Source organism: Brachycentrus maculatus, unplaced genomic scaffold (assembly GCF_059751285.1).
Source record: "Brachycentrus maculatus isolate JH-2025_06_01 unplaced genomic scaffold, ASM5975128v1 h1tg000547l, whole genome shotgun sequence".
Taxonomy (NCBI): Eukaryota; Metazoa; Arthropoda; class Insecta; order Trichoptera; family Brachycentridae; genus Brachycentrus; species Brachycentrus maculatus.
In genome coordinates, this window is record NW_028281291.1 from 22,857 (window position 1) to 147,784 (window position 124,928).

Genomic DNA, 124,928 nt, shown 5'->3' on the forward strand with positions numbered 1-124,928 from the left:
TCTTTTTTATTCATTGGATTAACATGCCCAAACCATTTCGGCGCACCGTCCTTAATTTAATCGAAAATGCTTATCTTAGCCTTACATTCTTTCCTCATTTCACTATTCGAACATCTATCATACATCGTTTTTCCGCACATTCGCCTGAGGGATCTTCTTCATCCAACCCTATGCATAGTGCACTGTGTCGTATTGACACAGTGCTATCTTGATCGTTACTTAAAAGGCTTATCGTTACTTATAAACCCAAGGCGATCACTCCTGTCTTTTAGTTAAGGATTAGTCCAGGGTAATATTAAATAAACATTATAGTGTAAAATCATTAATATTTATTTTATTATCTGGATATCGTACCCGGGACCTTTAACACGCTATATATTTGTATATATATATATATATATATATATATATATATATATATATATATATATATATATATATATATATATATATATATATATATATATATATATATATATATATATATATATATATATATATATATATATATATATATATATATATATATATATATATTTATATAAATATATATATATATATATATATATATATATATATATATATATATATATATATATATATATATATATATATATATATATATATATATATATATATATATTTACACACAGTTTATAATCACCCTATGCATCTGACGGTAGGTCCAGCAAAATGCGTCCTCGAGATTGGGTGGCCAGATTGTACATCCTTGAAGGATTTAAGGTTTACTGGTCGGCACTCCACTTCTAATCAGAGTCCTTTGTCCTTATAATAATGTTTGAGGCTATATCCAGGCAGTAGTATCCTCAACTTTGAGCTTTCACTAAATTAATGAAATAAAGTCGTTCGGCGAACTGGAACTGGAAATTTGTGTTTCAACGTAGATGGAGAGATGGAATACTAAAGTCTGGTTATTTACAGGGCTCACTGTCCGTCATTGGCTGGTTGGAGTGATAACTTTATACACGTGCCACCACATCTGGTGGCACGTGTAGTATACCCTAGCACACGCTGGTGTGACTTATTACTATGTAGACTTCCTCACTTATCAAAAGATAGCCTTTGTATGAAAGACGTACTTACTCGATCACAGATCATAGTTAGTTGGGTTTAAATTATAAAACAATTCAAATTAGGAGTCGTAAACTATTTTAAGCTTAATGAACATTACCGAATTTAGTTTACAATAATCTCGTCGTGCGGAGGTCTTGGTTTCTGGCTGCAAGCGTTTGAGGGGTGAGCGAAAAAGAAAAAGGATTGCACGTGCGTACGGGCTTTTATAGACTCTTTTGCATGCGGTAATCAAAATTGATAATTTGACAGGTTTGTTTGTGCAGACAATTTAGCGATTTCGTTTGTTCGTTTAGGAACCTTCTCGAGTCACCACACACGTGTAAAACTCACCTTTCTACCCATGATTGACAACCACGCCATTCAAATTTTGGAACTTGAATGCATCCTTGAATTGAAATGTGCTTTCGATATTAATCTCTTTTAAAAACCATGACTTTGGTTTTATCAGTATTCTTTAGCAAATCTCTTTCCTTGCACACAGTATGCACCTTTGATCACTTTACACATGTATACCATTCTCCAATTCTATCCATGATTGTGAACCACACTATTCAAATTCTCGGAAGTTCTATATAATATATATTATCCAATTTTGAAGTATTGTATAATACAAGAATCACTAGAATTTTCAAGAAAGACATCTGTTGGTGAAATGAAGAAATGCCGTAAAAATAATATGTATAATAACTACTACAGTTGGATATAATCCAGATAATTAAAGTATTTTGACACACTCAAAATGTTATTAAATACATACTAATTTATATACCATATGAACTTAAAGGGTTGCATTATTTACACCAAAGTTAATTTCTTAAAATTCTTTAAAATCTACTGTGACACGTGTTTCGATGCATTGTGCATCATTTTCAAACACCTTATGCCGTAAAAATAACACGCCGGTGTTAAAAAAAATAACACACCGTACGCCGTAAAAATAAACACGCCGGTGTTTGAAAATGATGCGGAATGCATCGAAATATGTGTCACAGTAGATTTTAAGAAATAGTGGTATTTACCAAGTAAAACATTCATAAAAAATAGATAAATTTTACCACAACGTGATTGCCGAATCAATAAATGTATTCATTTATCTTTGTTTCAAGATAAATGAACATAATATCGACAATTTTCGTTTATATTATATCTTATTCAAGCACGTCTCAAAATAGTATCAAATCTTGTGTATCTTGCAGGATTATGCAAATTGTTTACTCGCGACTCCTCACGTCTCTTGTCGTGTGATACAAGAACTCCTCCACCCTTCCACATTTTGTGTACAGCATCCCTTACAAGGGAAATTAAGAAGGGGAGTCTTTAAAGACGCGACATCACGTTCAAGTGTTTTATAAATTACATGATGTTTCTTTAAAAGAGAAAACTGAGACACGTTCCACAAAATTATCATACAAAAAAATAATCCAATGGTTTTAGTGGTTGTTTGATATGATTTGTAGTGGTTAGAACATTTTGGCTATCACTCTGTAGGTCTTAGGTTCATTTCCCGGGGAGGGTCAAAATAAATATGTAAGTGTTTTTTAATATTATTTTTTGACATCTCATCAAAGTTAAAGAAGAATATGAAAGTCTGTCATAGGCTGGTTTAAGTGATCAATTTACGCGCTTGTAACATTCACTAATTCTACCCATTATTGACATCCACACTACTCAAAGTCTTGGAAGCTCTATTTATATAAGCCAAATTTAAAACATTGTTCTTGGATTACTAGAACTTCACTAGAGACATCTATTGTTGAGATGAAAAGAAAATGAGCTGCGTGAATGCCCAGACTTCCATATTCTTATTCATCTTTAATGGAATGTCAAAAAATGATATGTTAAATAACTCCTGTAATTAGAGATAATCCAGATTTGAGAACAAGTATTTGGACATACTTAAAATGTAGTCAGTTTTTTTGTTTGTTTTGGAATGATACGAATCGTTATTTTGATCGTTAAATACTTGTACGGAATGTTGATAATTTAAGAGATTAAAATACCGGTCCAAGTGATATTATAATAAATAAATATCACAGGGAAAAGCGCAAATATGTATTGTAAATTTAAGTTTTACTTATTATTTTTTGACATCTCATCAAAGATGAAGAAGAATATGGAAGTCTGGGCATTTACGGGGCTTACGACCGTCATAGGCTGGTTTAAGTAATCACTTTACACACGTGTAATATTCACCAATTCTACCCATTATTGACAACCACACTACTCAAATTCTTGGAAGTTCTATATATATAAAACAATTTAGAAACTTTGTTCATGAATCACTAAAACTTCACTAGAGACATCTATTGGTGAGATGTAAAGAAGCTTTTTGTTAAGCAGAAACTCTTATATTAATCCAGATTTTGTGAACAAGTATTTGGACACACTCAAAATGTTGTAAGTTTTAATTGATGTAAGTTTAGCACTCTTTCTTTAATTCTATTATGAAACTTGTTTAGATGCATTCCGCGAAACACGTGTCACGATAGATTTTAAGAAATATTAGTGCTAACCAAGTAAATGTTAAATTAAAATGGATAAACAGTTCCACAAAAATACTGCAGAATCTATTTATGAAATAACACATATTCAATTTGAACCCCTGGGAATCGAACCAGAATCTTCTTGCTCGGTAGCCAAACGCAGTAATCACTACACTATGGTACCGTACAACGGGGCTACTGGAAGTTTGATGTGTTACTTGAGACAAATACAGATTTAAATATTTTTTTTGTACTGGGCTCAAGTAACACATCAAACAAATTGAATAAAAGCCGTTTAATAGAATTATATTAAAGCCTTTTGAGTTTTAATTATTTTAAAATAATAAAACGATTTTTTTTTTATTCTATCATAAAGTATACAACATGTAATTTATTATATAAAAATTAGTTACTGTCGTTAATAAGGAAGAAATATAATATATTAACATCTGAACTGTCGATAAGAAATGAAGAAGATATTTTGTAAATTAAAATCATTGATAACTTTGTGGTATGGTAATAAAACACTCTCCTTATCATCCATTGTTTACTTTGTGTAAAACCACTTTTTTAAACACTTATTTGTGAATAAAAAGTTTTTATGGAATAATTTTCCGAAACCGGTTTTCACAAATAAATATTTAAAATAGTGGTATTACACAAAGTAAACAATGGATGATAAGGAAAATGAAGAATATTTTTATTTCAATTTAAACTTTCATGAAAAATATAACCTTTTTTGACAGCCTTATATTTTAGTTAAGGGGGAAGAACATGTAATTTTAAAATAATTACCGCTGGCGAACAAGTTGTAACTTATTAATAATTCTATTTAGAACAGTTTTTAAGGAACTTTTGAAAAGTTTGTATCCATATAAAAAGAAGTTTAGCAGGAGTAGCAGTAGCAGCTAACAACGGCATGCCGGCGTATCACTGCAAATGTGACCTTTCATTTCAAAATAAAACACAGCCAAAATTATCTTTATTGAAATTTTAATTCCTACTACTTAATTTAGTAGTAAAATGGTCAGTTATGGAGGCCCCGGGTTCTATTCCCAGGGGGGGGGGGGTAAAATAAAAAAAAGTGATTTTTTCACTTAAATATTTATTCAATATTGCCCTGGACTTATACCTGAAGCGGAGGGCTGGTCACCTTTTCTTCATGTTTTAACGTTCAAGATAACACTGGGTTTATATGATGCAGTGCCTTTTGCACCAATGGGTGCGGATAAAGGTTTTGAATTTGAATTAACTAGTTTCCCCAGATCTTCTTTACTGTCGTTAAGAAGCACTGCATCGTTACCGAAAATATGATATATGGCCGTGATGACGTAAGAAATTTTATTACCTATTTTAATACAAGATTTTGAGTGTGTCCATATATTTGTCCACAAATCTAGATTATCTCCAATTAGCAGTTTTCATATTATTTTTGACGTCCGAATCCAAAAAAAAACTCGTTTCTTTTCAGCATAGATGTCTCTAGTGAAATTTTGGTAAATTCAAGCACTATGTTTCGAGTTTGAACAATATATACAGAAGTTTCAAGAATTTGAGTAGCGTGGATGTCAATCATGGGTAGTAGAATTGGTGAATGTTACACGTGTGTAAAGCGATCAACCAGATCTGTGACGGTCGTAAGCCCCATAAATGCCCAGAGTTCCGTATTTCGCTTTATCCTTGTTGAGATATCAAAAAGGAAAACCTTTTTTAACATTCATCTTTTTGGATGTGTCTGATTATGATTTGAAAGGACATGGCTGGTAAACTTTGGCAAGCGTCATGGGATCAGCTAGTTTATGGAGCTATTCTCCTATCTCGCACATCTAAATCCACGGTCGTGCAAGCTTAGCTCCTGCCCAACTTTGCACCAGGCTCCTTATGAAGTGAAGCCTCTGCCATGCTCGGCGAAACAGACTTACCTTTTAATTAAATTTCAAGCACCACGCGGTTGGGACTAATACTCAAAACTCCGTGTAAGTGTAATAACGAGATTTGGGAATACTTTGTAGGATGTAATTTGGATGTTATAAACTATTGTGGTATACTTTATAACACAGTTTATTGTAATTGAAGGATATAAAGTGGGTAAAGTTGTGATAAACTATTTATCTTATGAATTCAGCATTTTGTGCCTCAAGGAATGTCTCAATTTGAATGCGAAATGTTTCATACGCCAAAATATATATATATATATATATATATATTATACCATATAATCACATTTATATATATATATATATATATATATATATATATATATATATATATATATATATATATATATATATATATATATATATATATATATATATATATATATATATATATATATATATATATATATATAACTAACCATCACGCCGCTTCCCCGCTGGGGTAGGCAGAGAGAATACTCCTTTCAACAACGTCATATATCAAGAATCGTCAATTTTCAGCTATGCATGTTTTCGGAATGCCCAGAAAATGCACTATATCCCAGCAAAAGCGGCATATTTTTACCTCAATATTTACCCGCTACAGGGCAGAAAATGTTGTTTTTGCATTTTAAAAAAAAAGTCATTGTTTAATTATTTTTTTAATCATACCAAATACTTTTCAAATGAAGAAAAACATTCAGGTTTCATTAAAAAATATATTTTGCACAATAAAAATTTCAAAAAGTAGCTTGATATTTATTTTTAATACTTTTTTATATCCTTAAACTTTGAAAACGATCTACTGAAAAGTTTTTTGATGTATGACGTTGTTGAAAAGAGTAGGCGATATATGAGTATACACATACCATAAAAGGATTGATTTCTTGTGCCGAAAAAGCTTTCTATTCATTTTGGTTGTTCAGGGGAATTAAGGGCTGATTTCGATAGCACCCTCCGTGTAATTCGTGAGCAATTTTTGCCCTGCGTTCGCCCTACAATCCAAAGCTTTTCAAGCCAATGTCATCACGTATACATTTGAAAAGGAAAGCCATACGTGACCGACTTATTTTTCAGAAGGAAACACTCAAGCTTTTCTGCGCTTTTTTGTAAACTTTTTTTTTCATACACATTTTTTCGAGTGGGCCCGAATTTACGTTCGCAAATATGGAGACAATTTAAAAAATAATTCGCTTTTTGTTTTAGTTTGAGTTGGCAAATACCCTTTTTGCTTGTTAAAAAAAATGTGTAACGTATTTCAATGCATTACGCATCATATTCAAATACCAAATACAATAAAAAACAAATCCGGTATTTGAAAACAATGCACAATGCGTCATACATGTCATAATAATTTTTATGGAATGGTGATATCAACCAAATAAAACTTATTTCATTTATTGTTTCGGCATTAACTTTGTGGTAAGACATGTTACAATGATTAGAGAAAACACTTGTTTTTTACCACTTGAGTTTTATTATAGACTACATGTTTCAGAAGTTAAACTTCCATCATTCAGGTCTGTATAATAACTAAAATATAAAATTGTTCTTTTGTATAAATAAGGAGAGGGGAAAGTTAGGGGGAGGGGGTTAGTCAAGGGGCGGAGTCTGAATAAAACTTATATTAAAAATATTATATTATAAGATATTACTACAAACTGACTGCCAAATCAGGTTTTGAAACTTTAATTATACTGAAAAAATTCACGGATATGATAAAATGATTCGAAGGATAGCTGACCCTAACAGTCTACAAAGACGATAAGTTTGAATTGAGCCAGGAAGAAGTATGCGAAATCCTAACGGAATTATCTTACATACTGGGAAAATGTAAAAAAAAATTAATTAGAGGAGAAAATAAGATTTTTAAACATGGATTTGTACACACCGGAAAATGTTGTGAAAATTATTTCACGTTTTACATTAAAAATATGAAATTAAAAACTGTATTAATACATTGTATTAATTCACTGTATTAATTCATTGTAGTTAAATTAATTTCACTACAATTACAAAAATGTATAACCCTAATATTAGATTTAAAGGCAAAATTACACATGAAATAATATTAAAGCAAATAATCCTGGTCGCATTCTCAGAGTTAAAATTGGTAAATTATTTGTCGTTGGTTTATAAAAATGTTGCTGACATCTTTCACAAATATTAGGTTATATTTTACACGAACGCGTCTCCTGTAAATTTAATAACGTCATCTTGTTTATTTGTTCTCAGATTATTTGATATTCTGGTTGGTATGCCGTGACTTTTCCCATCCTCTTGATCTTAATTTCACCTTACCTTGCAAACAGTCACGATTTTATAAAAATAAAACAGTTTTCGTAGAAAAAAACTAATATCACAACAATTTTGGTTGATTTTGTATATTACACTTTCTTTACCGACAAATTTCTGAAAGAATTACCTTACAAAACAAACATATCGCTCACTCCTTTCAAGAACGTCAAATATCAAAAAACTTGATTTTTCAGGAGAACGTTTTTAAAGTTTAAAAATATAATACAATGCATTAAAAATAAATATCATGGCACTTATTGAACTTTTTACTGTGTAACTGATCTTTTTAGGTAAAACCTGAAGGTTTTTTCTCCATTTGAAAAATATTTAGTTTATTTAAAAAAATAATTAAACAATACCTTTTCTTCAAAATGCAAAAACAACACTTTCTGCCCTGTAGCAGGTAAATATTAAGTTTAAAATATGCCTCCTTTGCTGGGATATAGTATATTTTCTGGGCATTCCGAAAACATGCACAACTGAAAATTGACGATTTTTGATTTATGACGTTCTTGAAAGGAGTGAGCGATATGTGTACCAATTGCGAAAAAATGCACGCAATTGACAAATAAATTCATAGTCTCTGTAATTATTGTTTGATTATTATATTTTTTATTATATTAACTACCAAATGCCGAGTAGTCGGCTATTCGCTGCCAACTGTAAACGACCAAACACCGATGGGTCAGTTTTTCTACCCTAGGTACTGCCTAGGTTTTTGTCTGCCTCCGTGGTATAATGGTCAGCACGCGCGGCTACCGAACTGGAGGTCCCGGCATCGATTCCCAGGGGGGGGTCAAATAAATATAAGTGATTTTTTCACTCTAACATTTGTTCAATATTGAACAAATGTTACAATCTAACATCCTGGACTGGTACCTGAAGCGGTTGGCTGATCACCTCTCCTTCGTGTGTTAACGATCAAGATAACACTGCGTTTATACATGTGATGCAGTGCCCTATGCACCATCGGGATGCAGATAATGGTTTAAAGAAGAAGGTAATGAAAAAACTTCTCACAATTATATATATCACTTTATCGACTTCAAATTTGAACTTTTTAATGTATAAACAAATTTAGTGTGACGTAAAATCAATCATCCAATTTCGTTTTAAAAATCCATGTTATAAAATAAAAATAAAATATTTTGAGTAGTGGAAATCTTTATTTGGACTTTAACAATTAAGTGGAAAAGATGATATTCGACAAGACAAATCCATTTTTTTCACATTCGTTAATATATTAATATTATTTTTTGACATCTCATCAAAGATGAAGAAGAATATGGAAGTCTGGGCATTTACGGGGCTTACGACCGTCATAGGCTGGTTTAAGTGATCACCTTACACACGTGTAACATTCACCAATTCTACCCATTATTGACAAACACACTACTCAAATTCTTGGAAGTTCTATATATATGAACCAATTTAGAAACCTTGTTCATGAATCACTAGAACTTCACTAGAGACATCTATTGGTGAGATGTAAAGAAGCTTTTTATTAAGCAGAAACTCTTATATTAGTATGTGAGATCCGAATCCTGGATTATAATCACACACATGAGAAACGCCAGAAAACACCATTTTCATTTTTATTAATAAGCTTATAATTTGACCAGATAATTTATTTACAACATTTTGAGTGTGTCCAAATACTTGTTCACAAAATCTGGATTATCTCCAATTACAGGAGTTATTTTCATATTATTTTTTGACATCTCATCAAAGATGAAGAAGAATATGGAAGTCTGGGCATTTACGGGGCTTACGACCGTCATAGGCTGGTTTAAGTGATCACCTTACACACGTGTAACATTCACCAATTCTACCCATTATTGACAAACACACTACTCAAATTCTTGGAAGTTCTATATATATGAACCAATTTAGAAACCTTGTTCATGAATCACTAGAACTTCACTAGAGACATCTATTGGTGAGATGTAAAGAAGCTTTTTATTAAGCAGAAACTCTTATATTAGTATGTGAGATCCGAATCCTGGATTATAATCACACACATGAGAAACGCCAGAAAACACCATTTTCATTTTTATTAATAAGCTTATAATTTGACCAGATAATTTATTTACAACATTTTGAGTGTGTCCAAATACTTGTTCACAAAATCTGGATTATCTCCAATTACAGGAGTTATTTTCATATTATTTTTTGACATCTCATCAAAGATGAAGAAGAATATGGAAGTCTGGGCATTTACGGGGCTTACGACCGTCATAGGCTGGTTTAAGTGATCACCTTACACACGTGTAACATTCACCAATTCTACCCATTATTGACAAACAATGTAGTGAAGTTCTAGTGATTCATGAACAAGGTTTCTAAATTGGTTCATATATATAGAACTTCCAAGAATTTGAGTAGTGTGTTTGTCAATAATGGGTAGAATTGGTGAATGTTACACGTGTGTAAGGTGATCACTTAAACCAGCCTATGACGGTCGTAAGCCCCGTAAATGCCCAGACTTCCATATTCTTCTTCATCTTTGATGAGATGTCAAAAAATAATATGAAAATAACTCCTGTAATTGGAGATAATCCAGATTTTGTGAACAAGTATTTGGACACACTCAAAATGTTGTAAATAAATTATCTGGTCAAATTATAAGCTTATTAATAAAAATGAAAATGGTGTTTTCTGGCGTTTCTCATGTGTGTGATTATAATCCAGGATTCGGATCTCACATACTAATATAAGAGTTTCTGCTTAGTAAAAAGCTTCTTTACATCTCACCAATAGATGTCTCTAGTGAAGTTCTAGTGATTCATGAACAAGGTTTCTAAATTGGTTCATATATATAGAACTTCCAAGAATTTGAGTAGTGTGTTTGTCAATAATGGGTAGAATTGGTGAATGTTACACGTGTGTAAGGTGATCACTTAAACCAGCCTATGACGGTCGTAAGCCCCGTAAATGCCCAGACTTCCATATTCTTCTTCATCTTTGATGAGATGTCAAAAAATAATATGAAAATAACTCCTGTAATTGGAGATAATCCAGATTTTGTGAACAAGTATTTGGACACACTCAAAATGTTGTAAATATATTAATATATTACATCATATATGATGTACTATAATTTCTTCACCTCATATCATTCCCAGTATAGTAAGCACCCAGAAAGTATTATAAATATAAACAATGTATTGTAATCATTGTAAAAATATGCATACATATAACTTTTGTAAGGGATAGCCATCACCTTGAAATAACGAAAATGTTCACTATAATAAAATATCTTCCTCAGATATCAACCATCATCAATAAGTACCATCACCATATAATGGCATGCATAGTGTGTAATAATCATATGAGCGCGCGATAATTTAAAAACAGTTATACATTAATTATGTATTTTTAATCATTTGGTCCAGATTGAGTCATTTTTATTTGGAGTTGTTAGGCAAGCCGGGCTTTTGGGCTTCTAGGGAAATACCGCCACTGGGCTGCCGCCAGTGTTAATACACATTTGTGCCCGTTTTATCAATTTGTTTATATTCTGCAGTTGTCTTATTTACAAATGTCAAATATGATTGATGTAATACGCCATTTAAAAAAATTAAAACATCTTCCAATAGAGTGATCAATTTTGCGCCACCCTGTAGTAATTTAATAATTTGTGATATATACCAAGCAAATGTGAAATTCTCAAATAAATTGTATTTCCCCGAAATGACTGCTGAATCGATGATGAAAATACATTTTTGAATAAATTTCATTTATAAAGATATTTTACGCATGAAACTTAATTAAATTAAATTTCTTCTGAACGTTTAAGCACTGAAGACTCTTACCTCTTTTAATGTTTCGCTTTCAAAGTGGGGAATTTTTGGCATAAATCGCATTACATATTTCTGAAATGTATTTTGAAGGAGGTTTTATAAAATAAATTATGTTACTTATACAAAGTTTGTATGAATAGGATCAAAATTATACAATAATACTCGAAGAATTTTATTTTAATAATATTTTAAATATTGATAGGAACTCCAGAAGTAAAATGATTTTCAACATTTTAAACGTTCTCCTTATCATTCATCGTTCACTTTGTGTAATACAACTGAAAAAAAGCACTATGACAACCAGTTTCAGAATAATCATTCCATCATAAGGTCAAATATAGACTTAAGTAAAAAAAATAACAATCCACTTTTTATCTTAAAATAAATTACTTTTTTATTATTATTTGAAATAGAGCAAAAAGATAAAGGGAATATTTTTTTAATCGTTTAAAGTTGTAGTCAAATTTCATTGGTTATTTATTATGGGTGAGTCATTATTAATTGCGTTTCTTATTTCTATTTTTTTTTAAATTGTCTAAATGCAGACCAGTTTTATTTAAACGCAAAATTTCTAAACCCGTTGATTTAATAAAATTATGGTCTTCAGATACAAGGTGTTCGACAAATTCAGAAACATTATTATTATTAAGACACATAGATGTTCTTTAATTTCAAAAATGTAATTACTGTGTATTTATTCAACTAATACTACAATTTATGTACCTAATTATTCCTGAAAATATAAAGAAATAACCTGCCGAATCAATAAATGAAAGTAAAAGCTATTTTTTCTTGAATGTTTTTCGCGGATACTTTGTGGCACATTTTATAAACTTTATAAAATAAAACAACATTGTTTTTAACCACTTTCTTACAGTTACATTTTATCCAACCGGTTTTGAAAAGAGCCTTGTCATCATTAAGGTTAAACATGTATACGTTTAACCCTGATGATGAAAAGGTTCTCGTCGAAACCGGTCGAGAAAAAATGTTCCAATAAAAAAGTGGTTAAAAACAAAGGTGTTTTATTTTATAAAGTCTATAAAAGTTTTCGATAAGTTCCGTTGTCTCCTAAAATACCATGAGATTATGGATAAATTATAACTTAAAAAAGTAAGGATTTTGTACATATGATTTCAACAAACATCTTGTTGGGACAAAACCTACTGTTCATGATTTTCAGGCATAGATACAAATAGGGGATGATTCCGTTAATTAAATAATATGTTTGAATTAAATGATGCTCTCCATATTATTTACTTAATCTGCCGGCTTCGGAGTTACCACTTTAATTGGAAACCGCGAAGTGCTGTAAATCTAGTGTAAATTAAACCTATTTAGCAACGTAGTGCGTACCTTTCAAACTATCACCCCACATTGTGTCAGATTACTTGAAATCGCACCGACTTACCCCACACTGTTCCAACTCTCCGAGCTGTACCTTATAATGTGTATTCTTATAAGGCAGAGGCCAGTAACGTGTGGATAGCGAGCCACATGTGGACTTTGAGCAATATGTGTGGCTTTTTCTTTGACAAATTTTAATTTCCGCTAACCCCATGGTATACGAATCCCGGGCAGATCACCAAAAAGATGAATCGGCAACTGGGAATCGACAACGCAGGAGGCTAATTCCTATTAAATCCAAGCCACGTGGCCTGTCATACTAAGAAGAAAAAGAAAAAAAAATTAAAATGACTTTAATTCACAGAAATTTATTTTTAATTTTATTATTCTGTGCACAAAAGAAATAAGAACTTTTAATTATGTTTTTTAGTTTTAATCTGTCTTTTTTACTTAATACATTAAAATGCATAGTAAAATACATAAATCGTTGAATGTTAAAACGTACCTTTAAATATTTATTGTGTCGCAGAGATACTTATAAAACTATTCATTTATATAGATGTATAAATCTCCACAAAAAAGTATCTCTGATTAAAATTTACTTTAAACATTTAATGATTTAAATTAAATTATTTAAATTAATGTTTTACCTAGTAAATACCACTATTTAGAAATATTTTGAAATAGTGGTATTTTCTAGGTAAAACATATATTAAAAATGGATAGATTTTACCACAAAGTAATTAATGAGCAAAGTAAGTACAACATTTTGAGTGTGTCCAAATACTTGTTCACAAAATCTGGATTATCTCCAATTACGAAGTTGTTTTCATATTATTTTTGACATCTCATCAAAGATAAAGAAGAATATGGAAGTCTAAGCATTATTTAATTAATTAATTAAAGTAATTAATTCAATTAACGAAATTAAATTATTTTAACTGTAAATTTTTTTAAGATTCAGACCTGAAGATGGAAGCAAAGCTTCCAAAACAAGTCGTCATAATAAAGTAAACTCAAAGGGTTAAAAACATGTGTTTTTCTTTTACAATTTCATCTTTTCTACAACAAAGTGAATGCCGAAACAATAAATAAAATAAATTATTATGGAGTTTAAAATTTTGTACTTTATGCAGCTAAGCTTAATTTCACTTTTAATTTTCACCTCTAATTTTTTTTTATTATTATTTATAATCGTTATTTCTCTTTTTTACTACTTAATTTCTATTCTTTGAATATGGTATGTATTTTTTAACCTGCACTTTTATTTGTTTCTGTAAGTTTGTTGTGTTCTCTTAATGAAAAACATCCAAACAATTTGTTTTGTACTGTATTTCATATCTTGTTATGTGTTTTTCATTGTCCGTGAACCATAAATAAATAAATTAATGAATTTTAAATTGGCTCCCCAAAAATATCCAAACCGTTTTTCTATTCACGTTTGGCTCTTTTGGCCCAAGAGGTTGCCGACTCCTGGTACGAAGCAAACAAGTAAATGATCCCTTAAAACAACTTGTTTTTGCGTCGCACGGCTTTCCTTGTATTCTCGAGTAGTAATAATTTTTGCCTAGCAACGCATATTCCTCAGTCAACGATTACGAAAACGTGATTATACGAGATGCATAGATTCAAATGAAGCAATTTCCATTTATAAATGTTAATTTATTCGCGTGACGTCTTTTCAACGTGAATAGAAAATGTATTTTTCTTTTTTATTAAACTTTTCATACATAATATATGCGATTTGGCGGGCTTATTGCTAAGAAGCAATATCTTTCAAGCAGATTAGCGATTTATACAGGTTAAAGTTAGAACTTTAACGCCCATTTGAAATTAAAGGGGAGATGATCGGGGAGTATGGGGTTATGGTCCCGTGGTTGGTGTCGCGGACTCTTAAGTCAGAGTTTCTCGGTTTGAACCCACTCTACCGCAATTTGGTACTTATTTCCAATAATGAGCGGCTTAGGCTCACAGAAATAGTATGAAATTGAAATATTTGTATAAATAATAAAAACACAAATATTTCTCTTTTTTTTTAATTATGCTTGTTCATAAGTATGAACGGAAAAAACATAAAAATACAAATAATTACAGCATAGATGAAAAATATACTGAATGTTTGGGTAATCATACTTTTTTGCCGTTGTTAAATTATGATATAAATTTTCTTGAAGTCAGCCAAAAATTAAAATACATTTTTTTAACCCTTATCCGCACCCCAATGGTGCATAGGGCACTGTGTCATATAAACGCAGTGTTATCTTGATCGTTTACACATGAAGGAAAGCTGATCAGCCCTCCGCTTCAGGTACCAGTCTATGGTAATATCGAATAAATATTACAGTGAAAAAATCACTTATATTTATTTTACCCCCCTTGGGAATTGAACCCGGGACCTCCAGAACGGTAGCCAAGCGTGCTGACCATTACACTACGGAGGCGGACGTTAAATATACAATACGTCTAAAAAAAATTTTCAGTTATTAATCACAAAAATATTTAGGAGCTTGATGCCTTTCATCCCATTTGAATTAGTTTAGAAAAGTATTAAAGAAGATGATAAAGTTTTATGGAAATAACGAGATAAGAAAAGTATTTTGTCAATTATAAATCACATGTCATATATGTTACATACTTACTACTTTGGGCTTTCTTAACATTTTGACAAAATAATTATATATTCCCTTTAACGAAAATAGAAAAAAAAAGTTGAAATATCTTTTTTTATCGATTAGATTTTGAATATTTTCAAATCATCAAACTTTATATTTTGTTCCCAATTATAATACTAAAGAGTTTTTTCGAAATGTATTTTATTCACCCTTTTTCAATTTGTTTTGTAATAAAATATAAATAAACACGTAAAGGTTTTATTATATAAAACTCAAACTTTGTTTTTGACCACTTTTATTTTTGGTCTTATCTTTCTCTAACTAGTTTCGATAAGCACCTTTTCATCTTCAGCTATGGATATGTACTAAACACAAAACTGTGAAGTATTAATTATACTGTCCAGATTTGGTTACTTTTTTCTAGGAAAAGGAATGATGGAAAATATTTCAAAAAAAATTATTACTTAAATTCAATTTCTTATAAATAATATATATTTTTTTTAATACTGTTTAATTTCTAAAATAAGTAACATTTTTATTAGATACAAATTTAATAATAATAATAAAACCCCTATCTGCACCCCAATGGTGCATAGGGCACTGCTTCATATAAACGCAGTGTTATCTTGATTGTTTACACATGAAGGAAAGGTGATCAGCCCTTCGCTTCAGGTACCAGTCCAGGGTAATATTGTATAAATATTACAGTGAAAAAAATCACTTATATTTATTTGACCCCCCCCTGGGAATTGAACCTGGGACATCCAGAACGGTAGCCGAGCGTACTGACCATTACACTACGGAGGCGGACACATACAAATTTACCTCAACCAAATATATATTTTTGGATTTTATCATAATAAAACCTTGCGACCGATTTAATCTTAACTAAAAGTAGTTTTTATATAATCCATGAAGCGTGACGTAGCCTATTGTGTAATTATATCGTAATATTAGGCTATATATTATAAAAATATCATAATTTAGATGGAGAATAACGTAATATATTATCATAATGTACTCACACACGGAAGTCTGCGAATATCGCATGGAGCTGAAAAATTACTATGAAAAATGGCATTCTTTGTTTAAACTTAGGCTATAAATCTTACAACATGAAAATTACTCGAAATTCCACAAATGTTATTTATTATGTACGTATAATAATAAATTATAGAACAAGCTCTACGGGAATTACATTACATTTTTTAATCAAACAAAACTGTATTTTTAGCGACGACGAAAGTCGATATGGCAACGGTTATTGTCCACGCTAAAAATTATGAATACCGTTTTTTTTTGCAATGTGCCCAAATTTTGTTTTGATTTGGTCTTTGGAATGCGTATGAACAAACAGGGCGTCTTTGAATAGTGACATTGATCCATTGACGGCACAACGTCGTAAACGCTTATTTTATAAATAATAACGATGAACTAAAGGGTTATTCAACAAAATTAAAGAAAACGGATAGAACTGCAATCGTTCACAAAGATAACAGTTAAAAATAGCATTTAAGAATCGCGTCACTAAAAAAATAACGCTTTCAAATAACATAACTGTTTGAAAATTAACGGTTTCGAATCATAATACCGCACAAGTTGCACAATTTCGTGAAAACGCAATTGTGTAACTGTTTTATTAACAAAATAAATAAATAAATCATCGATTAAAAGTTCGTTGATGAAAAACGAGAATTCACATTGCAAATCGTTTCAACGTCGATTAGTTTTGATGATATAAAAATAATTACGTCAACAAAATCCGTGATAACATTTTAAAAAAAAACATTTAATTAATAGAACTTCCATTTTCTATTGTATTTAAACGATACCTGTTTCATCTCGAATTGAAACACTCATACACAAATATGTACAATAGTTACAAGTTACAGCTCCCTTGAGGTAATAATTGGAAGAAATATCGCTTAATCAATAATTCAATTAGTTTCATGGTAATAATTTTTATTTTTTTACAGATTTAAGTAACAATGGCGCAAATTGACGACCCCCTGATCCAGTACTTGGAGAACAAAAGAATAGAGTGTGAGGAAATGAACAATAAAACGGAACCTCCTGAGGGTAATTATAGTTTTATGTTTCTTGTTTTTTTACTGATACTTATTCATACAATTTCAAGACTGTTTTTCAAATACCGATTTCACGCTAAAACAATCCATCAAATCCGTCAGGTTTATATTTTTTCGTTACTCGTTTCATTCATCTATGGAAAAAAGTACCAAAAGAAAATTACTTAATTTTTTTATTATATTAAGACTATTATTCTAGTTCTACTTATAAAACCTATACCCTTTTACCCTTTACTATGAGTAAATTATATTGTATACCCACACACAGGCCATACCTTTGTGGGATCTTTTTATGTATTCATTTTTATATTTTATTCATGATTTTTTTTTGTATTTCAATTTATGTTATGTAATACAAAAGAATTTAAAATAATTTTTTTTTTTTAATCTTTAAAAAAGTGGTAAAAAAAGTGTTTTTTTTTTTTATTTTATATAATTTTATAAAATGTGACACAAATTATCTGCAAAAAAATCGTAATAATTCGTTTTTATCAAACTCGATGCTGTTATTTTCATTTTGATATCTTTTGAAATAGTATTTAAGATCTTTTGAATGATATGGCTGAATGACACAATATATTTCAAATATACCCACCGCCTTTACCTAATCAAAAATAGTTTTTTTTGTATATTCGAGTAAATTAGTTATTTATCAAATTTATTTATTGATTTAATTAATTTTTGCGTAATTATCCATATAAAGATTGTTTTAGTGTAAAGTAGTAAAACTATCATTTATTTCCTTAATAATTAGGAATTACATTTCCTTAATGTTTGACTAGAAATTTTCAAAATATATTAATTTTAATGACTGTGAGAGGTATAAATATCACAAGGAGAGATAATGAAATAAATTATATAATAAAAATAAGGTAAGCCTCTACATATTTACCACATAAAACCTTTTTTATAAATTTATTTTACTTACTTATAACCCTTATCCGCACCCAATGGTGCATAGGGCACTGCACCGAATTGACGCCGTATTATCTTGATTATTACTTACATGAAGGCAAGGTGATCACTCTTGCGCTTCAGGAACCAGTCCAGGGTAATGTTAAATAAATATTACAGTGTAAAATATTATTTTTTGACATCTCATCAAAGATGAAGAATAATATGGAAGTCTGGGTATTTACGGGGCTGACGACCGTCATAGGCTGGTTTAAGTGATCACTTTACACATGTGTAACATTCACCAATTCTACCTATTATTGACAACCACACTACCCAAATTCTTGGAAGTTCTGTATATATGAACCAATTTAGAAACCTTGTTCTTGAATCACTAGAACTTCACTAGAGACATCTATTGGTGAGATGTAAAGAAGCTTTTTACTAAGCAGAAACTCTTATAAATGTAGTTAAACACGCTGACCATTACACCACGGAGGCGGACAAAATTTATTCAGTTGAGGGATATTAATCAGAGATTAGCTATCAACACAATTTTTTTTCTTCTTACTACTACCTTGATTGAAAACACCATGTACACCACCGAGTTAAAGGATGTGTACTCTGATTTCAGGAGTAATCCTAGGATTCTATAAATCCTCCATAAGTATTAATAAGGTCTAAAGCTCAAAAACTTCGTATCAGCAAAAGTTTCTGATGAAAAAAAAACTTTGGATAGAATCACAACCGGATTGTTTTCCAATCTTAAGGCTCCTTTAACAAGGAATTTAAGATCTGAAATATTATCTTGAAAAATATCAAATTGAAAGAAAACGTCGTAGTTTGGTAAAAAATAAATTAACCTTACTGTTGAGCTATCGAAAAAATTCTTAAGACATTAGGGAATATAAACAAGTATATAAAATAGATTTATATTATCCACTGACACTTCGTGATGGAATTGCATTTTTAATTTATTATTAGATTAAAACCAATATTTTTAGCTTTTCCACTTTTTTATTTGACCAGCGACCGGGTTTCGTCGTTACCGACATCATCAGACCAGTCTGATGATGTCGGTAACGACGAAACCCGGTCGCTGGTCAAATAAAAAAGTGGAAAAGCTAAAAATATTGGTTTTAATCTAATAATAAATTGAGTACATAAAAATATCATTTTGAGGGTATTGTGGAAGACTTCGTATGTTCGAAATATAATAGAATGTATATGGGAGATGAAAATTCTAAAATCGAATCACTTGACAGATATTTTTCTTACCATCACGCAGCTTCCCTGCAGCGGTGGGCACAGAGAATAGAACGCCACACCAATCTGTCTTTACAAAAAATCTTCTCCACTTCCACATTCATGCATCTCCTCATACATACCTGCCGATTATTCAGACTCCTGACCTGAGCACGTTCAAGTATTTAAAAACTTGACCATGCCAAATTTTCCTCGGTCTTTCCCGAATATATGTTTCAAAATTAAAATGGAAATCCTAAAAAATCAGTAGTTTGGTTGTCAACTGTGGTTGGAACTTTTTTTTTTTTTTTATAAAAATGTTAGTAATATTAGTATATAACCACTCACCGAGATTTTTATGATGAGATTTTTTTTATGTACCCGTCACTTCGTCAGGACAATCACTACCACAGCATGCAAACAATACTTTCACTACCATAGCACTATTTACACACTTAAAACTACACAAAATGTGATTTTGGTCGACCCGAAGACCAACATGCACTAGGGGTTGCAGCACAAACATGCATTAAGAGCCGAGGTCAAACATGCACTTGAGATATAAATTATAATTCGACGACCTTATAAACTCGTATGTTGAAAGAATGGTGAATGTCAAACTTACTAAACCAACTAACCATCACGCCGCTTCCCCGCAGGGGTAGGCAGAGAGAATAGAGCGCCACATAACTCTGTCCTTGCAAACATTCTTCGTCTCTTCCACGTTCATGCATCTCCTCATACATACCCGCCGATTATTACCGATTGGTGAATGTTACACGTGTATAAAGTGATCATTTTAACTAGCCTTTGACGGGTTGTACACCCTGTAAATACCCAAACTCCCACATTCTTCTTCACCAGTATTTAGAAACCTAAAATATTTTTGAAAATATTTTCATTTTATTGAATTACTCTTTTATCATTAAATTCACCTTAACTTCAAAATGTTTTAACGTTTGTTTCGCACTCATTAGTAAAATGAAATCATCCCTAAAACTAAGATGAAAATCCTGTTATAAATTTCAATACATACTTATAGCATATGTAAGTCCTTTGAAGCGGATAAAACAATATAATCGTCTGAACGATATGAATGTCAAAGTTTCAGATACGTAAGCCTCAATTATTATTTTCAACCCCTTCGAGCAGCGAATTTTAGTAAAAACAGAAAATTATTTTCATGTGTAAGTGTCCAGAAGTATTTTTGGTAAATGTAAGTAAGCTTTTCATTAAGCAGAGACCCTTATTTTCAATGTGTGCAAGGTCCTTACCGAATAACTTTAATACACTCTAAAGAGGCCTGAAAACGTAAATTTTTTTTAATAAAGCTTTTATTTAATCAATTATTTTACTCATAACATATTGCATGTGTCTAAATCCTTGTTTATAAATCTTGATATCTCAAATCTTAAGTGGAGAAACCCAGATTTGTGAACAAGGATTTTGACACACCCAAAATGTGATATTTTTTCATTTTTTTTAAAATCGCAAATACAATAACAATCAATCATTTTATTTTGAATATGTTGGAAACAAATACTTCCTAATTTTTTTTTACATCAAACCATATGTTATGTTAATTTATTATTTTTTCATTGTAAACTATTATTTGTTACATATTGTAATAGCCTTATGAACCATACAGGCTTCTTCATTTAAGGTACCATACATTAAAATTATGGCTAAAGATAAATACGACACTTAAATACATTTTTTTAAAGAATTATATTTTTTTTAAGAAACGTCACATTACACCACTAACAAAATTATAATTTTACATATTTTATATACAGACACCATGATCGATGGTAAATATAGCTTTAAAAAGGTTTTATAATTCATAACATTCAGTCACGTATCAACCTCTTATATGACAGCTAGCAAAAGCACGATATATGATTTTTGGTTTCGTAAAATAATACACTTAATTCCTTAGAACATGATTTTCAAATGGGTTAAAATTTACCTTAAACACATTATATTCTTGTTAAAGACGAGACGTGTGTTGTTTTCCTAATACAATTAATTACAATTTATACATTCGTTAATTGATACGACTGTAAAATTTCAACTTACTAGTAAGGAATTTGGTATACCTGTAATGTATGTACGTCGGTCCTATTATATTGATGAAGATATTTTAAGGGAGTACTCAATCACATATATTAATATCCAAGTCTCTTTTAATCACTCAACTCCGCTTTGAAGTTAAAGGACGTTTGAAATACAATATATGATTTTCCATATACAATATGTATATATAAGTATATATTTATTTTTTACAGACCAAAGTTTTTACAAGTGTCTTTGATATATCAAAATGTAAAAGATGAATGTTCCATGTGTATAAAATGACCGCTTAACCAACCCATAATAGGTCATAAGTCCTGTAAATACCCAGACATTCGTATATTTCTTCATCTATGTGGAGATGGTAAAATGTAAGACTAATATTTATTTATTTATTTTTCTAAACATATTACATACATCAGTCATATATACATATAATATTCCCGATGAGTATTTTCTATTTCTCATGGGATTAAGGTTCGAGACTGGAACAAAAATAATAAAGTAACAAAAAGATTTTTTAAATAACCTAAACTTGGCAAAATGGCAAAATATAAAAACAATAAACAGGTATAATAAATAGGCATAAGAAGCATATTTAAAAGAAGTAAATGAGAAAAACATAAGGTAAGAAGCATATTTAAAATAAACAAATGAGAAAATGTATCAAATGAGAAAATATAAAAAACATAAGGTAAAAACAAAATAAGAAAATATGACTAATCACTACATATATATCTTTCCATAAAGTACTTTTTCAGATCATTTATTTTGGATCCCCGAATGGGTTCTATTTTGTATATAATATATCAGTTTTTTTTTTCAAAAACATGCCTGCACAATTCCCGTGATAAAATACATTTTGGGATACTTTAAATGATAGACCATAATAGGTTATAATTACTGTATAAAACCAGACTTCCATATTCTTCTTCTTCATCTATGTTGTCAAAATGAAAAGATAACATAATTTGTCACGATATATATTATATTTTAAAAAAACACTATGTACGCCTTTTATAATATATTTTTTATTATCTTATTTCTTTTTTATATAAAGTTTTTGTTACTATGATTGACAACCACACTACTCACAAACACAGTACATATTTTTTTTAGCCTCTATCAGAGGCATGTTGGCAGGTAGGATAGTAAGGATAGGGAAAGTAAATGTGAAATACCCCAGACCAATTGAAAATAAATCTTTCTTGAATTCATTATGCACTTGGCGGGAATCGAACCCGCGACGCCAGTTTCGCAGTCGAGCGTCTACCCTACTACGCCACAGCGCCTGTCAAAGCCTGTCACACGTCTATGTTTAGATGTTAAAATAAATAAATAAACAGTAACTTTTTATTATTTATTGATTCGGCATTAACTTTGTGGAATGATATGTTGATTATTTTTTTAATTAAACACTTTAATGAGTTTCATTTATATATACGACTTATTTCGAAAACTTACAGATATTTTCATCTTCAATGAAATATTTTTCATAGAAATATTGCAAGCATTGACAAGAAATAAACCCAAATTTCATGGCTATTTCCTAGACTTCCTATAACTTCCTAGAAGGCTGGTTATTTGTTATTGGGAGGTCCCGCAGGACCCGGGACCCGCTCGGGGTTGATGAATTTCTGGCTAGCTCCACACAGAATAACACTAGTACTAGATTGGATTCCAGAAACCCCCCGAGCTCTGTTTCGTCATGTGGGTGATTCGTAATAAACGAAAATCTGGATTACTTCCGTTCGTCTGTCTTCGATTTCCTTCATTTGAAACTTATAGGCCAACCATATTTCACACATATAGTAAAAAAACGGTAAACAAATGCTGAGGGTATTAATTTATAGAATTCCATTTTAATTAAATCAAACACAGATTTTTGAGTCCACTAATTGTATTTTATTGTTAAAAAACAGATAAAAATTAATATTGTGACAATTTTTTGCCTAGTTATGACATTTTCAAACGTTGTTTTGAATGTGTGTGTGTATATATATATATATATATATATATATATATATATATATATATATATATATATATATATATATATATATATATATATATATATATATATATATATATATATATATATATATATATATATATATATATATATATATATATATATATATATATATATATATACATATATGTATATATATATATATATATATATATATATATATATATATATATATATATATATATATATATATATATATATATATATATATATATATATATATATATATATATATATATCATCAGCGAAAGCTAAACTTGCAGCATTATCGATAAAATGAAGGTGTTTTGAGATGGGTAAGAAACGGTTAAACAAATTTAAGTGAAATATGTAGTTAGAAAAAAATGCAGAAGAAGACCGTGAAAAACTTGGCACAAACAGTATTTGTCAAATACTTGAAAGTGGCCGGGCCAGGAGTCGATATAATCGGCAGGTTTGTATGAAGCGATGCATGAATGTGGAAGAGGCGAAGAATGTATGCAAAGACAGGGTGGCATGGCGTTCTTTTCTCTCTGCCTACCCCTGCGAGTAAGCGGCGTGATGTTCAAGTTAGTTAGATATGTATTTCTTAGGGTTCAAATCCAGCGTTTGGTAAAGTTGAAATATGTGAAAATACTTTCTCTTGTTGTGAACAATGTACAAAGCAAATATTATTTACTTTCCCATTTCACTAGAGGCAAACAACATCAGAGAAAATTCCAAATAAATAATCCAACATCAACTCAGCATTGTGTTGAAATACATACAATATAATAAGCCTTTGATATAAAGATGAAAGAGCATTTAAACATTAAACCGTTGTATTATGATTTGGTTAGTACCCAGTTAGTTATATATATATATATATATATATATATATATATATATATATATATATATATATATATATATATATATATATATATATATATATATATATATATATATATATATATATATATATATATATATATATATATATATATATATATATATATATATATATATGTATATATATATATATATATATATATATACACACATATATATATATATATATATATATATATATATATATATATATATATATATATATACACACATATATATATATATATATATATATATATATATATATATATATATATATATACAACACATATATATATATATATATATATATATATATATATATATATATATATATATATATATATATATATTACTTAATTGATTCGGCACTTTGTAACAGATTGTCCCATAATCCAACGTATTCCTTTTAAAAATGAAAATATGATCTCAGTAAAAGTGCCTTAGTTTTCCAGATATTTCCACTTTTATAAATTTTCCGAAAATCAGTTATATGAGTGTCATTACTTCATTTTTTTTTCTTATTTTAGGTTTCTGATGTTTCACAATAAAATACGAAAATAACTTAAATATTAATGTAATTTACCATAAACACTATTCACTTTACTAAACGTGGAAATATCTCAAAAACTAAGGCTATTTTACCGAGGTCATAATTTAATTTTTTGGTGAGTCATAAGCTGGCCTAACTCCCCTTAAAGGAAAACGTTGGATTATGGGACATCCTGTTTACTGGTTAATATGTTTGAAGAAAGGAAAAAACTACATTATTTGGATAAGATTTTCTGACCATTATTTATTACGTTTTCGGAATATGAAGTTAGTATTTTCAAATTACATCTAATAGTTTGTATACGATAAAGTAGTGCTTTGGGGATTTAGGATGCCATAAAACAAATCTGTGTGTAATACAACATAATGAATAATCATTCCATCATCGAGTCGAATGTGGACTAAAGTGAAATTGTTTTGGTTTTCTACTTATATTAAGTGGACAATTATTCCGAATCGGTAGTCGCAAACTAGGTTTTTTAAAGCGGTGTTACACAAAGTGAACGATGAATGATAAGGAGAGTGTTGTATTACCGTACCACAAAGTAATCAATGTTTATAATATGCAAAATAGTAATAAATTCTTTTTCAACTATAAATATATAAATATATAAATATATATATATATATATATATATATATATATATATATATATATATATATATATATATATATATATATATATATATATATATATATATATATATACATATATATATATATATACATATATATATATATATATATATATATATATATATATATATATATATATATATATATATATATATATATATATATATATATATATATATATATTTATATATATTTTTATATATTCATATATATATATATATATATATATATATATATATATATATATATATATATATATATATATATATATATATATATATATATATATATATATTTATATATATATATATATATATATATATATATAAATATATATGAATATATATATTTATATATATATATATATACATATATATATATATATATATATATATATATATATATATATATATATATATATATATATCACACTTTTTGGACCTTGCTCCTTCGGACTGCCAGTTTTTTGTTCATTTCTAAGAAGGAAAAAATTACATTAACAATGATAATGTGAAAAGGGGTATAACTGAAAAACTCGAGTGGGTAACAATATTTTTTTCTAAAATGGACTGCCAGAATTAATTTATTCAAGCTCTACCGCACTAATACAGTTCGACAAATCATCTCAGTTCACGAATGTACAACCTTCATTTGCGTCCCGATCGGACCTTCCAAAGCCTCGAATCCTGTCGGGGTCAAACATTCCGACTCGAGAGCAGGAATTAGGATTCTCCTAGCACTCCCGTTCTACAAGGACTCATTATTCATAGCTTACCCTCTCGGCGTCACACCGAGGGAACATCAAATAACCCCTCCGTGACTGGACGATTTGTGAAATATTAATTGCCGAGGTATTTTATCCTCTACACCCCCGTGTCGATGGAATGATCCAAGGAATACTTGATTATACAAACTTTTACAGGTTTTTCACTTCAAATTCGACGTTTTGCAAACCAAATTAAGCCTCTACAAATCAAATCAGACGTTTAACAATACACTTTGGACGTTATACTGTATTTTATAAAATACATACAATTGTATGGACTATGAAATATTTTGATTTGTTGTTTATAATAAATAGAATTTTTTATCAATTGTTTTTGGGTGTCAATTAATTTTAACATGGCTTCAATTCCGACGAAGGAGTATAGGTTGAGTATAGTTTTGGATTTAATTGGAGTATAGTTTTGGATTTAATTTAATTTAATAAAATGTAATTGGATTTTTTTTTTTTAAATATCATGAATAAAAACGTTTTTTTTCATGAAACATGTATATGTTTCATTAGGGGGAAGCTCGGTTGTCCAAATTTAAAATACAGTAAGGGACATTTTTTTGTATTACGTTTTTTTTTTGCATTTATGGATACTTATCACTTGACTGCAAAAAAAACGTACTACTAAAAAATGTCCCTTACTGTGTTTTAAATTTGGACAGCCGAGCTGTTTAGTGGTTTAAATGTAATATAGGCGTTAAATATTTTTATCATTATTTTCAATAGATAACAGGATTTAATTTTAATTATTTTCAAGTAAGTATGTACTATTTTAGGGTGATATATTAGCAAATCAAAGATTTGCTTTTTAGTTGAATAGAGAGACCTTAATTTTAGATTTTGTGTAATATTTATTTTTTAACTTGCATTTATATTTTCTAATTTTGTATTTCAAAATCATTTTTAACTTTGTAGTATGGTAATGTAACACTCTCCTAACTCTTATCATTCATTGTTCACATTTAAAGTGGTTTTATGCAAAGTAAACGATGAATGATAAGAAGAGTGTTGAAGTTCTATATATTATATTTATTAGTATTTTGTATTATTATGATTTATTAACAAACCGATTTTTGCAAAAAATGTGTATCAAATCATTTTTCATATCAATAACTGGATAATTTCACAAATAAATAATTATTATGGTATATGCTTTTAAAATCAAATTTTCATATAAGTCTAAAAATATGAATATGGATACCATGTCATTGGCTGGCTTTAGTGATTCCTTTACGCATTGTGTACAGTTTAATATTCTGCCCACTTTTCTACATTCTTGGAAATTTGTACATATATGGATTTATTATAACAACCGCTTTTCTAACTATGAAATTAGTGCACTCAAGGTTTCATACCTGTACTCATAAAAGCTTTCGTAACTCGAATATTGCGAATTTTCGGTCTTAAAAATGTAAAAATTTTAAGAGGTACATATACAGCAACCCTTCAAATAACCTCTTTTTCAGGTAAATGAAATTTTAAAATACAATTTTTCAAATGCGTTGTTTTTAAAAAAAATATTTGAATGCAAAATTAGAATCACGTATCTACTTTTGACTCCGGCAACCCTTTTACGGCCATCCCCTAATAATAATTCCTTTCGGTGTCATAAATATACCCTTAGTTTTGATAGATCCCACCCCTATTCGGGCAAGGTCTGCATTTAAATAGGCCTGAAAGAACTGAAAGTGTGTCTGAAAACGGAATAAACTGAAATAAGTTTTTTAACCTTCATTCTTTTCTGGAAGCATATGGTAGGAATGACATTTTTTCATTTTATATTTGCTTATATATGGTAGGAAATACCCTTATTAGTACATCCAAAGCAAGATATTTGATTTATTTCAGGTGACATTATTCAATAAAATATTGGTAAAATGAAAAGAAGCTTTTTAGAAAAAGAAGAAATACCAATAGATGTCTCTAGTAAATTTCTAGTAATTTAAGAACAGTGTTGTGAAATTGGTTCATATATGTATATAGATATCGAAGAATTTGAGTAGTGTAGTTGTCAATAATGGGTAGCATTGGTGAATGTTACACATATCGCTTACTCCTTTCAAGAACGTCATAAATCAAAAATCGTCAATTTTCAGTTGCGCATGTTTTCGGAATGCCCAGAAAATGCGTTATATCCCAGCAAAAGAGTCATATTTTTAACTTAATATTTACCCGCCACAGGGCAGAAAAGGTTGTTTTTTTCATTTTGAAGAAAAGGTTTTTTTTTTTAAATAAACTTAATATTTTTCAAATGGAGATAAAACCTTCAGGTTTTACCTGAAAAGATCTGTTGCACAGTAAAAAGTTCAAAAAGTGGCTTGATATTTATTTTCAATGCATTGTGTTATATTTTTAAACTTTTAAAACGTTCTCCTGAAAAATCAAGTTTTTTTATTTATGATTTATGATGCCTATGACGATCGTCAGTCCCGTAAATGCCCAGTCTTCCATATTCTTCTTCATCTTTGAGGAGATGTCAAAAATAATCTAAAAAATAAGTCATATAATTGGAGATAATCCAGATTTGTGAACAAGTATTTGGACACACGCAAAATGTTGTAAACCCATATTTAATCCATAAAAGTATAAAAGCACTGCTGCTGAATTCCTTTCGTATGTTAGTTGTAGTTTCGTCAGGTGTGGCAATTCGTTTGAAAATGCCATAACTAGGCAACAGATTGTCACAGTATTAACTTTTGTGAAAATACAACTCAGTAGGCTCATAAAATCTGTGTTTGATATAAAAATTAAAACATAAATTAATATAGAGTTCCACAAATTAAACGCCAAACCAATAAATAAGTTTAAATGGAATTACTTTTGAAAAATTAAAAAATGTTCAAATATATATTTTTACGCATTAAATAAATACCAAGCGAGCCTTTTTAAGGCTTCGATTACACGTAACTCAATTAAATAATGGAGTGTAGTCAGAACCAGATCTAAATTTATTCAATTACTTCAAATTTTTCAGCGTCTAGTTTTCATCAATCAATCTCGATTTTTACTCAATTTAGTTTGTAATCAACTCAGAAATCAACTAGATAATTGGTTGATAGCTCCTAGCAACAAAACAAGTTATGAACGGTCTGGTGATTTGATAAAATCATCGCTCATTTAAAATAAAATGTCCTCAAACAAAATAGTGGTGAAATAAGGAAGGAATGCAAAGCTGAGACAAGCATTGTCGATAAAATCAAGAAAGGTGTGTAGAGATGATTTGCGCATGTAGATCGAATGAGTGAGGAAAGAATAGTAAAACAAATTTATGAGGCAAATGTAATTGGAAAAAGGAGCAGAAGAAGACCGAGAGTACATTTCCATGTGAAATAAAATCAAAAATAAAATTAAGAAAGGTGTGTTGAGATGAAAACTTGAAACTTGGAAACTTGAGAAAACTTATATTATTAATATTTAAAGCATTTATTTTGTGGTTAGTCATTTTTGACGAGGAAGACCGAGGAAAACTTGGCACGATCAGGTATGCCAAATACTTGAAAGCGGTCAGGTTAGGAATCGAAACAATCAGCGGGTATGTATGACAAGCCGCATGAACGTGGAAGACACGAAGAATGTTTGCAAAGACAGAGTGGTATGGCGTTCTATTCTCTCTGCCTATCCCTGCGGGGAAGCGGCGTGATGGTAAATTAGTTAGTTCAAAAAATATCGTTTGAAGTTTGTGAACAAAGATTTGGATATACTCAAAATATTATGAATAAAATAACTGATAAAAATATGATTTTATTAAAAATTAAAAGTCATGCTTTCAAGCTTCTCTTCGTTTGTAAAACAATTCAGGAAGTATTTTACAAACTAATAAAATTCTCAACTGTGAGTCTCAACAATGTCAACCCAAATTCCAAATTTATCAAAGCTATAACTAGCATACGAAGAGAATCCAACAAGAGTTCATATATACATCTTTAAAAAAATAATGCAATATTGATGGTCAATAATGGGCACAATGGTGAACGTTTTGCAACTGTATAAGGTGAACACTTGAGCCAGCCAAACGCCAGGTAGTAGGCCCAAGGATACTAAAACTTCCATCTTCATAGTATGGAAACGATAGATGCTTCATCTCAAGTTAAGACACCTATAACATATATTGATGTTTCATCCGTTGGGTGAATAATCTAGTGTCTGATAGAATAAATAAAAAATAAATTTATAAAAATCGAGTACTTTTTTATAATTATTATTTTTTAATTTATCATTATCATTTATTTTTAATTTTATTTATTTTTTATTTTTTATTATTTTTTATTTGGGTTAACAACAGCAACAAATGTAAAACGAAACAATCAGAAGATATACATTAAACAAGCCAATTAAAGTTAACCACAGAAACTTTATATTTAACTAAATATTTTGTAGTAATCTCTATGATTAGTACAAAATATTTAGTGTAGATCTAGCAAATGAAGCTTTTTGAAGTGATCACTCAAACCAGCCTAATGTCAGATCATAAGTACTGGAATGCTTAGACTTTCTTCTTCTTTCGTTGAAAAATAACAAATTCATAAACATCGTTCATTTTGTGTTGTGGCGCTGAAAAACTTTGTGTAATACCACTTAAAAAAACGATGAATGATAAAGAGAGTGTTACAACACCATACCACAAAATTAACTATGCATGTATACAAAATCAAAAGATGCTTCATCTCAACCTGAGACACCTATAATATATAGTTATACTAACTCAAGTTTCATTGTTGTTTCTTGGGATAAGCCTCCGTCATCAAAAAACGTTGAAGTGTTAATTAAATTAAAAAGTTTTTAATGATTCTAATGGTAAACCGATAGATTGCATTAATTACAAACTTCATCCCAACATTACTAGATCGATGAATCATACTCGAGAGGCCAAGATATCGAGTAAACTAATTAAAAGTTAGGTCAGATAACAAACTTCCATAGCAATTTTCCAATGTTCAAATTGTCTCGAACGTCTCTTGCAAGCTTTCGCTCTGGAGTCGAGGAAGATTTTCGACTTCCTATTTTATATTATATACTGTTACGATTGCAAATTGTGTAGTCTATAATTTCAGTTTGTAAAATTTTCAAGGCTGATCAAATGTTTAGAGGGATTTTCTGGATTATTACGTCGCATGTCTTAAGCATTCCTTGGCGATGTCTGGAAAAGTGTTGTCTGCGGTACGGTATATAAAATTATTGATACCACACAGAATTAAAACTGTAGTATAGAAGCGAGTGTTTTTGCCTAAAATTTTATTAACATATTTCAACTTCCTCTACAAAAAATAAATAGGTACATTAGCGGGCTTATTGCTAAAAGCAATATATTCCAACCAACCAAAATCAGACTAGTGTTATTGATCTAAACGTTTGATATCATATATGGCCGTTTACAATCAGAGGGTAGATGGTACTTTGACATTTAAAAAAAAACATAAATTACATCTCACCAATAGATGTCTCTAGTGAAGTTCTAGTTTTTCAAGAAAAATGTTTCTAAATTGGTTCATATATATAGAACTTCCAAGAATTTGAGTAGTGTGGTTGTCAATAATGGGTGAAATTGGTGAATGTTACACGTGCGTAATGTGATCACTGAAACCAGCCTATCACGGTCGTCAGCCCCGTAAATGCCCAGACTTCCATATTCTTATTCATCTTTGATGAGATGTCAAAAAATAATATGAAATAAAACTCCTATAATTGGAGATAGTCCAGATTTGTGAAAAAAGTATTTGGACACACTCAAAATGTTGTAATAATATTATCATTTAAAACTCTGTTAGACCCTGTGAAGGTCGAAACATCCATTTTTTTCTGTGATTAAAAAAATGAAATTACAGAATGATTATATCTGGATCCATAAAAATAGGATAAAAATACATCATAAAAATATAAAGTACTCAAACACAAAACTTGACATTTTAATCCTAACGATCGACATTAAATATAAACAATGCGTGACAGTACTACGCAACGTTTCAATATATTAGAAAAACGTAATCAGACCTTTAAAAATTCACGACATTAATGTTAGACGTAAAAAATATCAATCCATGGCATGAATAATTCATTGTCTTATTTCATTTTTACCAATGAAGACATCTTCATCAAACATATTTTTATTTGCATACAAATGTGTGTAAAGTTGCATAACCCATTGCATACTTTAGAGATTTTGGAAATTAAAAAAGCCATACAATAAATTTAAATGTTATAAATAATCAATTAAATTTGATTAACAGTCCTATTTTTAATATTTTTCTAATTTCTGTTCCTCGAAATTCCGCACAGTAGGTTTTTGTGTGTGTTCTCCACTTTACAGCATAATATGCATAGTAAAAATAAAATTTGGAATTTTTTACGGAGTGTGTGGAAGTTTTTGCTAAGGGAATGTAATGAATTATGAGTTTCTTAATATTTTAGAATTTAATAAACCCTGATGACGACAAGGTTCTTGTCGAAACCGGTAGGTTAAAGTTTACTTATTTTTAAAAAGTGGTTGAAACAAATTTGTTTAATTTTATAAAGAATTAATGAATGTTGCACGTGTGTAAAGTGATCACTTGACCAGTTTATGACAGATCGTAAATCCTGTAAATACCCAGACTTACATATTTTCTTCATCTATGTTGAGATATCAAAAATGTAAACATAACTTCTAAGTGTGACAAACGTAGGTAGAATGGTGAATGTTGCACTTAAAATGATCACTTAACCAAACCAATTACGGTCGTAAGCTCTGTTAATATCCATACATTATTCTTCTTCATCAGTGCTAAAATGTCAACAATGTAAAAATAATTCCTATTTGTAAAAACCCAGATTTGTGAACAAGTATTTGAACATGCTCAAAAAGATGTGATTAAAACGAGTTTATTTGTTACATATTTCGACTTTCCTCTCCGTTGGCTTGTGATATTTTAATATATTATCTGAAAATAATAAAACCACCCTTCCGTGGTCATATTTCATTTTGAAGACTGTCAAAAACGGGGAGTAGAAACGAAGAGAAAAAATATTAAATTTTGTTCGTTTTGAATAATTGTATAAACTGTATATTCGAATTAGGGAATTCACATAAAAAGAGACCCAAGTACAATTTTATTAACATTATTTAAAAGGAAATAATAAAAAAAATATATACATTTTATGTAGTAATTTATATTTATTACAATTTTTATTTATATAATTTATATTTTAAATATAAAACTGAGCATTTGTTTCAAAATAATTTTATTTTTGGTACTTTTCTCCTACCTGTTTAGATAAGAGGATAATGCCTGAATGTGACAAGGATAAGTTGGTACAAAAAAGTGGTTATAAAGTTACATATAAAAATATTATGACTTATGATAAATCAAAGAATATAATGTTTTCTTTCATGAAAATTTCATGAAAAGTCCATGTCTTTTTTGGCTAGCTGTACCCAGCCACAAAAAAATAGCAACCACACATTCTAATATGTTTAATTTAACAATGCAAAAAATGAATCAATGAAACGATACTGAAATTGAAAACATTAAAAATTCTAAATAGTAGCAGCTGTGAGGAAGCATGCTGTCCGCCATGCTGGAACATACATATTGCATTAACCGTAACATACATATAGCATTTACCATATAAAATATGCAATGTTATTGGTTTCATTTTATACGCTAGTTCTTATTTGATTAATTTAGGAAGATGGCTGACAAGAGATGGATAACGAAACGGACATATTCGAGGATCTAAGAGAAGGAAGAAGAAGAAAAATTTATTTTTTTGAGCAGGATTTGAAAAATTATCGTCTGACTTGCGCCTGTTTTAAAATGGGCCTGGTTTTTAGTAGACTCCCCAAGAAATTAGAATTCTAGTAGGTTCGCATTTGTATCTGTCAGTTTCAATGGCTGCTCGTAACATATTACCATAAACGTATGTACATTACATGGAAATGTATATTATAATATTATAAACCAAAAAATATTTCACAAATTTCATTCAAAAAGGGACGCACCTACAAGAGTGAATCAGGCACCATTTTATTTTCAATTTTGAAATTATTTTAATAATTTTAATAATAATGTAAATTATTTTAATTATTACTGTATTATTGTATTATATATTATTGGATTATTATTGTATTATTTAAATAATAATGTAAAAATTATTTTACCAAGAAATGTTTACCCACAAACATAACTGGGTAACAAATTAATAATTTTCTCAGTATTATTAATATTTAAAGCATTTACTTTGTGGTTAGTCATTTTAACTTATTTATTTTTTTACAAAAATGTTAATAATATTAGTATATAACTACTCACCGTAGAGTGGTTATATACTGTTATTATTTACATTTTTATAAAAAAAAATATTAATAATTTTTGACATCCAACATAGCTGAGATGTCAAAAAATTATAAATTTATGAAGAAGTATGGAAGTTTGAGTATTAACAGGGCTTACGACCGTCATAGGCTGGTTTAAGAGATTACTTTTCACACGTGTAATATTCACTAATTCTACCATGATTGACAACCACAGTACTCGAATTATTGAAACATCTAGATACATTGATCAAACTCGTAACACAGTATTCGCAAGTTCAATATAACCATCTATGGAAGGATGAAGAAAGCTTTTATTAAGCAGAGACTCATTTGAATTTATTCACAATAATTGGGTGTGTTCAAATTTTTGTTCACAAATCTGGGATTCTTTACTAAGGACTTATTTTTATATCATTTTTTTGACATCTCAACATTGTCCGCCTCCGTAGTGTAATGGTCAGCACGCTCGGCTACCGTTCTGTAGGTCCCGGGTTCGATTCCCAAGGGGGGTAAAATAAATATAAATGATTTTTTCACTGTCATATTTATTCAATATTACCCTGGACTGGTACCTGAAGCGGAGGGCTGATCACCTTTCCTTCATGTGTAAAACGATCAAGATAACACTGCGTTTATATGATGCAGTGCCCTATGCACCATTGGGGTGCGGATAAGGGTTTCATCATCTCAACATACATAGATGAAGAAGAATATGGAATTCGAGGCATCTATATTATATGTCAATAATAATAATATAAAAATAACTCCTAGTAGATAAGATAGGTGTTATTTTTACATTTATATTTGAATTAATAAAATGTTGACATATTTAAATGTAAAAATACCTCTTAAAAGTAGAGAAACCCAGATTTGTCAACAAGGATTAAGACACGGGCCAAAATGTTTTAAACATATTATCCTTCGGTTTAAAAACTCACAAAACAGATCATACTAATTCATCGGCTTTATCCTCAACTGCCTAAACAAACAAAATAACTTTATTGACGAAAACAAAAAGGAATCAACCACAAAATTTTTGTCGTATTTAATTTTAAATTTCATCCCCATCACGTCTTCTCTGTCACGAAGGGGATGCTTTCAGGGGAATTAAACCCAATTCTGTTTATATTTGGGGATGGACCCATGAATATATGAACAATTCTCGCCATAAGGCTGAAAAAATATCGCACGATGCTACAAAACTGATGGCTAGTGAAATATTATAGCAAATACGTCGTTACCTACATCATGATTTTGGTAACGACGAAACTCGGTTACTGGTAAAATATTTTTTTTCGAGAAGAGAAATGTTTGTGTTTTTATTATTCACAAAAATACTTCAATTTCATACTATTTTTGTGAGCCTAAGCCATTATTAGAAATTAGGTATCAAATTGTGGTAGAGTGGGTTTGAACCGGGAAACTCTGACTTAAGAGTCCGCGCAAAATAAATGTGTAAAAAATATATAATGAGTTGTTACTTTATCATATCAGAATTATAAGTTTTATTGTATGGGTGTTATTGAGGTATACAATTTCCCGCAATAAATTGAAGGTGGCACCCGCCGTGTGGCATGTTGCGCCATCTTGTTGAAACCACAGCTCTGTCGAATCAATGCCATTCAATTGAGGTACGAAAAAGTCAGTAATCATGGTTCTGTAGTGCTCTCCATTGACCGTCACATTCTGGCCGGCATCGTCTTTAAAATAATATGGCCCAATAATTCCACCTGCCCATAAAGCACACTAAACAGTGACTTTGAATGGATGTAAGGGGCAAACGTCTCGACAAAGGCTTCTAAATTTTTTCAAAAATTAGAAATTCTGCTTATTGATTTAACAAAAAATGTGCCTCATCTGTGAACAAAATTTCGCGCTGAAAAAAATCAAGCTGAATATTTTTTTTTTGGCTTATTCACCAAGCCTACGACGCGCATAATGGTCATCCAGTCTATTACGTACTGTACTACGAATCAACTGTCAACTGTAAAATTGACAAACCGTATAAAAACAGTTGATTTGATTTGGCAGAAATACATAAATTTGTGTGAGTGCGTATGTGGTGTACTTTTGTGCCATCCATTACACCCCTGGCAGGACACGTAGACGTTTACACACGTGAACATTACATTTAAATGCTTAGGGTTGGTTTTTAATTGGCAACGTCGGAATTATTAATCTAATATAATGTTAACGAGATAAATTTATAAGCATTCCTATGTTTTTAGACATGACAATTTCCCGGGCACATTGAGACAAAGTTTCAAATCGGTACTTATATTTTAATAGGGCCACCAAAACATTTTTTCAGCTCGGTGACAGAAAACTTTACTGACAATCTAACGGTCCCAGGTTTAAATCATGAATATGACTTTTTATGAGATGAATTAAAAATATTTGATATTATGATTAAGTAGTATTTATGTTTTGAATATTGAAAGCATTTACTTTGTGGATCATCTTGATATATTATTTCGAGAAATAAAAATACTTTGTGTTCTGATCCACTCACATTTTTATTAACCAACTAGTTTCGGCAACAACCTGTTGCCCTCTTCAGGGTTACATTTATTACTAATAAAGGGTTACATTTATTACTAATAAATATAACCCTCTTCAGGGTTACATTTATTACTAGTAATAAATGTAACCCTGAAGAGGGCAACAGGTTGTTGCCGAAACTAGTTGGTTAATAAAAATGTGGGTGGATCAGAACACAAAGTATTTTTATTTCTCGAAATAATATATACTTAAGTAGTATTTACCCTGAGTAGGTAGCGAGTGAGTAGTAAATCTTTCTCTGTAGTGTAATAGTCAGCATGCTCGGCTACCGTCCTGGAGATCCCGGGTTCGATTACCAGGGAGGAGTCAAATAAATATAAGTGATTTTTGCACTCTAATATTTATTAAATATTTCCCTGGAATGGTACCTGAAGCGGAGGGCTGATTACCATTCTTTCATGTTTTAAAAGTAAGTTAGTATATTTTTTTTATAAAGTTCATTAAATGTGCCACAAAGTATCTGCGAAAAACATCCAAGTAATAAATAATTGATGGAGTTAACTAACAACCCTTTAATATGTTGAAGTGTAAAGTGATTGTACCTTAATGAGAATACAGAACTGGTTAGCTTACATACAATTAATATACATATTTGAGTGTTGAGAGGTGTCTGGTAATGCTGCTTCTTCTTCTTCTTCTTTTTAAAGATCCTCAGGATCTGTCCGCGCCTCCGCCTATCGCTCTTGGGATGTTGACTGCAAGCCATCCACGCAAGATTGCAAAAAGGTCTGCGTGCTAGACACCTTCGTCTATGTCCTTCAGGATTTCCTTGAAGAGGGTTACGTGGAAGTCTGTCTTCTGATATTCTGTTTACATGTTCATTCCAGTAGCGCTTTCGTTGTCTTTCTCACCTCACAAAATCTTCCATCTTACACATGCTCCGAATATCAGTGTTTAGATAATAAAATATAAAATTGATAATTTTGTTTTCAGGTCTATATTGCAGTGGAACATTCGACAGCTGGCTGTGTTGGCCACACACCCCTGCCGGGACATCAGCCTTCACCCCTTGCCCAGATTTTATAACAGGCTTTGATACAAATAGTAAGAAATATTATTATGTTGTAATAAGTTCATATATTATTGATTTGACCAGAATTTTAGTAGCGAGAATAGGGAAATAAAAAAAATTATAATTGCAAACGTCTTGGATATTGGTTACCATGATTAGGCGTTACGAGCGTTGGCCACGTCCATCTAACATCCATCCAGCGCTAACTCAATCGTCCAAGTTGTGAGATAACTGGTATTATGCAAAAATAGCCTAACCCATGTCGGCTGCCCAAATTCAAAACACAATAGGGGACATTTTTTTTGTAGTACGTTTTTTTTTGCATTTTTGGACTAAGTAGATTCTACTTAGTCTAAAAATGCAAAAAAAACGTGCTACAAAAAAATGTTCGTACTGTGTTTTAAGTTTGGACAGCCGATGTATTGAGATGTATTGTTTAACTCCCAGATATTGAGGTTCAAAAATTAGAATGACATTTGTATTTTTTCATTTATATTAAGATTTTGTGTATTAAATGGACTTGGACTGGATCTCTCATACACCATTAAAAAAAATTAAAAATATATTTCTACGCCTTTGTTGTTTTATTCGTGATAAATTATTTTTCTCAAACATAATTCATCTTCCTTGATTCATGTTTTGAATAAAGTGGAGGTCGTTCCAATGTATGAACTTCCACAGTCGCAGTTTAATTTATGTGACACTGTTATCTGATACATTTAAATTTATTAATATTCTTCTTCTTCACTCTGTCCTCCACTGCTGTATATGGGCCTTTTCTGTATCCTTCCATTTTTTTCGGTCGATTTCTGCTTGTAGCTAGTTTTTACCCCCAATGGCGGTTATGTCGTCGGACCATCGTTTTGAGGTCTTCCAACACCTCTCTCTTATTCTCCCAAGGTCTCCATCTTAAAATTTTAGTGGTCCATCTTGTAGGGTCTTGTCTTGTTACATGTCCTGCCCATCGCTACTTGAATCTTGCTACATATATCCATGATATCCGCTATTTTGGTTCTGCCCCTAATATCTTCATTGCCTATTTTATCTCTTAGGCATGGATCTTTCCATGGATCTCAGTGTGTATTAAACTTCTCTGCATTTAATTTTGTCTTTTTTTTTAATACTATAAAAATATGAAATATTATATTTTATATGACTTTCGTCGTATTACTAGGGATTATAGGTTATTTTTTTCATAGACACGTATTGAAGTTGTTCAAGGATATCTGTCGGTATAAAATATTATTTTCCCAAGCTGAAAAAACGATAATCCTGATAAAAGTATCCTTGTCGTATTTCTGAAGTATTTACTTTTACGTATTTTTACGGTGATCCAAGAGTAATTTTCATTTTATATCTGCTGAACAGCAAGTAACTTTCCCCTAAGCTTTATTTTATGAAAGCCCCTCAGGGAAACTCCGCGTTTTTTTGGTTTTAATTAATAAGTACAATTCACAAAGTAAATATCGGTATTTTTAAGGAAAGTTGTGTGATATTTTTCATCGTCAGTTATTATACAATGCATAGCTTCAAAGTAAAGGAAGCCTTCAATATCATTTTAAAATATGTAATTTCTAAAATAATTTAATTTATTTTTGACAGTTTCAGATTTTTTTAGAAGCACAAAGTATAACTTTTATTTCGAGATTTTTTTTATTAAAATAAAGGAAACATGTTTTATTCTTTGAAAACCGTTATTTCTAAAAAAATTGTGTAAAGTTGACAATTCCAGATTTTTTCAGAAGCACAAGCAATTATTTTTTATGGATTATTTTATTATTATAAATTTGGTGCCTGGTACTCAAATTTTAAATACGAAATTTTGAGTGTGTCCAAATACTGGTTAACAAATCTGGGTTTTTTTCACTTAGGAGTTGTTTTACATGTAAAAATATTTGAATACACTCAAAATGTTATGAATAAAATAACTGGTCAATGTATAAGTTGCAAACACATTAAAGAACTGGTTTTCAAGCGTTTCCCAGTATAAATACAAATAAAAGGGTTTCTGCTAAGTAAATTCTTTCTAAATCCAATCATAGATGGGTGTTGTAAACTCAATCATGGAACATCATGAGATTGATGACTTTCAAAAATTGAGTTTAGTGGTTGTCAATCATGGGTAGAATGGTGAATTTTAAACGTGTGTAAAGTAATCACTTAAAAATCCTATGACAGGTCTTTCTTGTTTTAAGTGCTCTTTTTTTCCTTCAAAACTATGTGGGCATTCATCTGCTATAACTTAAAACTGGTTTGTTTTTAATTAAATTTAATAAAAACATTAAATATTTATTTATGATTTGGCGTTTATGTAATTTGTAGAACTCTTACTCTTTGCACTTAGGCCCTTACAAGGCGAAACAATTGTCACAATATTAATTTTTGATGTGTTTTTGTTAGTAAAATACAACTTAGTAGACTCAAAAAATCTATGTTTGATTTTAAATTAAAACATAAAAAAACATTAAATGCTTCCACTGTTATTTTTTTTAATATTCTGAATACAAACGTTATAACAAATTACATTTTACTATAATATGCCTTCACAGAGTTTTCCCGTGATTTTTTTTTAAAATACTTTATTATAAAATTATATGAACAGTAAACTGTTTATGACATGCAATTAAATAAAACATGGTTGAATGACGCGACTTTAGTTTTATTATTTAATTACTTTGTAGATAATGGAAGCAGATTGTACAATTTTATGACGTAGTAATCAAAGTTCTTTTGACCAAAAGAGGTATTCTTTCGGTTCGTTTTGATGTGTGCCTGTGTTTTAAATATTGCGGTTCTATGGACGTTTCCATAAAGTGTGTTAATTGGGATTTTTGTGCTGTGCTGGGAGGTGTTTTCTTATGATATGCGAGATTAATTTTGAATTGCATGTCTGAGGATTATTTAAAATACAGTGGTTATTGTAAAAACCATTATAGCCTTATTATTATTGTAATAACCATTACAAGTTTATTGTAATTTTAAGAAACCTTCTTCTTTCTTCTTCTTCTACTTCTTCTTCTTCTTCTTCTTGGTGTAGGCCTTGTGGCCTGTTTTTAAGATGGATAAGCGTCCTGCGATGTCGATTCCCGGCTATCGATCCATCTCTTTGGTGGTCTGCCCAGGAGTCGCCATGGGGTTGGCCGTACAGTGCAATGTGGGGGAATCTGGATGGTTCCATTCTCCTCACATGCGCATTCCATTGTCTCCTTCGTTGCCTTCCCCACCTAACGACATCTTCGATTTCGCATATTTCCCTGATCCTGGCGTTTCTTTTTCTATCTCGAAGACTCTTGCCTGATATGCTTCTTAGAGTCTTCATTTTTGATACTCTAAGCGCGGTTTTGTGCCAACGGTGTCCGCTCTACTTTCGATTTCATATGTCATGATGGGTCGGACACAAGATTTGTAAATCATGATTTTACTGTCGATCTACATCTCATGATTTTTTCGTTTTAAAAACCATTATAACTTAATTATTATTGTTAAAAAAACCTTGTTATTTTTTTTTATTGGAAAAACCATCTTGTATTACTACGTTTGTATTTTCTTAGTTTGTTTTCCTGGGTTTTCACAATAACAAAAACCGATAAGTTCTTCAGAATTTGAAATTGTTTACTTATTGATAAATTGATCACGGTAGATAGATCCCTACCCTAATAATGAAGTTAAGAACAAAGAACCAAGCTTTTTTATGAAGCAAAAATGCTCGCACGAGATAAAAAAAATATGGATTCCATAAAAAATACACACATGTACCTACATACTAGAAGGCAAAGAATATAGTATTACCAACTTGAGTGTACTCGAATATATATTTTTTTGTAAACAGAATTTTTAGAAAATACTAAATATAACCCCCAAGAAATCCTTCCCAAACTTTACAACCAATTTATTATATCTTTCACAAGTTTTCATCGCGGTGAACTGTCCCAACTGAAACGGAATGCTCAGAATCAAGAGCAGCTATCGCCATAGAAATATAAATACATGTTATTTAATATCTAAATTAAAATTTCTGTCCGCCTCCGTAGTGTGATGGTCAGCATGCTCGGCTACCGTTCTGGAGGTCCCGGGTTCGATTCCCAAGGGAGGTAAAATAAATATAAGTGATTTTTTCACTGTAATATTTATTCGATATTACCATGGACTGGTACCTGAAGCGGAAGGCTGATCACCCTTCTTTCATGTGTAAACGATAAAGATAACACTGCGTTTATATGACACAGTGCCCTATGCACCATTTGGGTACGGATAAGGGTTTTATAATTATTATTATTAATTTCTAAGATATGTGAATCATGATTGATAATCACACTACTGAAATTTTCGGAACTCATACATATATCTAATGACGCTTTATGTGTAAGTTCACTGGACCCATCTAAGGTTGGATTAAAAAGCTTCTTTTTAGCAGATACCCTTTTATTTAGATGTATGCATGATCCTAACCGGATTACGTTACATACTGTGAAACGCCTGAAAACATAATTTTAAATGTTTATGCAACTTATAATTTGATCAGATTGAACCAGTGAACCATTTGATCAGTGAACAAGGATTTGGACAAGCCCAAAAATGCTGTGAAGCCTCAACTAGTGGTCTAAGTGTTTAATTTTTAATAATCATCCTAATGCATATGGCACTGCATTACATAAACGCAGTGTTATCTTGATCGTTAACACATGAAGGAAAGGTGATCAGCCATCCGCTTCACCAGTCCGGGGTAATATTGAATAAATATTACAGTGAAAATATTTATTTGATCCCCCCAGGGAATCGAACTCGGGACCTCCAGTACGGTAGCCCAGCGTGCTGACCATTACACTACGGAGGCGAACGAATCCTCTCGTGATTAATTAATTATTTATTATTTCGAGAAATAAAAATACTTTGTGTTCTTATCCACTCACATTTTTATTAACCAACTAGTTTCGGCAACAACCTGTTGCCCTCTTCAGGGTTACATTTATTACTTAGTAATAAATATAAATAAATATTAATATTAGTAATAAATGTAACCCTGAAGAGGGCAACAGGTTGTTGCCGAAACTAGTTGGTTAGTAAAAATGTGAGTGGATCAGAACACAAAGTATTTTTATTTCTCAAAATAATATATCAATATGATCCACAAAGTTAATGCTTTCAATATTCAAAACAATTAATTATTTTTTGGAGATACCTCAATTCAATTGTGGATGTCTGGAATATGAGAAGATCCCACGATATTTCAAGATGTCAAACTTTTACCAGACAGGATGCCAAACACGAAAAAGTGGCGTGGTATCCAAACAATCATAATATTTCTTTTAAGATAGGTGTTATAAAAATATCGCGCAGAGGTAGAAATAAACACCACCTTTGTCCGAGAGAATATTTTCATTTTGAATATTTTATCCCTTGAGAGAAAATCCAGTCGCGGGGCTTCCGATCAATTCTAAGGGAGGAAAGTAACTTCAACCCCTGGGGATTCCAAGAATTGGAAACATGAAGAGTTTAAGTTAAAATTCAAGTTATAAAATAGATAAATATTATGACTTGAAGTATCAATTGAGTTAATAATTGGAGAGGAATTTAAGTAATGAATTTATCTCAAAAATTGTATTTACTTAGTAAAACTTAAATTAAAAATGCATATATTTAACCACAAAGTGACTGCCGAATCAACTAATGAAATTAAATGTTAAATTTAACAAACATCGTAAAATCACAACATTTTGAGTGTGTCCAAATACTTGTTCACAAAATCTGGATTATCTCCAATTACAGGAGTTATTTTCATATTATTTTTTTGACATCTCATCAAAGATGAAGAAGAATATGGAAGTCTGGGCATTTACGGGGCTGACGACCGTCATAGGCTGGTTTAAGTGATCACTTTACACACGTGTAACATTCACCAATTCTACCCATTATTGAAAACCACACTACTCAAATTCTTATATGAACCAATTTTGAAACATTATTCTTGAATCACTAGAACTTCACTAGAGACATCTTTTTGGTGAGATGAAAAAAAGCTTTTTATTCAGCAGAAACTCTTTTATTAGTATGTGAGGTCCGAATCCTGGATGAAAGTAAGTGTGTAAATAATTATTACCATATTCTTCTACATCTTTGATGAGATGTCCAAAAATAATATGAAAATAACTCCTGTAATCGGAGATACCTAATCCAGATTTTGTGACGTTTTTGGACACACTCAAAATGTTGTAAATTATTTATTTAACTCAGATATTTTTTTAAAGTTCAGTTTAGGTCTGTATACTATTCTCCTTGCTGATTTTACAACCTAAAATTTTCTCATTTGGAAATAATTTCTGTAAATAGGCATTCGCAGTAAATTAACTCATACTTTTGAGATATCCAACTAAATACCATACTAATTTATTAACATAGTTGAGTTACATTTCAAACAAATTGCCCATGTGCAAATATCTCTTTTTTCCCCATTTCTTTGTTATTACATTTCACGTGTGTGTAAACCAGTTTAAAAATTAGCCATCCACACTTTTCCATTCAACGAATTCATGCATTGTATGTGTTGAAAGAAGGGATGTTTCCCCACTTTTGTTATACACACAAAACGTAATCTGAAAAGACATTAGGAAAATACAATAAAAACATACGTATTTGTTTGAAAAATGCTGAAAAAAATAAAACGAACTAGAATTCTACTTTGCATACTGGAAGCCTGAAAATTACTCTTAAAATATTAAACTTGAGTAGGTACTTTGTTCGTATTTTTATTGTGATGAAAGAGGCTATTCTGAAACGTATTTGTTAATGTATAATGAGTAAATACAGAAAAATTCCAAAAAAAAATTAAATGTATTGAAAAAATAAATATTTAATTGTTCTACGAAATTTATTTATCATGTGCGAAAAAGTATTTTAAAAAAGTACCTACCGATTCAAACCGATTTTAACACGTTGTCATACGTTTCCATGATAAATCACACTTGCCATGATAAGACACACGTCGCTTTAATAAGTCAAATGGTGCCATTTTAATTCACACGTTGCCATGATAAGTCACATGTTGCCATGATAATTCACACGTTGCTATGACAAGTCACACGTATCTATGATAAGTCAGACGTTACTTTGATAAGTCAGACGTTTTTATGATACGTCACAAGTTGCTATGATAATTCACATGATGCCATGATACGATACACACGTTGAAACGATTTTTCAACGTGATATTACAAAAATCAATAAATAATAAAAAAATTATTTCATTTATTGATTCGGCAGTCACTTGTGGTAAAATCTATAGATTTTTAATTAATGTTTTACTTAGTAAATACCACTTTTTCTAGAAAAAAATATAAAAATAAAAAATAAAAAAAATACATGGAGTATTAAATTGAACACACTCAAACCGACCTATGACGGTCGTAAGCCCCCTAAATGCCCAGACTTTTATATGTTTCTTCATCTTTGTTGAGATTTCAAGAAATAATAAATAACTAGGAGTCTAGATACTTCTGTATCAGATCAGGGAATCATAATAGATTAGGAGAGCTCGAAATGTAAACTTTCTGAATGAATTCATTGTTATTAGAACTTGCGATCCAGTTCTGTTAGCGCGAAACTATATTACAGTAGTTTTAAAGACTGGGAAAAATGCGGCGGACTTTTGTCCTATTTTGTTTTACAGAAAACAAAAAGGACTTAACGAGTGTTTGCCTGCCAAGGTACGAGGGGAAATATACAGGGGGCTCATAAGTTTTTTTTTAATGAAAAAAAAACAAATGATTGATAATTCATATTATTTTTTGACATCTCATCAAAGATGAAGAAGAATATGGAAGTCTGGGCATCACTTTACACACGTGTAACATTCATCAATTCTAGCCATTATTGACAACAACACTACTCAAATTCTTGGAAGTTCTTTATACTTATATGGACCAATTTATGAAACATTATTCTTGAATCACTAGAACTTCACTAGTGACATCTTTTGGTGAGATGAAAAAAAGCTTTGTATTGAGCAGAAACCGTTTTTTTATTATGTGAAGTCCGAATCCTGGATTATAATCACACACATGAGAAGCGCCAGAAAATATCATTTTCATTTTTATTATTTAACCTTATAATTTGACCAGATAATTTATTTACAACATTTTGAGAAATGTTTTTAATTGATTCAGGCGAAAAACACATTTTTTGCTTTGCCGCCATCTTAATGAAAAGTTATGAGATCTTACGTTTATTTCAAGTGGTGCACAAAGCACTGCATCAAATTGATGCAGTAGTTACTCGATCGTGAATAAATGAAGGCAGGGTGATCAGTCCTGCTCTCATTCGATTATAAAAAAACAACTATATAGTTTTTTTTTCCACAATTATTTTTTGGTTAGTGACCACGTTTCTTTATTCATTTCAGACTAGTCGTCAGTTTAGTCTGATGATGTCGATAGCGATGAAAAACGGTCACAGGTCAAATAAAATGAATTTGGAAAGCACTTACGTTGTTATTTCCCATTTTATAATTAAAATGTAACTTGTTTTAAAATCACTACAGATATTTTATTATAACTTAATTATAATTTAAAATAATTCTACCGATTAGCTTTAAAACCGGTTACAATAATAATTAAGTTACAATAAAATATTTAAAGCGATTTTAAAACAAAGTTACATTTTAATTATACTTCTATATATAACTGAAAAAAAAATTGCTAGATACATTTTGTAACACCCGTTGATGAAACCACCTGCAGTTTTCGAAAATTGTGTGTAATGAAATAAAACTCAAATTGTTTTATTACCATTTATATTTACTTTTTTTTAAATAGTTTCGATAGTCACTTTACGACCTGCATATATGTACTTGTATTTTACAAGCACTGAAAATGTCACAATGTTTCACGTGTTTTTAATGTGCGGCTAAAGTCGCGTGATTCCCGTTGGTGCAATTATTTTTATTGCACCCTGTACCGGCGTGGAGCTGTTTAGCTGTAGCGTGAAGTGCAAACGGTAGCACAACACAGGAGTCGACAGAATTGAGAAAATAAAAGTCGGGATAAGGAAAACGCCTCCGAAGCGCATAAATTGCACTATTTTCTAGTGTGCTTTTTTTTTTAGTTTTTTTTCACCATTATTTTTACTTTTACTGATGATAATACCGGCTTACTTTGAAATGCTTTTTATGGGTTGAAAATAGCACTAATGGAATTGAAATGAGAAACCACGTAACATGATTAGTAAAAGAAGTTATTCCAGTTTCAAAAAACTAAAATTGTCCTCATCATTCATCGTTCACTTTGTGTAATACCACTCAAAAACACTACTTCAAAAATATCGATTTTGGAATACCTATCTCATCATCAGGTCAAATGTAGACTGAAATAAAATCGCCACGGTCTCTAATATACATATATAATATTTTCTTATTTATGCAAAATAAAAAATATTATTTTCATTATTCTTTGAAAGAGAGAAAAAGTAAATAATAAAAATGAAAATGGTATTTTCTGGCGTATCTTATGTGTGTGATTACATTTCCAGGATTCAGACCTCACATACTAATATAAGAGTTTCTGCTTAGTAAAAAGCTTCTTTACATCTCGCCAATAGATGTCTCTAGTGAAGTTCTAGTGATTCTAAATTGAACAAGGTTTCTAAATTGGTTCATATATATAGAACTTCCAAGAATTTGAGTAGCGTGGTTGTCAATAATGGGTAGAATGTTACACGTGTGTAAAGTGATCACTTAAACCAGCCTATGACGGTCGTCAGCCCCGTAAATGCCCAGACTTCCATATTCTTCTTCATCTTTGATGAGATGTCAAAAAATAATATAAATACGTTAAATTTGATTGTTTATTTATTGTGGGTAAGTATTTCTTAATTGCTTTACTTATTTCTAAATTTTCAACAGTATGTAAACGAAGACCAGTTTTATTTACATGTGAAATTTGTATGCCGGTTGACTTAATAAACTAGTGGGCTTTATATAAAAGGTCATTGGCAAAGAAGGAAAAAAAATTACACGATATTTAATAATAATTCAATTCGATTTTTTTCTGTATCTTTACAATTAATCAACAGTTTGGGTATATTATATTAGTATAAAAATCTAGACGAAAATCTCAATTGGAGCTATATTCATTTTAAAATGACTTAATTCATAGTAACTTAACCTTTATATTTTGAGGTAATTTACCCAAGAATAATAATTTGCTTACAAAGATATTGGTGACCGTTACTCTTTTTATAGACACACCCCATTTAAGATGTTAAGATGTTAAAATGTGTAGGTATATTTTCACATATACAATTTCTGGAGAGCAAAAATAGATCGCAATAAAAAACGGTTTTGAATATCGATTACATATAAACAATTTAAGTTTTACTTAAAAAAGCATACTAAAATTCAGTTTTTCGTAAACGAATTGGGTAAATAAAAATTCTTTATTATCGTGGATTTTTAGGATTTATATTGGACAAAGAATCCATAAAAAAAAACCTGTTATATACAACAGCATATGTTAAATTCAATATTCCTCTCGTGCAACACAAGTAAGACCCAATTTCTTTTCACCTTGGTTGCTAAGATAAAGAAAGAATTACCTAAACTACATAGATCTAAAAAAAGGTAAGCGATAAGTCCGTCCGTTACGTTTTTTCCTCTGAGTAGTTTTGGCACTTCAGAGATCAACTTGTTAAAAAAAATATTTTTTAAAAAGTCGAAAAAAACTTTTACAATATTACCCTTTTGTACGCAAAGATACATAAAACGATCTGGTAGTCTCAAATCGGGCGATCTAGGTGGCCACCACACCTTGGTTTTCAGATAACACCATAAAACAATCTGGCAATCTCAAATCTGGGAATCTAGGACCATCACACTTTGGTTGTCAGTTAACATCATATAACAATCTGGTGTCTCAAATAGGACGATCTAAGTGGCCACACATCTGCATTGAAGATATAATAAAAATAGCAGTGGGTTTTAATCGTTCACTTGACTGTGGTCACCCTTTAAAAATTCGTTTTATTCTAGCTTGAAGAATTCGTTAAAAATTGCGTCCAGACTGGAATTCACTTAATTCGAATTACAAGGAGTTTTAAGCCCCCAACCCATGTAAGTTAAGATATACGAGTCACATACCGTGGTACATATGAGGACATATTAAACATTCCATCTAACGGACATGCCACTGTTCACTAATAAGATTAATACGAATTTGAAGATTTTTATCATACTATAAAAATTACCACAAAATATTATATAAAAGGGTGCCAAATTATGCGATCTATTTTAGATCTACCCATTTCCATTATAAATTAAAGAATAGCTTTTCTATTCATTGGCGAAAAAGCAAAATTAGCTCTCAAATTTTAACAACTCAATTTAATTATGCATGACAAAATATTATTTTCACTATAAGTTCCAAGAATTTCACAAGTTTTACTCTCATCAACAGTTGATTTAAAACTGAAGATATTTAAAAAAAATTATTGACCCACGACAACCATTTAAAATGTAAATCAAATAAGTGATTTCATATTTAAATTAATTTCAGTTCATTATTTTCACGTCTCTCTATCTTTTCTTATACCGTTTTTTTTGTAAAATGTTTTGTTTGTAAGATCCAAAATCACTCGCAAACGAGCGGAGGTTTGTATAAACAAATAATGAATTTAAAAAAATATACGAGTTTAAAAAATAGTTGTATGTATAATTGTATTGAAACAACAGGTCTGTTAACACCTCATTTTTATTTTCAAAAAATATGTAACATCGTTTTCGAAATACAGAATTTAAATTGAGGATTCACCATTTTGGTATAAAATATTCAAAAAGATTTGTTTTCTGCCGATTTCCATCGGAACACTGAAAAATCATGCATTTTTAAACACTTAGCGCCCTGTTAGACTGCTCGTACTGACAGGCCTGACGCGAGAAATGTTTGTCAGTTTTTCAAAATTGATGAGTGTAAAATGTGACGTGTAGGAAACCGCTGAAGCGCGTGTGACAACCTCCAGCGCGCGCCGGAAAAACAGGATTTGCGTTTTAAGTAGATTGGGCGCAAACATTTGGTGTAAATTTGTATTTTATATTACACGGCGTTACGTCTTTCACAAAAAAAATATATTTTATGCTCTAAATAAATTCAATAAGGGTGATTTTGTAAAAACATTAAACGAAATGGAAATATAATTCATATTTGAAGTACTAGCATTGTGATTTTCCATTTTATTATTAAAATGAACTTTGTTTTTAAATCATTTTAAATATTTCATTATAACTTAATTTTAACGTATACCGGTTTCGAAGCTACCGCTTCTTTATCAAGACTTATTAATACTAAAACACTATATACTTAACAAAATTCAAAATATTTTTACGGTTTTTAACTTTTTTATATTTCTAAGTAATCTAATTTAAGTCCTCTGTTGCATGTGTGTAATATATTTAAACCTTTATTTTTATCAAATGAGTGATTTTTTATTACGTGATTGGCAAATTCAGAATAATAATTATTATTAAGACATCTTGTATGCTCCTACCCCCTCTTCAACCTACAACGTCCCAAGGACCCAACTCTAAAATTTAGAATTAGCTTCACATACAGTATTTTAAAATGATGCGGAATGCATCGAAACACGTGTCACAGTAGATTTTAAGAAATAGTGGTATTTACTAAGTAAAATATTTATTAAAAATGGATAGATTTTACCATAAAGTGACTGCCGAATCGATTAATATTTTTTTTTTTTAAATCAGTGTTTGATTTAACATTTAATACATAAATGTTTTTTTTTTATTATTTAAAAATACTATTTGACCGCATAGGTAGCTTCATGTCTTAAATGTGAATGTTCTCTTCTTCTTCTTCTTATTGTAGGCCTTGCGGCCTGTTTTTAAGAGGAATTAGCCTCCTGCGACGTCGAATCCCAGCTATCGGCCCATCTCTTTGGTGGTCTGCCCGGGAGTCGTCTACCGTGGGGTTGGCCGTACAGTGCGATGTGGGGGAGTCTGGATGGTTCCATTCTCCTCACATGCGAATACCATTGTCTTCTTCGTTGCCTTCCCCACCTAACGACATCTTCGATCTCGCATATTTCCCTGATCTTGGCATTTCTCAATCTATCTCGAAGACTTTTGCCTGTTATGCTTCTCAGAGTCTTCATTTCTGACACTCTAAGCGCGTTTTTTGTGGCAGCGGTGTCTGCTCTACTTTCGATTCCATACGTCATGATGGGTCGGACACAAGTTTTGTATATCTTGATCTTGCTGCCGATCTTCATCTTAGGGTTTTTCCATATAGCATTTTTCAGACATCCTGAGATGGCTGCAGCTTTGTTCACTTGCCCCATCACTTCGCATGTGAATGTTAATTACAACAATTAAGGAATAACCTTATTTACTTCTGAGTTATATAAAAAGCAGGTTCTAATTAATCTCGTACACTTTTAAATTGGCGTAAAGTTCGTTTTAGCCAGACAATATATTCCCGGGTGACGTCAATTAGGGGGTCGTGAGAGGCCTGCCGATAGAGGGTGCGTAATTAGCGCTACCCTGGAGAATTTCTTCACGAGATTCCACCCCTTCGCCCTTAATGATACAGAAGTGATACGCGCCGGATACTTATGAAGATATCACGACCCGGGTATTCTCGAAACCTCGCGTTTACGTTTCAAATTGCTCGAAATCAATATTTGCGTTACGTTAAACGAATTGTCTAAACACAATTCATAGACAACATTTTTAGTATGTCCAAATACTTGTTCACAAATCTGGATTATCTCAAATAATAGGAGGATTAATTTTTCATATTGTTTTTTGACATCTCATCAAAGATGAAGGAGAATATGGAAGTCTGGGCATTTACGGGGCCGACGACCGTCATATGCTGGTTTAAGTTATCACTTTACATACGTGTAACATTCACCAATTCTACCCAATATTGACAACCATTATTCATTATTAAGTGATCACTTAAACCAGCCTATGATGGTCGTCAGCCCCGTAAATGCCCAGACTTTCATATTCTTTTTCATCTTTGATGAGATTTCAAAAAATAATTTGAATATAGCTCCTGTAATTGGAGATGATCCAGATTTGTGAAAAAATATCAGGACACACTAAAAATGTTAATAAATTATCTGGTCAAATGGTAAGCTCAAATAATAAAATGAAAATGATATTTTCTGGCGTTCCTCATGTATGTGTTTATAATCCTGGATTCGGACCTCATATACAAATTAAAGAGTTTCTGATCAATTATAAAGCTTCCTCATTTCAGCAATAGATCGGATTTCCAAACTTAAAACACAGTAAGGGACATTTTTTGTAGTACGTTTTTTTTGCATTTTTAGGCTAAGTAGAATCTATATAAGTAGTCCAAAAATATTTAAAAAAAAACGTACTACAAAAAAAATCCCTTACTGTGTTTTGAGTTTGAACAGGCTGCTCAAGTTTGGACAGCCGAGATATCTCTAGTGAAAATTCTAGTGATTTAAGTTCAATGTTTCGAAATTGGATCATATAAGTACATATATTGAACTTCCGAGAATTTGAGTAGTGTGGTTGTCAATCATGGTTAGAATTGGTGACTGTTACACGTGTGTAAAGTGATCACTCAAACCAGACTATGACGATCGTAAGCCCCGTAATTGTACAGACTTACATATCCGTTTGCATGTATGTATGTTGAGATGTCAAAAAATAAATTAGGAATAACATTGAGTGTGTACAAATATTTGTTCTCAAATCAGGGTTTTATCATTAATTTTTAAATTCCGACATCTCAATGAAGAACATAAGCCCTGTAAATACCTAGACTTCCATATTCTTTATCTTTGCTGAGATGTCAAAATGTAATAATAGGAATACCTTATTTCATATTTTCTTCTTTAAAATTGAATAGTATATTAATTTAGTAGAATAGACCCGTTTATTATACATTAAGTGTAATGAATGCGATTCTGGAGTGCCTCGTAAGTCCTAAAAAGCAATTAAAAGAGTTATACGCGCATCAATGTCAGCATTTATTACTCTAAAGTTTAGTCTCTAAACTGTTCGTTAAATGTACCGAATGGTTGAACGGAATGTTTTAGTTTTGAAGGCACATTAACTAAGATTTATATCAAATTAACATCAAGGAAATATCTTCATAAGAATATTTACTGTGGGTTCTCTTCTTCTTTTGCTTGTTCTTGGTCTACGCCATAGGTGGCCAATATTTTCTGTAGCCGGGCCAGATTTTAGAAATGTGATTTCCTACCGGCCCGTAAAACGAAATTTACGTAAACGTAAATATATATATATATATATATATATATATATATATATATATATATATATATATATATATATATATATATATATATATATATATATATGTATGTATATATATATATTTATATATATATATATATATATATATATATATATATATATATATATATATATATATATATATATATATATATATATGTATTTATATATATGTATATATATATATATATATATTTTTTTAAAATATATTTTAATTTATTAATATTTATGGTTCAAATTCGAAACGCAGTCACTAGAATTTCACTAGAGACATCTATGGTGAAATTAAAGAAACTTTTGTTAAGATGTCAAAATTAATATAAAAATTACTTCTAATTGAAGATAATCCAGATTTGTGAATAAGTATTTAGACACACTCAAAATGCTGTCTTAGGTGTTAAGCTAAGCATAACACCCAAATTGTAAGTCAAATTATAAGCCGCATAAAAATTTTAAATCATGTTTTCACTGGTCTCTTAGTATATAAAATAATCCGGTTGAAATCTTGCATATCGCTCACTCCTTTCAAGAACGTCATAAATCAAAAAACTTGATTTTTCAGGAGAACGTTTTTAAAGTTTAAATATATAACACAATGTATTAAAAATAAATATCAAGCCACTTATTGAACTTTTTACTGTGCAACAGATCTTTTTAGGTAAAACCTGAAGGTTTTTTCTCCATTCGAAAAATATTTAGTATATTAAAAAAAATAATTAAACAATACCTTTTCTTCAAAATGCAAAAACCACACTTTCTGCCCTATAGCGAGTAAATATTAAGTTAAAAATATGCCGCTTTTACTGGGATATAGTACATTTTCTGGGCATTCTGAAAACATGTACAACTGAAAATTGACAATTTTTGATTTATGACGTTCTTGAAAGGAGTGAGCGATATATTTAAATAAAAGTGTCTGCATTTAATAAAAGCTTTTTCAAACCAGCCAATGATGATTCATCTCATTCAAAAACTATGACTTTGACGACAGTGCAATGTTTGATATTACATTTCCTCTGTATCTAAGAAGGAAATACCACAAATTCTTCCAGACATGCTACGATTTGCTCACCCGAAAAAGTAGAAGATAGTAATCCGGCAGAACCTCTGACCGACTTGCAATTTCTGGATATACGGGGTTTCGGTTAACGAAGCTTGAAATTTCATCCTCTTTTGAGGCGCGAACTAGAAAAAGGAATGAAGCCAACAAAAATAAAATATTTTAAATACTTAATAAAATGTGGAAATATCATTGTTTGACATGTGGTAAAATTGAAGATACAATAAAATAAAAATATTCATATTGAAAAATGATCATTTTCACCCCTTGTATCCTAATATAAGTGGCCTTTGGCGTGTTTTTAAAAGGGATTAGCCTCCTGCGATGTCGATTACCAGCTGTCGATCCACCTCTTTGGTGGTCTATCCGGGAGTTTTCTACCTTGGGGTTGGCCATGCAGTGCAATGTGGGGGAGTCTGGATGATTCCATTCTCCTCACATGCGCATACCGTTGTTTTCTTCGTTGCCTTCCTACCTAACGATATCTTCGATCTCGCATATTTCTCTATCCTGGTGTCACTTATTAGAAAAATATGCTCCATAGAGTCTTCATTTTTGACACTCTTAGACTATCGTTTGTTAATTAAATTTTTGAAATGTTTACTCAAAATATTAAAAATATTATATCCGAATTTCGTTACGTTCAACGAATTTTTCAGCGACTGTAAGTAGAAATTTAAAATAACTCTATATTTCTCTCACTTTCTCTATGCTTACGTTCATTCCACAAACGTCAGTTCAACAGTTTGAAAATGTTTGTTATTTATTAAACTTTTTTCAACTATTATAAATTTATGTTGAAAATACTCGTATATAGCTTTGCTCGGTGGAAATGTCAAACACACGCAATTCCGGTGGTAAATTTTGTGAAAATTAAACTTACGTTATTGAGAAGACGAAAGGTATCACAGGATTTTTCTGCTGTGTTTAGGTATGTTCAAAAAATTTTTGAGTTAAATAATTTATTATATCAGAAACTGTTTTATTCACCCTAGTGATGATATGCCAATTTATAGGTTTCTCGACTTGATATGAAGTATCTATGGTTCCCCTTTAATAGAGCAAGGTCAATAAATCTTTGCCAATTTATCAACTGGTGGCGCTACAATCAGCCACACTTTCAAACGTATCAAAAAACGTACCCACATGTGGTAGGTTCCGAGACCATTGCATATATACAGGTTTCAAGAATTAATGCAATATGGATGTTCAATAATGGGCAGAATGGTGAACGTTACATAAGTGTATAAATTGACCGCTTAAGCTAACCAAATGCCAGGTCGTAAGCCCTGGGATGCTCAGACTTCCATATTTTTTTCAAGAGGAACGATAAATATTTCAAATCAAGTTGAGGCACATATTAATTAGTTCGGCATTAACTTTGTGAAATGATATGGTGATTATTAAAAAAAAAAAAACATTTCAAAAATTTAAATACGTTTTACTTTTCACCTGTAGATGAAAACATTTTTGGTTTTCGTAACTAGTCGTATGTAGTGAAATAAAACTCATTTAGTGGTATACACCAATAAATTAAAAATAATGGTTAAATATTTTGACAATAGACCTTTTTGTAACTTTGAATCGAATTGTTCACTTAGCTCTAAGTTACAAGCAAGTGTCGTACCTACATAACATTGTATGTTTTATGTAATTTAGCAGTTCGGGGGTTGCTCCAGTACTTGATTACATTCCTTCTCGACTGTAACAAAGGACTTGCTCGTACCTAATAAAGGAATCTACGGAAAGATTGGACAACGTACGTCCCACTAAATCTCTTAAACCTTATGCAATCCGGGAATTCATCTCTTTGCTGCAATCTCCTCTAATGCTTATTTCTTTAAATATACACATACTTTTTGTTAAATTATTTATAACGGAAAAAATCATAGCAAATATTTGTATACTAGATAATGGAGAATATGGAAGTCTGGGCATTTAAAGGCCATACAACCTATTATCCTCTACAACATATAAACAACATATAAAAACCTTGACGTATAACTACGTGTAAAGGCCCAACACACGTTAATTCGCAACTTCATTTTCTTTAAACCAAGGTAACATTTGACGTAATTGAATTTTTGTAACAAACACCTTCATTGTATTTAAAAACGAGTTTTTTTTTTCAAAATAAATACGTAGTTTTAAATAAAAAAGAGTTATTGAAATATTGGGAATTAAAAAAATCTAAATCCAAACCATCTCAACACTAACTAACTAAACATCACGCTGCTTCTACGCAGGGGTAGACAGAGAGAAAAGAACGCCTCCCCACTCTGTCTTTGAAAACATTCTTCGCCTCTTCCACGTTCATGCATTTCCTCATACATACCCGCCGATTATTAAGACTCCTTACTGATAGCTTTCAACGCAGCCGGACGCTTGATGAATTCTATTATTGCAAGAAGAGCCTTAGCAGTGTGAGTCAGTCAGTCAGGCATCAGTAATTGACTAAATTTAAACCACCCTTATTCACAAACACCCTCTGTTACAGTTCATGTACCCTCAAAGGTCTCTGGAGTGTAAAATCACAAATCGTTTTATAAAATAGAGCGAATCCCTTTCAATCAGTCCACAGCTCGAAACTGATTTTAACTTTGTCATCAATTCGTGCAGTCTGTCACCGACTCATTCCCAGCATTAGTGAGTATTGAAACTTTTTGATTTATCGTCGAGCCGCCAATCCACAAATGGTAGAAAATAAGCCCCTCGTTGAGCACCGATTGCCACGACTGCCTATAGCAAAATGGTCATAAAAAATACCTCAATTTTCCAGGATAAGCGACATTCATTTCATAAGGCTTAATTTTTTTTTCTCCACTTTTATGTTGATTTCACTGGATTTTAAGTCGCTTATCGTTTTTTTTGTTTTAAAATAAATATCTTAAAAGTTCGTATGTTGTAATATATATTTGTTTTAAAAATTTATATAAATACATATATATATATATATATATATATATATATATATATATATATATATATATATATATATATATATATATATATATATATATATATATATATATATATATATATATATATATATATATATATATATATATATATATATATATATATATATATATATATATATATATATATATATATATATATATATATATATATATATATATATATATATATATATATATATATATATATATATATATATATATATATATATATATATATATATATATATTTTATATTTTTTTTTAAATAACTATTTTTGTTGAAAACTTTATTTGTAACAGGGATTTGAACGCACTTAAAATGTTAAATGTTAAGTGTTTGATTTTTTTAAAACTCATCTTTCAAAACCGCCGAAATGAAGAGGGTTAAAAGTATTTTGTTTCGTACTTATTTCGCGACATTAATATTCATGAGACTCAAACTTGTTAATGGCAATATATTTTAATGGTACCGAGGTGAAATTAAACTTGAGGGAGTCCAAACTGTAAATCTAAGTGCATGTCATTTAAAATTTGTGGGAAGTCGCCTCGGTTGGCTGTAATCCCTGTAAGTGGATAACGCTGTAAGTTAAAAATAAACAACCCTTAAGTGGCAAATGAAAGGGTGAAAATATTATTAAAAAATAGATGTTAATATAGAAACATTTTTAAAAATTTATGTTAATTGAAAAACACTTACACGAAGAAAAACAAACTATATTTTATTTATTGTTTCGGCATTAACTTTGTGGTAAGACATGTTACAATGATTAAAGAAAACACTTCGTTTTTTACCACTTGAGTTTTATTATAGACTACATGTTTCAGAAGTTAAACTTCCATCATTCAGGTCTGTATAGTAACTAAAATATAAAATATAAAATTGTTCCATAAATAAGAAGAGGGGAAAGTAAGGGGAAGGGGTTAGTCAAGGGACGGAGTTTGAAAACAAAGGAAAAATGGAAAGCAATGGTGAAGAATTTTGAAACAATATATTTTATATTTTAATTTTATATTTTATATTTTAGTTACTATACAGACCTGAATGATGGAAGTTTAACTTCTGAAACATGTAGTCTATAATAAAACTCAAGTGGTAAAAAACGAAGTGTTTTCTTTAATCAAAAACAAACTATTATTACTATTTATGTTAGTATTTGTACTAATACCTTTATAAAACTATAAGTGTCCTTATAGTTTTGTTGGTATGAATAATAATACCTACTTGATGTGTCTTCAAAGTCTTGTTAGTATTTGTATTAATACCGACTTGAAGTGTCTTCAGAGTCTGGTGAGTGTTCGTACTAATACCGTCTCGAAGTATATTCAATGTCTGGTTAGTATTTGTATTAATACCGACTCGAGGTGTCTTCAATGTCTGGTTAGTATTTGTATTAATACCAACTTGAAGTGTCTTCAGAGTCCGGTTAGTGTTATTACTAACACCTACTTAAAGTGTCTTCAATGTCTGGATGATATTTGTAAAAAGACCTACTTGATGTGTCGTCCAGTTATCCGTATCCTACTCTAGTGGTTGCACAAGAACAAAGCACACTATTTGAAAAGGAAATCCAATATTTTCACCCCACATATCTGTCCACCATATTATTATCCATGGACCGTCTAATAGGGTTATTTGGAGAACATTTTTCCGTTTGTGCTAAAAACCCACATACTCGATGTTTAAGGACAATTTAAACTATTTTAGTTATGAGTTTTTTTCTTATATGTGTGCTTAAATTGCTCAGACATTTTTTTACAAAAATGGTCCTTTTTATTAGGCGTGCACAAAATCAATAATATTTTTCTCAAAAAATAATCGATTTAAAAAATAAATTTTGCAAAATAAACAGCATTTTGTTATATACATCCTTATCATAATTTTTAAATAAACGCAATGTGAGGAAAACACAGACAATTTTCATTTCGGGCTCTTCTCGGAATTTTCACTATCGGAGTGCATCTTCCGATTATTAAATATTCCAATTTCATCCCCAATATCACTAATTTGAGTGTAACGCACATTTTCCATCGGCGAATCCAAAATTGTAAGGACAAAAACACTAGGTTTTAACCAAAAAAATTCTCTATTAATAATTAAAAATTTGTTTTAAAAAATCCCAAATGTTTATTTAAAAATCGTTCATTTGTAAATATTATTGATGAATCGGTACTTTAGAAACGCGTACGCTGGGACACAAACGGATCCCGGCTCGACTGCCAGCATACACTGGTGTCATCGTCGGTATATCGACTGACCACGCTTTTGATAAAGAATACCAGAATCAAAATAACGATTTTCAGCTCTGTAATGTTTAAATAGGGTCTAAGTATGTAGTTTTTTTTTAATTACATGTTTTAAATAACTAAAGAAAATAATACTTAACAAAAAAAATACTCAAAAACTAACGAAAATAAAGAAAGCTTCACAATAATAAATAAATATTTTTAGGATGGGTGTCGTATGAGTTCCTTCATCGGACCTTGGTCACTTTTCCAATAAAACGTCTTGAAAGTAGCGAAATTTGTGAATAAAATTTTTACGAGCGAATTTATTGCGTGTCTTGTTGTAAACGAGACTATACACACTAGAGACGAGTAAAATCCATTTATTCAGATGATCCGCATCAGTAGATCATTATCAACAAACGACCCGTTCGTCAAGAACGGTTCTTTTGATCTATATATTTTTCAGTTATTCTGACGTTGTTCATTGATTCATCCGCTAATGAACTAGATGAATGAAATAAAAGTATCAAATTAAGGTAAAATTTTAATATTTGATTCATTATGATGCTTAATTTACACGATTCACAATAAAGTCTTTGAATAAAAGATTTTTATAATTATATTGAACATAACGAAACAGTAAATAAAAAAAATATTACTTTTTTGGCACGACCAGATCAATCAGAACCTTAGATCTGGTGGTATCAAAAGTATACGTAATCGGAGGGCATCTATGACTTGAAGTATGTGTATGAAGGAAGCTGGGAGTGAACGTTAGGACAGAGGAGTTTGATGATCCATCCTCTCTGCCTATCCCTGCAGAAAAACTGCGTGATGATAATATCAGTAGTAGTAGACGTTGTTTAACGGACAGTTTTATGACGATTTCCAGGGCATCTTCGTTCGTTAACGAGATTCAACGATAACGTGCGATCTGCTTCTTTTGGACAGTGAATCAGAACGGGTCGTGGAGATCTGTTCATGCACGAATGAACGAATCATCTCATACTCACTAAAGTACAGTCTCAAGGAATTTAATATTTTAGGTAACACGACCGAATAAAATCCTCCAGCACACAATAAATCTCAAATGTTAGAACCCTCATATAATCGGAGAACTCTTTTTTTTCATGTTCATTTTTGGTTTAACCCGTAAAAACTCGCAATGACGAACTTATAACTATTTTTAATATATTATATATTCATGTATATGTATGAAAAAAATCAAGGAATATTTGTAAATTAAATACTTTAATAAACTCCCTAAAGAAACAAAAAAAATAGAAGATATCAAAATTCTTAAAAGAATATTAAAACCCTTTACATTTCAACATTTAGAAAACATATAAATGAAGGGTAAAATACCATTAATCAAATAAAACAAAAAACCTTGAGTGTCAGTCTCTTTTTTGGAGAGGCACAGCAAAACTAAAATTTTAAGTTTGCCATATGTATAAACGCATAGAAATTGTATTAAAAAATTTAACTAAGTATATTTAATAAATTTAAAAAAAAAACTAAGAAATATCTTCATAAATTAAAATAAATTAAAACAATAGTGGTATTTACCAAGTAAAATTGAAATTAATACTGGATTTCACCCTTCGAATGATAGGCTGTATTGTTTAAAAGACCTTACATTTCAATTAACATTTCAAAAGATATAAGACTCACCCCTACCTAGACTCCATACCAAAGAATTTTTATTTTTATTTTATTTACTTTCTTTATTTTTAATTTTTAATATTATTTGCTTTATTAAATTTACTTTGCTTAAAAAAAAAAAACAAAAAAATTGTAAAACGAACTCCCTCTCTAAACACAAGTTTCTACTTTATTAGAGAGGTAGAAACGTTGTATTTGAATGTATTGTTAATTTTCCAACTATTTTGTATTATTTACTTCTTACCTAGAAAAAAATCCTTTAACCACCCTCTCCTTTCAATTCCTCTCCTTTCTTTCTCCTTCCTGCTTAATGTATTATTTTATATCGTACCCTTTTTTTAAATCTCTGAATGTTTTTTTATTGTTTTATAACATAAATGTGGAATTGTTTAATTGGCTTTTTTTTTAACGTTACTATTTTTGTTAATGTAATGTAATGTTTATTATTGTTAATGTAACTATTGTTTATTATATCATTTTTTATATGTAAGAATTCCCGAATAAATAAGAAGAAAATAAAATAAATATGTATTTTGTAAAAAAAAAAAATATATATTTAAAAAAAATATATTTATTTATTTCCAGGAACAGCGCACAAAGATTGCGAGCCAGATGGGAGTTGGTTCCGACACCCTAACTCCAACAAGGAGTGGTCAAACTATACCACATGTGTTAATCTGGAAGACCTATCGGTAAGTAATTATGATTTTACTTCATCTTAGATCTTTTCATAACCAATCGTGCATAGGGCACTGCATCGTAATAATAAAGTTTTAGATTATATTTACAGACGGGAATATTCAGTGAAAATCTATAAACGGAAATATTTTTTAATAACGGAGTTTTGTATATCCACTTATATTTATTTCATCCCCCTGGGAATCGAACCCGAGAGCTCAATTACTGAGGCGGAACATCAATTATAAACGTCGGTAATCGTATATCGCTCACTCCTTTCAAGAACGTCATAAATCAAAAAAATAGATTTTTCAGGAGAACGTTTTTAAAGTTTAAAAATATAATACAATGTATTAAAAATAAATATCAAGCCACTTACTGAACTTTTTACTGTGCATAAAATCTTTTAAAGAAAACCTGAAGGTTTTTTCTCCATTTGAAAAATATTTAGTTTATTGTTTTTTTTTTTAATTAAACAACAGCTTTTCTTCAAAATGCAAAAACATCACTTTTAAAAAGTTAACTTTTAAAAAGTAAAAGTTAAGTTAAAAATATGCCGCTTTTGCTGGGATAAAGTACATTTTCTGGGCATTCTGAAAACATGCACAACTGAAAATTGACGATTTTTGATTTATGACGTTCTTGAAAGGAGTGAGCGATATATTCAAATAATTTCTAAGCAATCAAGTTTCAATGATGGAATCCTATCATTGTTAGCATACAGGTGTTCAGTTTACCTGTAAACAAACAAACACTTATGTATGCAAACAAACAAATTCTTGGTTTACTGAGAAGGGGAAGGGGAGATGAACCATTTATTTTATTTATTTCCATTTTGTATTTTAAATGATTATTAATTTTATGGTATGGTAATATAATACTCTCCTTACAATTCATAGTTTACTTTGTGCAATACCAATTGTTTTTTAAAGTGTATTGAAAGGTAATATAGTATCAAAATAAACAAGTCATTTTCGTATTAATAAAAAAGAAAAATCATTTTTAAATTTGATATTACAAACAAAACAAACGTTTTTAGTCTCAGTAATTTCAGGTTAAAATGTGTGTATATGTGTGTATTGTGTGTGGTGTGTGGTGTGTGGTGTGTGTGTGTGCGTGTGTGTGTGTGCGTGTGTGTGTGCGTGTGTGTGTGTGTGTGTGTGTGTAGAAAATTAATGCAATATGCATGTTCAAAAATTGTGAAAATGGTGAACGTTACCCAAGTGTATAAAATGATCACTACAGCCAGCCAAACGGGTGTCTTTCGCCCAGACATGCTCAGAGTTTTATCTTTTTTGTATAAGTCATCATAATGACGCAGTGTTATCTTGATCGTTACCAACATGAAGGCAAGGTGATCACTACTGCGCTTCAGCGACCAGTCCAGGGTAATATTAAAAAGTAAAATCGCTTATATTTATTTTCACCCCCCTCTGGGAATCGAACCCAGGATCTCCAGCACGGCAGCTTAACACGCTAATATATGTTTATTTATATAATATATATATATATATATATATATATATATATATATATATATATATATATATATATATATATATATATATATATATATATTTATATATATAAAACAATGAATGCGGGATAAAGAAGTCAATACACAAGGAGATACGATCGAGTAAAGATGCCGTCCTCCCAATATGCATACATAATATGTAGGTGGAAATTTCAAAAATTCAAGATTTAGATGTTAATAAATGTATTTATTAAAAAAAAAATGCAAAGTTGAACAGAACCCAAAGATCTTCAGACCTCTTCTGCTGTATTCATCACACAAGTTTTCGATAGTCTGTCCCACACTTTGAAATATTATAGTCGAATGTAACAAAATTGAGAAAATTATGTATGTATATATGTGTTTATATATATATATGTATATATATGTATATATATATATATATATATATATATATATATATATATATATATATATATATATATATATATATATATATATATATATATATATATATATATATATATATATATATATTCATATATTCATGTAAACTTTATTTTGTTACGTAAACCTAATCGAGTGCAATCTAGGGTAAATTTGTTTGACGCCATTCGCTGTAATGTTTGTTTGATATTCGAATCAAAAGTCCCAAAATGAACGCTTTTATTTCGCGAACTTTATTCTTTAGCGCTGGAACTCCACGTGTAGTTGTGAGGCGATGATTAAGAGCTTTAGTGTGTTACGGCAAAGTAGTTTCGTACTCTGTAGAGATACAATCTCTTTCCCGAAAGTTGCCAATCAGATAACGGGGGTCGATTGGCAAACTCTTTTTGAGTTAGTCACTGGCGAAGTCAGCAAATTTAATCGTGAACGATTTAAAAAATACATTTCCATATGAAATAAAATCAAAAATAAAATTTAGAAAGGTGTGTTGAGATGAAAACTTGAATCTTGGAAACTTGAGAAAACTTGAAAAACTTCAGACAATCAGGTATGTCAAATACTTGAAAGCGGCCGGATCAGGAGTCGTTATAATCGTCGAGTATGTATGAGGAGATGCATGAACCTAGAAGAGGCGGAGAATGTTTGCAAAGACAGAGTGGTGTGGCGTTAGATTCTCTCTGCCTACCCCTGCGGGGAAGCGGCTTGATGGTTAGTTACTTTAGTGAGTTAGTGTTGAGATCGTTTGGACATGTGGAACGAATGAGTGCGGAAAGAACGGTATAACAAATTTATGAGACGAATAACGCAGAAAGACTTGAAAGGGGTTGAAGATTGTTTGCAAAGGCAGATTGATGTGGCGTTCTGTTCTCTCTCTCTACTTCTTCGGGGAAGTGGCGTTTGTAGTTACTTAATAAGTTAGTTAGATTTTGTTTTTGTAGACTCTTACGGTCAGATCTCCTCGTCCTCAGGCTGTAGATCCTTCTATCATTTACAACGTCACCTAGGTCATGTCTTCGAATCATGTTATCTTTCTGTAGTATCCATGAATTTTTTGGTCTTCCTCTAGATGCTTTTCGAGGAAGATCCATAGCGATCGCCTGGTTTACGATATATTCATGTTCTCTACGTCGTATTTGCCTTGATGTCAGTTTCAACCCGTCTTCACGAATGCGTGAATTCTTTATTTTGTCTCTAAGGGACACTCCAGCTGGCCATCTTAGCATTCGTATTTCTCAACGGTTCTGATCCCCTGATTTGTAAATAAAATTTTAATGTATTTTTGTTTGTTTTTGCTTTACAGATGAGACAATTAGTGGTGTCTGTATATCAATTCGGATATGCGATATCACTGGTGGCTTTGCTTCTCTCCCTAGCACTCTTCACATATTTTAAGTGAGTATTTTCTGAGCTTTTTTTATTAAGAATTTACCAGTTTTCAACAACAACAATTAATTTAAAAACAAAAAATTTATATATATATATATATATATATATATATATATATATATATATATATATATATATATATATATATATATATATATATATATATATATATATATATATATATATATATATATATATATATATATATATATATATATATATATATATATATATATATATATATATATATATATATATATATATATATATATATATATATATATATATATATATATATATATATATAACAAATAATATTCAAGGCGTATATATTAAAAGTAAGCAAGAAGACTTAAAGGTGTAGAAGAATCCCGCTTCGGAAAACTCCTTCGGACACGTGGAACATATCAATATCCAATGTGATATTGTTTAACATAGCGGTAGCTATTCCTACAGGCATAACCATCGGCAGGTTGGTCCTGTGTATAGGAATGTGAAACAATCTATGTCGACGCTGTCTTAGGTAACTATCGGGAACATACAGACCAATGCTCCGGATAATTTCAGGATTATCGATCATATCGCGCAACAATCGATATAAATGCGTAATCAAATACACATTCCTTCAGTTGATGCTGCCCGTCTATCGTTCAATGCATTTGTAGCACCCAGAGGCAATTATTGCATTAGACTACATATAACTTTTTAAAGCTACACCTAAAAGACAGAGTTTAATTGAAAACATTAGCTCAATAAGCTTTCAGTAGGTATTCAAATACATAATTCACGCCACGTATAAACACACCACAGCCTTCAAGTTATCTTCATATATTAGAACACCACTTAGTATTTCCGGAGCGGACCGGATGTTGGTAAGACTCTATAGTATAAAGGAACAGTCTGGAGCAGGAAAGACAAATCATGGATCGCGGACCAATTGAGACCAGTTTTTTCAGATGTATGACTTCAAACATGACTCGTGATAGATCATTAACCACCAAACAATTTATCTAATTTATTTATTGATTTGGCGTTGAATTTGTAGAACTCCGTTTTAATTTATGTATTAATTATAAATCAAACACAGATTTTTTGAGTCTACTAAGTTGTATTTTATTAACAAAAACACATAAAAAATTACATTGTGACAATTGTTTCGCCTTGTTAGGGCATTATCAAACGAATGTGAAGATTAAATGGACTACGGTCCTTATGTAGCTATACAATTCTAAGTGACAGTTTTAACACGTGCAGCAATAATTTATGGGAGACAACAGTAACCTACATCCCCCATTAGCTACTGTTGTCTCCCATAAATTATTGCTGCACGTGTTAAAACTGTCACTTAGAATTGTATAGCTACATAAGGACCGTAGTCCATTTGATCTTCACATTCGTTTGATAATGCCCTAACAAGGCGAAACAATTGTCACAATATAATTTTTTATGTGTTTTTGTTAATAAAATACAACTTAGTAGACTCAAAAATCTGTGTTTGATGTAAAATTAATACATAAATTTATCTAATAATATTACAAAGACATTTCATCATTCATCTCAGAAAAAACCCTGCTAATACATATTATTGTAGAATTTAAGAAAAATGTATGGTAGAAATAAATTAAATAAATGTTAAAACAGTTCATAACACACTTTTTTTAAATATTTTGAATAGTGGATGTGAGAAAGAACAAATGTTTTCAAATAAGATCAGAAAATAAAAGGGAACATTCAATGTTACTATGTTTTAGATCTGATATGGACCAAATGTTTTCAATTATATCCTGATGTAGGAAGATGTTTTCAATATTATCTGAGAGAGAACAACTGTCTTCAAATCTGATCAGGGTAAAGAGGAGAGCTTTCAATGTTACTATGTGTTCTGAGAAAGGATATGAAAAGAAGTTTTCTATGTTACTATAGGTTCTGATAAAGACCAAATGTCATTAAAGTGGGCCAGGACATAGGAGAGACAAATCAAATGTACCCTCTGTCTTCAAATCGAATCAATGTTTAGAAGGGAGCTTTCAATGTTACTATGTGTTCTGAGAAAGACCAAATTTCTTGAAATCAGATCAGGATATTAGAGGATATTTTCAATATTACTATGTGTATTTAAGGATTTGGTGCTCAATTTGTAGGACTCTATTTTAATTTATGTATTAACTGTTTAATCAAACACTGATTTTTTGAGTCAAGTAAGTTGTATTTTATTTTTAAAAACGTTCGTTTAAAAATGCCATAACTAGGCGAAACAATTGTCACAAAATTGATATTTTTTGTGTTTTTTTAACAATAAAATAAAACTTAGTAGACTCAAAAAATCAGTGTTTGATTTAACATTTAAAAAAAAAAAAAATATTTGTATACATTTATTCAATTCACAATTTATACATATTTCGAACTTTTTTTGTTGTTGCAGAGACCCACCAAGCCACCTTGTGTGTCTTGTCAGTGGAGTTATTTTTTAATACATTTTTATTTGTTTTTAACGATTTTAACCTAATATACACACAGAAAAGAGAGAAAAATTAAGAATATAAACATTTTACAATTTTAATAAAATTAACTCATGGTCATTTATCCGTTCCTTTATTTTGCTTTTGTTCCATATTTTATTTTGACCTCTAACATCCGTCGGCAACAAATTAAAAATGTTCGGAACGATATATTGCAGTGTTCGACTCCCATATTTATTGTTTGTTACTACGTGTTTTGAAAAAGAACAAATGTTTTTAATTAGATAAGGAAATGAGAGGAGAGTATCAAATCTAGTATCTGCCAATGCCAAATTTAAGGTAATCAAATGACAGATATATAAAACATCGTATTTTTAACCCATTTTTGTTCTCAATTTTGTTTTATAATCTCTGATATTCCAGTTCGTGATTGCATCTAAGCGGATGCTCCAGTATGTATGAAAGTCATTATTTGCTTGCAAACCGCGCTGAACTAGCGACATCTAATGAATGTTAATGGACCCACACCGGTCCGACGTGCCTTTGTCTGCCCACAAAGTCCATAGAGGGTTTGTAAATTAGTACAATATTTTATAGATCTTTATCAAAAGGCTTTTGTCAGGATGTTGGATTATCGGCTAATAAATTAATATGAAAAATCACAAGACTATCGATAACATTCTTATTGAAATCTGTAGGGAACTAAGGGAGATATAAAAGTTTAAACTTTAGTTATTTGAATAAAACAGAAACCGTGATTTCACATACGTCATCAAATTTCCGTCATCGAACGTTTTATGACATCACGTGGTTTATTGTGGTAGTATGGATTGTTTGTTTACCACTACACTACCATTTGTGTTATACAAATATGATAGGAGGGGAGGGGGGTGGGAGGGTTGACCATAGACATTAACAAATAGAGCCGCCAATAATTTAGCAATTTTACCAATATTAAAATAACTCCATCGTTTCTGTTCCAACTTACGAATATAACGTTTTTTCGAAGGCGAATTTTCCAAAAGAAAATGGTGAATGAAAATATTAATTATATCGGGTGTTATAAACACAAAACACAGTCATTTAAGGTTGAGTATGTTAAATAAGATATTCCTCCCTTCTGACAAAGATCCATTGCGAAATAATAACGTCATTGTTCACATAGCCAATCTAATATTTCATTAATTATTTTGGCATTAACTTTGTGGTAAGACATGTTACAATGATTAAAGAAAACACTTGTTTTTTACCACTTGAGTTTTATTATAGACTACATGTTTCAGAAGTTAAACTTCCATCATTCAGGTCTGTATAATAACTGAATACAAGTTATTATACAGACCTGAATGATGGAAGTTTAACTTCTGAAACATGTTGTCTATAATAAAACTCAAGTGGTAAAAAACAAGTGTTTTCTTTAATCATTGTAGCCAATCTAAAGCCAGTAACTACCGTTCTCTGTCAGATTGTCATTTTTTAAGTTCTCATTACGTCACAAAGTAAAGCTCAACAAAGTCTACTCTAATAAATGAATGCTAAGCGTGGATTCTGCATAGGAAGGATTAAAGTACTTTCATTAATTGAATTGGCAGTCACTTCCCAGTAATCTTTCCATTTTTACTTTGAGTTTTACTTGGTTAATACCACTTTTTTATCTATGGTGTTTGAAAATGATGCAGGATGCATTAAATCACGTGTTACATCAGATTTGAATAAAAACTGGTATTCTCGAAGTAAAACTTATATTTAAAAAAGCACGCAAGTAGACTGAATACAATCGGAGTTCAATCACTGAAACATATGATAGATATTCAAACAGTGCACGAAAATTAATAGAAAATATTAAATTAGATAACTCTAAAAAAACTAAACTTTTCTGCTTAGAGAGGGGCTTACACTTAATATTTTTATTTTATTTTATTTCTCCTTTATGAACGTCTGTAGCCAATTTGTACATAATATATTACAAATTGTATACTTTATGATAAGATAATACGTTTTATCTTTTTAAGAATATTATTCGTTTGAAAAGTATTTACCAAAACTAGGATAAACATAAAACAAAAAAAAGGAATTAGCCCCATATATTGTGATTATTAAGTATGTAAGGTATGCAGTGACATATTCCAGATATGGATATAGTCCGCGAAATCATTGCCGAGGTTTTGTATTCGGTGTATAGGAGTATTGAATCCAGACACTGTCCGGCTGTTATTACAGTAAAATATTTGACGGTTTCTCATATTTCTGGTTGGGGCGTAAATATTTATCATTTGCAATATCAAAGGACAGTCTGAAATATTATTTGAAATTAAAAAATTAAAAAATCCATCAAATAGTTTTCTCCTATCACTCAATTTTATTAAATTTAGTAAACAAAGCAATGGATTATAATGCAAACAATCCCCATATGAATTTATTTTGAATTTAACATACTTCAAAATTATATTTTGTACCCTTTCTATTGACCTAGAATGAATCCAGTAATGGTGCCCAAACTGGTGAATTGTATTCCAATTATATTATTTTGAGAAATAAGGATACTTTGTTTTGATCCACTCACATTTTTATTAACAACCAACTTGTTTCGGCAACAACCTGCTTTTCCATCAATTTATGACTAAATTAAACCCAGAAGACGGCAACAGGTTGTTTGCCGAAACTAGTTGGTTGTTAATAAAAATGTGAAAGGATCAAAAAACAAAGTCTTTTTATTTCTCAAAATAATATGTCACTATGATCCACATGTCCGCCTCCGTAGTGTAATGGTCAGCACGCTCGGTTACCGTTCTGAAGGTCCCGGGTTCGATTCCTAGGGGGGTCAAATAAATATAAGTGTTTTTTTCACTCTAATATTTATGACATATTACCCTGGACTGGTACCTGAAGCGGAGGGCTGATCGCCTTTCCTTCATGTTTTAACGATCAAGATAACACTGCGTTTGTATGCTGCAGTGCCCTATGCACCATTGGGGTGCGGATAAGGGTTTGAATGAAATGATCCACAAAGTTAATGCTTTCAATATTCAAAATATGTATTCCAATTGTATACAAGAGTTTAGTAGTAGTATACAAGAGTCTAGTAATTCTTTAAATCAGTTGAAAAAATGTTCAATTTATTTTTTCGAGAATATAATAAAGTATTTTTTCTTTATATAATTTTATTGTGTTTTCGTATATACTTGTATGTGTGTGTGCATATATTATGATAGTAGTCAACAAATGTTGTTTGTTCCAGATCACTTCGATGTGCGCGCATCACTCTCCATATTAACCTGTTTGCTTCATTTGCTGTCAACAATGCCCTGTGGCTATTATGGTTTGGATTCATCACGACAAACCCTGAAATAACGGCCGAAAATCCGGTAAGTCTATGTTTGTTTTATAAAATGTATAAATGTTAGAATAAAAGTTAAAACTAACTAACTAACCATCACGCCACTTCCCCGCAGGGGTAGGCAGAGAGAATAGAACGTCACACCACTCTGTCTTTGCAAACATTCTTCGCCTCTTCCACGTTCATGCATCTCCTCATACATACCCGACAACAAAATAAAACGTGACTTAAATGGCCCTCCTGAACATTTTACGTTTTGTTAGATGGTCACTTTCTCCTGTACGACTACGATATAAGGCTTCTCTTCCAATTACCATGTACATTTTCGTTTTAGTTTGTGAAAAATAACAAAAATAAAATAAAAACAACTGGCACTTCAGTGATGTTAGGTTGTTTTTCTGTATTTTTTGTTACAACTGTTGTTTAATAAATCTAAATCAAAGAGAAATATTAAGAGTTTAAATAATTTGTTTACATATCTAATAATTATTTCGTAATAGATTTATATTATCCACTGACACTTCGTGATGGAATTGCATTTTTATTTTATTATTAGATTAAAACCAATATTTTTAGCTTTTCCACTTTTTTATTTGACCAGCGACCGGGTTTCGTCGTTACCGACATCATCAGACAGACACAAAAAAAAAAAAAAAAAAAAAAAAAAAAAAAAAAATATTTCGTCTTTCAAGAGATATTTTTTTAAAGCCTTTGAAGAATTTACAAAAAAAAAAAATATAACGAGCAGGACCTGTTATCACAAACCAAATAAAAAAATTCATACATAAAGAAATTTGTTAATATTTTTAGTTTAGTATAGTGATAAAGTAAATTAGTGTAAGGTAGAATAGTGTCAAAACTTACTTACTTGCTATGACTAACTAACCATCACGCCGCTTCCCCGCAGGGGTAGGCAGAGAGAATAGAACGCCACATCACTCCGTCTTTGCAAACATTCTTCGCCTCATGAACGTTCATGCATCTCCTCATACATACCCGATTATTACGACTCCTAACCTAACCGCTTTCAAGTATTTGTGCCTGATCGTGCCAAGTTTTTCTCGGTCTTTTTTCAACTACATTCGCCTCATAAATTTGCTTTACCGTTCTTTCCTCACTCATTCGTTATACATGTCCAAACCATCTCAACACACTTTTCTTAAATATGGAGTGATCTTTTTACTAAGTAAAGACTCTTTTGAAATTCAAATCTTTGTCCACAAATCTGGGTTTCGACACTAAGGAGAACTCCTTAGTGAAGAAACCCACAATTGTATACACTTACAATATTGTAAATATATATTTAGAAAACAACATCAAAAACAAGATTTAATCTAAATTTTTAAAAAAATGCAAAAGCGTTTTTTTTTTTAAATTAAGAATTAAATCGAAAACAAAGGTACAGTAATTTTAACTCCAAGTTGACAAATACAAATTTGTGAAAAAAGATTTAAAAACACTCGCAATATTGTGAATATCTAATGAGAAAAAAACTAACTAACTAACTAACTAACCATCACGCCGCTTCCCCGCAGGGGTAGGCAGAGAGAATAGAACGCCACACCACTCTGTCCTTGCAAACATTCTTCGCCTCTTCCACGTTCATGCATCTCCTCATACATACCCGCCGATTGTTACGACTCCTAACCTGACCACTTTCAAGTATTTGGCATACCTGATTTTCTTACCTTTTTTTCGGTCTTCCTCTGCTTCTTTTCCCACTAACATTCGCCTCATAAATTTGTTTTACCGTTCTTTCCTCACTCATTCGTTCTACATGTCCAAACCATCTCAACACACCTTTCTTAATTTTATCGATAATGCTTATCTCAGCTTTGCATTCCTTCCTTATTTCACTATTCGCACATCTATCATACATCGTTTTGTCGCACATTCTTCTGAGAGATCGCATTTCGACTGCATTCAGTCTACTTTTATTCTTCTTTTGCCAACTCCATGTTTCACTTCCATTCATTAGAGTTGGAACCAGCACTCCGTTGTGCACTGCCAGTTTAGATTCCGCTGATAGGTTTTTATTTGCTATAACTGATTTCAGTGCACTATTAACTTTGTTCCCAGCATTCACTCTCCTTGATTAATGAGAGAACAAACATTTTAATTTGATTTGATATAAAGAGTTTACTTTTTAAAAGTTACAGTAATTTTTTGTTCTATTTTCCTTGAATTTATTTTCGTGTAGATTCAACCATAAAAATTTAAGCGCTTTTTGGCAATTCTAGGAAAACGTTAATTTGGAATTTATAACGAAAAAACAATACTTTTTTCCGTAAAAAAAAATTGTTTTGTGAATTTAATTACGTCTGACCTTTATTTTTTACTATCAATTTAAGAGAGAGTTCTCTTTCCGGCTGATTATATTCTGAAGTAAACATTTTAAATGATTTTAAAATGAAGTCAAACTCGCCTAAATTCAATTTCAATTTTGCTGTCAGGTCTAAATTTGATGGTTTGGATAATAGACGGAAAAACAACGTTTTAAGTCAATCATTTTGGTTGGATAACCGTAAAAACATCCGCTTAAAATCAACAATTTTGGCTTTAATTTAAATTTTACTTGGTAAATACCACTTTTTCCTTTAAATCTACACATGTCACCATGTAACATGTGTTTTGAGGCTTTCTGCATCATTTTTAAACACTAACTTCACTTCAAATGCTAACTTTACATTTTGTGTAAAATTAGTGTCCTTGGGACGTTGAATTTTTGTTTGTTTGGTAAACTTACGTAATTGATGATGAGTAGAATGGTGAATGTTATACGTGTTATAAGTGATCACTTATTCTAGCCTATGACGGATCGTTTGCCCTTAAATAACAAGAAATTCCTATTTTTCTTCATCAATTTTGAGATATCTTTTTTATAAACACGTATCTTACTTTATAGAGTTTACTTTTTTATAAACTTTTTATATAATTTTTCAATCATATATCTTGTATACAAATTCGTTAGTATAATTTTTTTATTACGTATCGATTGCTCTTTTTTTCTTAGTCAAAATAAACAGTCAAAAAATCAACACCAAAAACCTTTTTTTCTATGCAAGTACCTCATACTTAGCATTCATTAATCGCGTATTATCGATAAATTCTTTTCGAGTTTTCGTAGATAATACACCAAAAGTAAGGCGTGTGAAAAAATGGGATTCTATAAAACGAATGCTGGAAGCTTTCTCGTTACTGAAAAGTTTGGAGTTTGGCTCATACGAGGTGTGGTTTTTTCACCCTTGATATAGGGAAAGCGCCATAGCGTCGCGACGGTAATACTATACTACCAGGAGATACTTTTCAAAGGCGGACAACTCCATTTTTTTTAAATCAAAATCTTGACGTGGGGAAACCACGTTTATCCTTTCAGGCTGGCTAAAAAAGTCAATCATCAATCCTTTTAATTAATTAGTCTTAGGTACATTATTTTTTCTTTGCGCGCAAATATGTTTTATGGGTCCGACCTTTTTTGAATTACCTGTCGTAAAAAAAAAACTAAAATGTATTGAAAGGTTTGAATCATAAAAACTGTCGCCAACCCGCTGGCCTTTGTAAAGGGATTAAATATATTTGCCGGTGGTCCTTCATTATTATGTTAAAAGCATTTTTTTATGATGTAGCGCAAATAAAATCAAAATTTGCTAATTGAAATGTCTAGACGTTAAAAATTTAGGGGGTGGATACAAGTGCACCGTCAGCCAATGAGAAATTGTTTCGAGGGCGTGATCTTCAAGGAGAGAAACCGAATATAACGGGAAGAAATCAGTGGGATCGGCAGTTGGAAGGAGCAGTCGGGGGAAATCAGAGTGGGATCAAGCAATTAAAAGGATCAGTTGGAAGGGATCCATCGGATAAGAGAAGACCGACCAGTCAGACTTGTCGGAATAGTCAGTCGGGAGAAATCAGTAGGAAGGAGCAGTTGGAAGGAGCAGTTGGAAGGAGCAGTTGGGAGGAGCAGTTGAAGGAGTCACTCCACGCAGAGGCGAAGAAGCATACCTACACCAGGTTTTAAGCCTTAAGTAAGGAGAAGAGTGGGAGCTCTACACAGAGAGAAAGAAGAAAGAAAAAAAGGGGAGTTACTCATCCGGAGTATCCCACGCAGAAAACGCTGCGGGAAAAGCAAACCCACGCCGGGTTATAAGCCTTAAATTAAGAGCTGAAGCTCTACTAGGAGAAGAAGAAGAGAAGAAACGAGAATCGCTCTACACAGAGAAGAAACAAGAATCATCGCACGGCGGCCCGTCATAAGAAGAACGTCATCCCAGCATCACGGCGCAGCTTTTCTACAAAGGATATTTGTCGTCCCAGCATCACGGCGCATCTTTTCCACCAAAGGTTAGAATAAGTGTAATTTAAGATAGGATTAATTAATTTTAAGTTAATTTAAGATAGCAGATAAGATAAGTTTAAGTTAAAGTCGCTTTCGTATAATTTTTATATTTTCAATTAAATTAATTTAAGTATATTTTTGTGCAGAATTTTCTTTCATCTCCCTACCCCCCCTTCTAATATTCCCAAGGTATATCAGCTTGATAAGGTGGGCAACGTCAATCTGATTTATGAATAACAAAAAAACTCCGTACGAAACAATAAGCATGTACGAGTGTAAAATGTCTTATTTAATAAACACTGTCCATTGTTTAAAAACAGGATTTGATTTTAGAATAAAATTATCACTGAATGAAAACCTTTTTTTTTTAAAGTAGTCGGTCTTGGCGCTTCCATAAACTTGCGGTTTTTTTAGTGGCATTTCAACGCATGCCGGGTGCTAGTAAAATTAATAAAACTTTTTTCAGGAGATTCAAAATAAGCTGCAATTCTAGTAAAAAAATTGGATTTGTCGGCATTTGAAAATTTCTCCGTGATAAGAAAAGCCACCTCCGCATTCTACATGCAAGAGCTTCAATCGAAAAGCCAGGCAACCGCTCCATACTACACGTTATTCGTCCAGTACGACGGAATGCTTTATACATTACGAAGACATACATATACGAGTATGTGTAGTATGTTGTACATGTCTTTTGCTCTTAGATTAAATTCTCAACATAAACAGGAGCAATACCTTTACATTGTCTTCGTTCGGTATAAAAATGTTTTTAAATGATTCTCGCCACGACGCATTTTATTCTACCCGCATCTATGTGAGTGATTTGAAATCCCTTTCAAGCAGTGGTAGGCAAATTTATTATCTTAAGAGACAAATTTGCACATTACATTAAAAATAATATATTGTAAGCCAAATCTGTATGCAATTCTACTAGAATTGTAATAAGAAACTGTAATAAATGTGTAATAACACATTTATTACAATTTGAGGCCTTTATTAACGTTTCCCTCCCGGTGGTATGTATTGACTACAACTCGACTTAAAAATGAGAATATTAAAATACAATAAAAAAGATTCGGAGAATTATCTACGATAGTATAATTAGGAATTCCATAAAAAATATTATAATTTAAAGTTATTCGTTTGTAGCGACGGAAATAAATCATTTGTGAAAAAATCGGGGATAAAATCACCAATCCACAAACGTTTCGCAGTGTGTGCGTGAATGCCGTGCTTTGCGTAGCTTTATGAGTGAGCTTTTCATATAAACTTTAAAAAAAATAACATTTCAGCAAAAGAGTAATGTTGTTTTACGATCCTATGGAGTAGGAATCAAGATGGACCGTTTGCTTACTGCGAAATATCTCGATAGCAGGATTTACCTCAAGCCCTTATTTGTATAAGAACCATTATTAGTGTTCGAAAAAATGCTTTCTTACCTTCGAGGGGTGAACGTTTCCCTGGAAATTGGTGAAAACTTTCCCATTCCTGATATTCCCGAACTCGACGAGTTTCCCCAACAATCCAGAAGTTTGCTTAAGGGCTGCGACACCAGAAAGGAGGAATAAAGTTGTAAGATAAAACGAAGATTTATCACTATTTGCTCGGTACGAACCCCTAACGGTGTGATGCCTTCTGAGCAGCGACCGCTCCTACTGACGCGTCATTTTATCAGAGTACGAATTTCGACATCTTAACATAGATGATAGATAATATGGATGTGTTGATATTTTAAAAAAATACCACTACTTCCATATTATTACGCAATAGAGTCCTTGTTCCAAACCTAATTTATGGAAGGAAAGCGTGGATTTTTATATAAAATATAAAGTGTTGCTATAACATTTAACAGATGGCATTATTATTCCCGGCAAAAAATCGTTTTTTTTTTAAATTACCATTCTAAAAATTATAAAATATGTCAATTACATTTACAGTTACATTTCAATTACATTTTTTATTTATTATTTGAAAAAATCACGCGTATTGGTTTTCAATCGGTTAATTACTTGAGGAGATTTAAGATTTTGAATTAACAAAAATTAAGAAGAGAGAAGTACGAGCTATTGCACCTAATAGAGGGTCAACGAGGTGTGGGCAGAAGGCAAATCTCCTGGCTCCAAAATATACGGGACTTCTTTATGGGAATCGCATTTATTATTTACCTAGCTTATTTTGTACAAGGTTTATATATAGATCATTTAGTGGATGTTTTTTTCTTGTAACTAAAAAAAGGTGATGAATTTTATCTGTTTTGGAAACAGGAAGGATAATCTAGTGTGGGCAGATCAGAAACTTCTTGGGAGAAATCAAATCTCCTTAGGAGAAGCTGGACTGTTGACTGTCGCCAGCAGACCTTCCGTTCCACTAGAAGAATATACAAATTACGAGGAAGAGAACCGTTGAAGCGCTCTTTAGAGTTGCCCAAGGCAAAGACACACATTCTCAAGTGATTAAAGGGACCTAATAAACATAAAAAAGTTGATATGGTGATGGCGATTGCGCTTACTTAGAACAAAGTGACTATTTAAAATCGACACCTCAGTTTCCAAATAACACGTAATAGTGCTTCACAGGGGTGCCCTATTTAGAATTCATTTGAATATCCTTTGTCGGATTCAATCTAGCGATCTATCTGCGAAATGAATAATAGTTATACGGAAATGTTAGAAGGCTGTAGCTGCTCAAATAAGGGTAGTTCTCAGGGCAGGGTGAGGGATGTTCCCTGTCGTGTCGGAGCAATGAATAAAAGTAACAAGGGTTGTAAAAGCTCTACCATATCTTTTTTACACAATTTTTTCAGGGGATATTACTGAAATACGCAGCCTTAACACGGTCTTTTTATTGTTTTCGGCTGAAAGAAACCATGAAACGCGCGGAGACAATAATGTTTTACATACAAGTAGATTTTACGTTCGTACAGAGAAGTTATGAAAATTGTATTTTGTATATTAAAATAATACATGTATAAAAATAATGATATAGCAAAGAATATGTGGAGAATCGTTGTATGACAGAATTGAAAACAAAACAAGAATATAAGAAAGGAATGAAAGGCTGAACTAGACATGGTTAAAAATTTTCATTTATTGAATCGGTAGTCACTTTGTGGTAATATCTTTCCTTTTTTATTTTTTCTGTGTAAATACCACTTTTTCTTAAAATCTTAAGTGACACGTGTTTCAATCCATTCCGCATTATTTTTATGGTACTTGTAAATGATGAGGAATACATCATAACACACGACACAAAGATTTTAAGAAATAGTAGTATTTACTAATTAAAATCCAAAAAAAAATGTATAAGATTAAGATAAACTCTCTAAGGTAGGTTGAACCATGCGGAGCGAATGGATGACGAGAAAATGACAAATTGGTTAATGCGAACGAGAAAAATGAATGAAGACGCCCAAAAAAAGACTTGACACGACCATATCAGAGCCTAAAATCTGGTGGTGTCCAAAGTCTACGTAATCGGAGGGCAGGTAAAATTAGATATATGGGTGAATATGAAGCTAGAATTGTATGTCAGGATAGAAGAGTGCGGCGTTCTATCCTCTCCGCCTACTCTTGCAGGGAAAGGCGTGATGGTAGTAGCCGTAGTAGTAGCAAAAAGCACCTTTCATCATTTTATTCGTGTTTCACAACCACATTATTGAAATTGAATGAAAGGAATGCAAAACTGAGATAAGCATTATCGATAAAATTAAGAAAGGTGTGTTGAGATGGTTTGGACATGTGGAACGAATGAGTGAGGAAAGAACGGTAAAGCAAATTTATGAGGCGAATGTTAGTGGGAAAAGAAGCAGAGGAAGACCGTGAAAAACATGGCACGATCAGGTATGCCAAATACTTGAAAGTGGTCAGGTTAGGAGTCGTAACAATCGGCGGGTATGTATGAGGAGATGCATGAACGTGGAAGAGGCGAAGATTGTTTGCAAGGACATAGTGGTGTTGCGCTCTATTCTCTCTGCCTACCCCTGCGGGGAAGCGGCGTGATGGTTAGTTTTTTTTATTATTATTAAAATTTTCGGCCAATGACGGGTTGAGATCCCTGTAAATGTCCAGACTTCCTTATTTTTATTCATCTTTTCTGAGATATAAGTAAGAATCTTATTATTTTGTTCGTTAATATTATTTCAATTGAATTTATAAAGGCTCTTTACATTAAATAATAATTCCAGCCATTTTCTTGGAAAATTACTTTGAGTGATTCAAGGGAAAATTAAATAAACCATTTTTCGGAAATTAATTATTGGAATTAATTGTTTCTAGAACTTGCGAAATAAAAAAGCTCGTGTAATTTCTTTGTGGATATCAATTCTTTTTGAATGCCTCTAAGGGCGTAGTAGTATTCCAATTCGTATCACTTTTGGCTAAGAATACGTTGAGGTATTTTTCATTCATTTCCTTATGTACGAGTATTCGTTTCAAATTAATTTGTATATTAATTCGGAGGCCTGATATAATATTATTTCAAACGTTTAGTTCTAAGAACTGAAAAACCTTTGTGAACCTGTTCGGTTTAATTTACTAATTTGCGTTTATATTAAATGCCGTATTTTATACCTTCAAAGTAAGATTTTTGCTCTTTGTTTTTTCGCGATTAACGTTCATACACATAACAATATATATTTTAAATATGTACATATATGCATATATATATATATATATATATATATATATATATATATATATATATATATATATATATATATATATATATATATATATATAATATATATATATATATATATATATATATATATATATATATATATATATATATATATATATATAATATATATATATATTTCGTCCGCCTCCGTAGTGTAATGGTCAGCACGCTCGGCTACCGTTCTGGAGGTCCCGGGTTCGATTCCCAGGGGGGGTCAAGTAAATATAAGTGATTTTTTCACTGTAATATTTATTCAATATTACCCTGGACTGGTACCTGAAACGGAGGGCTGATCACCTTTCCTTCGTGTGTAAACGATCGAGATAACACTGCGTTTATATGAAGCAGTGCCCTATGCACCATTGGGGTGTGGATAAGGGTTTTATTATTATTGTTATTATATATATATATATATATATATATATATATATATATATATATATATATATATATATATATATATATATATATATATATATATATATATATATATATATATATATATATATATATATATATATATATATATATATATATATATATATATATATATATATATATATATATATATATATATATATATATATATATATATATATATATATATATATATATATATATATATATATATATATATATATATATATATATATATATATATATATATATATATATATATATATATATACATATATATATACAATATATATATATATATATATATATATATATATATATATATATATATATATATATATATATATATATATATATATATATATATATATATATATATATATATATATATATATATATATATATATACCACCACGCCGTTTCCCCGAAGGGGTAGGCAGAGAGGATGGAAGGCCACACTCTTCTGTCCTGACATACACTCCTCGCCTCCTTCACATGCATACATCTAGTCATACATGCCCTCCGATGACGCAGACTATTGACACCATCGAAATATTTATGTAAATGATAAAAACAGAAATATTTATTTTTATTTAAAAAAAAAATGTTAACTTAAATTTGAAATTTGAAACATCTGTGGGAAGAAAGCTCGTGGCGATCGAAGCTTAAATGGAAGTGTTCCACGTGTAAATAAAGGAAACTCCATATTCCTGTCCTTATGAGACCAAACGGGAGGATGGAAATATACAAGGTGGTCGTGCTAAGCTCTACTTTCTGGAAATCCACTTACATTTACATAGTTCTTTCAATTTCCTCACGTACTTGTAACCATTCGAATTGAATTCTCTTTTAAACAAAAAAAAATCCTTTGAAACAGAACGTGGCAGAGAGATATTAATGTACTGTTGAATTATAACATTAATAAAATTTAATATTTTCGTGTAATTTATTGGGAATCTTTCTCTCTCTACTTTATGATATTTTTAACAACCCCAAAATACATACCTCAAAATCTTCATTAATTTATTAGTCAGTAACTTTGTAGTAATATCTATCTATTTAAAATTCAAATTCATAAAAATAAAAATAAAATAACTTGGAAAATACCACGTTTTCATAAAATCTATTGTCACACATTCAATAGTCCATTCGCCAGGAACTACGCTTGGATGGCTTGTCTCTGGCCAATATCTGTACCCGACGGATTCTCCAGTTCTTTGGACACGTTGCGCGTCGCAACGAGGATAGCCTGGAACGACTAGTTGTGATCGGTAGCCTGGAGGGAAAGAGAGGCAGAGAAAGATCCCCCACACGATGGACCGATCAAATTAAGGCAGCAGCAGGCACCTCAGTGGTTGGAGCTCTACGTGCAGCGCAGTCAAGGGATAACTGGAGAAGAGTCATTGCTTCTGCAAGGGTCACAACCCTCAGCAATGAGGATTAAGACGGAGAAGAAGAAAATTGTCACACGTGTTTCGATGCAATACATATGTACATATCTTATCCCTGATGATGATAAGGTGCTTGTAGAAACCGTTTGGAAAATTTTTAATAAAAGTGAACAAAAACAAAGTTTTAGTTTTATTTTTTAAAATGTCACAAAGTATCTGCAAGAAACTTGAAAAAAACTCTTTTTTTAATATTTCGATTTTGATTTATTTCTTTTTATTTATTTTAAACCTTGGGGTGAACAGTGTGATTCTCTAAGGTGCATATGAAATATGTATTCTTATAAAATTCAATAAAAATTATAATAAGAACAATTTATAAATTTTGTGTAAAAATTTATTCATTTTACTTAATAAATACCACTTTTTCTTAAAATCTATTGTGACACATGTTTCGATGCATTCCGTATAATTTTTTCGTATCAAATGATGCGAAATGCATCTAAACACGTGTAAAAATAGATTATAAGAAACAGTGGTATTTTCTAAGTAAAACTTAAATAGAAAATAATATAAAAGATTAAAGGCATTGTAGAAATTACTGAAAAATTACGTGACTTGGCGAGAAAGGGAGGGTGTTTTAATAATAAAATAATAATAAAACCCTTACCGCACCCCAATGGTGCATAGGGCACTGCTTCATATAAACGCAGTGTTATCTCGATCGTTTACACATGAAGGAAAGGTGATCAGCCCTCCACTTCAGGTACCAGTCCAGTGTAATATTGAATAAATATTAGAGTGAAAAAATCACTTATATTTATTAAACCCCCCTGGGAATCGAACCCGGGACCTCCAGAATGGTAGCCGAGCATGCTGACCATTACATTACGGAGGCGGACAAGGCGGTTTTAATAAAATACAACAAAATATTATATTCCCTTCAAACAAACAAGGAATAGGTACTGCTAAAAATAAAGGAATTTTCTATTCACGGGTCATGTGGTCTGTTTATACTAAGTCTGGTTCGCCATACTGGTACGTGGTTAAATTCCCTTTGTGAAGAAAACTCTATACGATAATATTATGTTATACAATTCACCCGCTCGTGTCCAATCAATACCTCGTATCTCACAAAACTAAAAGCATTCTCAGCCGTTGGCCTTATTTCTGATTTTCTCCTTATCATTAAAACATTTTGTGTAATTATCAAGTCCTTGTTATCTTATCGACGATTCCCATGAAGTTAGAAGCATTTCAAAGTATTTTTAATATAAGTTTTATTCGGTTAATATTTTTTTTTTATTTATTGCAACATGTGTTTCGATGCATTCCGCGCCATTTTATTCCGATTTTGATGCATTCTACATCACTCCACATCATATACTATGGTAAACACTTTTTTCTTACTACTTGAGTTTATTTGACGGCTAGTTTCGAAAGCCAAGCTTCTATCTTCAGGTCTAAATGTAAACTAAAAAATAATCTGTAAAAACAAGTGTTTTCTTTAATAATTTCAACATGTCTTACCACAAAGTAAATGCCGAAACAATAAATAAAATATAATATGGTGTTTGAGTTAGAACCATTACAAACAATTTTCAATTTGCGTTATACTTGGTAAATAAAAACCACCATTTCTTAAAATCCATTGCGACTCGTGTTTCGAAGCATTCCGAATAATTTTAAAATATATATAGACTTATATATAGACTTTTCTTATGCATAGTTGTGAAGAACTGTAATTGGTATTCATGATTTTTTTGTATTCAGATTTATCATATATTGTAACTGTTGTTCTTCCTTCCAATAAAAATTTTTAAAAAATTATAATAAAAATAAAAATATTATGTGTGAGACTATGTCTTAATTTAAGAATTGTATCCTCGGGACGTTGAAGGATAAATAATGGAATATCTGTTTTTTTGTATCAGCGGGAATATGGACAATAGGGGGAGGCTTTAGTCATTGTCATATCATGACCAAGTAAAACTTAAATTAAAAATGAATAGATATTACCACATAGTGACTGCCGGATCAATTAATGAAATAATTTTAAACTAAAAAATAAAAATAAATCCCTTACCGCACCCCAATGGTGCATAGGGCACTGCTTCATATGAACGCAGTGTTATCTCGATCGATTACACATGAAGGAAAGGTGATCAGCCCTCCACTTCAGGTACCAGTCCAGTGTAATATTGAATAAATATTAGAGTGAAAAAATCACTTACATTTCTTAAACCCCCCTTGGAATCGAACCCGGGACCTCCAGAATGGTAGGCGAGCATGCTGACTATAACACTACGGAGGCGGACGGCGGACGGCGGAGGCGGACATTTTAAACTAACCTGACTTAAATATCTGTCAAACGTAAACACGTTTACCGTTATTGGCATGATTGAGAGGTCGAGATCGGTTTACAATTCGCTGATTTTTATTTCATAATCCTTCGATTTTATTATTGATTCATCTGAAGTTAGAACCGTTTTAATTTACCCTTGCTATAAATTTGCTGAATTTTATAATTCGGTCATTAAAGAAATCTCTCAAGTTCGTATGTATTTATTTGTGCAAACGAAAGCATATCCTTAAATTAAACATTAATCGTGGTTTTATTACAGTAATAAATTTAGAGTTAGTCGAGAAGTATGCAAATTTCCCCACGTCACTTAATTATTATGAACTTTTGGCTACATTTCCTTACTTATGTACAAACATACTCGTGCGTAGTTTTCAAAGTTTCTGACTCTACGCCAATAATGACGCAATTTATGAGCCTAGTCTCAACCAATTGCTTCAAATGGTTATTTTAGTATATGAAGATTGATAAAAAATATACCCGTTTTTAATTGATGAACAACATGGATTTAGGAAAGGTCACTCGGTTGAAACAAATTTGATGGTTTTTTACAAATTACGTCACACAAGCTCTGGACGCGAGACATCAGGTAGACTTTTCATACAATGACTTCGCCAAGGGCTTTGATACAGTCAACCATGATGTCTTATGGAAGAGGCTGTATGAGATCGGTTTCTCGGATGGTATGCTAAAATCAATGGTTAGCCATCTTCAAAAGAGAAACCAATATATCTCCTACGATCCATTTGCATCAAAGTCCTTCAATACTTTCTTAGGTGTTCCGCAAGGTTCTAACCTGGGTCTTTTATTATTTTCTATTTTCATTAATAATATTAAACATTAATTTTAAACTCATGATTTCTGTTATTTGCGGATGACCTTAAGTTTTTCTTAAAGGTTACAACTTTTGACGATTTTCATATATAGGAAGAAAAGCGAATACTGGGAACAGTGTAAATAGTGCGCTGAAATCACCTTTCAGCTAAAGCTAAATTTGCAGTACACAAAGGAGCCCTGGTTCCAATTCTTATGTATGAAAGTGATGCACGGAGTTGACAAGAGATAAAAGGAGACTTAATGCAGTAAAAATGCAATCAATTAAGACCAATATGCGTCAAAACTATGTTGATTGATGGTCAAATGGTGAAATAAGGAAAGAATGCATATGAGATGAGCATTACCGACAAAATTAAGAAAGGTTTATTTAATATAAGAAAAGCATTGTTAACTTTGTGGTGTGGTAATATAACACTTTCCTTATCATTCATCGTTCACTTAGTAAAAAAATAATAACAAAAACACCACTGTTGGAATGATTGTTCTGAAACCAGTAGTAACGAAGTAGTTTTTTTTTTTGGTTTACGAGTTTGTGAAGTAAGGAAAACATGATTTCCAATATATTTATTAAGTAATATGAGAAAGTTCAAATAAAAGCATAAAAAATAATAAAATGAACAAAAAAAAAGGAAAATCACAAAACATAACAAAATCACCAATATACTCGTATGTTATGTGTCGGGTTGTGGTCCCGTGGTTAGTGTCGCGAACTCTTGAGTCAGAATTTCTAGGTTCGAACCCACTTTACCACAATTTCATACCTATTTTAAATAATGAGCCGCTCAGGCTCACAGAAATAGTATTTAATTGAAGTATTTTTGTAAATTATAGAAACACATATATTTCTCTTTAAATCGGAAGTAATATTAATGCAGCTTATAATTTGGCAAGATTATTTTATTCATTAAAATAAAATTTTATTTAGCTCATAAATTCTCAACAACAATCCAAAACTTCGTTTGAATTAATCTAAATACTTTGGACATTCCCCTCCCAATAAATTATCCTGCACAATAAAAATAATAAATCGAACTCTCCTAAATCATTCAGCAGGCTTGAATGATTAACAGCCGGTTTTGTTGTTTTATTTTATTTTTATCATCCGTTATCATAACTCATAGTTGGTATTATGCTTTCAATACGATATCATTAGATTATATTAGAATACGAAGGGCGGGACATAATAAATAACCTTTTTACATACACCCGATGACGCAATGGAGGTTATGTAATATATTACGAACATAAATTATGAGTATCGACAAATCTGATTGAAAAATCATTAACACATTTTGAGTGTGTCAAAATACTTGTTCAAAAATCTAGATTGTCTCTGCTAAGGATATATTTTAGAAATTTTAGTACTACTACTACTACTACTACCATCACGCCGTTTCCCCGCAGGAGTAGGCAAAGAGGCTCCCTCAAACGAATGTGTGGAAAATCATTGTATGACAGAATTAAAAACGAAGATATAAGAAAGGAATGTAAGGCTGAACGAGGAATAATTGAAAAGATTAGGAAGAGTTCTTTGCGGTGGTATGGACATGTGAAGCGAATGGATAACGAGAGAATGACTAAGAAATTATATGTGACGAATGTGAGAGGGAAAACAGTACGAGGACGACCGAAAAAGACTTGGCACGATCAGATCAATAAGAACCATAAATCTGGCGGTGTTAAAAGTCTGCGTAATCGGAGGGCATTTATAACTAGATGTATGGATGTGAAGGAGGCGAGGAGTGTATGCCAGGACAGAAGAGTGTGGCCTTCCATCCTCTCTGCTTACCCCTGCGGGGAAACGGCGTGATGGTAGTAGTAGTAGTAGTAGTAGTAGATATGCTTTATTTATTTATATACTATTATAAGCTTATTAGATGTACCACAAAATACCAACAATCATACTCAATAGTCATACTTATACGATTATTATGAGGATTAGTTGGATTAGTTGAATTTTGATGCTTAAGTGCTGAATTGATTTTGCGATTATTATTGTTATTTTCACAGCCTTAGATAAAGGAAAACCGATTATACTCTCAGAACAATGGTAGGCCTAACAATAAACATTAATTGAAAAAGTTTGGTGGCATACAACTCTGGGTACATGGATAATATAAAGAGTACGTAGAAGGGTGGAAGGGATAACCGACTGAGATCAAATGTAGAAGAAATCGCTCTACTGCACTCGCATTTCATCAAACAGTGTGTTTGTAAATGTAAAAAGAATGTAAAAATGACTCCTAAAACCAAGTAACTAATTAACCATCATGCCGTTTACTGCAGGGGTGGGCAGAGAGAATCAAACGCCACACCACTCTGTCTTTGCAAACATTCTTCGCCTCCTCCACATTCATTTATCTCGTCATACATAGCCGACGATTTACGACTCCTGACCCGGTCGCTTTCAAGTATTTGACATACCTACATATATTTAGGCGATTGTGCCTATTTAGGCACAATTGCCTAAATAACTCCTTACTGCAGATAATCCAGATTTGTGTTATAAAGTATTTGGACACACTCAAAATGTTGAATTTATAAATATATATATATATATATATGTATATATATATATATATATATATATATATATATATATATATATATATATATATATATATATATATATATATATATATATATATATATCTAAGTAAGTTACAGATTCTCTTTGTAAACCATATGTAGAAATTCTATCACACATTTATGTCGAACTTTTACTTTCATTTTGAATTTACATGTAAGAAGTTTAAAATAATAAAAGACTCCAAATACTCATTTTTTTGTAAAACACAAACGACAAAAAAGTCATTCACACATAAATTACAAAATTATATGTGCGAGTTTCCTCAGTTTGTATGTATACCAGTACATACACAGTAAGAACTTCCAGTTTTATAATAATAATGAGTTCTGGCAGTCCATTTCAGAAAAAATACGGTTATAGTAGAAAGTCGTTAAAATGACAAAATATGTATTATGAAATAAAAGTATGAACCATAAACACAGTTTCAAAACAGAATATTTGTGATTGTTTGAGTAAATTAAAATTATTTTAATTTATTTCATGCCCAATATTTTAAATCGCAGTTTTCGCAGATCCTCGAACGCCTGTAAACAATTGTATCACCCCTAGTACACAGTACACTGAACTCCATTAAAAGATTTTTTCGGATTACCCTGAACTTTTAAAAGATGTTTGTTAGGTGTTGTTTTTAAGTAGATAAAAGCATTTATTGATTTTTTTCAGACCCTTCTCTTAACACCTGGCTTAGCAATTTAATATTTCAAAACTTGTTTTCAGGTTTTTAGACCTTTCAGATAATGCTAAAAAGCAAAAATAAAATGAAATACGAAGTTTTTTGATTAAAAATGTTTTTAAAGGCAACAAACCTTTAGTTTTGGATTAACGGAATAATAGATGAACCAAAATCTTGAGTAGATTTTATGATATTTATTATTTAAAAAATATATATTTTTAAGGATCTTCTCACTACGACTAAACAATATTATAACAATAAAATCTAGTATTATGTACATTAATACAAAACTTTGTTTGTATATATATATATAAATATATATATATTATATATATATATATATATATATATATATATATATATATATATATATATATACATATATAAATATATATATATATATATATATATATATATATATATATATATATATATATATATATATATATATATATATATACATATATAAATATATATATATATATATATATATATATATATATATATATATATATATATATATATATATATATATATATATATATATATATATATATATATATATATATATATATATATATATCACAAAGTGAAGGATGAATGGTAAGGAGTTTTTGACCTATAAATATAAATGAGGTATTGACAACCACACTCTCAAATTTTGGAAGACATACATATACCGTATGATCATGCCGTTATTTTATTGAGTTCACAACAGCTATCTTTGATTTGATTTAGAGATCTATAATTCGATCTTAAACAATCTAAATAGTTATCAAAGAAATCTATACTGAAATTGAATCTAGCTGACTTACTGAACTAACTAACTACTTTTCCCTTTCACTGTTTACACCGGGGCACTTCTAGAAAATTTGGTGGTGGTTTTAAAAACTTGTATTTAATTAGATTGGCAGTGACAGGGATATTGAAAGCTATTAAATGTAAATTCACAGTAAAATCGCTACACAATTTCGTTTCACATTTTCTTTAATTTTAGCAAATATTAAATATTTTATTCACATTAAAAAAATTGCTTTGCAAGAGAAGGTCCGTCAGGAAGCCTAGATGCTTCTGTATCAGATCTGGGAATGCGGTAGGACACCTTTCAATACTTTTTTCTCATATCGTAGTCGTACGGAAGAAAATGACCAACTAACAAAACATAAAATGTTCAGGAGGGCCATTTAAGTCACTTTTGCTTGGCAAGAAAATAAACATCAATGCATTTAGTCATTTAAATTTGTCAATATATTATATTTCCAGGGAAAATCCTTTGGGATTAAGCTAGTAAGATATCAAATAGTCAATGATCACGTTTTTGTAAAGAATGCACTTGGTCACTTTCTCCTGTATGACTATGATATGCTTGTTGGTTGATTTAGTGTGTTTCACGGAAACATCATAACAGTATTTTATAACCAAATTGATTTTCGTATGATTGAATCGTGGAAATTGTATACGAAATGAAGCGCAAAACAAAATGTCTGTCTAAACGTCAGATATTATTAGTCGGTTGAAATATGTCTCGGTAATGTATTGACACGTTCGTTTTACGAATGGAGTAACATCCTTTGTTCCATCTCCTGTCCGACTTTGATATAATGGAGATATAATGGATAAAATGGGACAACCAAGCGACATATTTCAGCAGATTTATTGATTGAAACATATTTCTCAACATTTTGAGTGTGTCCAAACATTGATTGATACATATATTTCTCAACGTTTTGAGTGTTTTCAAATATTGATTGAAACATATGTATATTTTTCAACAGTTTTAGTGTGTTTTAATATTAAGTGAAACAAATATTTCTCAACATTCTAAGTGCATCCAAATATTGATTGAAACAAATATTTCTCAACGTTTCAAGTGCGCCTTAATATTGATTGAAACATAATATATTTCTCATCGTTTTGAGTGTGTTCAAATATTGATTAAAATACACATTTATCAACGTTTTGACTGTATCCAAATATTGATTGAAACAAGTATTTCTCAACGTTTTGAGTGTGTCTAAATATTGATTGAAACATAATATATTTTTCAACGTTTTGAGTGTGTCCAAATGTCGATTAAAATACATATTTTTTAAAGTTTAGAGTGTATCCAAATATTGATCGAAACAAATATTTCTCAACGTTTCGAGTGTCTCAATATTGATTGAAACAAATATTTCTCAACATTTCGAGTGTGTCTTAAGATTGATTGAAACATAATATATTTCTCAACGTTTTGAGTGTGTCCAAGATTTAGTTGTCAATCATGGGTAAAATGTGTAAAGTGGTCACTTAATCGGCCTATGACAGGTGGTAAGCCCTGTAAATGCCTAGACTTCCAAATTCTTCTCCACCCATGCTCCACTTCCGTACATTAAATGTTGAGGTATCTTTTTTTGACATCTCAGCATAGATGAAGAAGAATATGAAAGTCTGGATATTTACAGGACTTCATAGGCTGGTTTAAGTCATTAAGTCATACACATCTAACATTCAACACTCTACCCATGGTCGACAACCACACTCCTCAAATTTCAGAAGTTACATTGATGCTTCAATCGTAATATGTGCGCCATCTACGGTTAAATTTTTATTTTTATTATTTTTATTATCAGAGACATCCATAAGATGCGAGTTTTATTCATGATTTAATTGGCACCATTATAGGATTACTAAATCAGCAATTATGAATCATTCATTAAAAGTTTAATGAAACAAGAACTAAACTAGAAGTATACTTTAACATAATGCAATTAAAACTTTGCAGTCTGTAATACTATAGTTTTATCATCCTTATGAAAATGGAATAAAAAAAAAATTTTACTGGAATGAACTACATTGACCGCTTTATGAAACTCGTTGCATTTCAAAGTACTCTACCTCAATTTAACATCTTTGACCTAAATATCTGTTCTATGATCTAATATTCCATTGTTTCTCTAGATTCACACTAAAATATAAAGTACGAGCTAGAGATGTACTACTATGAAGTCGATATATATATATATATATATATATATATATATATATATATATATATATATATATATATATATATATATATATATATATATATATATATATATATATATATATATATATATTTATATATATATATATATATATATATATATATATATATATATATTTATATATATATATATATATATATATATATATATATATATATATATATATATATATATATATATATATATATATATATATATATATATATATATATATATATATATATATATATATATATATATATATATATATATATATATATATATATATATATATATATATATATATATATATATATATATATTTATTATTTATTAGAGAGAGAGAGAGAAAACGTTTTTAAAGTTTAAAAAAATAATACGATGTATTAAAAATAAATATCACTTATTGAACTTTTTACTGTGTAACAGATCGTTTTAGGTAAAACCTGAAGGTTTTTTCTCCATTTGAAAAATATTTAAGATATTTAAAAAAAATAATGCCTTTTTTTAAAAAAAAAACAAACAAAAAAAAAACAACCTCCACCTCCGTAGTGTAATGGTCAGCACGCTTAGCTACCGTTCTGGAGGTCCCGGGTTCGATTCCCATGGGGGGTAAAATAAATATAAGTGATTTTTTCACTGTAATATTTATTCAATATTACCCTGGTACCTGAAGCGGAGGGCTGATCACCTTTCCTTCATGTGTAAACGATCAAGATAACACTGCGTTTTTATGACGCAGTGCCCTATGCACCATTGGGTGAGGATAACGGTTTATTTTTTTTCTTCAAAATGCAAAAACAACACTTTTTGCCCTGTAGCGGGTATGCCCTGTAGCGGGTAATTATTATGTTTAAAATATGTCTCTTTTGCTGAGATATAGTACATTGTCTGGGCATACCGAAAACATGCACAACTGAAAATTGACGATGTTTTATTGATGATTTTCTTGAAAGGAGTGAGCGATATGTACTATATATATATATATATATATATATATATGTATATATATATATATATATATATATATATATATATATATATATATATATATATATATATATATATATATATATATATATATATATATATATATATATATATATATATATATATATATATATATATATATATATATATATATATATATATATATATATATATATATATATATATATATATATATATATATATATATATATATATATATATATATATATATATATATATATATATATATATATATATATATATATATATATATATATATATATATATATATATATATATATATATATATATATATATATATATATATATATATATATATATATATATATATATATATATATATATATATATATATATATATATATATATATATATATATATATATATATATATATATATATATATATATATATATATATATATATATATATATATATATATATATATATATATATATATATATATATATATATATATATATATATATATATATATATATATATATATATATATATATATATATATATATATATATATATATATATATATATATATATATATATATATATATATATATATATATATATATATATATATATATATATATATATATATATATATATATATATATATATATAGGAAAAAGAAGATGAAAAATGTACAGGGTTTAGTGATTGAGAAATTTTCTTTATGAAAAATTTTGAAAACAGCCTTCTTTAATGCAAAAGGACGTGACAAATTTTGAAATATGGGGATCGTTAAACCGACGCCCGTCGCGAAGCCGACGCCTTTAATGACCAAAACAGATTGCAAATCGAGACTGTCATTCTGTTTTCAATATTTCTTCGTCAGTAATCTATATGCAGCAATTTATCTGCAAAATGTGACGAGACGTCAAACCAAAATACTTAACCCTCTCTCGTCTGAATCGATTTGCACGAAAAATTTAATACTTGTTCCAATAGTATACTATTTAAAAAAAAAAAACATTTTTTGAAGATAACTTACGGCATATTTTAACAGACAGTGAATTTTTTAACCTTTTAATGAAACTGTAAGGAATTTTGATGGATGTTGGAGACACAGTGGTGACAAAAACATATTATAGAGTTGTCTGTCCTAGAAAGCAGTCACCCACTTAGAGCTACCTAGTAATACCTATTTAGAATTAACTAAAGTCAACCAAATTATCACTGATCATTTTCCACATAACAGATACTTACTCTATATTCTTTATCCACTCCCTGTGTGGATCATATGGTATCCGCAAACTGCCTCCAGTATCTTCTGTTGGTCGCCAGCTTCCTTGCGTCCTCCCAAGTCAGGTCCACGTCCCAAAGTTCAGACGATAACTGGCGACAAATTGTCACCAATGGACGCTTTGGGCGGAGAGAACCTGATGCCTTGTAAAAGAGGCTAGCTCGATGGCGACTCTCGGGAGACATGCGAAGTACATGGCCTAGCCAACTGAATAGCCTTCCTTGGCGATAGTTGTGAGATAAACTCTGTATAAGTTTATATTTATCTTATATAGAGGAGAGGGAGGAAGATCTACAGAAATGATCCTGTGAAGTACAGTCTGGGGTAATTCTAGAAAATTTGGTGATGGATTTACAAACTTGTATTATTTAGATTGGCAGTGACAAGTATATAGAAAGCTTTTAAATGTAAATTAACAGGAAAATCGGGATATAATTTTATGTTGTTTCACATTTTCAATAAATTTCGCAACTTAGGTAAAAAAAATGCTTTGCAAGAGCAGATTTGTCAGGAAGCCTAGATGCTTCTGTATCAGATCTGGGCATGCGGTGGGACAGTTTTCAATTATCTTATATCGCTCACTCCTTTCAAGAACGTCATAAATCAAAAATCTTGATTTTTCAGGAGAACGTTTTTAAAGTTTACAAATATAATACAATTTATTAAAAATAAATATCAAGGCACTTATTAAACTTTTTACTGTGCAACAGATCTTTTTAGGTAAAACCTGAAGGTTTTTTCTCCATTGAATTTTTTTTAGTATATTTAAAAAAAATAGTTATAATAATAAAAATAGTTAAATAAACAATGCCTTTTCTTCAAAATGCAAAAACAACACTTTCAGCCGTGTACCGGGTACATATTAAGTTTAAAATATGCCTCTTTTGCTGAGATATAGTACATTTTCAGGGCATTCCGAAAATATGCACAACTGAAAATTCACGATTTTTGATTTATGACGTTCTTGAAAAGAGTAAGCGATATGTTATATCTTAATATTTATGGCATTTCTTTATACCGTTGAATGTGAAGGGTTAACAAATGGAGCGTTCAGTCTCTAACTGATATCGTTCCCGAAACGAGGTTAGCGTATTTCCGGAAGGCAGAATCGGAACCGGAAGAGGAAACATAACGGAAAAAAACGGTTGATTCCATCAATCCGGAATCGATTCGGAACACTCGAAGCAGAAGGGTCTTTTCTCCATTTTATCCAATTCGTCAAATGCTTATAGGGTTATTTATTGTATCGTTTTTGTTGATTTAAAATTACTCTATATAACGTGAATATGACCAAAAAACGGGATAACCAGAACTGTTCCTTCACTAAAATAGATGAAAAATCATCAAAATATTTTTTTGATTTTTATTTACTTGATGCGCTTCGACCATGCGTGATTGTAACTCAGTCTGGTTAATAAAATGAAAAGAAAGCGCACATTTTATTAATTTCACGATTCAATTGAATAATTTGATAATGCTTTCAAACCCTTATCCGCACCCCAGTGGTGCATAGGGCACTGCATATAAACGCAGTTTTATCTTGATCGTTAACACATGAAGGAAAGGTGATCAGCCCTCTGCTTCAGGTACCAGTCCATAATATTGAAGGTGATATTGAATAAATATAAGAGTGAAAAAATCACTTATATTTATTTGACCTCCCCTGGGAATCGAACCCGGGACCTCCAGAATGGTAGCCGAGCGTGCTGACCATTATGCCATGGAGGCTGACAATTTTTTTTTTCTGATAATGCTTAATAGAGCTTTTAATAAGCGCGCTGTCCACCATGGGCAATGTTTAGTATTGTGTGTGTGTTGCTTTTTTTTAAGGTTGAATATACACTTATAGTGTATGAAGAATTGTAGAATATCGCTCAGGTTAAATGAAATTCTTCCTTACCTTATGCCATGATTTGAGGTTTGTTATTGTCGTTTCAATGAACCTTAACTGTTGGTTTTATATACATTTACTCTTATAAACTAAAATTATTTAACCTGGCGCCACACAAAGGCCAAATAATGAATTATTTAGAAAATTTAGAAATCCAAAAAAAACTTAAATTCTAATAATAATTCAATAAATAATATATTGTTTGAAAATTCTTCACCCTTGCTTTCCATTTTTCCTTTATTTTCATACTCCACCCCCTTGACTAACCCCCCCTCCCCCTAACTTACCCCTCTCCTTATTTATAGAACAAATAATTATTTATTATGTTTTAGTTTACATTTAGACCTGAAGATGGAAGCTAGGCTTCTAAAACTAGTTATCATAGATAAACTCAAGTGGTAAAAAAAAACACGTGTTTTCTTTAATGAGTTCACTTATTTCAATAAACATCGTTTAAAGCATACTTTAATACTTGATTGTTTCCAAAATGTTTTAAATATTATATAAAAAATTTAAAACATTTCGAGTGTGTTCACAAAATACTTGTTCACAAAATCTGGATTATCTCCAATTACAGGAGTTATTTTCATATTATTTTTTTTGACATCTCATCGAAGATGAATAACAATTTGGAATTTTATCTCACCAATAGATGTCTTTAGTGAAGTTCCATTGAGTCAAGAATAATGTTTCAAAATTGGTTCATATATATATATAGAACTATCAATAATTTGAGTACGCGAGTGTTTTTGCCTAGAATTTTCACTCGTGAATTACATGAAATTATAGTAACTTTAAACATAAAGAGTAAATCCACTCACAAGTAGGCATAGGCTATGAAACTTATAAAATTGAAGCCTGAGTAGGGACATGATAAACTGTGTTGCATAAGCCGTAGCTAGATTTCAGAGTCACTTGGATGTTAGGTAATTTAAAAAAAAAAGAATTTGAGTAGTGTGGTTGTCAATAATGGGTAGAATTGGTGAATGTTACACGTGTGTAAAGTGAGCACTTAAACCAGCCTATGACGGTTGTCAGCCCCGTGAATGCCTAGACTTCCATATTCTTCTTCGTCTTTGATGAGATGTCGAAAAAAAAATATAAAATTGTTTAAATTCATATAATATTGAAAAACATCAGTCTTTGATTGTTGTGTTATTTGTTCAAGATATGGTGCCAGATGGTGCACGTCATCATCCAGTACGTGCTGCTGACCAACTACTCGTGGATGCTGTGCGAAGGGCTGTATCTCCACACCGTGCTGGTGTCCGCGTTCGTGGCCGAGCAGCGCCTGCTGCGCGGGCTCATGCTCCTCGGCTGGGGCATGCCCGCCATCGTCGTGGTCGTCTACACGGTAGCCAGGGTCATCAGCAAGCACACCAAGGAGTAAGTATTCACTAGTTACTAGCAATAATGTTCACCAGTATCCTGTGCGTCTAGCAGATCGACTATCCGTAAAATAAACTTTTTCATTGATTGAATCGGCAGTCACTTTGTAGTTAATAAATGAAAAATCTTTCCATTTTTAATTAATGTTTTACTTAGTGAATACCATTATTTCTTAAATTCTACTATGACACGTTTTCCCTATTTCTAATATTTGTTTTTTCGTTTAATTTATTTATCGTTAAAATAAAATACCTGTATAATTTAACATTGGAGTACATTAATGTAAACACGATTTCTCTTGAGAACTACATATGTTTTCGTCAATATTTGATTAATTATGTACATTCTCTTACAAAAAACTTTTTGTTTTTGGTAAGAAAATTATATTTTCTGGCGTTTCTCATGTATGTGATTATGATCCAAGACTCGGACCTCACATATTAATTAAAGATTTTCTGCTAAATAAAAAGCTTCTTTTCATCTCACCAATAGATATCTCTACTGAAGTTCTATTGATTCAAGAACAATGTTTCAAAATTGGTTCATATATATATATATATATATATATATATATATATATATATATATATATATATATATATATATATATATATATATATATATATATATATATATATATATATATATATATATATATATATATATATATATATATATAAATATATATATATATATATAGAATATATATATATATATATATATATATATATATAGAGCTTCCAAGAATTTGAGTAGTGTGGTTGTCAATAATGGGTAGAATTAGTGAATGTTACACGTGTGTACAGTGATCACTTTAACCAGCCTATGACGGCCGTCAGCCCCGTAAATGCTGCCTTGCAAAATAAGTTTGCCAGTCCACAGACGCCTCCACAACCTCTACCAGCACAACAGACAGACGCGGAACAGCACAAAAGCAGAAAATGCTCAGTCATCATATTTCCCACTCAACTTTTAGGTAATTCATTAAAAACATGCGTTCTCAAAATAACATTTTAAAAAGACCCTTTTCATATTATTCAAATCAATCTTCAACTAAAAGTCTCGCATTATCTGAATATAACACACGCTTTTCACAAACAGCCGTCATTCTAGTGTCACCCTATACCAACAGGGTGGCACAAAAAGGATCTATGCGACTAATTTAAACTTTTTAAAAGTTTATGAGATGAAACGATTAGTGTGTGCGTAGATTTACGATGAGTAGTTTAGTACATCATATTATTAATATTTAAATCGGATAAATTCTGGTCAAAGATACAAAAAGTACCATCGCACTATTCATAAACCTACTGCTTTTTAAATATTTTCGTACAATATACTGTTAAAATAATAAAATAAAACTAAAATAGTATTTAAACGTATATTTAAAAAAAAAAATGAAATCGATTTTATATGCTCTTTACAACATTTTGAGTTTGTCCAAATACTTCACAAATCTGGATTATCTCTAATTATAGGAGTATTTTTCATATTTTTTGACACCTCATCAAAGATGAAGAAGAATATGGAAGTCTACCAATAGATGTCTCTAGTGAAGTTCTAGTGATTCAAGAACAATGATTCAAAATTGGTTCATAAATATAGAACTTTCAAGAAATTGAGGAGTGTGGTTGTCAATAAGGGGTAGAATTGGTGAATGTCACACGTGCGTAAAGTGATCACTCAAACCAGCCTATGACGGTCGTCAGCCCCGTAAATGCCCAAACTTCCATATTCTTCTTCATCAAAGTGTTACACGTGTGTAAAGTGATCGTTTAAATTAGCTTATGACGGTTTTAGTTCAATAAAAAAGGTTTTAAAAAAAACTTACTGACTATCACGCCGTTTCCCCGCAGGGGTAGGCAGAGAGAATAGAACGCAACACCACTCAGTCTTTGCAAACATTATTCGCCTCTTCCACGTTCATGCATCTCCTCATACATACCCGCCGATTACTACGACTCCTAACCTGACCACTTTCAGATATTTGGCATACCTGAAAGATTTAAATTTTGGAGCTAGAATGAATAATTTGACTGTTTGTTGCCTTTTGTATGCTGACGATGCTGTTCTTTTTGCCGATAGCAGAGAAGACCTGCAGGCGTTGGTGACAAAAGTGTATAATATGTGCTAGGAAAGTGATTTATTGACGAATGTTAGCAAATCCAAAATGATGGTTTTTGAAAGAGACAAGTATTTGGCATACCTGATCGTGACATGTTTTTCTTGGCCTTCCTCTGCTTCTTTTTTCAATTACGTTCGCCTCAAAAATTTGTTTTAAGAAAAAGGTTTAAATTCTGTTTAAATATACGTTACAGGCACATTCCTTATTTCCCACGGTCTCTTTTCTACAAACCAAGAACAAACAAGGAGTTTAATTCGGAGGCGATGAATTTAAATAATTATTGCATGTTTGCGAACTGTTGGCAGAGACTACCAACTTCCCTCGCTCGAAGAAGCACCCGACTTCACAATTTGATAACGGTCTCATTGTTCACTCATTCCCGTTAATGAATATGTTTAGGAAAATGTAAGGGAAATAAATCTAGCTAACCGGAAAGTGAGCTTAATCCATTTACTTTTTAGGCATTCGGTTCGCAAAAGCGAAAAAGGTATTTTTCCAGTCACTTATTGATTTGGCATTCTGTTTTTAATAATGTTGATTTTTCAAACAATTTATGTGGTGTTTCACATTAATAATTATCATATTATTTTTTGACATCTTATCAAAGATGAAGGAGAATATGGATGACTGAGCATTTACGGGGCTGACGACCGTCATTGGCTGGTTTAAGTGATCACTTTACACACGTGTAACATTCACCAATTCTACCCATTATTGACAACCACACCACTCAAATTCTTGGAATTTCTATATATATGAACCAATTTAGAAACCTTGTTCTTGAATCACGAGAACTTCACTAGAGACATCTATTGGTGAGATGTAAAGAAGCTTTTTATTAAGCAGAAACTCTTATATTAGTATGTGAGGTCCGAATCCTGGATTATAATCACACACATGAGAAACGCCAGAAAACACCATTTTCATTTTTATTATTAAGCTTATAATTTGACCAGATAATTTATTTACAACATTTTGAGTGTGTCCAAATACTTGTTCACAAAATCTGGATTATCTCCAATTACAGGAGTTATTTCATAATTATCATTGATATCTCATCATATATGAAGATCTTATTATGAATGAAGAAGAATATGGAAGTCTGGGTATACTTTATTTTAATAACGATAATATTTAATGACGACCACTGCTGACAATTAATCGGCAGTTATGCTCTACAAAGGGAGCGGATATAGTTGTACAAATACATTACTGCACAATTTGTGAAGATCATATTTTTTACAAATTTCATTTCCATCATCATGTCACAATTGAAACATGACGTGTAAAAAATACGTTTTTACTGAATGAACGGATTATCCCACTAGGTCATTCAGTAATAATCCACGTGAATTTCAGGAAGTGAGGAAATGCAAACAGATTATTCAGACAGCGTTAAATTCGTGCCTCGGGCGGTTACGGTACGCCCGCTTCCATACACCCCGCTATACCATAGAACGGGATAAATATCACTAAGCAAATATTTTAAGCTGGCAGAATGTAAACACGATGAGTGAATATTTCAGTATATTTATTTTAGTTGAAATCAAGTATAAAAATACACTGGAGATGGGTTGAATAATGGCTTTGTAATTGATCAGCGTTAAGAAACATTTAATGTAATAAAACAATATCTATATAGCTTTTCCTACGAATACCTGCCCACATCTTTTATTCTTAACACACTAAGATGGGAAAGGTATTTTTACCCGTTCGATCGATTGATGCTTAAGGACAGGAAGGGTATTTTTACCTTCTGCGCCGGCCTCCTTACCAGCTCAGAAATGAAGGAATTACATATTTAACGTTTTTATATGAATATTATTTACCGATATCGTTGTTATAAGGTCTTAACTATATGTAAATAATTATTAATTCCCATCGCCAGACGTAAAAAAACATCCGTCCTAAGAGCGTTTGTCCACTACACGGAATTACACGGAATTTTACCGTCCGTTTTAAAACGATGATTGGCTTGGGTTGGCTTGTGCTTTTGTCCATCTGTCTTCGGTTCGGTGCGTGAACACGTTGCGCGTAAATTCTATTACGCTAAACTGTCGTAGTCGCTTTCATTTTTGAAAACCGGACTGCCGGACGGTCAAATTCCGGGTAGTGGGCAATCGCCCTAAGTGTGTTAAGACTAACAAATCATGAGTACTACTTTGAACATATCTTTAAAAAAAAATGCAATGTAACATCCAATTTTATTTATAAGAAGTCCCATTTGGTGTGGAAAAGTCCAATTTGAAATGAAAAACCTGTATATGGTTGACAAATCCTTCTGCCGCACACTTGTATTTACTTGTATGGAAGAGTCCGGTGTTTCTATGAAAAATTTCCATTTCACCTTTGCATTTTACATTTTTTGTTAATATCTTAAGATGTAGTTCATAAATAAAGTATAACTTATGTACAGAATGTCTGGCCTTGTAATGTGTCTCGCCCAGAGCCATTATTTAGACGTTTTGCAGCGGTAATGGGCAGAATCCCTTTGCGCCGTGAATTATTTTCCACGGATCGTCCTGTATCTTCCCGAACTGACGTCATTCATCTTATTTATGAACTACTAACGTTCCTCCTTTGTGTGATTCAATTTAGATATACGAAACGCTCACAGGTCAATCGGTGTAAGTCACATTTTCTCCTAGTTGGCACCTAGCACGGAACAATGAACAATTATTCAGTGATTAATTTTAATTTCATTAACTGTTTCGGCAGTCACTTAAAAAATGGTAAAATCTTACCATTTTAAATTTAAGTTTTACTTTAAAAATACCAGTATTTTTTAAAATCTACTGGATACGTGCTTCGATGCATTCCGCATCATTTATATGACTAATATTACTCATTTTCAAACACCGTATACGGTGTTTGAAAATGAGTCATATTAGTCATATAAATGTGTTTTATTTCTGTTTTGAATCCAATTTTTTGTTGTATTTAGAGTAGTTGTGTTTACATTAATTTACTCCAATGTTGTCTTATACAAGTATTTTATTTTAACGATAAATTAATTAAACGAAAAAATATATATTAAAAAATAGGAAAATTTGTAATGGCAGGAGTAATAGTATCTATGGAGTTGCATTAATATGGAAGAGGTTAAAAATGTTTTCAAAGACATAGTGTGGTATTCTAGTATTTTTACCTCTACGGAGAAATGACGTAATGTTTAGTTTTTAGATCAGTTATATTTAGTTTTTTTCCGGACTTACGCTGGTTGTCCGCGGAAGCCTCCATATATCCTGAAGCGCTGGGTGTCTCAAACCGGAACCATAGAACATCCTGCTAGAGGGTTTTTTCTTTGCTTCATGTAGAGAGTTTTACGTTCTAATTTACATATTAAAAATAATATTTATACAAAATTCTACTTTATAATTATGAAAGAAAGTCGTTCTTTAATTCTTTTTTTTTCTAATTCTACATTTTTCATTCGATTAAATCATTCGAATACTGAGCAGGGTTTAAAAATTACATTAATCGATTTTGTTATGTTGTCCCAGGTGCTGGATGAACGAGAGTCCTCACACGATGATCCTGGGCATCGTCGTGGCCATCACCATCCTGCTGAACCTGATCTTCCTGTGCAACATAGTGAGGGTCCTCTGCACCAAGCTGCGGGCCAACCCGGCGCACGGAGCGCAGGGCCCTTCCAGAACTGCCCTCCAGGCATTTAGGTGAGTAAAGTGTCCACAATTTCGGCCAAGACGTTTTTTTTAGATAGGGGTTGCATTTATTATTTACTTCGCTTATTGTGTACAAGGTTTATAGATAAATAAGTGGATTTTTAGAAGAAATGTGGATAGAAGATGGGCCACTGAACACGTTATAAACAAAGAATATCCTAAAAAAATTAACTAACTAACCATCACGCCGCTTCCCCGCAGGGGTAGGCAGAGAGAATTGAACGCCACACCACTCTGTCTTTGCAAACATTCTTTGCCTCTTCTACATTCATGCATCTCACTAAAATTTTGTAACTCGTAGATACATTGAACAATCTCGTGATACAGTGCTTATGAGTTTACAACAGCCATCTATGTTGGATTGGAAAAGCTTTTATTAAGCAGAGACACTTTAATTTAAATGTATGCAATATCCGAACTCCGGATTATTTTACATACTGGGAAACGATTAAAAAATATATTTTCATTTTTTTAGTAGATTATAATATGATCAGTCTCTTCATTTTTTAAAGAACAACCCCCACAACCTCTATTTTAGAGGCTCGTCTGTAGGTAGGGTAGTAAGTTTAGGGAAGGTTTATATCATAACCACCCTGAAGAATTGAAAATAAATCTTTGTAGAATTCTTTTTGCAATCGGCGGGAATCGAACCACGACAAGTGTAAAAATTATAATAATTTTGAATAATTTTAAGCTTAATTTTTGTTGAATACTGCATCGAAATACGATGGCTGCGATGTCCTTATTTTCAAATTATATCTTTGTATTTTGTCAGTCTATAAAAAGACAAATTCTTTAAAAAAATTAGGTTTCTTAAATACATTTTTTTGGTTCATTCAATCAATTTTACTGTCAGGAATAAAAAAGGTTCTTAGACAGTCACTAAATTCAGGTGACCAAAAGTTAAGTACACTTTGAGACGTAATGGACTAAATTGCGACAAAATCTTTATGGGTATAGGGTGACCCTCATCTCTCAAGCACTTTGGCGTTCGACAGGTCTTACTTTCGACGCTAAAAATATAGAAGTTGACTTAAAATCGAATTGCTTGATGTAACAGGTTGAAATTATTATTATTTGTGTGACGTCAGGACGCACTAGAAGCAGACGATCATGATGAGGAGGATGATGAAAATACCAGTTCAGAAGGAAGGACATTCCATCATAAATCTACACACATCTCTAATGTGTATGGGGATAAGCAACAAAGGAATATATAACACAAATTATGGCTTTGAAATAAATATAAGTGATTTTTCACTCTAATATTTATTCAAAATTACCCTTGACTGGTACCTGAAGCAGAGGGCTGAACACCTTTCCTTCATGTGTTAATGATCAAGATAACACTGCATTTATATGATGCAGTGACTCGCGTGTAAAGTGATCATTTAACCAAGTCTATGGACGATCAAAAGCCCTGTAAATACCCAGACTTCCATGTTCCTAATAATCTCGTATATAAATAACCAAATAATAATAGTTTTGTCGTATTTAACGAACTCAACAGGTTATACCAACACATATAAATAATACGAGTTCATTATTTCTAGCAATATATAAATTCGTCATTTGGAAAGGTAGTCGTATTATTTATTATTTTTATCAGACCAGAATTATTTTCCTGGAAAATGGAAGGAAGAGAATAAAAGACCGCCTTAAACATAAATTCCTCTTTATATTTTATAGCGGGGAAGGTTTTATTAGGGTTTTCCTTTGCACAGCTTTGGCCGGGGCAGTAAAAAGTCTTAGTGCTTCACGATTATTCCTTTTATGTCTCCGGTCATAAGGTAATCTGCGTGGCATTTTAATTCAGCATAATATTTTGCGATATCTTTCAACTTTTTCAAATTGTCTTCATGAAGATACTAAAACCTATGAATAAATTTCAATAAAAAAACAGCGACGTCAACGCAACAAAAGCAATTCCGGATAGTGATCGTATTTTGTTCATTACTTGTAATATTTTTAATTTTAAAATGTTTGCGGACAGGGGCGTACCTTCCATATAGGCAGAAAAGTAGTGCCTATCCCAACTTACATATAAAAACGTAACCAGTACCTATCCTACCTTACTAATTAGTACTAGCTTACCTTACTACCTATCTCTATTAGCTCCCCTTGTAAATTGTACCTAGCTTACCTTACTACCTACTTCTACTTCTACTAATTCAATCCTTTAGCTGATTTAGCAAATTTTACAACTGTCAAGAAGCACGCTGTCCGCCATAGGAAATGTTGAAATAATGCGTGTGAATCAAATAGATGGCACTGCCATTGCACTAAAATATCTGTTGCATTATAACATCTCGGCATGGGCGAAGAAGATTATGGAAGTTTGGGTATTTACTGGGATTGTGATCAAAATTTAAAAATAATATAGGAAGCTTATGATCCATCATAGGCTGGTTAAGTAAAAAATATGTTACACGTGTGTAAAATGATAAACTTCACTTAAACCAGCCTATGACGGTCGTCAGCCCCGTAAATGCCTAGACTTCCATATTCATCTTTGATGAGATGTCAAAAAATTATATAAAAAATATAGATTTATTTATTCAATATATCCAACATTGACAGGCAACACAAATCGGATTCGATACAGGAAATATCTGATATAAACCGTTTAATGGACGCATTATTTTACACTTTCATTAGACTACGCTTTTTGTCGCTTTTCATACTCGATACGAGTATATTGCAAAATGTTATGGTTTTAAAAAAAATCGAATCCATCTAAGTCAGACGGGGAAAAAACTCACTTAGTTAGTTTACAGTTTAGACTAAATATCGGGCAACATTGATGGATGGGCGGATGTTAAAACATAAATCAAAATACGTTAGACCTAACTCAAAGGTTACCTTATACTAAATTAAAGTGTATCTCAGTCACTTAGTTTACTCCATACTAGCCCAGAAATATCATCGGATAACATCAATCTTTGGAAAATGGAAAAAAAAACTGGTAGACGAGCCTTAACGCAAATACTACCCAAGAATTAGATTTGACTGTCCATTTTGTAAATACGATCACATTACAACATTTTGAGTGTGTCCAAATACTTGTTCACAAAATCTGGATTATCTCAATTACAGGAATTATTTTCATATTATTTTTTGACATCTCCTCGAAGATGAAGAAGAATATGGAAGTCTGGGCATTTACGGGGCTGACGACCGTCATAGGCTGGTTTAAGTGATCGAATCATTTGATAAATGCAACACCATTCTAAAAAAATGGAACGTTTGATTTGTTTGTGATATCTTGTATTGACTTTTACTTGATTTCAGGGCTACCTTTTTGCTGGTGCCTCTCCTGGGACTTCAGTACCTGGTGTTCCCGTTCAGACCCCCAGCCAACCACCCCTGGGAACTCGTCTATGAATATGTATCAGCCTTCACAGCATCGCTACAGGTAACTTTTTTCTAACTTTATTATTTACTTAATAAAAACAACAGTCATTGTATATATTGATTCAGCATTCACTTTGTGGTAAGACATGATGAAAAAATAAAAGAAAAACACTTGTTTTTTTCCCACTCAAAAAAACTCCAGTGGTAAAAAAACAAGTGTTTTTCTTTTACAACAGTCATCATAATTTACTGTTTAATATTTAAAAAGCTTGAAACAAGACTAAACGTTAAAAAAATGTATCGTTTCTGCCACTTTTACTTTATTTAAAATAAAATAAATGTAAAACGTAAAAAATATATATGAAAGTTTTTATAATGTTTGGAGTGTATCCAAATACTTTTTCATTAATCTGGATTATCTGATTAGTTTTTTAATTCAACTTTGAAGATTTTTTAAAACAATTTTAGAATGAGACACTGAACTACTCACCCTTCATAAAAATACAAAATTAAAATAAACTACTGGTCAAATGACTACGCACGAATACACATACTCATACTTATGAGAATGAGTGTGTGTTTTTGATTGTACGTTCACATTCATAAATAAACACTCATTCTCATGAGTATAAAGTAGTGTGGGACATGTACATACAGTCATAAATAAACCCTGAAGAGGGCAACAGGTTGTTGAAACTAGTTGGTTGTTAATAAAAATGTGAGTGGATCAAAAAACGAAGTCTTTTTATTTCTCAAAATAATATGTTACTAGTTACTTTGTCCGCCTTCGTAGTGTAATGGTCAGCACGCTCGGCTACCGTTCTGGAGGTCCCGGGTTCGATTCCCAGGGGTGTCAAATAAATAAAAGTGATTCTTTCACTCTAATATTTATTCAATATTACCCTGGACTGGTACCTGAAGCTAAGGGCTGATCACCTTCCCTTCTTGTGTTAACGATCAAGATAACACTGCATTTATATGATGCAGTGCCCTATGCACCGTTGGGGTTCAAGGGGTTAGAAAAAGACATCTATGACGTATTTATGTATTTACGTATTAAGTATTAAGTATTCGATTTCCAGGGGGGATCAAATAAATATAAGTGATTTTTTCACTCTAATATTTATTGAATATTACCCTGGACTGGTACCTGAAGCGGAGGGCTGATCACCTTTCCTTCGTGTATTATCGATCAAGATAACACTGTGTTTATATAATGCAGTGCCTTTTCTTAATAATTAATATTGTAAGTAAAAAAATAAACTTTTTCTTCGAATAATAAATAAATAAAAAATTGTTTATTATAGAAATGCTTTATTTTAAGTTTGCTTTAAAATGCTTTATTGGGGTGCGGATAAGGGTTTGAATTGAAAAAGTTACTTTGATGAAATGTCGTAAAAGTATGAATAGTAATGTTTAAATGGTACTTTTTGTCCATTATTTTATGATAAGGTACTTACTTAGTTTCTGACTTTGTTTTCTCGATAACAATAACAAATTATCCGTGCGCGTTCTGGAGCGTGATGGCTCCCGCGTCTTTAGCTTTACATGTTACAGACTTTGCTTCATAAAACCGATTCGTTTAAAAAAAATTAACTGTCTCATTCATACTCAAACGACGTCTACTAAAACTTGGCTGAGTTGTTCGTATGATGTCACATTTACTGGAGCAGTTAACAGTTCCGCCAACACAAACAAAAAGGCGGGAATGGCGGCCATAATGCTTTATGAGAATGGGGAACAGCGATGCAAAAATGTATTCAAATACGTGTTATTTATATTATGCATAAGAGCCATAATTGCATGTTTTGTATTTTTCATTCACTGTTTTGGCATTAAGGCTAAGAACTCAAACGTTCAAACGTTCAAAATTCAGAACGCGAACGGTCACGCCAGGGATCTACGAGTTTCCGTACACAATTGTTTTTTGGAATGCATATTAGAAATTAGTTTTTTTTTTTGAATACATATTAAAAAAAGTTAATTGACTGCTTACCCCTTTCAATAACTCTTTTCCTTTCAATACCATATATTTATTTCGGAAAAAAAAACTTGTTTTTTTTTCTTCTTCTAAATGTAGGATTTAGGGTTTTTACGGAGTGTGTGGAAGTTTTTGGTGAGAGTATTTGAATGTTTTTGATGTTTTTGAATTAAAATAAACCCTGATGATGACTTATGAGAATGAGTGTGTGTTATAGACAAGGTAACAATTTAACCGGTAGGTTAAATTGTATTAATAAAAAAAGTGGTGAAAACAAAGTTAATAAATTTTATTAAGTTTATAAAATGTGCCACAAAGTATCTGCGGAAAACATTCAATAAATATTTATTTGTTATTTTATTTTGTAAAGTTGTGCTATTTATTTATCAGTTATTGATTGGGCAGTCGAATAATAGAATGATTTAAATATAAAAAATAAACACTTGGGTAATACCACATTACAGTTTACTAATGTGAACACGACTAGTTTCGAAAACTACAGATGTTTTCATCAACAGGTGAAAATACAAACTAGAAAAATAGACGAATCATTATTAGATTTAAGTTTTGTACTGAAATTTATTTGTGGAACGACAACTGTGCATATAGATTTTTCCACTTTGATTTTGTTTGATTAGTGATCGAGTTTTTTCGTTACCGATATCATCCGACTAGTAGGAGGCTAGACGAAATTTTTCATATATACACGATTTATTTTTATTTTGAAATAGGTTAGAAATTCGACTGCCGAATTAAATAATCAAAGACTGGATAATGTGAGGGTTATATGTAGAGCATAATTGCGTAATACTCTAATTTTCTATTGCTTGCACATTTGGAGATTGATTTAATACACATGTGTTGTGGAAAAGGTATAATAAAATCGTCGCATGTTCCTCATCGCACAAACGACACAACTTGGAAAATTCTGTACTTTATGAGTTCAGTAGCTAATGAGAACAATGACAAATAATTCTATGTTAATTTATGCGGTCAGAATTGAATAAAACATCAAGAAATAATACTTAGCTAGAACAAACTTCAAGAAGTTAAATTAGGCTGAAGTAAAGTAAAGTTTTCATTTTGTTTTTGCTAAGTGAAATCTAGAAAGTTTGACATTAATGATTTTGTCAAATTATATACGTTCTGACATTGTACGAGTAAAACACATTATATATGTAAGTCTGAGAGATTAAATGGTTAAGGAAGAAGCTGGAACCACAAGAAAAGTAAAGTAAAAGTAAGAGATTACAACATTTTTTGTGTGTCTAATACAAAAATTTGAGTTGTGTGGTTGTTAATCATGGGTAGAATTGGTAAATATTACACATGTCGTTCACTCCTTTCAACAACGGCATTTTTCAAAAACCGTCAATTGTCAAGTTTTCGGAATGCTCAGAAAATGTACTATATCTCAGCAAAAGCGGCATATTTTTAGCTTAATATTTACCCGCTAAAGGGGAGAAAGTGTTGTTTTTGCATTTTGAAGAAAAGTTATTGTAAAATTATTTTTTTAATTATACTTAATATTTTTCAAATGGAGAAAAAACATTCAGGTTTTACCTAAAAAGATTTTATGGATAATGCTAATCTAAGTATTGCCTTCTTTCCATTTGACCATCTACCATACATCGTTTTGTCGCATATTCGTATGAGAGAACGTATATTTTACCGGCATTCATATTTGAGTGTCGGGTTGTGGTACCGTGGTAAGTGTCACGGACTCTTAAATCAGAGTTTCTCGGTTCGAACCCACTCTACCACAATTTGATACCTATTTCTAATAATGAGACGCTTAGGCTCACAGAAATAGTATGAAATTGAAATATTTATGCAAATAATAAAAACACAAATATTTTTATTTAAAAGAATTTCTTTATCTTACCAAATCCGATCCAAAGTATCCAACATATCCATCCCCAAAGATAACAAATCCCCAAAGATAACAGATCCCCAAAGATAACAAAGATAACAGATCCCCAAAGATAAGGAAAAAAGTACCAAAAATAAATGTGTTTGAAATTGTCACAAAGTATTAACAAAAATCAGTCAATAAAACATAAATACCTACATCTTAAAAATAATACAGTATGGAAATTCAATACTGGTCAGAATGGTGAACGTTGAATACAAGTGTTTTAAGCGATAACTTTAGCCAGCCAAATGCAAAGCCTTCTATCATTTTTAGTACACAAACGATCGATGCCTCATCTAAATTTGAGACACCTTTAATATATATCAATATCACCGTATCTAAAGGTTTAATAACGCTTTTCGCAAGTTCAATGTTTGATGTCGGTAATTGTGTTTGAAAGGCCGAATTTTCGACAAAGGCGGCATTTTCTGTTCGCCCGAGGGCGGCACAATGTCTAGGGCGGCTACATGTCTAGGGACGTCCCTGCCTTTGTCTGAAAAAAGCGAACAGAGCTCAAACAAAATCGATGTTTAGACCACGATATTATATTTTCTTTTGTGCAACCAGGTAGGCCATAGGGCACCACATGGATCCATCACGATGATAGCATGACCTTGACTATATGAAAGGAGAAAAATCAGTTCTGAACTCCATGTTCATAGAAAATAATAACAAATTTGGATAATTTCAATAGCACCATTTTCGTAATATTCTACCTCAAGGGCGCTTGACTGTGATCGAATTGGGGAAAAGGACTATGGAAATAATTTGGAAAAGAAATGCGTTTTTGTGGTATTTTTATGTTTGAATTGTCATGTTATTCCACAACGTTACTGTCAAATCAATAAATATCACAAATATGACACTCTCCTTATCATGCACTGTTAATTTTACGCAATACCATTCAAAAACACTACTTCGTGACTACTTACTAAAGGAATGGTTATTCCGAAGTAGTCATGAAGTAGTGTTTTTAAGAGGTATTCAACAAAATGAACGATGAATGATAAGAAGAGTGTTCTATTACTATACCACAAACATAACGATGCTTTGACAAACAAAAAAACAAAACATATAAATATGCTTTTTCAAAAATAGGCAATGAGGCAAAATTGATGAAATCATTAAAACATCACACATTATCAGTAAAATGTCTATAGGCTTAAATATCAGTTACAATTTTTCACTACGTAATTTCTAAAAGTTTACGTTACTGTGGACAGAAAGCTTAAAGCTTCTGTGTCAAATCCGGCAATTTAGACGAAAGCTTTCAATGGTCAACAAAATACGCAGGAATTCATCATTCAAAAAGCTTCATTTTAAACTCAAACGTATTTCCCTAAAATCGGTGTACGTTTTATCCCTGTATTCGGATAGACACACCTTGAGCTGTGTACTCGACAAAGCGATAATGAAATGTAGATTTTAATTAAAATGGATGGCATCCTTTAGTGGCGGTGAGAATGAGGAAAGTGGTGTAAGCTTGGTTTGATTAAATTGATGTTTGCACCTCATTTCATCTGGTCAACACCGAGTAATCGGTGGGTTGTGTGCGGAGGTAGGTGCTCACCATACTGGACAGCAAACCAGGGTGACAAAACTCACTCGTTTCAATTATTTTTTTAAAAGTAATATTTTGAGTGTGTCTAAATTTTTGCTCATTTTCAAATACCGTATCCAATATTATTTTTTGATATCTCATCAAAGATGAAGAAGAATACAAAAGTCTAGGCATTTACGGGGCTAACGACCGTCATAGGCTTGTTTAAGTGATCACTTTACACACGTGTAACATTCACCAATTCTACCCATTATTGACAACCACACTACTCAAATTCTTGTATTCTATATGTATGAACCAATTTAGAAACCTTGTTCTTGAATCACTAGAACTTCACGGGAGACATCTATTGGCGAGATGTACTTAATCTTAGATGAGATCTCAAAAAAAATGAAAATAACTCCTGTAATTGGAGATAATCCAGATTTTGTGAACAAGTATTTGGACACACTCAGAATGTTGTAAACCTTATACGATATTTAAAGCATCAAAACAAACTTCTTTAATATTAAGTTTCACTTGAAAAATTTTAATATTTCATAAAATCTATTGTGACACGTGTTTCGATGCATTCCACATCATTTTCAAACCTAAGTCTAAATTCACCCTTCTCCCATTTCTTACTTCGACGTTCCAAGGACATAATTCTAAAATTTTGACATAGCTTTAACTATCATTATATAGTTAATTAGCTTTGTTTTCACGACTTTTTTTTATTCACACAATTCAACCTACCGGTTTCACCAATACATTGTCATCGTTAGGGTTCATTTTAAATCAAAAACATTAAAATACTTTCACCTAAAACTTCCACACACTCCATAAAAATCCTATTAAGGTTGAATTGCATCAATAAATAAAGTGGTGAAAACAAAGTTAATTAATTTTATAAAGATATAATTAAATGTGCCACAAATTATCTGCGGAAAACATTCAAGAAGAAAAATAGCTTTAATTATGTTAAAATTAGAGTTATGAGACGTTGAAGGATAAAAAGGAGATACCAGCCGTTTTTTATTGTTTAATTATTTATTTATATCAGTGGGAATATAGACAAAAAAGGGGAGGCTTTAGTCATTGTCATATTGTCAATTGTTGGTTTGTTTTTGTGAATTTTTATTGTTTCAAAAGTTTTTTAACCCATTCGGTCCTACTCGTGAGTGCAATTACTTTTATGTTTAAAGTTTCTATAATTTCATGTTATTCATAAGTGAAAATTCTAGACAAAAACACTCGCGAACGTTCTGTTCTCCCGTTCATATTTGCTAAATATACATTCCTAGTCATTCTTTCGTTTTTACATTACCTTAACTTTTATAGAAAATCATTTACCTGCTCCAAAATCTATCCATTTACCAATATTTCACACTCAGATCTACATTCATCTCTTTCAAAAACCATAATTTTGGATTCGCTAACATTCATCAATAAATCACTTTCCTAGCACACATTATACACTTTTGTCAATAACGCCTGCAGGTCTTCTCTGCTATCGGCATGAAGAACAGCATCGTCAGCATACAAAAGGCAACAGACAGTCAAATCATTCATTCTAGCTCCAAAGTTTAAATCTTTCAGGTATGCCAAATACTTGAAAGCGGTCAGGTTAGGAGTCGAAACAATCGGCGGGTATGTATGAGGAGATGCATGAACGTGGAAGAGGCGAAGAATGTTTGCAAAGACAGAATGGTGTGGCGCTCTATTCTCTCTGCCTACCCCTACGGGTAAGCGGTGTGATGGTTAGTTACTTAGTCAGTTTTACCTTTTATTCTCTTTAATAACTAACTAAATTTAAACAAAATGTCATAAGTCTATCTTTATTTTTACTATCCATAAAGCAAAAGAATATTCTAGAATCTTAATTAACTTTACAATATAACTCTTCCTTCAATATTCTCCTCTTTTCTTTTAAAAACAATGGTTACTTCCAGGGCTTATTTCCCTAACTATGGATTATGATTTCCTTTTAAAAATCTAAGGTCAGCCAAAAAAATCATTTAACCCGTTTTCAATACCCTTAACAAAGTCGAACAAGAGACCTTAATTAGAATCTGATTATATCAAATTTATGGATATATTTTTCCTCTATTTTTGTCGAAATATTGGATAAATTTTCGGTGCGTAATATTATATCCATCAGTCTATATTTTTGGGACAGGTGATATCATTAAACCATTATTTCAAATTTTATATCTGTATTTATTTAACAAGTATCGCTTTCAGTGTTGAGATAAAATTAGACTACCATTTTCGAAAAAAAAGAGTCGCAAAATTGTAAAATGTATAAGGGTTTGAAAATGTATTATAAGATGCCTGAATGTATGAAGAATGAAAAGAGTCTTTTTCTTCTTCTGTTCTGAAAAATCAGAACGTCTCCCCATTTTAGTGAAAAACCCTTGATGGCAGTACGGCTGTCCAAACTCAAAACACAATAAGGGACATTTTTTTGAAGTACGGTTTTGGACTTAGTAGATTCTACTTAGTCAAAAATGCAAAAAAAGTACTAAAAAAACTGTCTCTCACTGTGTTTTAAGTTTGGACAGCCGAGTAGTTGAAATCACTTTAAAACAGGTCGTAAACCCTTTGAATACTAAATTTTCCGTTTTCTTCTGAATTCACGCTGAGATATCAATACAAAAATATTTAATTAAAATATGTAGTTATTGGTTTGAATAAATTAACATTCATGCAGGTTATGTGAATGAAAGGATAAATATAAAATCCATCCATGATAATTACATAGATAACAAATTTAAAATCCATTTTGTGAATGGAATGATAAATCTTAAATCAATGCGAGATATGTAAATAGAAATTTTAAAATTAATATTCATATGAGATATGCGAATAGAATGATAAATTTAAAATCCACGCGAGATTCGCGAATGGAATGATAAATATAAAACCCACACAAGATTTGTGAATGGAATGACATATTTAAAATCCACGTGAGATTTGTGAATGGAATGATAAATTTTAAATCCATGCAAGATATGTGAATGGAATTATAAATTGAATTTACAATATTATCCTAAAAATAACTAAAAATTACAGAGGATAAATAATATATATTTAAAATCAGGTTTATATTGAATGTATATTTTAATTTAGAATGATAAATTAGGAATCGATACAAGATACGTAAATGGAATGATTAATTTAAATTCCGTGCTAAATATTTGAATGAAATTATAAATTGAGAATAAAATATAATTTAAAAATAACTAAAAATTAATAATAATAATAATAAAACCCTTATCCGCACCCCAATGGTGCATAGGGCACTGCGTCATATCAACGCAGTGTTATCTTGATCGTTTACATGTGAAGGAAAGGTGATCAGCCCTCCGCTTCAGGTACCAGTCCAGGGTAATATTGAATAAATATTACAGTGAAAAAAATCACTTATATTTATTTAACCCCCCCTTGGGAATCGAACCCGGGACCCCCAGAACGGTAGCCGAGAGTGCTGACCATTGCACTACGGAGGCAAAGAAAATTAGATTAAAATTTGATTAAAATTTTGATTAGAAAAGATTAATTAAAATATATATATTTAAATTAAGATTAATATTCAATATATATTTAAATTTAGAATTTTAATCAAAATTGAAATACATATATTCAAAATCTAAATTTAAATTTGGAATAAATAGATTACCCCAAGGTGACTGTCGAATCAATTAATGGAATTAGGATGTACATTTCAAATCCATGCAAGATATGTGAAAGGAATAATAAATTCATAATCTATGCAAGATATGTGAAAGGAATAATAAATTCAAAATCCATGCAAGATATGTGAATGGAATGATACATTTCAAATCCAATATCATTTCCAAAAATAACTGAAAGTAACAGAAGACAGACCGAGGTAACATTTCTTTATAAAACCTCCGTCATGTGTTGAAAGACGTCGCTCATATTATTATCATACTTAAATGTAATAAATTTTCATTTTGAAAATAATCTTCCTGAAGCGTGGCGCCATCTGTGACGCGTGTGGAAACTTATTACAAGATATAAGAATGAAAAACGGAGAAATGTAATTTCCTGTCATTTAATAAAGTCTAGTAAAAAATAAAGCCACCTCAGTTTGTCCACCTCCGTGGTGTACTGGTTAGCGTGTTTAGCTACCGTGCTGGAGGTCCCGGGTTCGATTCCCAGGGGGGGGATGAAAATAAATATTAGAGATTTTACACTGTAATATTTATTTTATATTACCCTTGAATGGTCCCTGAATCGCAGGAATGATCGCCTTGCCTTCATGTTAGTAATGATCACGATAAATCTGCGTCAATACGATGCGGTGCCCTATGCACCATTAGGTGCGGATAAAGGTAAGAGGATTAGCAAAAATAGTAAATAGTGCAATAATAAAAATAAATACATCGTCTGAGAGATTGTTTTATTGTTCTTTCTTCTCTCATTCACATGCCCAAACCATTTCAACACACCTTTCTTAATTTTATCGATAATGCTTATTCTTTCCAAATTAAACCATTCGAATATCTATCATACATTGTTTTTCCGCACATTCATCTTAGAGACTGCATTCAGTCTACTTTCATCCTTATTTTGTCATGCTTCACTTCCAAACACATGAGTTGGAACCAGTACTCCATAGTGCACCCTGCCAGTTTAAAACCGTCGTTTGAAAAAACTTGACATGATTAAGTAATTTAAATACTTGGACAGGAACCGGAATAATCGGCGGGTATGTGTAAGGAGTGTGAAAGAGGCGAATATTGTTTGCAAAGACAGATTGATGTAGCGTTCTATTCTCTTTGCATACTAATAAGGATGTCAACAGACTCGTGAACATTTGCGGTACTTTACAAAATCTTCACAAATAATTTAGATAACCATTTTTTCAACATTTTAAAACCTGAATATTTTCCAAGGGCTTAAAATTTCCAATTCTACTTTAAAATAAATCGCCTAGTATAATTAAAAATCAATTAAAAGGATCACTCAAAATTGAATCATTCCAATCGCAGTATCATATTTATCAATTATGGTGGAAATTAATATCCTTATTCACCTTAAAATTGGGGCAAATTTACAAGGGTTGAAAATGCTAAAATGTTTCTTACTCGAGTTTATGAAACAGGTTGTCTTCAAATTCAAGAGTAAACATTTTTATTTAAAAATAAAAGTTTAGCTGGAGACTTCAAACTTTTAAGCACTTAGAGTAATTTACTTTTAAAGATATTTTGAAAGCTAAGAACATGTTTTAAAATGAACTAAGTTCATCCAAAAAGATTGATAACAAGTTAAAAATTAAATAATTTTTATGTTTTTTGCTAAAAAAAATAGCTTTTTTTTGTACACATAATGAAATTTATAAAACACAAATTTTATTTTTCACGAATTTATTTTTGGTACTGTTATTCTAATAGGTTTCGACAAATGCCTTATCTTTTTCGGGGACGGATGATTAATTAAAAATAGAGAAATTTTAATAGTTAGGTGAGTAAGTAGAATAAAAGAGTAGTTCATTAACAAAGGCTTGAGATGAGAGGGGTTGGAGGTATTTGAATAGTTGAAATAAAATAAAAATTTGTGTTGGTAGTATATATGTTGATTATATAAATATATATATATATATATATATATATATATATATATATATATATATATATATATATATATATATATATATATATATATATATATATATATATATATATATATATATATATATATATATATATATATATATATATATATATATATATATATATATATATATATATATATATATATATATATATATATATATATATATATATATATATATATATATGTATATATATATATATATATATATATATATATATATATATATATATATATATATATATATAAATATATATATATATATATATATATATATATATGTATATATATATATGTATATATATATTTATATATATATATATATATATATATATATATATATATATATATATATATATATATATATATATATATATATATATATATATATATATATATATATATATATATATATATTTATATACATATATATAAGGTAGGCAAATGATATTTTTAACTTTTTATATAATATCCAAAAAAAGTAAAATAAGTTCATGAAATGAACGGTAATTGAAACAACAGAACACCGAGGAAAATTGTTATTATCAAGTATTTTATACTTGTAGATGGAATATTTCTAAAATTATTTTATTTCACGCGTTTCTATCTTATGCATTTTGCATTAGTGTCTAGACTTTATAAATAGTGGTGTTATGAAATAGTGTTAATTACCATGAAAATTTTCATAAAAAATATTTTTAATATCTATAACATTTACTTTTCGTTTGTCATTTATCTTTTCTTACAAAAAAAAATGTAGTTTTAGTATATATTTGACCGCTAATCGAATTTTTAGTCAACCGGTGTTAAAACGTTTTTCTTAAAAAAAGTAGCAACATTGAATAAAGATGTATACATCCTTCAAGATTTTTAAAGAAAACCAAAGTAATAAAAGTGATAACGATGATATTAAAATATTCTTATGATCCTCAATTATTAGTTTTCAGCATGAATATTTTACTTAAATCGTGAATATCATTCAAATCAATACTCAAAGTTAGAGGACACGAAGTTATTCCTGTATATAAACAAAAAACTGTTTGATCGTAAGCGAGTCGCAAAGTACTTGGAGAGTTTTGGGTCTAAATTTACAAAAGACAACTCTGCCAATGAAAGAAAAACTTTGATTTCCGGAATATTCGTTTTTGGTATTTTCCCGCCGAACGTGGAACGGCATAGCAGTAAATTGTCTTCAGCGAAAAACTGCTTTCCATTTTAACAGCCATATAAAATTTCATATGTGTACAATCCCTCCAAGGAGTAATATCAAACAAATGGCAGAAGCATTCGAAATCTACATATTAAACGCTGACTGCCAACTCCAGTCCCAGTGTGTCTATTACGAAGAAAAAACAAGAAGTCGCATTTGTTGAAGCAATAAGTTTAATGTTTCCGCTAGGCGGTCTGGAATTCAAATAGAAATTTTCTTCGAGGATGAGAAGTAAGAAAAACGGCTCGGGATCTTTTCATGGACCCCTGATAAGGATTCTTAAAAAATCATTATTGGCTTTACTAGATTTTATGATTTTTTAAATTTAAGTTACCACTATTTAATACCACTATTTCTTAAAATTTATTGTGTTTTAATGCACAGTTTTTGAAAATGCAGCGGAATGCATCAAAATACGTGTCGTAATTTATGAAATACTGGTCTCTTAATAAATAATGATTTTAAAAAATATTTATTTTAAGATATATTGGTATTTACTGAGTAAAACTTAAATTTAAAATGAAAAGAATTTACCTAAAGTGACTGCTGAATCAATTAATAAAATCGAATTTTATTATGTGTATAAAAGAAGAAAAAAGTTTATTGTCGTTGTTTTATTATATAAAATGTATCTTCACCAAGAAATATCAGTGCAAAACTTAAAAATGAATTATATCACATAATTTATTGATTTGGCATTAACTTTGAGGAATAACGTGGTGATTAAATATAAAAAATAGCACACTTGCTTAACGTATTAGATATGTATCATTACTTTAAGTTATAACTTTGAGTTTATTAATGCGAATACAACAAGTTTCAAGAACTACAGATTCTCTCGACAACAGTTTGTGTCTTTACATGTTGATGAGAACATCTCTTGCACTATATTTAACTGGAATAATTTCAAGTACTCGTATCATAATTATTTTACCAACGCTGATTTTCTATTAAGAACGGAGTTAATGATTCAATACGAACTGGCTTATTTCGTGAAAAATATTACAACAATATTTTGTGTGGGCCCAAAATTATATTTTAAAATTTTAGGGAATTCAGGTGTTTAAATTTAGTAATATGGGAAATAGAGTATAAACAAGATTACAACTAAGATTCACTAGTTAAACTTTAGTAAGTGATCAGTTTATGCGTGCCATTCTCTTCGTGATCGACTTGTTTAAGTTATTAGAATGCACTATGTAACATTCACCGTTCTCTCAATGACTGACTAGTAAAAGGATTATTTTAAGCACTGCGTAACATTCACCATTCTCTCCATGATTGACCAGTATAAAAATCATTTTATGCACTGTGCAACATTCACTTTTTTCTCAATAATGGACTGGTAAAAATATCATTTTATGCACCTTGTAAGATTTACCATTGTAATAATCATTTTACGCATTGTGTAATATTCACCGTTCTCTTTGTGATAGACTAGTTAAAATTACACTGTATCCTCAACATACAACATTTACAATGCTAACCATGATTTATGAACACATTCCACAAAATTTGATGATTTACAAAAACACTTTACAATTTTAGAAAAAAAGGTATTGGCATCTTTTTGTTGAAAATTGGATTGAATGTTTTTAATTAATATTTAACCGAATATCTTATTCCAATAACACCATTGTTATGCGTGTGAATTGGAAGTGCATATTGGATTAATTGTCGATAGGGTGAATACAAAGTACTCTACGCACATGGGACTTGCGAAATGTTGCGAAAAACAATGTATTGTTCAACAGTTCATGCCTAGATGCCCAGCAACCCTTGACGTCGAGTAACCAGCTCATCGAAAGGGTCTAGAGTTTCAAGTACTTGGGAGTGTACATAACTGAAAATGGCAGCCTTCAAAGGAACTAGGAGTACGCTTAGGACTCGCAGGGTCCGCATTTAACAGTATGAAGGCTGTCTGGAGATCGGATCTATACTCGGTGAAGACCAAATGCCGCCTATATATATACAATGCCTGCATTGCTCCTATTCTCTTATACGGCTGTGACACATGGCACCTTACAAGGGCCCAGAGCGGCCATTTTGAAAGTAGGTTTAATATATAATATAATAAAATATATTGGATTGTTACAAAATTAGATGATTATGAAGCTGTAATTTTTTGTAACGTCTACATTAATGAACACATTAAGTTGTAGAGCTTGCTTCGTGGCCATTAAAGGTGTGCGTTACAACAACTTGTCATGTTTTATTACCTGTAAATATGGCGCCATCTGGTGTCACAGCGTCAAAATTTATTTCTTATGGAATAAAACATATAAACGTGTACTTAAATTTAATGTTTTGTTTCAGGGTATCTGCGTCGCTACCCTGTACTGCTTCTGTAACGGAGAGGTAAGAAAAAACTTTTTATTACGCTATTTATTACGTTGCATACCCTCTTAAAGAATTCGATTGGAAAAAGAAGATATCGTATTTCTAAATCCATTTAATATGGCTAAAAAATAATATTTTCATTTCATTTAAAACATTGCTACATGTAGACTGAGAAAACCTTGGCATGACCAGGTATGTCAAATACTTGAAAGTGGTCGTCAGGTTGCCGGGTATGTATGAGGAGTTGCGTGAATGTGGAAGAGGCGAATAAAAATTTTGCAAAGACAGAGTGGTGTGGCGTTCTATTCTCTCTGTCTATTCCTACGGGGAAGCGGCGTGATAGTTAGTTGATTAGTTAGCCACATGTAAAAATGTTTCAACTTAACATGCGATATGAAGTAGGGCCATTTTTAGGCATTTTTTTATGTGTATGCAAAAAAGCATAAAAACACAAAATGGATTTTCTACTTTGACCCCTATCCATACCTAGATATTGCATAGGGAACTGCATCAGATCTACAGGAAATTTTTTCACCTGTTTTTGGTTTGAAAATGCCACAATTATATGGAAAGAATTATTATCGATAAAATTAAGAAATGTGCTTTGAGATGACATGTAAACGAATGTGTGAAGTAAGAACGGTTAAGCAAATTTATGTTGTTGTTGTTATGAATTACACGCACAGAAAGATCGAAGAAAACTTGACTTGATCAAGTATATCAAATACTTGAAAGCGATCAAGTCGAAAGTCGGAATAATCAGCGGGTTTATATGAGAAAATACATCAATGTGTGTTTTTAGATAATTCTATTAGACCTGTTGTAATTTATTATGAACTCTATAAAATTAAATAACTCTGTTTTTGTAAATTCTAAAACATTAAAATACTCATATTTAATAAACCCTGATGATGACAAGATTCTTGTCAAAACCGGTAGGTCAAAGTGTACTTATAATAAAAAAGTGGTTAAAACAAAGTTGTTTCATTTTATAAAGTTTATAAAATGTGCCACAAAGTATCAGTGAAAAACATTCAAGAAATAATTTCTTATTATTTATTCCTTTCACATGCTTGTTCTTATTTCATAGATTAAAAAGTATGGCTGATTACGGCATCATCAGTTGAGAGGTGTGGTATGAAATATTGCAAAACGAGAAGAAAGCATTGCTGGAAAACAAAAAAAACGTATTTCATGGCGAAATATAAAAAAAAACTACTTTCTCAAAAATGGTCCACTTTCGAAAATTAGCTCTAGTCAAATTGATTTTTTTATGCGAAGGATCATAAAACAAAAGCCTTGAATCCTTAAATCCTTTCTGAACATCCCTGAAGGCTTTGTTTTACATCTCAAGGCACTCAAAAACTACTGCGTTGTGATCTTAATACTGCCGTAAAATATCCATTGCTGTAAAGTTCACGTCACAGTCAAACTGAAAGCTTTTTTCACAGTTAAATTAATATTATGTCAATCATCCTTCAAGGAACAAAACCCGACATCAATTATTTTGATACTAACGAAAAAATTTTAACAAAATATATAATTATTACTTTGTCGAAAATTATTCGTTTACTTTACGTCGCTTACCGTAAAGAAAAGGGATAAGAGGCCACCGCACTTTGTCATTGCAAACATTCTTCGACTTATCCACTTTCATAGATCTCCCCATACATGTTTGTAATACATTAATATATAAAATATATAAAAAAGACTATTATACCATTAATTATATAAAACATTAAACTATGAGTGTAAGTCCCTCTCCAAGCACAAGAGCTCAGTCTCTTTTTTGGAGAGGCACAGCGAATCTAAAGCTTAAAGTTTTCCATATGTATAAATGTTAAGAAAATGTCTTATGTTGTACTTTACATTAGATTAAATATAATAACAGTACATTAAATAAATAAATAAAATAAAATAGTCCTTTTTTATTACAAACATGCAACAGAGGACTTAAATTTGATTACTTAGAAATATTGGAAATTAAAAAAGAAATTAAAAATAATTTACTACTAATAAATACACATGTAAACGATTTTTCTAAGAGTCCATTATTAAATATGTTTCAAATCACTGAACATCTCTGATCCTTTTTGGCTATAACTGCTAATCAACACAAATAATAAAGCCACTTGAGATCTACCCAAGCTCTTTTGCCTAACTAATTTTGCTAAGCAGATAGTGTTTTAGTTTTAATCAGTCTTGAAAAAGAAGCGGTTAGCTTTGAAACCGGTAGACATTATAATTAAGTTATAATAAAATATTTGTAATGATTTTAAAACTAAGTTATATTTTAATTATAAAATGGAAAATCATAAAGTTATTGATTCAAATATAAAGTATAATTAATATTTAAATTAAATGTCGTTTTACAATCAGGTACAACTTAATGATACTACCTTTTCCTTGAAATAAGATATCAGAATCAAATCGACTGCGTAAGGAATCTCCAGCCTTTAACTCGTGAAATATCTGCGAGGAAATTCACTTTATTTTATCTCCACGGATCGGCGTATGAAATATTCATGAAAAAAATTCGGAAGCTTAATTATAGGCGAGCTTTTTCAGGTCTTCTGGGGAGGATTGATTGATTGTTAGGGAGAGAGTATGAATTTTATAAGGCTGTATATATTCTTTCATGTTTTTCAGCCGCCTTATTAGATTTTCCATTAGTGTCAATTACGGTCGCTTTTCTCCAAAATCAGATTTATTTCCCAAGCATTTAGTTGCCTGAAGGGCTATATTTTCTCTGCAATATAGATTTGGCAATTTTCTTTGAGTGTTTCCCGTATCGTTTTTGAGTCACACAAAAATGCAGACAAAATGTTTTTAAATGATATTTATTTTTGTGTTTTTTCTTTTCTGTTTTCGCCTTATGCCTGAGGGTGTCTAATTTCCCTTCTCTTATAACTTTATTTCCTCCGTCGGGATTGTAAACCCTAATTTACCAAATGTAATTCGATCAATATAAGAACGTTAAATGGTCTGTGTATGATTTCCTGGTATATTTTAAATTATTTCTAAAATTACAATACTTCATTTCACCTTTGCCCTCTATGTGGAACATACGGAGTCCACAATCTGGCTTCAGACTCTTCTATCAGCTGCCAACTCCTTTGCATCTAAGTCAAGTCTGCGTACCGAAATTCAGACGAGAACTGCTGACAATTTGTCAGCAGTGTTTAAAATTTTACGTGATTTTACGCATGATAAAATCTTTATTATATAACCTGTCAAAGATGAAGGCAATGAAATTGTAAAATTAATGTTTTTTTTTTTTTATATTTACAAATTTTTGTTTAATATTTTTGTGATTATTGTCCGTTTCCGTAGTGTAGTGGTAAGCGCGCTAGACTAGGCATGCTGATGGTCTTAGGTTTGATTCCCAGAAGGATAAACATAAATATAAGTTTTTTTTTTCCATGATTATTTATTTCAATATCATTAATATTAACTATACTAGTTAGCGCGGGGTGACATTTCAATCGTATATTTTAGGATCGAGATTGAACTGCTTATATACGATGCTGTGCCCTATGCATCATATTCAGATAGCAGTTCACAGATTTTTAAGTGCAATTTTTGGTAAAAGAAAAAAAAAACAAATAACCCCGCTTTACCGCAGGGGTAGGCATAGAAAGTAGAACGCCTCACCGTTCTGTCTTTGCAAAACAATTTTCGCATTTTCCACATCCATGCATCTCCTCTTACAAACCCGCCGATTATTGACCTGACCACTT

At 30.9% G+C, this 124,928-nt stretch overlaps 1 protein-coding gene across 1 annotated transcript; it reads left to right on the plus strand.

Annotated features, from left to right (window-relative positions):
* Positions 1 to 17,542: 17,542 nt before the first annotated feature.
* Positions 17,543 to 121,206, plus strand: Dh31-R (Diuretic hormone 31 Receptor; the record flags this gene model as incomplete). The annotated part of the gene is made up of 9 exons (XM_088273090.1): positions 17,543 to 17,633; positions 38,484 to 38,594; positions 62,360 to 62,466; positions 65,677 to 65,768; positions 71,460 to 71,586; positions 97,174 to 97,391; positions 103,023 to 103,196; positions 106,497 to 106,620; positions 121,165 to 121,206. Coding segments are annotated over exons 1-9 (1,086 nt in total), but the record flags the coding sequence as incomplete, so codon positions are not given.
* Positions 121,207 to 124,928: the final 3,722 nt, after the last annotated feature.